At 47.7% G+C, this 144,179-nt stretch overlaps 2 protein-coding genes across 3 annotated transcripts; one reads left to right on the forward strand and one right to left on the reverse strand.

Annotated features, from left to right (window-relative positions):
* Positions 1-12,466: 12,466 nt before the first annotated feature.
* On the reverse strand, positions 12,467-32,400 carry SLC4A1AP (solute carrier family 4 member 1 adaptor protein). Of its 2 annotated transcripts, none has more exons than XM_088482014.1 (14): positions 30,509-32,400; positions 29,388-29,580; positions 27,861-27,983; positions 26,783-26,843; positions 25,909-26,048; positions 24,350-24,510; positions 24,110-24,179; positions 22,811-23,000; positions 20,694-20,793; positions 19,844-20,030; positions 18,116-18,148; positions 14,659-14,720; positions 13,392-13,464; positions 12,467-13,275 (listed from the first exon to the last, which is right to left on the reverse strand). In XM_088482014.1, the coding sequence occupies exons 1-14, from the start codon at positions 32,183-32,185 to the stop codon at positions 13,226-13,228; spliced, it is 3,120 nt and encodes a 1,039-aa protein (XP_088338140.1). In that variant the 5' UTR covers positions 32,186-32,400; the 3' UTR covers positions 12,467-13,225. The 2 variants fall into 2 exon arrangements, with proteins under 2 accessions (XP_088338140.1, XP_088338139.1); XM_088482013.1 differs by having other exon boundaries at positions 18,065-18,148; positions 30,509-32,399.
* On the forward strand, positions 32,289-68,828 carry SUPT7L (SPT7 like, STAGA complex subunit gamma). The gene is made up of 5 exons (XM_088482015.1): positions 32,289-32,429; positions 41,980-42,567; positions 44,186-44,510; positions 49,630-49,858; positions 68,128-68,828. Exons 2-5 carry the CDS (start codon positions 42,155-42,157, stop codon positions 68,388-68,390), a joined length of 1,230 nt encoding a protein of 409 aa, XP_088338141.1. The 5' UTR covers positions 32,289-32,429; positions 41,980-42,154; the 3' UTR covers positions 68,391-68,828.
* Positions 68,829-144,179: the final 75,351 nt, after the last annotated feature.

Consider the following 144,179-nt stretch of genomic DNA (forward strand, 5'->3'; position numbering starts at 1 on the left):
CATTTACTGAAAAATAACTGGGTATAAAACTGTCCGCGCTATTAAAGCTCCTTCTGGTGACAGCGATGGTTACATGGAGCGCTTTGGAAGGTGCAGTTGTTTGTCTGCCTCCCCTAATGACTGCCAGGCAGTTAATTTAAGGTCATTTAGTATCCCAAGCGAAGCAAGAATTAATTCTGGCTACTGCAACAGCACAAAACTATTTTAGATCCAAAACGCCCACACTGAATAAAATACCATCAAATGCTGGCCGGGTAACAAGACTCCATTTGTAGTTCCAAGACTTTAATTTGTACTTTAAAAATCTCTAATAAAGTGGCATATGACTCCAATTACTGGTTGGTATGCATCCAAAATGTGCCCTAATTCTGACTCATATTATTTATGTATATTCAAGTTACATCTCTACAGAAAATAATAGCTAGAATACAAGTTGCCTTTATAGAAAAATACTGGCAGAATTACCTAGTTATCATCACTACAGTCGCTTCTATAGGGGGAAAATCCTATTGTAGGTGTAGTGCTGGGTCCTCAGGTGTGTTGTGTGCTGATCGGAACATGGACCCTCTGGAATATTTGGGCTTCCCAGACAGGGCTGTAACTAGGGGTGTGCGCGTGGTGAGTGCAGAGCCCTTTGGGTGGCACCATTCCTGCCCCATGACCCCTGCATCTGGCTAGCAGGGTGCCTGGAACGGCATCATGCACGATTGTCAAATCCCGGCAAGGTACTAATGACAGGTGTCGAAATCCCAACGCCTGTCATTAGACCTACGCCGGGAGCCCAACGCCCGGCATACCGAATGAAGTTAAGCCGGGTGCGGACAACAGCGCGGGGGGGGGAGGGGAATACTTATGGCCTGGCACCCCCCCGGGAGGGTTAGGTTCAGGCTAGGGGAAGGGGGGTTTAGACTTAGGTTTAGGCACTAGGGAGGGACGTTAGGGTTAGGGGCGGGAGAAGGGTTAGTAAATACTTACCTTTGGAACTGTTGGGATCTTCACTGCTGCCGGACATAGGTTCGGTGGTATTTCATACCGATCCCGGTAAAATCAGTTACCAGACTCTTCTATACATAAATATCTCCACCGGGAGTCACTGTTCCACTGGACTCTACGGCTATTTTCATTTAAATTGGCAATGCAAAGGGAGTTGCTGCGTGTTTGATTTAATATAAATATGCTGAGAATTAATGGTCAGTGTACTGAATAGACTGTTTCTCATACATTTTACAGAACACTGAACGGTAGAGAAAATACAGCTGTGTTGAGAATCTGCTGTTTGGAGCAATCATACACCGCAGACCTTTTCCTATATACAAATCAATTTACAATACTCCAGGAAAAAAAGGGCTCGGTATGGCCAATATGGTCAATAGCCGCCGGATCAAATCCCGACAGCGGCATCCCGATACCTGCTAACCCTACCAACCTTCCCTTAGTGGTGCCTAACTGGGGAGTGCCTAATCCTAAATCCCCCTGGGGATACATAAACCTAACTCCCCCCCCCCCCCCCCCCACGACTAAGACCTAAGAAGCCCCGCTTACCTTTGTTCAAGATCCCGGCTGTTAGTATTCCAGTGTGGGGCTAATGATAATCGTTGGGATCTCAACGCCTATCTTTAATCCCGGGACGGGCTTCCAATATCGGAGATTTCAACGACCGGCATCCCGGCTGCCGGTAATCTAACTGCATCCCAAAAAAGAGGTGGAGGGGGGAGGGATTTACTGATGGGTAGCTTGTTAATAACACTGGTTTTCCGGTGGATTTGAAACCGCTGGATTTTCTAAAAGCGAAACCGCCAGGTATATAAACTTTGGGAATCACCATTAGGCACATTGCCGTTCCAGTTTTTCATTATCGTAGAGTAGAAGCTGCCAGATTTATCAAACGGCAGTTTTGAAAATCATAGAAAAGCTGGTGGAATAACCTGCCATATAATAGAAGTGGGTGAGAATGGCGGAACAGTGGTGCCCACATCATCAGTAATAAATGTTACCATATAAAAAAAATATTTTTTTAACACCAATTAGCAATTAATTAAAATTGGTCCTTTAATATTATTAACATGTAATATTGTTCTCGAAATGAAATAAATCATTATATTTGCACCCAATTATATTAATAAAATCATATTGCCTCCATAAGGGTATCATTAATATTTTTCTCCTTCATGAATATACAATGATCTTTATAAGTGAATTGGGTGTCTTCACCTTTCCGATTGGCTGCATAGATGCGGCGGTGTTGCGGTGGGTTTTTCAGATGGTTTTGAAACAGCTTGCAGTTTCACCATATTAAATCCACCGGTGGGTTCAAGCGCACCACTCAAACCACTAATTATTAGTACATTCGTCAGCTTGGGGGTGAAAACCGTTAGCGATGGACGGCATGTTAAAAACATCACCAAACTCATCCTTTCATAAATTTACCCCCTGATTTATTAGTTTAGAGCGGTGGGGGGGGGGTTGCGTATCGATACTCGCCGGCCAGAAACTACTTCACGTTAGTCTCCATTCGCACAAGCTGAGCAAAGCACGCCACGTTCACGACTACAGACATTGCGCGGCACATGCACACCCTATGTTTTGCGATACACATGCACAGTCGGTTAGTAAACCAGAAGATGCGTCCATTTTCACAGACTGAAATCATGACCTTAGTTTTCACTGTGTTAGGTTGCCGGTGAGGAGAAAACTCTCACATAACAGTAGACAGATGAGTTGCCGCGATAGGCGGTGATAGAGATTGTCATTTGTGCACATTTTTAATAAATACATATTCGCTGCCATCCTGTGGAATTTGAATTTAATTATGTTTCTCCTCTAATGTTTGTGAATTTAACAAATTGGAATCCGCTTATACTAAAGCTTTGGGGGTAGATTTAAAGCTAATGAAAAATGGAGATGTTCCCCATAGCAGCCAATCATATCTTATCTAGCATTTCTCTATTGCATCCTAGAAAATGATAGCCAGAATCCGATTGGTTGTTAAACTCGTCTGTTCTAGCAGCGTTAGTAAATCTACCCGTCAGCTTCTTTCTCTGGTGAGAAACCTTCCATAAAAGCCGGTAAATCCCACGTACCTTTCTGGGCAGGAAATGAATCCTCTGGAACCCTGGTCTAAATATAAAAACACACAAAGGCATTAAAAATTCATCAGACTAAGCTACCTCGCAGCTTTCCATTCCCCGGGAATCGTAGTCAACAGAAAAAAAACCATGAGCTGCAGTCTGACTTGTTCTGGCCATAACTGCTCAGAGCCTGTTGTGTTTATACTACGTGCAGAATATCACAGCTGCTTGGTAAACCTGGGTTATATTATCTTTGTATTAATATTTGTGAAACTTTGCAGAGTCACTTGAGGAGAAGCATCGGGCGCAGTTGTTGGGAAAGATATCTCCCAGCATAGGCGTATTTGTAATGGGTGCAGGGTCGCAATGCACACGGGCCCCATGCGTCCAGGGAACCCGCAACGTACACCCTGCACCCAGAGTATACTTTGTGTCAGCAAGTGGGTGCCTCCTCCTCGGCGCCATCTTCCCAGTGACTTCTGCGGGAAGATGGTGCCGCGCAGTGAAATCTCGTGCGCCATCTTCCTAAATATCACTGTGAAGATGGTGCCGTAGAGGGAGGACCTGGCACAAGGTAAACTGCAGGTCTGGGGGGTTCTGCTGTCTAGAGGAGGGGGCCCACTGCACAGGGGCCCTCTGGGACATTAAAACTCCTATAGCTAAGAGACAGGGGCGTATCAGAGTACGTAGCTTAACCAGTTGAGCATAGTAATGGGGTTTACTAAAAAAACAAAAAAAAACAAACTGTATTTAATATTTGACTGCAGACCCCATGTAAAAAGAGAAGTAAAATAATAAAAAAAGGCCATAGTTAGTACAGAGGGTGTCGGGGTCAGGAGTAGAACTACCGTGCTAGCAGCTGTTATGGGTGGGTTTGACGACAATTTCTCGCCTCCTCGGCTTACTGAAGCTCCCTCTAGAGATGAAGCCATGGCTGTTGTCATAGTAAACAAAAGGAAGCCTGTGATTGGTTAGAAGTGTAGGCTGTTTCCTATGCAAGTAGCCAGAGACTGATTATTATTATTATATTTTATTTATAGGGCGCCACAAGAGGTCCGCAGCGCCGTACATACAGTAAAGGGTACACAAAACATTACATTACAATACAGTAACCAACTTATAAACAGAGCACAAGTAACAATTAGCAACACAATTCTCCATACTCAATACAGCTGGGAAGGTGAAGGCTGGCATAGAAGTGCTAGAGAAGAAGGCTGTGAGACAGTAGGGAGGAGGACCCTGCTCCTAGGAGCTTACAATCTACAATCTGATTATTAGAGGGAGCTTCAGTAAGTTGGAGTAGGTAAGAAATAGGGGGGGGGGGGGGAAGTAAAGGACTTTGAATTTTAAGCAAATTTCAAGACACCAAAATATTGCTGCAACTTTGGCCTTCGAGTGGTGGGACTTTGTAAGCCCACAATTTGTATACTGAGTCGCTAACCTGTGGTTCCTCCTGTGATATTGCCATCCAGTCCTGGGTCAGTCAGCATACGGGAGATAGCACCAGGAAAGTGGTCCTCACAAAAGAAAGCGCGCCTCACAGAAGGGGGCAAATTAAACAAAACAATATCTTAAAGTTGGGTAACTTCTTGAAGAGTTTGAACTTTGCGTATGAACTTGGGGCTGCACAGAAAGTTGGACATAAGTTCAGTAATCGTGTAGAGTTACACGCATGTATCTTTGCAATCACAGCCCTTGTACCTGGAGAGACGGAACAGGGCGTCATGCACACGTGTGTGCACAAACGAGGAATGCCCCCCATAGAGAAGCATCCTGTTTACAGAGTATCCTTAGATGCACTTGTTAGGAGGTACATCTTTTGCAAGTCCGCAAGCCTATATGTTGAAGAGGACAACTTCAGTATGTTATAGTGTTCAAAACAAGGATCCCATTCTGTGTTAATTAGCACAAGGCTTATTCAGAGTGGTCAGATCCCACCACGACAAACTACCAGCCCCACACTGAACAGAGCTCAGGATGTTCCCGGTGGTCAAAATATCAACATGTTCATTATGTCGACATTGTGCATGTCGGCAGTCAAAATGTTGTCATATCATTTTTGCCTTTTTATTTAGCCTGACCCTATATCTAGCACTAAAATGCAATGGTAACATTATGACTGTCAACATGTACAATGTCAACATAACGACCATGTCAACATTTCTGTATGTCGACACATCTCACAGACATTCAGGTATTGATATCCTGACCGGCTACCAGGCTATGGTCATGGATAATAAAGAGGTGGAGTTTTGCCAACCTTATTACTCGGACACTACCACCCACACAGCTGTAAGGATCTGCTCTGACCAGACTGGGACTGGTTCTCACTATAGAGGAGATGTACAAAGCCTTAGGGGTCTATTTACTAAGCAGTGTTAGGAGACAGAGTGAAAAGTGATAAGGTGCCAGCCAATCAGCTCCTAACTGCCATCTCACAGGCTCTGTTTGAAAAATGACAGTTGGGAGCTGATTGGCTGGCACCTTATCACTTTCTTATCACTTTTCACTCTGTCTCCTAACGCTGCTTAGTACATAGACCCCTTAGAATCTGATGGGTTTCTCTGGGCAACTTCTCCACCTTATATCTCTCTAAGGAGTATATTTACTAAAGTGCGGGTTTTTAGAAGTGATGTTGCCCATAGCAACCAATCAGATTCTAGCTATTATCTTCTAGAAGGTGTTAGATAAATGTTAAGTAGAATCTGATTGGTTGCTATGGGCAACATCTCCACTTTTAAAAACCTGCACTTAGTAAATGTACCCTTAACTCATTTCAAAGACTGTGCTAGATAAATGACAGAAGCGTCTGGTTGCCTTGGGCAACTTCTCCCCTTTCGCTCTCCCCAGGGCTTGCTACATCCCTCCCTCCCCCTCCAGCAAGGGGGACCTGACATGGGTGCTCCGCTGATGTGACTTATAGAAGCCACAAATAAGCAGAAACTGTACAGTAGGAGGTTGGACTTTATATGGGGACATTTACAATGCACCTAACATACATTATTTGGACTCCCCGCACGTTAAGGTGTATTATCAGTTGGCGGAGGCTTCGTGGAGGGGAGACGTGGGCCTTTACGTGTGGTAGGCAGACCATTGGGGAGCAGTGGCCTTATGTTCCTAATGGAGACGTTTTCCTGTCTGCCCGGAATCAGTTGAACGTGAGGGCTTTATCCCTTGGTACCAGCTGCCAGCGGAGGGGGATGTAGTCAAAAGACCGGTCTCAATGTCAACGCTGAAATCCCGACAAGGGAGTTAAGATAGGCGTCGAAATACCAACGCCTATCTAAATCCCGTCGCCGGAATTCAGGAGGACACGAACGAGGCAAGACCGAGGTGCCCGTCCGGTAACCCGCTTGGGGAGGGGGGATATGTTTAGGGCAGCTAGCGGGGTTAGCGTCAGGTTTGGGGGGGGCTAGCATTAGGCAACCCTATGGGGAGCATTAGGGTCAGGCACCACTGGGGGAGGGGGTCAGGTTTAGGCACTAAGGGGGCAGGGTCAGGCACGAAGGAGGTGGCTTAAGTTCAGGAACTAACGGGGAGGGGGGGTAAGTATACTTACCATCGGGATGCCACTGTCGGTATTGTGACAGGAGACATCCCGACAGCCAGCATTACATACCCTTTCCAGGGGAGGAGGTAGAGAAAGTATTTATCATTCAGGAAGCAAAAAACTTTTAAATTTCCAAAAATGGGGCAGAACAGGACAAGGAACGGTCAGAGAAACACAGAACCAACATCTTATTTCAGTTTTCTTGGTTACGTGTGATATACCACGAGGTGCATGGATAATTAGTGGCGGTTAAATTTTCCTGACCAAAGGGCACACTTGTCTACCCGTTATAGGCGTCATATAACCAGAGTCCAATTGCAAAGATGTCAGTGTTACATTAATTCTGCTGTCACAGAGATTCCCCCTCAAGTAGTGTAATCAGACAGCTCTGACAGTGGTAGGAGATGCACAAAACAAAGACAATGTTCACCTATAGCCAGACACCGATGTCACGTTATATCTGGCACACAAATGATTCTCAAAGAAGCAGAAACCTATAAGACTTCTGTCTGAGCCAATTATCAGGCCGCGAGGATTGTTTGTGATGTAAACACTGTGATCTCACCAGAAAATGTTGCCAGGCAGGGGGGGGCTGGGGCATTAAGAAGCAGCGGGGTGGGGGGCAGTGCAGTCTGGCCAGACACAGATAAGAGTTTTTGAAGACTCTTGCTTGCTGGACATACAGTAGATATAACGGAGTCCGGAAACGTACGCTGAGACACAGTGCATGTCCGTACTCTCAGTCTACCATCTGTGCGATAGACCCTGCGTTTCAAACCGCGTCCTGCCGCTTAAAGACGGGGGAGGGATCTGTTACTGGGCCTGTCACCGTAACGTAAGCGCAGCGTGATTCTGATTTTGGTCGTCAGACCTCTGGAGCAGGATTGTGCCGGGTGACAAAAGAAAAGCAGTGTCAAGTGCCCTTGAAAATCGATCCTGATGGAGAACACTGAAGTGTAAGCTCTCACGAGCAGGGCCCTCGTCCCTCACGTGCTTCTCCTCCCCCTACTTATAGTATCATTTACTCCTAACTCCCCACAACGGCACCTAATACCTGGCTGCTCATGTCCTGCTGCTTGTGTTATGTAGCGATGTGTATAAACCATGTCCTTGTCCTGCATTGTTTTGTAATACTATTAAATGAGCACACAAGAAAAACAGTTATGTACTGTGTAAGGCGCTGTGGAACCTTTGTGGCGCCATATAAAGGATGATAATAATAAAATGGGAAAAAGGTAAACGCCATAAACATACAAATAATTCCCCACTCTCCTGTAATGTAGATCATGTCTCATTCCAGTGGTCTTTCACAGATAACACAGACTCTGACGTAAGCTCAAAGGACTGAGAAAACCGATAAGATGGGACTTTATTTCATTGGCTGAAATGTTAAGTTCATGTACATGTGATTGGTCAGGTGACTTGTTTAATGTACGTTACACTTAAGAGCATTTGGCTGCTGTATATTTGAATGATGCATAAATATTGTTGCGATAGAGAACTTTAGCTGCTACTGTCTATTATCTTAATTAACTTGTTGCAGTCTAGTTCCAACATTCACAGGCTGCATTTTAAAAAACAAAACAACCCCCCCCCCCACAAAATTCAAGAAGTGTGAGGCTAATACCGGAGAGGGCGTATGAATGATTAGGTGCAGTCACCGTCCACAATGACAAGTGGCTGGTCCCCTCCCTGACCACATATTTCGAGTGATAATAGGTCTGTATGTATACTGTAAATACTACTCCACCGGACTTAACCCCTTGCATTAGTAACATGTTCTCTGCGTAATGGAGAGCAATTATAATGATCTACTGTATCGGTTGCCCTTTAAAACCAATAGTGTACAAGTCTTAGGGCAGGATACTGGCTACATGAGGGTGCACAGGCACCAGGCAGTGAGGAAGACGGAAGCTCTGCATGAATCTGGCCTTCTGCTGCCATCTAGGGGTCAGCACTAGCACTCACAGGAACATTTGGGTAAATATGGAAATAGGCCATGGGTATTTCCAAGCTGTGGTAACCCCATCAGAGTACTAATTAAATTCGCTACAAGGACTATAATTTTAATTAACACGTAAGTGTTCTTGCGACATGCTGAAGTGACAAATGCAACAGGTTAAAGGAATGTTCCTGTTTTGCAAAGTTGACCAACTGCATCCTACCAATTCTATTACTATGGGTGTACACGCAGATCTCACAATCTATCCACTATCCACGGTGAACAGGTCACAGGGGGGGACCTAAGGGCAGCGAGAGCCAGCTACTGCACACATGACCCTTCCCGCCAGCCAAGTGCCTGCCGAAATCATTTACAAAGGTTTCCAAAACTTGTGGAAGTTACCTCCAAACCTGAAAATGGGGTGTAATAGGTCAGGCTGCATGCGTGATACAAAGATGACATATTATCAGTTCTTGCTGAATGGCTGCTGTGTACATAGAATGTTACATGATAACACACAACTCCAGGGAAGAGGAAGAAGAGTGGAGCCATCACTCACACACAGCTGAGAGGCCGGGAGCCTGGAGTATCACTGAGGCACGGCCTGACTTCTATCCACGGTAGTGTCCATTCTAGCACCCTGCACCTGTCATAACCCAGGCAGTTCCTCTTTCCAGTCTGAGGCATCACACTCTGCTCTGGTGCTTCTTGCACACTCTGGTCTGCATCTCAGCAGTTTGTTGCATCAGCATTGTGTGCTAGAAGCACCAGAGCAGCAAGTGACAGGCCCCAAGACAGGAAAGAGGAACCACATGGGGTTGTGACAGGCGCCGGGCGCTGGAATTAACACTACATGGGGTGCAGTGGATGAAAGGACGACAATCCCATTATCAGAGTTCACATAACAAAATGTCTGCCTCGTAGTGTGTAAGCAATATAGACGCTATAAGCATTTTAGTTAAAAGGAACAATTTTTTTTTAATATTCCCCTTCTGCCCATTACTGTAGACATTAAAGGAGCAACTGTATAGAAGTATTCCGGTTACAGGACTTTACCAAGAGCGACTGTACTGTACGCTGGGAAAATGATTTGCTGGTTTATGACCATCTTAGCGGGAGGCGTCAGACAGGTTTATGGATTCCCTCTGGATCAGTTCTGCCGCTTACTTACAGAGTCGTTTTCAGTCCTCTCAAGATATGGCCACACATGAAATGGCACACACAAACGCACACACACATGAAATGGCACACACACACACACACATGAAATGGCACACACACACACATATGAAATGGCACACACACACACATATGAAATGGCACACACACACACACATGAAATGGCACACACACACACACACACATGAAATGGCACACACACACATGAAATGGCACACACACACACACACACACATGAAATGGCACACACACACACACACATGAAATGGCACACACACACACACACACACACACATGAAATGGCACACACACACACACACATATGAAATGGCACACACACACACACACATGAAATGGCACACACACACACACACATGAAATGGCACACACACACACACATATGAAATGGCACACACACACACACATATGAAATGGCACACACACACACACATATGAAATGGCACACACACACACATATGAAATGGCACACACACACACATATATGAAATGGCACACACACACACATGAAATGGCACACACACATATGAAATGACACACACACACACACACATGAAATGGCGCACGCACACACACACACACACACATGAAATGGCACACACAAACACACACACACATGAAATGGCACACACACACACACACGAAATGGCACACACACACACACACACATATGAAATGGCACACACACACACATATGAAATGGCACACACACACACACACATGAAATGGCACACACACACACATATGAAATGGCACACACACACACATATGAAATGGCACACACACATGAAATGGCACACACACACACACATATGAAATGGCACACACACACACACATGAAATGGCACACACACACACACATATGAAATGGCACACACACACACATATGAAATGGCACACACACACACATATATGAAATGGCACACACACACACACATGAAATGGCACACACACATATGAAATGACACACACACACACACATGAAATGGCGCACGCACACACACACACACACGAAATGGCACACACACACATATGAAATGGCACACACACACACACATATGAAATGGCACACACACACACATATGAAATGGCACACACACATGAAATGGCACACACACACACACACATATGAAATGGCACACACACACACATATGAAATGGCACACACACAAGAAATGGCACACACACACACACACATATATGAAATGGCACACACACACACACATATGAAATGGCACACACACACACATATGAAATGGCACACACACACATATGAAATGGCACACACACACATATGAAATGGCACACACACACATATGAAATGGCACACACACACATATGAAATGGCACACACACACACATGAAATGGCACACACACATACACATGAAATGGCACACACACATACACATATGAAATGGCACACACACATACACATATGAAATGGCACACACACATACACATATGAAATGGCACACACACATACACATATGAAATGGCACACACACATACACATATGAAATGGCACACACACATACACATATGAAATGGCACACACACATACACATATGAAATGGCACACACACATACACATATGAAATGGCACACACACACACATATGAAATGGCACACACACATGAAATGGCACACACACATGAAATGGCACACACACATACACATATGAAATGGCACACACACATACACATATGAAATGGCACACACACACACATATGAAATGGCACACACACACACATATAAAATGGCACACACACATGAAATGGCACACACACACACACACATATGAAATGGCACACACACACACATATGAAATGGCACACACACATGAAATGGCACACACACACACACACACATATATGAAATGGCACACACACACACATATGAAATGGCACACACACACACACATATGAAATGGCACACACACACACATATGAAATGGCACACACACATACACATATGAAATGGCACACACACATACACATATGAAATGGCACACACACATACACATATGAAATGGCACACACACATACACATATGAAATGGCACACACACATACACATATGAAATGGCACACACACATACACATATGAAATGGCACACACACACACACACACACACCTTTCCTGCTAAGCCAGGGGTCGGTTACTATGAGAACGTTAAAACAATTTTATAAAATGAAAAGGAAAGCACTGAAATTAAATAAATGAACTGTGGGGGAAAGAGGTCCAACAATGGATCACTAGCAATCTCATAGAAACCAGATAAAATCTTGTCACAAAATCGTCCTACATTCAACCCTTAATATTTGCAATAAACAAATAAAAGGGGGACATAATAGCATTGTCCATTTAACCTATCTGTTGAAAAGTTTGGTGTTGCCCATAGCAAACGCATTTTTGCTTTAATTTGGGCAGCACTAGAAAATGACCGCTATAATGAACTATTATATTCTTTGCACCAGTATTTACAAATCTTTTCACTCTTATTTGTATATTTACTAACCAGGGGCTTGTCAAAGCCCCAAATGATAAAGCATTTAATTACATTGCTTTGATCATTTTAGTAAATATATCCCCTTAACGCTTAAGTAGGTTTCATCTTTTTACAAAAAAATGAAAATAAAGAAAAAAAAAATAAAAAAATAATAATAATAAGCACAACCTTGAAAACAAACGCCCAAGAAACAAACAAAATAATTTCACATATTTATGTTATTTTAGAAACAAGGCTACAAACTTAACAGGTATTTACAGCTTCAGCATTGTACAAGGTGGCAAAGAAAGTTTAAATCACAAAAATAAAATCTCCACACCAATAACAAAGTCCTATAGGAGTTGTGGGGAAGGGGAGAGGGTGGGGGTCTGTCTAGGGTATTCCTTCTAATAAGTCTATTATAAAAAGACCTGAAGCACGTGAATCCAGTAAAACAAAAATTGGCGACTTAGTTACAGGCGGTGGCTCAGTGCGCAATGGTCCTGCCAGGAGGCTACACCCCTCGTCCAAACCGGTATCTGTAGACGCTGGCATTTCAACGTCTCGGCTTCCCCGCCAATGGCGTCACGGCTGCGCAGAGAGTACAGGGGTGAAATATAAATTAGAACCAGGTGGACAAGTAGTGAATGGTCTTAAAACACAAGTCTTGAGACTTCTCTCGCCGTTTTCATTGCGCTTTCCCGTTAAAATCTGGAAAACCAGCATTTTAAATGGGTCCATGAAACACGCTTTAGAGCGATCACATTTCACTGAACCATTTCATCGCCGATTTAAAGATGGATCGGACTTGTCGGCGTGACAGTAACGGAGGTAAACGAACGGTGGAACGTAGTCCGTGTCGGTGGCTCAGGAAATCCAGCGTTAAGTCTCAAAAAGATTCAGAAAACCGGAACAGAGACTGACCGAGCCACCTGACGGCGACCGATGTCCCGCTGGGCAAGTTTAGTGGAGTGAGATGGTCAGTAGCCATATTTTTTATTTAAATGGGTCTTCCCATCTCCGGTTTGCCCTGGTGAAGAAAATAATACGAATCAGCATGTAGCACAGTGAATTTGATACATTTGAAATGTAAAACATTGTTGTTTCACGGTTATCGGGTAGAAAGTTGGTCTGCACAGCGGGTACCTGTAGGCGGGGTCCACACACAATAATCTGGGTCATCTTCAGGGTAATTTGATGAAACAACAACTTGTGGGGGCTGCAAAGATTCAGAAATAGTGATTTAAAAAAAACAAAACAACGATTTGTTTTAAAACAAACATAAGTCTGCGGAAACGTATCCAGATTCCTTTTTATTTATATTAATAACTTTGAGCATTATCTCGGGGCCATGTTTCCGCCGCCACAATAATGCACAAGGCGCGTCTCCTGGTTTGAGTAGAACAGGCACAGCTTACAAAGGCCTGGAGATTTTTGGTCGGACAATCGGAAATTGAAATCTTCCCGGTTTAGTACAGGAATTCCAGATGTGTCCTCGTACACCTAGCCGCAAGTGAGCCGCCATGTCTTGTGCGAGTCGTCTTGTGGCGAGCGCCTTTTTCGTCCGGAAACACGTCATGTGACTACACCGATAGGTTTGATATGCCGCACTTGTATATCTGTTTGCGACTGAGATTCTGTGCAGCGGAACTTGATGTAAAAAAAAAAAATAAAAAATAAAAATTTCTTAAAAAGCAGCGGCCGCTGTAGGGTAGCACTTCCTATACAGGTATACAAGTGTCACGTATCAAATTAATCAGTGCAGTCTCGTGAAGTGGCTTGTCACATCCTAACTAAGACACATTTTCAGGTAAAAAAAAAAAAAGAAGAGGTGAAAGGCACAGAAATCCAACCTGCCCAAAGAGTCTCATGGCCAAAATACCATTCACGCCATCTTCCTCCCTATCAGGACATGGAGACAATTTCTGGCATTTCTGTAACCTCGATGGAGGTTTATCAAACCTTAACGAGTGGAGAAGTTGCCCATAGCAACCAGTCAGCTCCTACTTATTTTATAGAAGGGACTTCACAAATGATAGCCGCAAGCGGATTGGTTCCACTCTTTGGAATGCTTGACACACCTCCCCCCATTGGTCCTCATCTCTGTGCACCACATGTAGCTATAATTACCTCAGGCTTAGCAATGTGTCACTATAATTACTAATTCGTTATTACTGTTGTGAAGGCACAGCGCATGGCTAATGGAGCTGGAGATATTACCGAGAGCAGACTGTTACCCACAGTAAGATAAAAAAAAAAAAAAATGTTCCTATGAGCGCCTCTAAATATTTCAAGAAAAACAATAAAAAAGGACATTTGTAGAAACCTGGGATAATAATCCAGCTGTAATAAAATACTACAAATTCCCCAGGTACAGTACAGACACTATGATGTACGTGAGACTGACACTCACCCGGCTCGGGCCTTGCATCTTCTTCTGCTTTGTCGTTTTAGGGATCTCCTCAGTCTGTGTCACTGGAAGGGAACACACATACGGGTCACCACAACAGCGCACAGAGCCCGTGGGAGGATGATGGGCCCTACGACACTACGTGTTTAGGTTAATGAGCATTTTTTTTTACAATCTGACCACTGGATCTATGATTAAATAAATACCGTATATTGCTGTAGTATCTATATATATCTATATATATATATATTGCTTTTATCATGCATAGGTGGCTTCAGTAGGAGAATGGATGGCCTGGCTGATACTTTTGTTGAACACTATCAAGTCCTGTGGGAGACTGGTGAACTCTCCCAGGTAGTCTTGTGGTGACACGTGCGTGTGTGCGTGCGTGTGCGTATGTAATAGAAACAGGGGAAGATCTCTATAAATGTGAACTTCCCCTTTCACCGTATGAAGACTTATCAGGTTAGGCTGCCTGGGTGGAACATTAGTGAACAAGCACTGTGTTATATGACTGGATCTATTTAATAATCTGCTAAGGTCTGTCCCATCTGTAACATGCATGCGCAGAGAGAGCCAGGGCGCTCGCAGGCCAACGGCTCCCACTGCCGGGGGGATGGGACAGACCTAGGAGGAGGAGGAGGACCCTACCGGGAACGGGATAAGTATGGGGGACAGGGGGGCAAACTGTGGTGACTCAGCTGACCGTAGTCAATATTTCCACAACAAAATGTTGGCTGGCACAAGGGACAGTCATGATAGGATAACACAGCCTGTGATAAAAGCCAGCGGCACAGACGCCTGAGAGAGCCGCCAGACTAGGAGCAGTGAAATAATTAAATGAAAAATATATTATTTTTTGATGTTTGTGTCTCCACTTCCCGAGGAATTCCAGCCCCGAGCTGACCAGTTTGGGGCTGGTTGCCGTTATGGCAGGGGTACCCCACGCTGTGCGTCTCCCTGCTATAGTGTTAGCCCTCCGCCTGGTTCAGCCCAGTGGTGGTTACTGAAAAACCCAGTACCACGCCATTTTACCCCCGAGTATTGAGAAAACCAGTACCACGCCATTTTACCCCCGAGTATTAGAAAAACCCAGTACCACGCCATTTTACCCTGGAGTATCGAGAAAACCAGTACCACGCCATTTTACCCCCAAGTATTGACAAAACCAGTACCACGCCATTTTACCCCCAAGTATTGACAAAACCAGTACCACGCCATTTTACCCCCAAGTATTGACAAAACCAGTACCACGCCATTTTACCCCCGAGTATTGACAAAACCAGTACCACGCCATTTTACCCCCGAGTATTAGAAAAACCAGTACCACGCCATTTTACCCCCGAGTATTAGAAAAACCAGTACCACGCCATTTTACTCCCGAGAATTGAGAAAACCAGTACCACGCCATTTTACCCCCGAGTATTAGAAAAACCAGTACCACGCCATTTTACCCCCGAGTATTAGAAAAACCAGTACCACGCCATTTTACCCCGAGTATTAGAAAAACCAGTACCACGCCATTTTACCCCCGAGAATTGAGAAAACCAGTACCACGCCATTTTACCCCCGAGAATTGAGAAAACCAGTACCACGCCATTTTACTCCCGAGTATTGAGAAAACCAGTACCACGCCATTTTACTCCCGAGTATTGAGAAAACCAGTACCACGCCATTTTACTCCCGAGTATTGAGAAAACCAGTACCACGCCATTTTACCCCCGAGAATTGAGAAAAGCAGTACCACGCCATTTTACCCCCAAGTATTGACAAAACCAGTACCACGCCATTTTACCCCCGAGTATTAGAAAAACCAGTACCACGCCATTTTACCCCCGAGTATTAGAAAAACCAGTACCACGCCATTTTACCCCCGAGTATTAGAAAAACCAGTACCACGCCATTTTACTCCCGAGAATTGAGAAAACCAGTACCACGCCATTTTACCCCCGAGTATTAGAAAAACCAGTACCACGCCATTTTACCCCCGAGTATTAGAAAAACCAGTACCACGCCATTTTACCCCCGAGTATTAGAAAAACCAGTACCACGCCATTTTACCCCCGAGTATTAGAAAAACCAGTACCACGCCATTTTACCCCCGAGAATTGAGAAAACCAGTACCACGCCATTTTACCCCCGAGAATTGAGAAAACCAGTACCACGCCATTTTACTCCCGAGTATTGAGAAAACCAGTACCACGCCATTTTACTCCCGAGTATTGAGAAAACCAGTACCACGCCATTTTACTCCCGAGTATTGAGAAAACCAGTACCACGCCATTTTACTCCCGAGTATTGAGAAAACCAGTACCACGCCATTTTACTCCCGAGAATTGAGAAAACCAGTACCACGCCATTTTACCCCCGAGTATTAGAAAAACCAGTACCACGCCATTTTACCCCCGAGTATTAGAAAAACCAGTACCACGCCATTTTACCCCCGAGTATTAGAAAAACCAGTACCACGCCATTTTACCCCCGAGAATTGAGAAAACCAGTACCACGCCATTTTACCCCCGAGAATTGAGAAAACCAGTACCACGCCATTTTACTCCCGAGTATTGAGAAAACCAGTACCACGCCATTTTACTCCCGAGTATTGAGAAAACCAGTACCACGCCATTTTACTCCCGAGTATTGAGAAAACCAGTACCACGCCATTTTACCCCCGAGAATTGAGAAAACCAGTACCACGCCATTTTACCCCCGAGAATTGAGAAAACCAGTACCACGGCGTTTTACCTCCGATTATCTAAGACCAGCCCAGGCAGAGGGATCCTGGGTTGGTAATGGATATAGGGAGGGGGGCCCATGCATATTTGTTTATAAATGTAACTATTTAGCTGCTCCTGGCCTGGTGGCTGTCACAGGCGTCCTAGTCACTGGCTTTTAGCAGCGTCTGAGCTATTTTATTAGAACTGTCGATATTATGGCGTCGACTATATAATTTGTCTATATTTTAAATGGCGACATTTTGACCCGGTCTACATTTTAACCTGCCTATATATTAATGGTCTACATTTTAACCTGCCTATATATTAATGGTCTACATTTTAACCTGCCTATATATTAATGGTCTACATTATGTCCCTGGCAACATTTTGAGTGTCTGCATATTGACTGTCAACATCTAGTCCATGTCGACATTTTGGTTGTCTAAATATTGTTACCTGTCGACATTGTGTGGTTTATATTTTGAGTGTCTAAATTCTGCCTGTCTAATATAACCGATACGGCAAATGCCTGGTCCCTTTACCAGTCCATAAACAGAATGGATTTTTATCGTACTGGCACCATAAATGTGCAAACAAACAACTGTGACCAAACTCCTTATGGCACTCATGGAAGTGTTCTACATCCAGCATAATACATGGGGGGAACGAGGACATTAGCGATGACTGCGCACCGGGAGATTTGTGGCCTTTTGGGGCAGGGACCCTCCTACTGGAACTTGTACCCTCAGCACTTTCCTTTACGTTCTCCTCTGCATCTGCAGGAAAAACAACATATACTGCATTATTAGATCACAGATGTGCTGGATAGAAGATATATATATTACATCATGTGAACCACACAGTCTCATTTATATGGCAATGTTACTGCTAAACAATCAGTATACGTAGTGAGGAACATTTACTTACAGTGCTGCCAAGCCATGCTCTGCATGCTTCCCTGACATGTTCTAAGAAACTTTCTACACACTATAGCGGGAATAGTTACCCGTAGCAACCAGCTTCTAACTATTATTTATCAAGTACATTCTATAAAATGATAGCTAGAAGCTGATTGGTTGCTATGGGGAACTTCTCCACTTGTTCTCTTTTAGAAGGCTTGAGACATCTCCCCCTAAGTTACAGCACCGGGAATCGTACAATTTACTGGGGATGACGTCAGAATTTCTTTACGTACATACCCAACACATGTAGCAGAACGGTGAGGCTGTGGGGATAATCACCCTTCCCGAGACAAAGCCTGTCTATTACATCATATATATGAATGACAGCAGAAGGGTTATTCCATAGAGAAGCAATGAAGAGAATGGAGGGGGGTACAAAGGATTCCAGAGCACGTGGCAATAATTTCCATATTTTAAGGAATAATTAAGACCTGTTCTAGAGGCACTCAAAAAACAAAGATCAAAACCTTGCACCCAATTGAATACCAAAAATCTCACACCTGCCGGATATGCCCCCTATGTGTTGTAATATGTGGTACTAACATACCTAGTTTTTAATATAAAGTAGAGCTGGGAGTGTTCATGGGGTATTTGGCGAGTACAATGTGAGCATAGGTCTCTTGACTGAGTATTACAGCAGTGCCGACTTCAGCCACAGTGCCTCTAGGAACAAGCATTCAAACACACACACGCAATGTTGTGAGGTGCACCTGCTTGTTAATGCAAATATGTGGCAGTAAAAAGCATCCAGGTGTGGTCAAGTGGTTCAGTTATTGTTCAGACCATACACCAGGATGGAGAAATAATGTGATTTAAATTAATTGGATCGTGGAATGATTGCTGGTGCCAGACAGAGTGATTACAGAATCTTTGCTGTGCATGAAAATCCCAGGAGATCAGCACTTTCAATCTTCAGAGTTTACTGCGAGTGGCAGTTGCGTGGGGAATTTGGTGCAAACAGTAATTCATGAAAATGTTAGGCGGCTGGTGGTGGCTTTAATGGCGTGGGGAATGTTTTCTTGCCAAACGTTAGGCCCCGTAATACTATTTGAGATTGTTTAAATGCCACAACCTGAGAATTTTTGCATCCCTTTGTGGCCAGTCTGTCCATCCTACGTCCAACAGGATAACGCGCCATGTCACACTGCCCACGTCATCTCACGCTTGTACCACCAATAGGACAATGAGATCAGTGTACTCCAATGGCCCCCACAGTCACCAGACCTCACTCCAGTAGTGCACCTTTGGGACGTGGTGGGATCGGTGGGTGATCTGCAGCACGAATGTGTGTCTGACAAACCTGCGTGAAGCCAATATATCAACAAGGATCACAAGCTCTAAGGAATGTTCCCAGTACTTTGTTGAACCCTTCCCCCAAAGTCGTCATATTGTTCCACGGTCTGCCCTAGTACCCAGTACTAGAAAGTTGTACCTGATGACTGGCCACTGAGTGTGTATATATGGTGAGGATTACACTCTAATACACTAAGCTGCCCAGAATTTTGTTACCTAGAGTGTGCGGGACGCAAGGCGCAGGGTCTGAGCTGGTGCTTCGTTCAGGAGCTTCACTCGGAGGTGGTCCCGTCTCAGAGCGGCTGTCCACTTTCATGCCATCTTCTTCCTCCTCCTCTTCCTCCGACTCGTCTTTCATTGTAAACAGGCTGGCAGGGAGATCTGTCCGCTTTGGAGGCAATTTCTGTGTGTGTGTGTCGGGGGTGGACGGGGTACAGTTGTATAAGACGGAAAAAAAGAAACCACAAAAAAAATATAGATATATTTTAGGAGATTCACAGCTAGTTTACACCATATATGACAAATATATACTGGTATGAGTGGTTAAAAAATTTCTGTAGAGCGCTGTGTAATATTGGGACACTATGTAATTTATCTAGATTTCTTCATACCGTTTCTTAGTGTTAATTCTGGCATCCTGCACCTTGTCACAGCCCATGCAGTTCCTCTTTTCTGCCTGGGGTGTCGCTCTCCGCTCTGGTGCTTCTAAAACACTCATATGATGCAACAAACTGTTGAGATACAGACCAGACTGTGCTGGAAGCAGCAGAGCAGAGAGCGACACCCCAGGAAAGGAAGAGGAACTGCAGGGATTGTGACAGGTGCAGGGTGCTCGAATGAAGACTAGTGTCTGTACTTTGTAAGGCTCTGCGGACCCCTTGTGGCGCCATATAAATACATAATACGACAAAGAAATGGTAATAATACTTTAAACATCATATGCAACATACAGATATATATTATGGGATTTAATATACTAACAGTTCTCATCTGTATTTTGCACAGTCTTGCTGGAGTCACAAATGATGTAAAAAAATGGAATTAATGAAACAAATCTCAGTCTTACCCCAACTGTTCCAGTTTTCAGCTTGAATTTGCGCCCTCCCTTCATAGCCCCAAACATTGGTAATGTCAACTTCTTTGTCTTGGGGTCTTGATCCGTTTGGCTGAAAGGAGGAGGAAACAGATGAGTGTTGGCGCAGCTGGGCGACAGGACCCCAGCCCGCTATGCTGCCTGCAATGTGGCAGATTATACTCAATGCAGAGAACCAGCGTCCAGTTCTCCTTATAGCAGCCACAATCTGATGGATACTTTTTCCCAATACAGGTTACACAATTAAAGCCAAAGTCTAATCAGCTGCGACTAGTTCAAGCATATATCTAAAATTACCTGTGCGCCCGCCCTATATAATACCCCACTTCATGTATATCCCAGTGTACAAACAACTGGTGTGCCTTTAAGGAGATGTCCAACTAGATTACATATTTCACTGCATTCACCGGCTACCAACTCGCTGAACTGCAGGACCCAAGGTCGCCGATGTTCGGTGGATTTGATAAAAATAGGACTTTGCTATAAGATGTTATGGGTCGGGGACGGGATTCCGGCAGTAATAATCCAGATGCCAGCATCCTGATTGAGTCACAATACCGCCCCCTCCAAACCCCCCCCCCCCCTTCCCAAGTCTAACCCTAAATCCCCCCCCCCCCCCCCCAGAACCAGGCACTAACCTAACCCTTAGTGCATAACCCTCCCCCTACTTAGTATCAGGATGCTGATTGGTGTTAGTATTCCTGTGCCGGCAATCCGACAGCTGGGATAATAACTACATCCTGATGTTATGGCCAGAAAACAATGCATAGTCACCAAATGCCCCCGGATGAGTCCATGTATAACCAAAATAATACACCAGTCCTGACACCAGCAATGGCCATGCCAGTCAAGTAAATAAAGGCATTCAGTGCGCTGGGCATAAAAGTATATAGTCTGATTTATCTCTCTGATGTGCGATACTAAATACGGGATCTAGTCAGCATCCCGGCGTTCAGGTTGCAGACGGTCTAAATACCGGCGCCAAAATGCAGACAGGTCGGCATCCCGAAGGTAAGTATCGGGGTGTTAAAGTGCGGGGTTAGGCACTAGGGCAAGGGTGGGGAACCTTTTTTCTGCCGAGGGCAATTTTAATATATATAACATTATTTGTGGGCCAGGTGCAGGTCACGCCGCCGTGTGATTTCGCAAAGGGGCGGGCCACAATCGCCTGTGATTACAGCAATGCCTGGAGCATCTTGAGGATGCTCCGGGGAGCTGTAAGCGCAGCGGTGTTACCGTCTGAAGCGTCCTAAGGACGCTCCAGGTGGCACTGCTGTATAGATTCTGGCTGCAGGGTTCCATTCTAGGCACCCTGCTAGCTAGATGAGACCAGCAGAAAAAAACTCAGAGGGCCAGACCAAATGATTCCGAAGCCTTATACGGCCTGAGGTTCCCCGTCCCTGCACTAGGGGGAGGGTTAGGCACCGGGGAGGTAGTGTTAGGATTAGGATGCGGGGAGGGGGTGTTTAGGCTTAGGCACTGGGGGGGGGTAAGGGTAGAGGTTAGAAAAACATTATTCATACCTATGGCTGTGGGATGCCGCTGTCGGTATTAGGATTTCATACCCAACCCGCTAAATACATATCAGTGTAAATATTAGTGCGTTGCAGAGATAGATCTTAGATTGTCCTCCTTTAAAGTAAAACTGAAACACTGCATTTGAACACTATCTTCAATGTTGCCAAGCAAACCCGCCGCCTTATTTGGACTATTAACCTGCCCTGGTAATTGGCCAATCTCAACATAAGCCACTGTGCAACGCACTCACAGACAGATGCCTTCGGATACATTGTTAGTTTTCTGCAGCTGCCCCCGAGTGCCAACACCGCCATTAATCTCCTCCCGTATGATCTCATCGCTAACACTAAGTGACAGGTGAATGATTTGATCGGACGGTAACTGCACCATAGAGGATAAGGACACGTCTCCTGATCACACTCAGGCCCCAGTGAAATTACAGGAAGTATAACTGTATTTTATCACCTCTCCAAAACGGTTTTACAAGGCATAAATAGGAGAGAAGCCACACAGAAGATTTCCCTGGGGTCGGAGGCCGCTATGTGCTGGGAATGCTGATGGCGGTGACTTACTTAGGATTCAGCTCGGGAAGTTTCACCGGCTGCACAATCTTTATCAGACTCTTCAGTCTCTGCTGCTCCTTCTTCAGCTCCAAGGACTGCAAGTTCAGCTTCTTGCGGGTCACGCTGTCCAAGGTGCTGCCGGCTTTTATTTCGGTCATGAAGGCATCCAGAGGGTCCTGGGCAGAATTCTGTCCCGTACCTGGAGCGAAAGTAACAAGTATCTGACATCTCCTGCTATAAGACTGGACTGACAAAACTGGGTATAAATGGTCACTTACTCCACTAACCTCAGGAACAGACTGTACCACACTGCACAGCTGTAGGGTGGTCGCAGACTGTACCACACTGCACAGCTGTAGGGTGGTCGCAGACTGTACCACACTGCACAGCTGTAGGGTGGTCGCAGACTGTACCACACTGCACAGCTGTAGGGTGGTCGCAGACTGTACCACACTGCACAGCTGTAGGGTGGTCGCAGACTGTACCACACTGCACAGGTATAGGGTGGTCGCAGACTGTACCACACTGCACAGGTATAGGGTGGTCGCAGACTGTACCACACTGCACAGGTATAGGGTGGTCGCAGACTGTACCACACTGCATAGGTATAGGGTGGTCGCAGACTGTACCACACTGCTTAGGTATAGGGTGGTCGCAGACTGTACCACACTGCATAGATGTAGGGTTGTCGCAGACTGTACCACAATGCATAGATGTAGGGTGGTCGCAGACTGTACCACAATGCATAGATGTAGGGTGGTCGCAGACTGTACCACACTGCTATAACTAAAGGATGGCTGCAGACTGTACCAAACTGCATATCTATAGGGTGGTCGCAGGCTGTACCACACTGCATAGTTGTAGTGTGGTCGCAGACTGTACCGCACTGCATAACTTTAGGTTGTTTTTTACATATAAAAAGCTTTTAACCGAACCTCAGTCATTCAGTGCAGGCACTGTCCATCATTCCTGAACATGCCGATCTGTCGTTATCGTCAGATTGTGCTGCATGTTCAGGCGATGCACAATGTCGGAAACGACCAGCGGGAGCACGCATCGCTGGTCGTTTCCGACATAAGGGTGCACGATTTGTGCGCGATTTCACGATGTCGGAATCGTGCAATTGCTCAGTAATAATCGCCCAGTGTGTACGCACCTTAAGGGTAATAATGACTGCTATGCTGTGCTTCCTCCAAACAACAATGACATAGGAAAAGTAATGAAGAAGCAAGTGACAGTCATTGCGTTTCCCAGCTCTCTGCTATTACTGGCCGCCTCTGGCAGGTACGGGAGTCCGCGCTGTATTACCTGCCTGTGTGGTCTTCAGGCGAGCTGCTATCTCTGTAATCTCCTTTTCAACAAGTTCCAGTTTAGCCGTCTAAAGAAGGAACAAAAAAATCTTTCAAAAAAACACAGGTACAATATTTCTCACTATAATACATTTTATCCAAACTTGGAGCAACAAAGACAAAATACAGATTATAGCAGAATAAGACCCCTGAAACAGCACACAGCCGGAATGGCAAAATCGCCACTTCGATCGCTCACCAGGGATTCAAAGGTTTCGGGTTTATCCCCAATCTTCCCAGCTTTTTTCATGCGACTCAGGCGCTTTTTTTCCACTATTCCGGTCCGGTCGAGAAAAGTGTCGTCGTCGCTGTCGTAGAAATCCTCGTCCTCCCACCGTTTAGCTTTTCTTTTCCGTGCAACTAAAAGCAGAACACAGATGTCAGGTTAGAAAATGCTCGCTTAACCAGACACCGGGAGAGCATGAATTGTGCCAGCTCCGCAAGCTAATGCAGTTTTTAAGACACTGCACAAACAAAGGTGCTTGAATAGCACAAAAATAGCACATGATGTCAGTTATACTAAGTAGAGATCAGCGGTTCAGTTTTGGCTCAGATCTTTCCGCCAAGTTCGGTGTTCAATCTAGCACCCTGCACCTGTTACAACCAGTGCAGTTCCTCTTTCCTGCCTGCGGGTGTCACTCTCTGATCCGTTTGTTGCATTAGCGGAGTGTGCTAGAAGCACCATGGCAGAGAGCGACACCTCAGGCAGGAAAGAGGAACTGCAGGGGTTGTGACAGGTACAGGGTGCTAGAATGAACACTAGTAAGTGATATCACTGATCACACCTGTGTGTTAATACACCATTTTGAGTGCAAGCCCCAGACTTCTAACCTAGGAGAATGAAGCAAAGAGAAGTTCTTCTCTAGAGCAGCCTTAAAAGAATTGTATGGACAGATTTAATTAGTTAGCATATTATTTAGCTCCTGTTTTGGTAAATCCTCTGTTAAAATAATATGGAGTAAAGCAATGAGTCTACATAATATCACTACAACACATCACCCGCTCCTTTTAAAATAATCTGTTAACAACAAGCATTGTTCCAGTAGCAGCCACTGATGCAGGCTCGTATCTCTGCCAGATCTAGTGATTCACAAGGATCTATTGTTCCCGGGTCTCCCACTACTGTGAATCCTGTGCTCTGTATAGTTCATCTATTTCTGGATGGCAACTTGTGACACCGCCCAGGAACACTAGAAGCTGCTATATACTGTTCATGTACAGTACTAACGTTACAGGACATAGAGCCTGATTTCAGAAAGAAACGCGGTTGCTAAAACGCACGCTTGGTCGATTGTTGCATACATCGCAGCGTGCGAACTAGCAATTGCACTCGGAACTGCGATTGCAGAGGCTATGCAGACCCAGAGCAGAGTGATTGACAGGAACAGGAAGTGCCATTTGTGGGTGGTGACGGGGCCGGCTAAACACTGGCGTGCCAGTGCGTTGCAACACCGTTGCAGAGGCGTGCACAAATTATCCACTGCATGGCCATAAGCAGCCATAGCACTGATAGCGTGCGTGGCTGTTAGCAATTTCTGAGTAAGGTCAGAGATTGTTCAAGTGTGCGTATGGGTCCGATGTTACCGATGGTTTCGCTATGTTGCCCTAGTATACGGATGTAAGGGTAAGTGGGCGTCCTTATGTCTGCCTGCGATCGCAATGTGAATGCACACATATAGCAACGCTGATATTAGCAACTGCGGTGCTTGCGTATAAGCAGAATTGCACTCTGTAGTGAATGAGGCCCACAGTACGGACCTGCCTCCTGCCGCAGCAAGCCTCTCATCTCTAGCATCCGACAGGCCTCAAGAGCGCACAGCCTGGCCGAGTCCTTCTTCTTCCCAGAATGTGTGACCTCCGCTACCAGCTGCTTCCCCGAGGAATCATCCACTGGCAATCTATAAGTAACAATGGACAATTCATCATGAGAAATAACATCTGCTGGAACACACCAGAGCAGAAAGGACACATGGCATGGATATACCACACAACACTATATCTTTATTAATGGCTATTAATAGACTTGTTTTCCTGTTGTTTCTATATTCCGCTCTTTCGAAGTCAGCGGCATCCATATACAAAATAATTGTACGACAAGCATTCAGCAAGCAGTACACAAATGGAACCAATACTGGCAGCCGTGAAGAACGCCCCACCCACAGCGCTGTACAACGCACAGCGGAGGCAGCCATTGTGTACACTGAATAACTATTCCTGAACATATAGCTAATCTAGTGTTCATTCTAGCACCCGACACCTGTCACAACCTGTGCAGTTCCACTTTCCTGTCTGGTGCTTCTAGCACACTAAGCAGATGCAACCAACTGCTGAGCTACAGACCAGAGTGCGCTAGAAGCACCAGAGCATAGAGCGACAGCCCAGGCAGGAGAGAGGAACTGCACGGGTTGGGACAGGTGCAGGGTGCTAGGATGAACACTAGCTTATATATGCACCAGAAACCAGTTATACCCAATGAAAGGCTGTAATCTTTCATATACTGGTCCAGTCCACAAATCGGCCGCCTCCAGTGGGTGTGTAGGCAATGTGCACGCACTGTAAGGAAGGGAGAGGAACATTTATTTACAGATTCATTTCCACCCAGCCATCTAAGGGACACATCTTCATGACGTACTTTACTCTGCAGAGCCAGGACCCGGGGCCGCGCTCGTCATATTCAAACTCCAGCTCTTCTCCTGCCAGACACAAAGCAAGGGAGAGACATTTATAGGCGCAATGTACTAATAGTGTACGACTCCAACACACAATATTACTAATGGTATAACATGATAAAAGTCAGGAGGGTAGAAATTTGTTATGGCCACAGACTATGGAGCAAAAGATCTTTCTGTATTAGAGGAACGGAAACAGAATAAATAGTTTAAAGCGATGTCAATAGACAACATGTGCAATAATCAGTTTTAAACATAAACTAAAGGTGGCCATATATCACAGACCGGATCATATCACAGACCGGATAAACCATCGATGTTCTGCGATCCGTCGCCGGATTGCAGACATTTTCCATGTTAAATGTCGACGATTTGACGATCCCGATCATTTTTTGATCTCGATCGTCAAATCGGGAAAATCCAACATGTTGGATTTCTGCGATCCCGCGTTGCCACATCGCGGCAATCCATCGCTGATGGATGGGCCCCATAAGATAGACAGGTATTTATGGAGTCTGTTGCCCAGGAGAAAAGCTCTGTAACTCCCGACAACCGTTTGCCTCCATAGTATAGAGTGCAGTAAAAAAAAAAAAAAAGAGGGCAAAGCCCCCTTTTCTAGTGACCACTCCCCTTTTTCGGGCACATGCAGAGGAGTGCCTTTCAGTTGTAGCCGTCCTGCCCACCCTAGAATGAACACTGTAGGAGGAGGTGTGTGGAGGAATGTTTAGCATACATATAATACAGGAAAAGGTATTAGCTTTTATGGTGGCCATTTTGATGGAGTCCTGGGGCTTATAAACTGGCTCCAGCACCGGAGGCAGGAAGTGGAGACAAGCAAAGCCTCCTGCAGAACACAAGCTGCTCCCGGCAATGGACAGAAGCTACGTTTCACTAACATATAAGCGTCCCCTACACCCCTTTCCTGAGCAGAGCTGTGCTACGTTATCTAGAGGGCTGATAACTATGAAACGGGCGCAGTGTCAGCATTTGTCCTCTACCATCTGACCACAGCGGTAACACCTCTGATAAACACTGACATACCTTCTCTATCGAAGAACCCCTGCAGAACCTTCTTGGGATCCTTTAAGTACAAGGCTTCGCGCTCCTCCTGAAACTCCATAGCGATGGGGTTCTCATCATTCTCCTCCTCAATGGCATCCTCCCCTGCAAAACCAGGCAGTGAGAGCACTGTACTGTGATAGAGGGTAGCAACATCGGGGAATTACCCTCATTCATGGAGAAATTAGACATTGGCTCACAAAATCCTATTAGCATGCTTTATAATCCTGCGGTAATAGATGGGAGAAAGCAGGTATAAGACATAAGGTGCAGAGAAGGATTGCAGGGCCTGATTGAGAGTAGTACACGAATGCCGCCGCTGCGAATGTTTACGCAGATGCTATGCAATGTCGCAGCCACCGGGAAATGTATTGGGGCGTCCATCGGGCAAGCTTTGCAAATCCAAGCATCTGCGTAAAATGTTGCAGATCATTTGATTGTTGCTGTCCGGAGTACAGCCTGTGGTCTCGCAGAATGGAGGGTGGGAAATGGGACGCAGGAACAATACTTCTTGCACATGGGATCGCAAAGACAGTATGTGACGCCACCGAAACGCTCGTGACAAGTCTGCGCTCTTTACCGCCACTCTGTTACCTCCCTTCAATGCTCCCTGAGTTGCACTGTGCGCGTGTAATGGTACATTACTGTAATCGCTCGCAGCAACGATTGGCTGCATGTACCTTGACGTGCACAGTGCAACTCAGACTGATAATCACTCAACTGGGCAAACATCAGGTTACTGCACAACTGTGAATCAGGCCCGTAATCCCCACTGATAACAGAGTCCCTTACAACTGAATATAGGCTGTATCTGATATAACGGCTACCTCTACCATGGTATGTAGTTATGATGCCGCCGGTCTAAATCCCGACAAGTGACTTAAAATAGGCGTCGAAATACTGACGCCATTCTTAATCCCGACCCCGGAATCCAGAAGGATGCCAACCCGAAAGAGGCAAGTCCGGGGTGCCCTTAGCCGTTAGCCGTGGGGAGGTTGGGTTTAGGTTGCATAGCGGGGTTAGAGTTAGATTTTGATGGAGGGAGGTTAGGGTTAGGCACCTCTGGGGGGCGGGGGTGGTTAGGTTTAGGCACGAAGGGGGGAGACTTAGGTTTAGGCACTAACGGTGAGGGTGAAGGTGCGGGGTGAGGAGTGTTAGGCTAGAAGAAGGGAGGGTTAGCATACTTACCAGACCCCTGTCGGGATACCAACCATCAGGATACCGTTGTCAGTATTTTGACAGTAGGCATCCGACAGCCGGCATTACATACAGATTCTGCTACTATCAATGGATGCATCACACAAACTATAATGTGTGACAGGGCTGCTCATCAGCATGTGTGTTACCTTGTGTATGATGAAAGAGATCTAAAAAGACCAGGGTGCAGCATGAAAGACTCATATTCATATTAGGAATCTCCAAGTGAACTAAATGCAGATGTAGATCCCAGCAAGAAAAAAACAACAACCTAGGAGTGAGAATACAAGGAAGGTATTAAACCCAGCTCACCCATTCCCCACATGCAGCCAGAACCAGCTCCTGGCTCCCCCCGTTCTTTCTTGTCCTGTTCCTCGTTAGGGGCATCTTCTTCATCAGAGTCATCTCCCAGCATCCTCTTCTGCAGGGTCTCCCTCTGTCTACGCGCTTCCTTAATCTGAGTTACCGTCATCTCTGATTCTGCTTCCTGGTCGTCGTCTGGGCCCTGAACACACAAAATACCATAAGGTCACATCACTTGTTGTACACTAGGAACACAGCGAGGCGTTTGGGAACTACAGTGCACCTACATAACCCCGTTCTCACGATTTACCAAAAACTTTTATAATGAAAACAAGATAATAACTTCATAACCAACCCTGTAAGCAAAGGTGTGGGCTATGTATAATGAAAATATACTACACATGACCGCCACCACCCAAATGACCTGCAAACACACTGCTAGCCCAATAATCCCACACACTTCACCTGCCTTGTGCCTCCACATAGCAGCCTATACCCCACACAACATACTAACCCTTTAACCCCATATAATATTCACTAGGCAAGTTGCACTGTGTGTCCACACACCATACTATTGTCTTATGTTACCATCACCCAATGCTGGTCCCTCCAGCATCGGACCAGCTTGGAACCTTTAATGCTGACCGGAACGGCACTTCCACACTGATAGTCTTCGGGCCAACGAGTGCGGAAGTGGCTGGTTATCTGGACAGCTGGTTGTCACAGACAGGGAATGATTATAGAGAGTAATGAAGGGAGGACATAGCTTCATCATTATGGCAATGTATAAGCTCCTCCCCACCTTCCTTGCTGTAGATAAGCAAAACCTTCAAGTGTCGGTCACACAAAGGTGTCCTCACTCACATAACATTTTTGCCCCATATGGGGCTAGACGGCGCAACTTAGACGCTCCTCCAAGGGTAGCAGTTTGTACTTTTTCCTGAATTTTGCATCTTGATCACATGCAAAGCCGCTCACAGGTGTATATGGACACATCTTTCTCTATGTATAGTCAATAGTATGAGTTATGTCACTTGTGGTACACTGGTCATATATTTCCTGTTAATCAAAATTGTTCTTAAAGATTGAAAACGTTTATGTCAGCATAACGACAGGCAGAGAACACTCACCTGTAGTATAAACAGACGAGTGCTTCCTCCAAATTTTAGGACATGTCCCACTCGAAAACGGCTGTAGGTCTTGGGCTGAATCCTCTGCTTATTGATGAACGTACCATGAGTGCTGCCCAAATCATATACATAAAACCCAGGTTCTTCATCCGGTTCAGAACCAGAGACGGAGCGGTACTGCAGAACGGCATGGTAGCGGGATACAGAAGGATGCTCTAGCGAGACATGGCACCCGGGGAGTCTGCCAATAACAGTGCAGCTGACGTCATTTATGGTCTTTGTTGACAGAACGCTGCCGCCTTTCAGCACCTCCAAGCTGTAAAGGATCTCGGGCCTCCCGGCCCAGGCAGGCTCCCGATAGGGAATGGGAGGGCTGGCTCGGTAGGCATCAGATGGAAGCCCGGGGCTGAGATCCTGGGCCGTTTCCCGTTCGGCCCCTCGAGGGCTAACGGATGGAGGAAGCTGCGGGGAGGCTGGTTTGTTTCGTTGTTCCAGGGTCTTTTCATTCCAGTTTGGCCTTGGAGCAGCGATGGGTTTCTTAAAGGGTTCTGTGCCCCGGGAAACCTTGGCCCCCTCCACGGTGCAGTCATTGGACCCATCTCCCTTCCTAGGTTCTGAATTAAGCTGTTTCTCTGGGGTGATGGTCCCAGGGTCAAGGAGTTCCTTGGGGGAATTGATCCCTGCATCATCGCATTCCTTTGAGCAACTTGTCCCAAGAGCATTGGGTTCCTCATTGCCACTTGTGCCGGACTTGGCGCCCTCCTCCCTGCAGGTCCCGGAAGCATGGGGCCTCTCAGCCCCACGGGACCCGGGAACCCGTTGGTCTGCGGCCCTGCCCCTTGGAACATTGGTGACCTCATTGGTCCAATTCCTGGAAAGCTCATGCTCCTCATAGCTGCTGGGGAGGGCATAGACGGGGCTGACATGGCTCCTCCGGGCAGCAATCCCGGACCCCTCATTGCTCTTGGAAGCTGGATTCCTGGTCCCCTCATTGACCCCGAAGGCTGGATCCCCGGACCCCTCATTGATCCCGGAGGTTGAATCCCTGGACCCCTCATTGATCCCGGAGGCTGGATTCCCTGGCCCCTCACTGAGCCTGAAGACTGGACCCCCGGGCCCCTCACTGACCCCAGAGCCTGGATCCCCGGGCCCCTCACTGATCCCTGAGCCTGGATCCCCAGGCCCCTCACCGATCCCAGAGGCTGGATCCCCATGCCCCTCACTGATCCCGGAGGCTGGATCCCCATGCCCCTCACCGATCCCAGAGGCTGGATCCCCGGGCCCCTCAGAGCACCCACCCCTGGCCTTGGGACTCCAGGACCCATGAATACCCCTGGTGCTGACATTCCCTGTGACCTCATCAACCCCAGCCCTGGTCCCCTCACTGGCCCCTGAATCCCCCCCATGCCCCTCACAGTCCCGGGCCCCATGACCCCCGGTCCCCTCATTAACCCTGGCCCTGGGATTACGGGGCCCCTCGACGGCCCCGGGCCTCCCACTCTCAGAACTCCCGGCCCCGGGATGACAAGTCCGGGCTTTCTCATGCCCCCGGGGAACCTGGGGCTGCGCATGGCCATGGGCGAGGGTCTCAGGGCCCCGGGGGGTATCCCCGACCTCCAGGGCCCCGGAAACGCTGGGCCATTCCCCGCCATCGGGGTCCAGCCGAGCGGCCTCCATGTGTCCAGCGCCACTTTCACAGGCTCCGGGGTCCGGGCTCAGCGCGGCCGGGTCACACACACTCCGTACACCGCTGTCCTCCTCACACCGGATATCCTGGGAGCTTCCGGTCACATGCTGTCGTCACGTCACACCCGGTGCGACGCGTTACACTGATGCTTCCCAGAAGCCCGGAAGCCGAGGGAGCGCAGGGATCAGTGTCCCCCAGCCAGAGCCCCGCGCCGCGTACACAGCCTCATCCCGGGTGAGAGGAACCGTCCGGCACTATAAACACTGTATACTGTATATATGTACTGCACGGGATGGTGCTCATAGCATGGGGGACACACAGCTATCTATCCCAGGGGTCAGGGAACTTTCTTACCTTTTACCCCACAATATATTTAGATACGCAACGTTACCCCTTTGATTTGAAAGGAAGGAAATCATATAGTAGTGCCCCCCTATAATTCCCCTGTAGTAGAGCCCCCCTATAATGCCCCTGTAGTAGAGCCCCTGTAGTAGTGCACCCCTATAGTTGCCCCTGTAGTAGTCGCCCATAGTTATGCCCCTGTAGTAGTGCCCCTGCATAATGCCCCTGTAGTAGTGACCCCCTATAATGCCCCTGTAGTAGTGCCCCCCTATAATGCACCTGTAGTAGTGCCCCCTATAATGCCCCTGTAGTAGTGACCCCCTATAATGCCCCTGTAGTAGTGCCCCCATATAATGCCCCTGTAGTAGTGCCCCCATATAATGCCCCTGTAGTAGTGCCCCCATATAATGCCCCTGTAGTAGTGCCCCAATATAATGCCCCTGTAGTAGTGCCCCCATATAATGCCCCTGTAGTAGTGCCCCCATATAATGCCCCTGTAGTAGTGCCCCCATATAATGTCCCTGAAGTGCCGCTTGTATAAACCCCACCCCAAAAAAAACACCTTAATCCCCGCTCCTGCATCCGCTGCCGTCCTGTCCGCCCGGCTGCTCCTCGGAACTATGGGAGAGACGTCATGACGTCTCTCCCATAGTGCACATGGGGAGAGCCGGAAGCTGGAGTTCAGAAGAGAATTCCAGCCTCCGGCTAACGCAGCGCTGCAGGGAAGGAGCCGGGCGCCAGCTGGTAATAACATCTCAGCGGGCGTCCGCCTTAGAGCCTCCCTGCAGCACAGCCGAGCATGTATATGAATCATTCTATATTTATATGCATGCCCGCCTGTCTGTCCATTACCCCCAGGAATTTCATTTTTTCCCCATGTGGGGTAATTTACCTATGTTCCCTGACCACTGATCTAGCCTATATCGAATTTATCTAATATTTATTTATTACCAGGTATTTATATAGCGCACACATGTACTGCAGAGCTTTACAGAGAATATTTGGCCATTAACATCAGTCCTTGCCCTAGAAGAGTTTACAATCTATATTCCCTACCACATGTACACACATACACACTAGGGTTAATTTTATAGGGAGCCAATTAACATACCAGTATATTTTTGGAATGTGGGAGGAAACCCACACAAGCACAGGGAGAATATACAAACTCCACACAGTTAGAGCCGTGGTGGGCTATATCTATCCATCTATCCTATATCTATCTCGTATCTAAATATTTCATATCTATCCTATATCTATTTCATATCGATCTATCATATATCTATCTATCCTATATCTATCTCATATCTGTCTATCACATATCTATCTATATGTCTCATATCTATCTATCATATATCTATCTCATATTGGTATGCAGTCGGGAAGCCGGCGGACCTAATCCCGACAGCCGGCTTCCCGACTGTCATGTCCCGGCAAGGGTCTAAAGACAGGCGCCGATATGCCGACGCCTGTCATTAGACATATGTTGGGAGCCCGACGCCCGGCATCCCGATCGAAGGGACGCTGGGTGCGGATAGCTGCGGATGGGGGGGAGGGTTAGGTTTAGGGTTCCCGGGGGGGACTTAGGGTTAGGCACCCCCCTGGGAGGTTAGGTTTAGGCTAGGGGAAGGGGGGGTTAGCGTTAGGCACCCCCGGGGGGGACTTAGGTTTAGGCGACGGGGAAGGGGGGGTTAGGTTTAGGCACTTAGAGGGAGCATTAGGGTTAGGCACTGGGGGGAAGGTTAGGGTTAGGCACCCCTAAGGGAGGGTTAGGGGATAGAAATAGGGTAGTATATACTTACCTTTGATGATTGGGATTTCCTCCTCTGCCAGGATGCCGCTGTCGGGATTCCAACCGCCAGGCGTGAGTCCGGCGGTAAATCATACCGATTCCCACATATCTATCTATCTAATATCTCTCTCTCTCTCTCTCTCTCTCTCTCTCTCTCTCTCTCTCTCTATCTATCTATCTATCTATCTCATATTGATCTATATCTTTCTCATATCTATCTATCTAATATCTATCTATCTATCTATATCACATATCTATCTATATCCTTATCCTATATCTTCTGTCTATCTATCTATCTAGCTATCTATCTATCTATATCCTTATCCTCTATCTATCTATCTATCTATCTATCTATCTATCTATCTATCTATCTATCTATCTATCTATCTATCTATGTATCTCATATCTATCTATATATCGCATATCTATCTACTTATCCTATATCTATCTATCTCATATCGATCGATCTATCTATCTATCTCATATCTATCTTTCTTCTTCATGGTCCATAGGGTCCACAGGAATTACCTTGGGGTATATAGTTGGATCACATCCATTGCACCAAACAGCTTACAGCTTTGAAGCTCACAGCATGCACTGGTCCTCCCTATATACCCCGCCCTCAGCCACAGGCATTCACTTTTTTTGATTTGGTGCGTGGCAAGAAGCGCCTGTTATACAGCAGCCCCAGGCTTTTCTCTTTTATGACTTACCTTGGTTTTTGAACTACTGAGTTTATCAGTACCAGGCGCCGTTAGTGACGCAGGTACTGCGACTCCTACTACCTCCGCCGATGCCGAAACACCAGTACTGCTATATGCCCTGAGTTTTTTGGCGTGGCTTAGCTAGCGACTGTTGCTGAGGGCCGGACTGCAGTCAGGCACGGAGATGACAGGTAAGCGATTCCTCACGGGAAATCGTGCGCGGCAGTCCTAGCATCCGTGTGTTGGAGATGCATCGGGTGCAGCTGCGGGTGAAGGCCTCGTGTGACGTGTCCTCAATAAGGCGGCCGGGTCCATATTGTCTGTCGCCGGAGACGGGTAGTAGGCACACTAGTAAGCGTCTACTACTATGAGGCCAGCGTACCCGTGCCGTCAAAATCGCAGGTTAGGGGAAATAGGCGCTCCCCCAACCCAGACGCAACTTCCTGTACGGATTTCACTATCTGCTTTGCTATTTTTGACCACTTCGAGGTGAGATGTTCAAAGATAGCGTTTGTGTGTGTGTACTGCTGTAGCTGTTGGTCTCAGAGGTTGGTCTGTCTCCCTGTATACCTCTCCTTTGGATCTGGTATATAGCACTCTATATCCTACTATTACCCCTTCGGAGCGGGTTAGTTGATTCAGAGTCCATCTGCAATAGCAATTGTGCGTATTTGTGCATTGTATGTGACTTTAATGCTAGCTGCTGTATTTACTGCCTTTTTGTAAAGTCCAAACTGTCAGTTATACCTATCACCGTGTTTATCCTCATCCCTCTGAAGGGTGTGGGGGGGTTTCATTGATAAAGGGTCAGATTGCATTTATACTGTACACCTTATACCATTTATACATTTGGCATGTCTAAAGGTGAGAAGGATGATATGCCAGTACTAAGATCATGTGTGTCTTGTTTTTCAGGCCTGTCTGAGCAGGATGTTAACCAGGATGGTTTGTGTAGTTACTGTTGTAAACGGCTACCTGTTCGATCCGGTACATCTGCTGCAGCACTAGAGCCACCCGGGTGGTATCAGGTTTTGTCACACTTAGTGGACAAAGTCGCAGAAACGTGGGATCCGGCTGCGGTAATTCCTTATGCTATGGGGTGTTCACAGCATTTGCATCCTTCTATATGTATGCCCCCCATGAATTCCTGTTTGGTTAATTCTACTGCTCACTCTAGTCAGAGTATGCCGCAGTCTATAGCTCCTCAGCAGCCAGATAGACAAGTGGCGGTAAAGCAGGGCCATAAGAGAGATTCCCATCAGTTGTTGCCTCATGACGACCCGGACTCCTCTTCAGACTCTGATACTCAGAGTTCTGGGTCTTACTCAGTAGAAGACCATCAGTCCCTTGTGGATGTCCCCTCTCTGGTGAAAACGGTTAGATCTGTCCTCAGTATAGAGGAAGAGGCTTCGCTGACAGCCAAGGCTCCGGTCTTTAGGCGTCAGAAGGTGACTAAGGATTATTTTCCTCAGTCTGAGCAACTGACGAATCTCATGTCTGAGGCATGAGGTACTCCTGGTAAGCATTTCCATGCTACAAGGAATCTAACCTCTCAATACCCATTTGCACTTGGTGAGTGTAACAAATGGGAAGTTCCCCCAATGATAGATGCTCATGTCACAAGGTTGATTAGGAGCATTCCTGCAGCATCCTCTTTAAAAGAGGTTACAGATAAAAAAAACTTGACAATTAATTGAAATCAATGTTTTCATTATCTGGAGCTATTACCAGACAAACTATGGCTGTAGCCTGAGTAGCGAAAGCTATGGAAGAACGGACAACATCTCTGGGAGGTACTATGCCTGATGCTACCAGAGAACAGCAGTCTTTTCTCTATCTGATGTGAGAAGCAGCTGTGTATATGGGGGAAGCGGTCATTGACGCAGGTATTTTGGCTTCTAGGGTCTCGGCAACTTCGGTTGCAGCTTGAAGATCTTTTTGGCTAAAAACCTGGAAGGCGGATGCAGGGTCCAAGAAGGCTCTTTAATCTTTGCCTTTTGCGGGGAAAGTACTGTTTGGACCAGAGCTGGATGACATAATGACTTCTCTGGCAACACCGAAGTCGGCTGAATTGCTATCTACGATTACCCCTAAATTTAGGCAGTTGGCAGCTCAGTCCTTTCGCCCCCACAGAGTAGGGCAAAAGGTCAGTCTTCCTCTAGACAGAGTCGTACCCACAAGAAACGTCAGCCCAAGATATCTTGGTCAAACATATGTTCTGCCTCCAAGCAAGATTGTAAGGTCTCAGGGTTGAAGGCCGACTTTTACAGTTGTCCCAGGCCTGGTGTCAGACAACTACAGATGCCTGGGTTTGAGAGCTGGTCTCTCATGGTGGTTTGTGGGTACGATCTTTCCTTCAGACCCGGTCAGGGCTTCGGCCTACCAAGAGTCTATTGGGGCCCTCCTGAAATCAGGAGTCATAGTCCCCGTTCCTGTGACGCAACAGGGAAGGGGTTATTATTCAAATGTATTTTTGATTTAAAAACCATTTGGATTGCATCGCCCTATACTGAATCTGAAGTCCCTCAACAGATTCATCCATGTGCCAAAATTCCATATGGAAACCCTACGGTCAATTATGCTGGCGATGGAGCCTGGAGATTTCGTGGTCTCCCTGGACATACAGGATGCATATCTGCATGTCGCGATTGCACGATCCCCCCAAAGATTTCTGAGTTTGGTGGTAGTTCAGCAACATTACCAATTTCAGGCTCTATCCTTCGGTCTGGCCACAGCCCCTCGGGTATTTACCAAGATAATGGCAGTCATGACGGCTCATCTCAGACGACAAGGAGTCAGGATACTGCCATATTTGGCCAACCTCCTGATATTAGCACAGTCTCAGGAGATGTTACAGGGTCATCTGCAGGTGACCATTATCTGTTTACAAGAGCACTGCTGCATAATCAATTGGGAAAAAGTCTTCTCTTTCTCCAACTCAGCAGATGGTGCACTTGGGGGCGCTGATGGATTCTCTGGGACAGAGAATTAATCTACCAGAAGACAGGATTGTGGCACTACAGTCTCGTGTGCGCAGTCTTCTCTGCAAGCAAAGAGTGTCCGTGCACTTGGCAATGCAAGTGCTGGGCTCCATGGTGTCCACATTCGACTTGGTGGCTTATGCCCAGTTCCACTCCAGGTCCCTGCAGAATTGGATTCTGGCTCATTGGGATGGTCAGTATCATCGGATAAGTCTCAGATGATCCACATCACGCCAGAGGTTCGTCTCTCCCTCGCTTGGTGACCTGGAGACGACTCATCCGTTATGGGTCCCAGATCGGGTACTCCTCACCTCTTGGAGGTTCATGCAGTGCACAGAGCGCTCATACTGGCGCAGGACCTCCTACGAGGCAGGCCTGTCCGGGTTCAGTCCGACAACGCGACAGCAGTGGCCTACATCAACCACCAGGGAGGCATACGAAGTCTGGCAGCCATGAAGGAAGTGGCGGAAATTCTGCTGTAGGCAGAGTGCCATCTTTCGGCAATATTCATCCCAGGTGTTCTCAACTGGGAAGAGGACTTCCTAAGTTGCGAGGACATACACGCCGGAGAATGGGCTCTTTATCCAGATGTCTTTCAACTTCTGGTGGACAAGTGGGGATTACCGGACCTAGACCTCATGGCGTCACGTGACACTCACAAAGTCCCCAGGTACGGATCCAGAACAAGGGACCCCTCAGCCTCCTTTGTGGACACTCTGGTGATGAGGTGGGACTTCAGGTTGGCATACCTGTTTCCTCAAATATCCCTCCCCCAAGAGTCATGAGAAAGTTCAAGCAGGAAGGCGGCAGGATAATACTAATAGCCCCTGCCTGACCCAGGGGCATGGTTCTCTGACCTGACATGTCTATCCATAGACAGTCCACTTCCACTGCCTCTACGGCCGAATCTGCTAGTGCAGGGTCCCTGCCTATATCGGGACTTACCTTGACTGGCTTTGACGGCATGGCTATTGAGTCTGCCATCTTGAAGGCCCAAAGGTATTTCGGCCTCTGTGATTCAGACGATGCTGAGGGCAAGGATGCCTGCTACCACCCGCAGATTTTCAAGGTCGCAAGAATACTTGCTTTTGTTCAGGCGGGATTAGACTTAGGTCTTTGCCTGGCTACCTTGAGAGTCCAGGTTTCTGCATTGTCAGTTTTGTTCCAATACAGAATTGCCCCTCTGCCGGAAGTTAGAACATTCCTGCAGGGGGTTCTCCGGCTGCAACCTCCATTTGTCCCTCCGGTGGCACCGTGGGATTTGACTTTGGTTCTCAGGGCATTGCAGATGGCTCCCTTTGAACCTTTGGATATGATGGACTTAAGATGGTTGACAGCGAAGACGCTTTTTCTCCTCGCTACTGCCTCGGCTCATGGAGTTTCTCACTTGTCAGCTCTGTCATGTCACTCTCCATATTTGATTTTGCAGCAAAATCGAGCTGTCCTCCATACTAAGGCGGGTTACCTTCCAAAGGTGGTTTCCTGTTTTTCCCATATAAATGAGGACTTTGTAGTTCCGGCCTTTCAGTCTTCAGACCTGTCTACAGGTGAAGCTTCCGTGGATGTGGTTCGAGCCCTTCGTATTTACGTGGATCGTACCAGCTCCATCAGGAAATCAGATTCGCTCTTTGTGTTATATGGGTTTCACAACCGAGGCTGGCCAGAAAACAAGCAGACTTTGACTCGCTGGCTGCATATGACTATTTCTCAGGTCTATACACAGGCTGGTTTCCCTGTCCCAAACACGGTGACAGCATCTTCTACTCGGTCTGTGGGACAATGGTGTTCGGTTAGACATGGTGCCTCGGCTGAACAGCTGTGCAAGGCAGCCACTTGGTCTTCTGTTAATACTTTTACCAAATTCTATGCATTTGATACTTTTGCCTCCCTTGATGCTCTACTCTCTGCGCAGGAGCGTCCCCACCCTTAAGGGAACTGCTTTAGGATGTCCCCAAGGTAGATCCTGTGGGACCCTATGGACCCTGCAGAAGAAAATTAGAGTTATGGTATAACATACATCAGTTAACTCTTTTTCTTCAAGGTCCAAGGGTCCACGACACCCAACCTGATGCACCTGGCCTCAGTTGGGATCTATTCTTTTGCTTTTTCGTATCACTGATTCCCTCTTCGTATGTTGATTCTTTCCTGTGTGCGATGTACTTCCTTCTCCACTTTCCGTCTCTTGCCGTTTACAAACTGAATGCATGTGGCAGAGGGCGGGGTATATAGGGAGGAGGACCAGTGCATGCTGGGAACTTCAAACTGTAAGCTGTTTGGTGCAATGGATCGTTTCCACTGCATACCCCAAGGTAGATCCTGTGGACCCTATGGACCTTGAAGAAAGAGAGTTAACTGAGGTATGTTATACCATAATTCTAATTTTCTATCTATCTCATATCTATCTATCTATCTATCTATCTATCTATCTCATATCTATCTATCTATCTATCTATCTATCTATCTATCTATCTCATATCTATATTAGCGTTCCCGCTAGGTTGTTTTAGCGGGGCGCTGCACCCTGCCTGATTTCAAAAGGGCGTGCAGTGAGGGCGGAAGTGCGGGTTCCATGCCCATAAAGGCCACCAAAAGAAGAAATTTGTCCCCTTCGCTCGTCACAGGTTTATTTTCCCCCTCTATGTCCACGTGGATAGTAGGGAATGACGCTGGACAGTAACTGATGACGTAAGGGTACCAATACTGAAGGGGGTGTATACACTTCCATGTCCGTAAGTGCCGGGCACGCCCCGAAGAGTGATAAAAAGGGGAGTGTCTTAAAGGCACCTTTTTACGTGGTCATGTCCCCTTGTCAGGCGCGCATGAGACTTAGGCCACTTACAGTGAACTCTAAGTTATCTATCTATCTCATATCTATCTATCTCATATCTATCTATCTATCTCATTATCTATCTATCTATCTATCTATCTATCTATCTATCTATCTATCTATCTATCTATCTATCTCGTATATCTCTCATATCTATCATCACCTCATTTAATTCTTTATCTTCTATCTCATATCTATCTCTCTATATTATGAGGGTATGTATGTACCCCATGTTCCGAACTTAGCATTGAGGTAATTAATTGTTAAAATGTGTTTAATTTAGTAAACGAGCAATCTCTTTAATATCAGCGAATGATAAATTTAGTATTTAATGGGGGCGATTCAATTCAGAGCGCTGTTTAGTCCGACTATTACAAGTTTAGTCGGAGAATGCCGGTTCTCACGACTTAACCTGGGTATTTACGCGTGAGAACCGGCTTTCTTAGACTACAGTGCTGGCCATGAGGCTGTTAGTGCCGCGCTAAGCCTGCAAACAGCCCCGCGGCCGGCATTTTAGTCTGAGTTTTGCTCGCACCCTCAGGAGGGTGCAAGAAGAGATCCTTTCGTCGACCTAACAGCACGCTGAATTGAATAGCTCCGGGGACCAACTTCTTCGCACTATTCAACTCGCGGTGAATTGAATCGGCCACAATGTTACACCTACCCCCTAGAAATAGGGGGTAGGTTTCTGTCCCGGTCAATAAAAACAAACTATTATACTATTAACCCTAACCCCCCATTCCCGCACCCTAAACCTAACCTCCCAGGGTGGTGCCTTACCCTAACCTCCCCCCTAGGTGGTACCTAACCCCCCTCCCTGCACCCAGGGACCCTAATCCCTGGGGTGGGGGATTAGGGTCCCCCACCCCAGGGGGACCCTAATCATAACTTCCCCCCATCCCCGGGCTAACGCTAGTAAACTTACCTTTGGGATGCCGACGTCGGGATCGCGGCTTCAGCTTCCTGAAGGGTGTCGGGATTTCGGCGTCAGTTTTCCAACGTCCGGCATCCTGTCCGCCGGCATCTTAACCGCATCCCATCAATGTGATCTTGTCACCCTCCTATCAATGAATGGCAATGGGGTATTGTGTATGCAGTTGAAACCTAACCACTTGCCTTTCTGTTCCATTCTTTCCAGGCTGAGAACATATATAGAAGAATGTGTATGTAGATCTCTATCAGCCTCTGGATTATTATCATCATCTTCAATATTGAGCCATCATGTAGTCTGACAATCCCATGATTGGTTTGTTCATATAGACCTAATCAGATTTTTTTTCCATATCAAACCTTAATCAAGACTCCTTATAAATATGATGCGATACTGGGGTGAGATCCCGGTGCCCTCCGGTCAGGCCAGCCGGAACTCCTTCGATCTCCTGCAGCGAGAGTTCCGCACAGTGGAGATGCAGGAACCCCCGCTGCACCAGCTGTCCGCCAACAAGCCCAGGCCCACCACCTTGTTGGACATCCCTTCCGAACCCTGCAGCCTTACCATACACACTATCCAGCTGATTCAGCATAACCGCAAACTGCGCAGTCTCATTGCCGCAGCCCAAACTCAAAATCAACAGCAGGTTGAGGGCATTAAAGTGGAAGAGAGTGAACCCCTCCCGCACCGACCTCCTTCCCCTGTCCTCCCCGATGACCTGCTACCTCCCGACTGCAAGTTACCCAAACTGCCATTCCAGATGCGGCACAGCGATCCGGAGAGCGATTTCTACCGGTATGTACCTGAAAATACTAATGGCAGGGTTACGTTGCATGGAAGGAAAGTTCTGTGCTCTTTAGAACTGTAGGTGGGTGATGTAATGGAAACGTGTAAAGAGACAGTAAATCACATTTTTAATGGTGAATAAAATTTCACATTTGGGGCGATATTCAATTGTGTACGCGGTCCGGATCTCCCATCTAAAGTGACAGGAGATCGCGGGCCGCTATTCCATTATCTGTTTTTTTTCGCACTGATCGCGCGCAGAGTGGTCGGGTTTAGCCGCGTAAAGCAGCTACCCCCCGACCAAAGGGCTGGGCGCGACCGCGAAAAGTGATGTTAGGGCGCCCAAACAGGTCACTTTCCTCACATTTCAGCTCGCACCCCGCTAGGGCTGCGAGCTGAAATGGAGTGCAGGCAGCAGATTGTGCCCGACAGGAGCAACAATTGAATAGCTCCGTCAGGCGCGAAGGGGGGTAGAAACCATTGATTTCCGCTCTTGGAGAAGCTCCCGTTTACAATCCACTAAACTTTGTAGCACGGCTGCAATAGACACTGATGACAGGACTGGACGATATATTTTACATTCATTCTACAGATACGAATAATTAAATGTTGGGGGTAAACTGCTTTTTAACTTACTCAAGTAAGGCTGCATTTAGCGATTTTTTTCTATAGCAAACCGGTCATGCGATTCAGAATAGTACGCATTACTAGTACGCATTTCAGCAGTGTCCCTGCAGCCGTGTTTCTCTGTGGCAAGAATGCAGTCGCGCTCCAGAGAACCGTTCCGTGGGTGTGTCCTGGCCGTGCAGCCACAGTTTTGTGCTATTCCGCATATGCTAAGTGGGCTTCAAATTCAGACGGACCTCCTGCACCTGCCACGGGGTAGTAGTTGTAACTGCCCATAAATATTGATGGCAGCCTCTCTCGCGAACAGAGGGGTTGTGCTGCGCGATCACATAGATGCGTGCAAATTAGAATATGGGCGTATAGTAGCATTTGGATCCCCCGGTCGCAGCAGGCGCCCAGACCTGCGTCGCGTTACGCGTGACTCAGACAGGTTCAGAATTCTCGTAACGGGTTCTTGGGAGACGAGGGCTTAAGCGAATAGGACGGACGGATAATAAGGTGGGTGGAGTTGACCTCATGAAGGAAGGTCAGGTTAGACCTGTGACAGGTATAAATAGATGGGACAGTAGCTGGAGGTGACATAAGCAAAGTATTAAGTGGTGAGACAGGAGCTCCTCCACTGTGACCTTTCCATTTGCACAGCTGCTTATTTGGAAAGGGTATATGAAGGCAGGGCAGCATCTCTGGACCATCTCATACTTTGGGGAAGACTCTATGCAAGTTATATTTTGGTCATTGATAGTTGGTAATGTAGAGAGAGCAGGCAAGGAAAGGGTTTCCAGAACATAAAATATGTATCTGCTTTTTGTGTCCATTTAATAGGTCTATGTACTAAGACTTGTACAGATATAAAGTACCGACCAACCGGCTCCTAAATGTCACATTACAGGCTGTGTTTGAAAAATGTCAGGAGCTGATTGGTTGGTACTTTATCTCCCTCCAAGGCTTAGTACATAGACACCTTAGTTTTCGTTAACACATCTTCCTCTTTGTTCATTAGTGGGAAAGGAGAACCCGTGATAGAACTCAGCTATAACTCGTGCCGCCAGCAGATGTACCAGTCCGTGGCCACCATCCTCGCCCATGCCGGATTTGAGACTGCCAACGAGAGTGTCTTAGAGACTCTGACAGACATCGCCCACGAGTACTGCCTCAAATTCACCAAGATGCTGAGGTTCAACGTGGACCGGGAAGCCAGGGTGGGCCACACCCCGTTCCCAGACGTCATGGAGCAGGTCTTCCACGAGATGGGAATCGGCAGTGTCTTGTCTCTCCAGAAGTTCTGGCAGCATCAGATTAAAGATTACCACACGTACATGCTGCAGGTGAGCAAACAGAGCGCGCAGTGGGCGGGGTTAAGTAATGCAACACCACCTCTGTTCAAACCCCCCCCCCCCCCCCAAAGATAAGAACTATAACAAAAAGAAAGTTATTTTTACTTCTATGATGGTTAAGAAACATCAACTATGATGTGAAACAGATGACCCAAGAGGGTGTACAGTTTGATTTGTACAGCAGAGGGTCTTAGATTTCGACATTAAGGGGGTATACAAATATCATCAATGGCCGCAAAAGTTGCCGCCGTCCAGACCGCTTCTCCGTGACTACCAACGTCACAGAGTTTTCCTCAGGCCCCATAGAGGTGCTCAGGAATATCTGCGATGCTGCTGTAGTGTAATTATCGGTCATCTGCGTAGCAGCACGTCAGCGATAACTGATTGACCTCCCCCAACTGACTGAGTATCGTTAATGGATAGAACACTACTATCTCTTAAGTCACAGTGAAAACTTCTATAAAAAGTTTGTGTTACTCTGAGGGGTAAATTTACTAAACTGGGAGTTTTTAGAAGTGGAGATGTTGCCCATAGCAACCAGTCAGATTCTAGCTATTATCTTCTAGAAGGTGCTAATGTTAAGTAGACTCTGGTTGGTTGCTATGGGCAACATCTCCAATTCTAAATACTCTCACTTTAGTAAAAATGCCCGAGTGTAAAATATACAACGATCGGCCATAACATGAGAACCACCTGCCGAATATTGTGCAGGTCTCCCCCCTCGAGCTGCCAAAACAGCTCTGGCCCATCGAGGCACGGACCCCATAAGCCCCTATTAAGGTACCCCGTGGTATCTGGCACTAAGACGTTAGCAGCTGATCCTTGCAGCCGCTTTCATATGTTAGTATCAGCTTTTCCCTGGCGTGCTAGCGTGTACCTGACTGTGCAAGCACCTAAACGCCCACTTGCACCGTCTGTGAACGCTCTACCACCGCCGGTGATTCTTGGCTCACACTCACGTGCGCCATCGATGCTTGCACCAGCCATATGGAAAGGACGAAATCGGGATGAAATACCAATGGATGGGATGCTGGCTGTCAGTAAACCGATGATTCAAATCCCGACAGGGGTACGGTGAGTAATGTTCCCCTGGCCTATTTACCCCCTAACCCTCCTTTCCTGCACCCTCATACTAACCTTCCCTACCCTGCACCCTAACCCTCCCAGTAAGTGCCTAAACCTAACCCTCCCCCCTTACTGCCTAACCCTAACCCTTCCACCCCCCCTTAGTGCCTAACCGTAACCTCGCCCTGGTCGTGCCTGAACCTAACGCCCCCAGTCTAGAGCCTAACCTCCCCCTCCTGCAGCCTAACCCTGTCCTCCTGGGATGCCTGAACCTAACTCCCCCTGTCTAGAGCCTAAACTCCCCCTCCCACAGCCTAACCCTAAGTCCCCCTGGGGTGCCTGAACCTAACTCCCCCTGTCAAAAGCCTCACCTCCCCCTCCCACAGCCTAACCCTAAGTCCTCCTGGGGTGCCTGAACCTAACTCCCCCTGTCAAAAGCCTAACCTCCCCCTCCCGCAGCCTAACCGTGTCCTCCTGGGGTGCCTAAACCTAACCCTCCCCTCCCCGTGGCTGATACTTACCTTTCCCCGGTCTCCTTATGATCGGGATTCCTTCGCCGGTGTTGTCTCTGTGATCGGGATTCCAGTGCCGGGATTCCGACAGACAGCTTCCCGGTTGTCGGGATCTTAACCGCATACCAGCAAGGACAGGGACTCTGTCTGAACATGGCCGCTGCGGCTCTGCGTATGAGAACGCATCAGCTCTCACTGACATGCCCACAACACTCTCATAATACACCCTCGCGGCAGATTTTTATAGGTTCACTTCAAGCCACCACCCAGTTTCTCCTATTGGCCACCTCACAATTACTTACATAGCAGTTTATGTATCAAGTAGTGATAAGCATGGCGATGTGGACCAGCGGAGAAGTTGCCCATAGCAACCAGTCAGCTCCTACCTGTTATTATAGACTGTATAAATGATACTTTAAAGCTGATTGGTTGCTATGGGCAACTTCACTAGTCCACTTCTCCGCGCTTTTCACTGCTTGCTACATAAACCCCATAGTGAGGTTGATCACATGTCTGGACAGACTGTGCAATGGTTATCATTACTGTCGCACAGCTCTGAGGTTGTGGGTTCAATTCCCACCATGGGTTTAACTGTGTGGAGTTTGTGTGTTCTCCCTGTGCTTGCGTGGGTTTCCTCCCATACTCCAAAAATGTTTCTCCATGGAAATAATAAGATGTATATCGCTGACCTTTATGATGTGTTACCCCTAAGTCTATAATAATATGGGGAGTTAATTGAAACCAATTAAAATTTATTTTAAATTCATATATCGTTGGAATACATATTTTAAAATGTGATGCAAGGGTTGATAATTGTGTACATATGAATTTAAAATATATTTCAATTGTTTTCAATTAACTCCCCATATTATAGACTTATTGATGACATCATCACATGTTCTCACACATTATAAGGTGAGCGCTATACTGTACATCTTATTATTTCTTTGTATATTATAATAGGAGGTGGTATTCTCCTAAGTTATAGCAGCTCCCACATGACCACTCTAATTGAAGTTGATTATGCGCAACGCCAACTTATTTAGTAATGATTCTCCATGCCCACGTGATAATTCTAGCAGTGCAACATGATATATATGACGAATTGTACTTCATTATAAGACCAATATTATACACTAGTTAACAACAGTCAGCCTGCTGAATCTAAAGCAAGAATATACTCATTTTCTAACTATACAAGTATCAAAGTGTCACTAAAGTAAGCGATACAAGCTATCGGCATAGTCTACTACAGGAAACTAGAAATAAAATCCAGATAGCTTGCATTACAGTGTGTGGTGACACACACATAACAACTTGAGTATCATACTTCCAATATCCGGATACTTGAATAATACCCCTTTTCCACTGCCTATAAAACCCGGGTGATTGCCGTGTCTACCCGGGACTCTGCTCAATGGAAACGGCTCCGAGGAAAAAATCCCAAGTCTACTGACCCAGGATTTCTTCCCGGGTATCGAGCAGGGTTTTTAGTGGGTAAAACCCGGTAACACTGCAGTGGACACAGGGCCTGATTCAGAGACGGACACTCGCTCTGAATCTGGGCTTTTTTTTTTTTTTTTATTGTGCGGCCTCCTGGCCACTCGCATAGCTGTGGGTGTGGGTGCAACTATTGCGAGCGGCCAGGATGATGGTCGCGATGGTCGCAAGCCCCAGAGAGCTTCTGGCTCTAATAGAGCCGGAACCTCTCCCACTGACATCACTGGTGATGTCAGTGGGGCCGCCCACAAATGGCAGGCGTTCGCATGGGAACGCCTCCGTTTGTGAAGCCACCCACCCGCCACGCCTACAAAACGGGACGAGCTGCCGATCAACATCGACAGCCGCCCCTTTTGTAGTGAGCCCCGGAGCGAGAGAATTTCTCTCTCCGGAGCTTGCGCACGCACAGTGCGGATGCTGTGCATGCGCAGATCACACCATTGATTCGCTCGCGAGCGCTTGCGAGCTGGTCTGAATCAGGCCCACAGCTCTTACCTGGGTTTTTTGACCCAGGTAATTGCAAAAGCCGCTGATTGGTCCTTCCAGGGTGCTGGCTGCTGATGTAATCACCCAGCGACCAGAGGAGATGGCTGAATAAAGGATGTAATTAAAAATGCCATTAAATAAAATAAATAATTTCATAAATAATCAATAAAATAAACAATAATAATTAAATTAATAATAAATAAATAAATAATAATAATAAAGGATGTCATTAAATATGGATGTTGTTAAAAATGACCTGAATAAAGGACGTTTTTAATGACATCCACAGGTTTTGCTTGGCTTACCCGGGATCAGTGGAAACAGAGGCGACCCGGGACGAGGGTGCAGTGGAAATTGGGTCTAAGCCAGGTACGATGCGGCAAAATGCTGGGTAAAAACTCCCGGGACAGACCCGGGATTTTGTTGGAAAAGGGGTATCCGAGACTTAGGCCCATCGGACTTTGGTGTTCATTCAGATCAGGTCGATGTTCCCCCACTGCGCATGCGCACGACCCGGCGAGCGACGGGCTCTCCATCGCTCCGGGTCTCGCACCAAAGGGGGCGTGCTGTCGATGTTGATTGACAGCACGCCCCCTTTGGTGGGCGTGCCGGGGGCGTGCCTGCCAGACGGAGGCGTTCCCATGGGAACGCCTACCGTCTGAAGCCGGCCCCACTGACATCAGTAGTGATGTCAGTGGGAGTGATTTTGGCTCTGATAGAGCCAAAATCACTCCAGGGCTTGCGGCAGCGAGACCCTACCGCAGGGTCTCCGTCGTAAGCCTGATGGTCGCGATGGTCAAGACCATCGCGACCATCATCATGGACGCTCGCATATGCTGTGGGTGGTCACCCACAGCTATGCGAGTGGCCAGTAGGCCGCTCCATTTTCATGGAGGAGGGCCCTGATTTAGAGCGAGCGCTCTGGTCAGAGCGTTCGGCTCTGAATCAGGCCCATTGTCTTATTTGCAAATGTATTCACAAATTCTCGTACTTTATTGACTTTTCTGTGTTTTAACTTATTTTCGCCAATAATTTACCAAGTTTGGTTGTGATATCTTCTTATTGTAATAAATAAACAGTAAAGGTTTAAGTTTTAAGACACTAAACAAAACTCAAAATATATTGACGGAATATTCTTGTGTAAAACTCCTGGATTTCCACCAATCATTCTCATTCTTTTTCTGGACATTACGATGACTTAATGAGTTTTAAAGGCACCATACCCTGCAACGAACATAGAAAATGACACACGGCATGAATAAATATATTAGCCATTAATGTTGCTACTCAAATATCTTGTTCAAGGGAACAGGAGTTTCTGAACCAATAGCAATGTCTTTTCTGTGCAGGACAATTCTCCTTCATTTAGAATGATAATATCACCATGTAAAGATCCAGGACTGTGTAAATGAATCCGCTTATCACATGTTTATTACTACAGAGATTGATGTACAGGTTAGCTGCCCGTTCCTTGCCGTGGTGTTGGGAGGATTGCGATTCCGTGGGGCGAGTGACTGTTCCCCTGATAATCCCCTTTCTGCTCACAGGTCAGCAAGCAACTGTCCGAGGAGTATGAGAAGATCGTCCACCCTGAGCGGGTGTGTGAGGATACAAAGCCAGTGAAGATTAAAGAGGTCACCGATATAACGTTCCCCATCAGCGAGGAGCTGGAAGGTGACCTGGCACCTGGGGATCAGTCACTGCCGGTGGGTGTCCTCGGGGCCCAGGACGAGAGATTATCTTCTAACATGGAAGTTGATTCATCACCCCAGCCCGGTAAGGAGATTTTTCCACTCTGCAGCCGTCTACTATGCAATTTTTTGTCCTTTTTGAAGTTCTGCTTTATAAGTGTTTTCGCCGTCAGGTGACCTCGGTGTATTTTGCATATGTCTTTCAAGGAAGTGAAATTATTTATTTATTTTTGCATGACCCACCAGTACTGATTGCCAGTTTTGCATTTGAGCCCCCCTGCCCCCACCCCGCAGGCATTATTGCTTTCTCTAAATACAAATAACTTTTTGTTTTCAGTTATTGCAACATATTAAAGCAACCATAAATTGACAGACCGCTTTATAACCGTTTTCAACTAGGCTTGACAGGAGAGAAAATTACATTCAACACTTTTACAATCACATCAAGGGATATATAATATAATACACATTATTAGAGGAAGCGGTAGATCAAATCAGTCACATCATTGGGGGATATGGGATCAGGCACATTATTGGAGGAAGTGGGAGGTAGGGTCAGTCACATTATTGGAGGAAGTGGGAAGTAGGGTCAGTAACATTATTGGAGGAAGTGGGAAGGCGGTTCAGTCACATTGGAGGAAGGGGAAGGCAGGTCAGACACATTATTGGAGGAAGGGGAAGGCGGGTCAGTCACATTATTGGAGGAAGGGGAAGGCGGGTCAGACACATTATTGGAGGAAGGGGAAGGCGGGTCAGTAACATTATTGGAGGAAGGGGAAGATGGGTCAGACACATTATTGGTGAAAGGGGAAGACGGGTCAGACACATTATTGGTGAAAGGGGAAGGCGGGTCAGTCACATTATTGGAGGAAGGGGAAGGCGGGTCAGTAACATTATTGGAGGAAGGGGAAGGCGGGTCAGTCACATTATTGGAGGAAGGGGAAGGTGGGTCAGACACATTATTGGAGGAAGGGGAAGGCAGGTCAGACACATTGGAGGAAGGGGAAGGCGGGTCAGTCACATTATTGGAGGAAGGGGAAGGCGGGTCAGACATTATTGGAGGAAGGGGAAGACTGGTCAGACACATTATTGGTGAAAGGGGAAGGCAGGTCAGACACATTATTGGAGGAAGTGGGAAGTAGGGTCAGTAACATTATTGGAGGAAGGGGAAGACGGTTCATTCACATTGGAGGAAGGGGAAGGCAGGTCAGACACATTATTGGAGGAAGGGGAAGGCGGGTCAGTCACATTATTGGAGGAAGGGGAAGGCGGGTCAGTCACATTATTGGAGGAAGGGGAAGGCGGGTCAGACACATTATTGGAGGAAGGGGAAGGCAGGTCAGACACATTATTGGAGGAAGGGGAAGGCGGGTCAGTCACATTATTGGAGGAAGGGGAAGGCGGGTCAGACACATTATTGGAGGAAGGGTAAGACGGGTCAGACACATTATTGGTGAAAGGGGAAGACGGGTCAGATACATTATTGGTGAAAGGGGAAGACGGGTCAGACACATTATTGGTGAAAGGGGAAGGCGGCTCATTCACATTATTGGAGGAAGGGGAAGGCGGGTCAGTAACATTATTGGAGGAAGGGGAAGGCAGGTCAGTAACATTATTGGAGGAAGGGGAAGGCGAGTCAGACACATTATTGGAGAAAGGGGAAGGCGGGTCAGTCACATTATTGGAGAAAGGGGAAGACGGGTCAGTCACATTATTGGAGAAAGGGGAAGGCGTGTCAGGCATATTAGTGGAGGAAGTAGGAGGTAGGGTCAGTAACATTGGAGGAAGTGGGAAGTAGGGTCAGTAACATTATTGGAGGAATTGGGAGGTAGGGTCAGGCACATTATTGGAGGAAGTGGGAAGTAGGGTCAGTAACATTATTGGAGGAAGTGGGAAGTAGGGTCAGTCACATTATTGGAGGAAGTGGAAGGTAGGGTCAGTCACATTATTGGAGGAATTGGGAAGTAGGGTCAGTAACATTATTGGAGGAAGTGGGAAGGCGGGTCAGACACATTATTGGAGGAAGTGGAAGGTAGGGTCAGTCACATTATTGGAGGAATTGGGAGGTAGGGTCAGTCACATTATTGGACGAATTTGGAGGTAGGGTCAGTAACATTTTTGGAGGAATTGGGAGGTAGGGTCAGTAACATTATTGGAGGTAGAGTCAGTCACATTATTGGAGGAAGGGGAGGGCGGGTTAGTAACATTATTGGAGGAAGTAGAGTCAGTCACACTATTGGAGGAAGTGGGAGGTAGGGTCAGTCATATTATTGGAGGAAGTGGGAGGTAGGGTCAGTCACATTATTGGAGGAAGTGGGAGGTAGGGTCAGTCACATTATTGGAGGAAGGGGAGGGCGGGTCAGTAACATTATTGGAGGAAGTAGAGTCAGTCACACTATTGGAGGAAGTGGGAGGTAGGGTCAGTCACATTATTGGAGGAAGTGTGAAGTAGGGTCAGTCATATTATTGGAGGAAGTGGGAGGTAGGGTCAGTCACATTATTGGAGGAAGGGGAGGGCGGGTCAGTAACATTATTGGAGGAAGTAGAGTCAGTCACACTATTGGAGGAAGTGGGAAGTAGGGTCAGTCACATTATTGGAGGAAGTGGGAGGTAGGGTCAGTCACATTATTGGAGGAAGTGGGAAGTAGGGTCAGTCACATTATTGGAGGAAGTGGGAAGTAGGGTCAGTCATATTATTGGAGGAAGTGGGAGGTAGGGTCAGTCACATTATTGGAGGAAGTGGGAAGTAGGGTCAGTCACATTATTGGAGGAAGTGGGAAGTAGAGTCAGTAACATTATTGGAGGAAGTGGGAGGTAGGGTCAGTCACATTATTGGAGGAATTGGGAGGTAGGGTCAGTAACATTATTGGAGGAAGTGGGAAGTAGAGTCAGTAACATTATTGGAGGAATTGGGAGGTAGGGTCAGTAACATTATTGGAGGAATTGGGAGGTAGGGTCAGTCACATTATTGGAGGAAGTGGGAGGTAGAGTCAGTCACATTATTGGAGGAAGTGGGAGGTAGGGTCAGTCACATTATTTTTATTTAATAAAGTTTGTAGTAGGTTTTTAAATATATATTTAATATTTAATAAACAAAAAACAAAAACGACATACCGGGTGTGTTTTTCCACCCCATAGGCCCCATTGTGAAATCACCTTGCGCTCCCCCATCGGAAATATCCCTCCCAGTGGCAAAAGATACCCAGCTTTATCACCCCCCATCCCTAGTGATAATAGATTCCAGTGGCAGAGCCCCCACAGTGTCAATGTGTTCCCACTGTATTAGTGCCCCCCTCCCCATGTGTAACTGTACTTGAATTTATATTTTGCTTTATATATCCTCCGCATCAGCCAAAATAAATTTTTGTGGGCCATAACCCACCCTCAGTGCTAAATGGTGACCACTAATACCCCTCTACCCTGTGGCAATGCGGTGGTCACAGACCGCAACAATCACTCACGGGGGTCCGTAGCAGGAAAAAGTGATCTGTTCTGCCCATGTGCAGAATGCATTTCCTCCATACAGACGGGGGAGCCAGCCGGGCCCATGGGATGCGGCCGTGTCAGGTAAAGCCGACTCATCCCATGCGTTTGTGCCAGGCAAGTGGGTGAAGGGAATCTTCCCCCCAAAAAAACGAATGTACATTTTTGGTTTAGAACACTGAATTAACACTACTTTCCTAATGCTTCCTTTTATCTGCACAAAATTCGAATAAAAATGTACTTATTGCTATAGTGGATGTACAGATCTGTACGTGTGATGGCTGCTGCGGCTGCTTCTCTCTCCGCTCACATTTACTCAGCGCCAGCTCTCACTTCAGGCTGCCGTAAAACGTTTATCGTAGGACCACCATGTTGGCTGATAGGGATAGAGTCTGAAGCACACTGTTCCTCTGTGCCTCAGGGTTAGTGTTAGTGTATAGATCAGAATGGGGCAGCGTAAAGCTTTCCAGCTGCCTGTGGAACTACAAGTACCAACAGGAATTATTGTAACTTGTAGTTATTTTGTAACACATGTAGTTATACAATGCAGCCCCGTTTTGTTGCATGATGTTGTTAGGGATTGTGTAAAAGTACAGTTGCTACTGGACTATGTTAAGTCAAGGCTAGGGGGATTTTGTAATACATTTATAGTAATAAACAGCCCAGGACTGGACTACAGAGTGACATTCCCTCAGGTAGTGGGAGGCGTGCATGGAGAAATCGGGGCCCCTGGTGATGGAGGGGTGTCATTGCCAGAGGCAGTATCGGGAGTGGAGAGGAGGCCTCAGATGTATATAGGCTAGGATATGCCCTAGGGGTAGGTGGAGCCAAAGGTCTGGCCAGCCGAAGTTGGTATCACTGCTAGTAGTGTCCCAGCACAGGTTAGTGTAACATAAAGCAGCCATTATTCTTAGGATAAATTGGGACAGTATGTAGTCATTGTGCCTGATTCAGCGGGGGACGCAAATACAACTGTAACCGCTAACGGATCGCAGTTGCTAAAATTTGCTAATGCTTGCCAAAGCACAGCTGGCATAAAGACGCCCACTGCTGCCTTCCCATATCCGTGCAATGTCGCAGTCCTGCGTAAACATCGGAAACCTTCGGCGCACAACGGGCGTCCATTTTGCCCATGAGGCACGTCTGACCAGCTGCAAACACCGCAGCTCTCAGTACACGCAGAGGGCGCTCATACTGCATAGGAGACCGCAACCGCTAAATCATGCACGCCCATGTAACGGCGTTTACACGGTCCGACACGCCTGTGTTTTTCGCGACAGGGTTAACATACTGACAGTTGTTGGTCAGACTCGGTATGCTATCCCTCTCCCTTACCCTCCCCCTCTCCCTTACCCTCCCTCTTTGGTGCCTAACCCTCCCTCTTTGGTTAGGTTTAGGCCCCCCTAGTGCCTAAACCTAACCCTCCCCCCTAGTGCCTAAACCTAACCCTCCCCCATAGTGCCTACACCTAACCCTCCCCCTTAGTGCCTAACCTCTAAGCCTAACCCGCCCCCAAACCCGTTACTTAACCTTCGGCATCCCGGCGCTGGGGTTTTTACCGGCGTCCGTATTCTGACACCGCTAATGTAAGCGCAGGCATCCTGACCTCCGGGATGGCGAACGCATACCTTATAGAGGACATCTACACTATGTAGACAGAAGTGATTGCACACTGACAGCGAATAGATCAACGAGATGTTATTGATGTCAGTACTGTGTAGGTCCACCACGTGCAGTGATTACTGCAGACACCCTTCTTGGCAAACTGTCCACAAGTCCCTGGACAGCAGCAGGCGGTATCTTTTGCCATTCCACCTTAAGTACGGTGACCAACTGTGACACTGAAGATGATCAAGTCGGCCTAGAATGCACCCGTCACTCCAATTCCTCCCAGAGGTTCTCAATGGCGTTCTGGACTCTGAGCTGGCCAGTCCATCCGGATTACGGCATTTTCTGTATACCAGCCCAGCGTCACCCTGGAAACATGACAGGAGGCATTGTCGTTCTGATAAACACATTTAGGGAGCACAGACTTATGGAGAACATCTCTATACTTCTCAGAGTTAATGTGACTGTGCATTACAGCTAGGGGGGCCCATGCCAAACCAGCTGAAACGCAAAGGGTGTCCAATCACTTTTGTATATATAGTGTATTTACCAAGAGCATGGGAAGGCTCCTTAAATTGTGGCATATGTTACCACTTAGCCTTGGATTGGACACCTTACTAACTGTGTAACTTTAGATTAGCAGCTCCTGGGGCGAGGCTTTCATGCCTGGAGGTGCAGACTTAGGTATAGTCTCTTCGGAAACTGGGTGAGCGCCTGTCTCTGGATTTCTGTGGATTTAGAGACCTTAATCGCACACCCAGCGGTGATGGAGGTTTTATCTGTCATTTATCTCGCTGGGTAGCGTTGGAGAGATGCATATTATCTTTCTCCACTCTCTGCGACTATCTGCCTTTATTAAATGTGAAGCCGAGCCACTGTACAGGCCCATCAGCGTGAAACGTGCTATTAAGCTGAAATGATGCTTCGTCGAAATTACTATGCAAACCCACTTATTTGCCTGCTAAAGTGGATTGTAGTTGAAATCAATTTGCTTTTCAATCAGCTCACAGAATGTTGTGTGTTTTTTTTTTTTTTGTTGTTTCTGAAATATCCCTCGCTTGCATTCCAATAGGCTAATGAACGAGCAAAGTAAACAGACTAAAGGGCTCTCCAGCTGATCATTGATTGCACTATAAGTTCTTTTCCCTGATAGGATTTGATTTTGTGAGTCTGCAGTTCCCGCTGTTATTGGATTAAAGCAACCAAAAAAAAAATAGCTTTTTATTTAGCAGTCTTAATGTAGAGTAATCTAATGCTGTTACCGGCAATGTCACCTTATCAGGAGTGTTTGCTAACCTTTTGTCAGGTGCATCCATCGTCTCCCAGTGTCTGCCTTCTCCGTTGGCCCTGTTGATCTGTGGATGCAGACACTGTGACGGTACAGAGCTCTCGCTCTACAGACTATGGGCCTGATTCAGACCTGTTCGCTATATTCGTGCGCTCGCAAGCGGCCCGATGTTCTGCGTACGCGCATGCGCACGCTTCTGATAGTTCGCCCACGTGCGCGAACTACTCACTGCGATGGCATACCGCTCGCTCGCCCAGCAAAGGCAGCCCAGGGTAATGAGTGACAGGAGAGGCCGTTTGTGGGTGGTAACAGGGGCAGGACACTAATAACGGGGGGTTGGAGATGCGAACGCAGGCGTGCCAGAGTGTTTCAACACCATTTTAGAGGCGTGCATAATTAACAGGCAGCGTCATAGTACACGTCACTTGCCATTTTTTTTACACTGATTTCCTCGCAATGTTTGCGGTAGGGTAAAGCTACCTCAAGCGCTGCGTTCACATCCGATGGTGCTCGATGTACCAGTGTTTTAATACACTGGAGATGACGTGTCACTGGTGGGCGGCTCTGCCTGTGCGATTTGGCGTACGCACGCACAAAGTGGCCGCTCGCCACACGGTGGGCGTGCTTATGCCTTGGCCAGCGATCGCTTCCCGTGGCGTCACTTTGATAAATTTGCATACGCATCTAGCGAGCGTACGCAGCTAGCGACCGGGCAGTATAGTATGGTTTCATCGTATGATATTTGCCTGTTTTTAGTAAATAGACATACATGTTAATCGTAAAGGGTAATTGTTGCCTGCTTCTCCTGACATTGTCGCTCAAGGCAAATTTCAGTGTGAACTGAACGGTTCATTTCATGCTGCTGATCGGATAGAAACCGCTTGGTGGTTATCAATTATTTAGACTGATGCTGAAAAGCAATATTTCCCGAGATGGAATCCATCTTGGTTTGGTTTACAAATAAATCTCAATATATACAAATGTGTCCTCTTTCTTGGACCTTGCCTCAATATGCCATGTGGCTCGAGACCCCTGGCACGAGTGAGAAGCCAGGTCCCATGCCGAACATCTTTTTCACCCGAAAATGCGTCTTAAGTTGCGTACAGATGGGAGGGTTAAAATGCACGATATTAACGATATCGATCATATCTTGCATTTTTTGGTCCCTTCTAACCCACCAATGACCTGCGATGCGCGGGCACGTATGGAGGATAACCACATCACCCAGCGCCCGTGCATGCAGGCTAACCAGGTGGATATTGACCAGGTTACTATAGGGTCGTTGGTGGTGTGCTAGGTGATCGATATCGATCATCCAGCATTCCGGGAAGGTGCAGGGCGACTGATCGTCCTGTGGGCCTGATTCAGAGCCGGACGCTATTTGCGCTCGCTCGTTCAGAAAAAGGGGCCGACTATTTAAATTGAGCGCTCGCTCTTTGCGGTCTGTTGACGCCTCTATGTCTGAGCGAGCGAACGAAACATGCGCTCGCTATTTCTCCTTCATCCACTAGGGGACACTGGAGTTCAAGACAGTGGGGTATAGACGGTGGTAGAGTAGAGCCTGGCACTTTAAATAATTTAGAAGTGTGACTGGCTCCTCCCCCTCTATGCCCCATCAGCCCCAGTTTTTAGAATGTGCCCGAGAGAGCCGGTCGCACATCAGGCTGTCTCCAGCCTTTCCATAATTTAAACAAGCATTGAGGACAGGCAGGCTGCTTGCTGTGGCAGTCTGCCTGCTACGTGGGAGCCGCTGGTAGGGCACCACACGGCTACTGCAGCCTGTGTCCGGTGACCCTGAGGAGGGGGCACAATCATGGAGTCATCGGACCCTGCGTGGATCCGCCACTGCTGACATCGGCATGTGTCCGGGTTCCTCGCCGCCCCCTCAGCCCAGCATCCCGGCCGCAGCAGCCTGTAAGTATAACCACTGCTCCTGATTAGCAGGAGCAGTGGTTGTAAAAAGTTGGGCTCAGTGACAATTGCGCTGTCACTGTTAGGAGAGACCCAACCCTCCCCCCTGCACCACTTCTCCCTGACCTCCGAAGTTAGGCATCCCGGTGAGAACACCAGAGCAAGCGGGGGGCGTAGGTTTATTGGCGCGTCATGCATACTAGCGGCGCCATCTGTGGTCGGGCTCTCCCTCAACTGCCGCGTGCACACGGCTGTCAGGGGCTGCCATAATAGCGCTCCCCTAGTAAAGAGCTTTTAAGCAGCGCAGTTCTCTAGCACCGGCGCTGGCTTTCGGGGGGGTCTGTAAGGCGGGCTGCCTAAATTAAGTCCCGCAGTATACAGCCTCTATTGCAGCTCCTTACAGAGCAGCCAAAGGTCGGCACTAGTGCCGAGGCTCCGTTCCCGGCAGTGAAGGGGCGGGGCTTAGGTCCGACGGCCATTGCAGCGCCCTAGAGAGCAACAGGCGCCGCCCTTCTCCACCTATTTGCCGTAGTGGCCGCACGCTTCAGCGCATGAGATGCAGGGAGAGGTCTGGGCCCCTGAAGTGGCTGCTCCGCGGGAGGCTCAGTGATGATTGCAGCGCGGACCAGTGCCTGCCAGATCACCCCCGCTTCCCTCTTAAGGGCAGTGGTAAACACCTGTGTACACACAGTTTAGTTAGTTTACACCTGCTGCAGTCCAGCTATTTGCTGCACCCACCCACACGCAGTTGCGCATGCTAAGTAATTCAGAGGGTGCACTATAACTCCGCTTGTGCAGTTCTGTTGGGGGGCGGTGCTAGTCAGGTGGAATATATATTTATGCTACACAGTTCGGCCACTATCAGGCTTCCCGCTTCAAAGGGAAAGCTTTATACAGCCTCTGATTCAGCAGAGCCCGCCGCAGCTGAACCTGGCTGTGTTCGGGTCCCCCGACCCTCCCAGAGTCAGTGGGGCCAGCCGCAACTGAACCCCGCTGGGTCCAGGTCTCCTGCCCTGCCCAGCACCTTAGCTGCATATTGCTTACCTCTCTTGTTTAGTAGAGGAGGTGTTACTTAACGGGGTTGTGACATGTGGTGCTGCCGAACTCACTCTGGTAACTATGCACAGCTCTCCTATTATAAGAGGAGACACCGTGGCCCCCACCCCCTTTTGCTCACAAGAACAGTCTGTGCAACCATAGTGTACAGCTGGCAAGTCCCAGTAGGGCTTTCCTTTAGTTATATAAGGAAAGGGACCTGTGTTTGGTGCGGCCTGCATTCCAGCGACGCCATAGTTTTCCGGTCTCCTCTCACATGGAGGCGAGTTCTGCGTTGTAGCTAGTGGCTCTGGGTAATTGTATTCTACATGAACACGCCCGATCTCGTCTGATAGTACTTGGATCCAAATGCACATGAAAGCTTTGTGCGGACTGGACATAGTCCCGCCGTTTTGCAGCGCTGGGTATTAACCCCTGTCAGGCTTTCACTTGGTTCTATAGCAAGGGGCGCCTAGCTTAATCTAATTGCCTGACTTCCGAACTTGCTCTCCGGTTAGCGCGCACTCCGCGCCCGGAATGAGCCTGAATAGCAACCAGCTAATGCAGTGGACTGGTGAGCAATACACAGTGGGTTCTAGTCCCATCTATGAAATATTTATCATAGTCTGTGAAGGCTACCTCATGGTGCTCTAGTTACCCTGCCTAAATGAACATGCATATACGCTAAATTATAGGCTGGTTTTAAAAACTTCCAGTTCTCACCAGCCTTCTGTGCTTCCCTTAAAAGGTATGCATATGTGCATCTATATAGATTTATATCTTATGTGCTCCCTTGGCAGCACACACAAGGTTAAGTTAGTGACGCACTGCCAGGGAGATGGTTACTGGTAACAGATACCAGTCTGGGACAGCGCGCTACAAAAATATCCTGCCCAAACGCTGTAGCAGAATGATGGCCACACACGGCACATGAGCCGTAAGGCACATGTATGTGTATATATATTTGTAATTTATGCTAAGCCCTGTCTTAGAACATATACATGTCTGGAGTGAATTTTGTCCTGGGGCTCAGTTCCTTCCATGGCTCTACTATGATTCATGTTTTAGTTTAAAAAAAAAAAAAAAAAAATGTTTCCTACTAATCTTGTATGTAGGTACGCATATGTGGATATCACTTTTTATCCTTACCATAAGAACAAGGGTGGGATCTGTTCTGATCAGTTTTATGTCTGATACCTAGCATGCTGCAACTAGAGGCTTGACTCTCCTGAAGCGGTAGTTGGTACAAAACTCCACTTTACACTATCTCTCCCTAGGGATTTGGTTGTGTTTTATTTATATATATATATATATATATATATATAGATATATCTATCTATCTGTCTGTCTGTCTGTCTGTGTGTGTGTGTGTGTGTGTGTGTGTGTGTGTGTGTAGGATGCCTATACTTCCACAATCATTAGGTTACCTATAACTCCACGGTTGGGAAGCCGCCTGGGAATTACAGAAACTGTAGGCTTTATCAATACATATTAAATAGTGGCTCTATAAACTAGAGTCATGTTCTGCAGCTTACATAGTGATAGTCACAATTCCCTAAGGCATTGCTTCTAGTATGGACCCTATACATGACTGGGGCCTTCTTGTGTGTCCACACATGTATATAAAGATATGTGCTTACACCCTCCTGGGGTGTTAGTTCTGTTCCCGTCAGTCTTTATCTACGGCGCCCCTTTTCGGGGGACCTTATTATTATTATTATTTACAACTACACTCCAGAAGCGCACTTGGTAGCAAACATACACCAAGAATGCAGGACATATATATGGCATTCTGATCTCCTGGTGCAGGAGTCTGACAAGTAAACTTACTATGTTGGCACTAACTCTTCCTTTCAAAGAGATTGCCTTCTCATGCAATTATGTTTGTCGGTGTGTACGTGGGTATATATATTATACTATAACCATTCCTTGTATGAATATTTCCTAAGATATGTCCCTTCTTTACTTGGGATAACTAACACATTCTATGTCTATGTATAGGTACCCTTCACAGTATCGATTCTGGTACTCCATATTATTGTCTTGTCGCATATCTCAATAAAAGGAGTCTCTAAAGGGCCCCTAGGTACATTTCTATCAGTACATAGAGAATCCAGGTTCTATTCCATCCTCAGGGCTTAATTAATTAAATTACATGAAGGCCTATGGCCACCCGCTGATATAGGCAGGGTCAGGCCTGGGTTGTATTAGATTGGTGGGCATAATATGCACTTCACCGTTATAAGTGTTAATGTAAGGATACTTACACTAGCAGACTGTTTTTGGGGTATATGTATAATCTCTATATGGATACACATCCCTAATGGAACATGCTCAGGTATAGAGTCCTGTTGTACGACCTTCTTGTCTCCACTAACGTTTTGCTAGTTTCTACAGTATTTTCTACTGCACATCTCCAGACTGAAGTCCGTGCTGTAGACATTGGTCTCAGCCCATTGAAGCTACTCTATACCTAACGTGGCAGGTTACTGTGTGATGGAAAAGGTCAGTGACATTCTACATAGCGTCCAGAAAGCTTCTGGTCGCTCACAGGTAAGAGCTTACTAATGCCTCGGAAGATGCTCCTATTTCATGCAACCTGACATACATAGCGTTATTCTCCCTTCCGCACCCTAGCTGCTGTCCTAGCAGCCATCCACTATTTTAATCAGGTGGCTCTACACTTTAGAGTTTTCCTGGTGTGTGGGTGCATAGTTCCAACATTGAGATTAGTGACACTATTCTACTGAAATCTGTTGGGGTTATGGACTGAAGCGCATCTCTGGGCTAGTGCACATCTTTACATTACAGTGTGACAGTCACTATGTTCTATGCAGGGGGCCTGGTTGGTTGGTTTTCCTGTTCAGTATCTGTTGAGATTTTCAGCACACTGACAGATGCCTGACGGGTACCTTCATAGTTGTCCTAGTGCTCTAGCCTTGCTGTATGGGATGCTTCCCTATATTGGTAGCGCTCCCTGGGTGGCTATTGCATCCATGCTCTTTTACCGCTAGGATATCCTGGTTGTTTTTTTACTATGTTCGGGCCAGCAGTTGCTACTGACCACGCACTTCCATCATGTTGGAAGTTGTTTGGAGTTTGTGGCTGTGGTTTTCTTTTCAGCTGCAGGGTTTCAGTGACTGTTTTCTCCCTCTGTTCTCAGAATGGGTTGTTCTGCTGTCTGACCCTCTGAAAGGAATTGTATTCTCAATCCTCTCGAATCCGCCTCATGTCCAGTGGAATCTCTACTCGTTGGAGACTTCTATGGTCTAACCCTTCCGCTGGTTAACAACCTTGTAATAGTTGGACATCTAGGATGGTTCAGGGTGACTGTTCGGTCTTGCCTTTTGCCTCCCTGCATACTCTTTGTTGGAGTTTGTGGACAGGATCAGCTCTGTATCTGTAGATTGGTATCGTTATACTTCCATCTATATGATTTAAGTCCAGCAGTGCTGGGATTCTGCTATCTGCGACTGTTGCAGCTTCCTGTTTTCTCGAGTTTTGTCTCGTGTTCCTGCCCTTCTCCTATGGATTCTGGTTGGGGTTCTCTGCTCCCTGCGCTCTGGCTTGGTCTGTTTCAGCTGAGCTTGCAGTGTTCTGATGCCTCTCATCTGCGGGTGTTCTCTGGCTAGTTGTTTTTTTTTTCCACTCGATTTACGCAGTAGGTTTTGGAATTTCTGTGACTGTTCAGCAAGGAGTTCTCATTGTCTCCTGGCTCTACGGCACTTGATCCTCAGCTCTTGCCTTTCCATTGGGCCTCCGTTTCTGGGCGGTCCCGGCTTCGGTTTGGCAGAAGGGTCAACAAGTTCTCCGCGCTTCCCACCCGGGAGGTTGGCTTTGGGACGTCCCCACTGTCTTGAACTCCAGTGTCCCCTAGTGGATGAAGGAGAAAACAGGATTTTGGTACTTACCGATAAATCCCTTTCTCCGATTCCACAGGGGACACTGGACGCCCGCCCAGCGCTGCGTACTTGCCGTTTTGTTTGGTCCTTATATGGTTGTGTGACTGCATGTGTTCCCTGCAGTGGGTTCCTGTGTTCTCCTTCAGTCGGTCTTGTTCCGTTCTGTGGCCTTCTCCTTCTCCTCATATTCCTTTTGTCCTCCGTCTCCTCTCGGGCTCAGTTCTTAAACTGGGGCTGATGGGGCATAGAGGGGGAGGAGCCAGTCACACTTCTAAATTATTTAAAGTGCCAGGCTCTACTCTACCACCGTCTATACCCCACTGTCTTGAACTCCAGTGTCCCCTGTGGAATCGGAGAAAGGGATTTATCGGTAAGTACCAAAATCCTGTTTTTGTGAAGACGCCCCCTGGACGCTCGCATCATACGTCATATCCGCTATGTATTAGATTAATCGAGTACATCGAAAGGCGTCTGAACTGCTCGCAGTGCTTGTGGTTGGATTTTCCTACCGCAATCATGCGAACAGTTCAGGCTATGAAACAACCGAGTGACGTGGTCGATGACGCTGCTTTGTTAATTATGCACACCCTTAAAACGCCCGTTTTGACCGTTTGGCACGCCTGTGTTCAGATCTCCACTCCCCGTTTTCAAGCACCTTCCCCTGTTACCACCCACAAACGCCTCATCCTGTCACTCAAATTAGCAGGCCCTCGCTATTTTGCGAGCGCTCGATTTCTGACCGCAATGACTGGTTGGCGCATGCGCATTACGACGCATACGCAGATGTGCGAACATCGCTCGGAGCGAACGAGCGGCCGCTTACGAGCGGCTCTGAATCAGGCCCTGTGTGTACGCACCATATGTCGCAAACCACTTCAGAGACTGCACTGATTAATTTGATATGCGACACTCTTCTGTCTGTGTGCGACGGAATCTGTATACGAAGGACAAAGGAATTTGGCGTAGCGATTCGAACACAGATTCAGACTCCCGTGCACACAGATGTACAAGTGTTTTCTTTCAAACAAATCCGTGCAGTCTCGTGAACTAATGTGCATATTTCAGACGAAAAAGATGCAAAAAAGACGACCGACGGAAGCCGCGCCGCACGGGACCTGGCGCGTCGAGAAGGTCTGTTTGGCGTGACTGCAGCAATAGTGTGTGAGGACACATCTGTAGTGCTCCGCAAATCAAGACAAACGCCAGTGTGACGCATTCCCAGCCACACCTCCACCTGGGTCATGTGTGACTTACGAATCCATGCCTTATAACCGCGCCGCCCCTGAACTGTTTTCATATTCGGGTTACCATCAATGCTCACTGGTTTTTAAACATCCTGGGAAAACCATACATGGTCTCAAACCACTGATGGTCTGGGGCACGCATGCAAAGTACAGAACACTGGTGGGATTTTTTGCCATTGGACTTGCCACATCCATAGTACAGCCATCGACTATCACTAACTGTCGATGGCCAACCCTAATCTCAATAAGTACCTTACTTCACTGTATCGGTACAGCACTTGCGTTATCCCTGGACAGAAGCCGTGAGTTCTGAGGAACGTCGGCCCCGGCTTAGCATTCCTACTGTGCTGCTAAAGTCTGCTGAAGAGTAATGTTAGGGTGGGAAAAAAAAGCTTTGAATAGCGTAATAATTAGCATTAAACGAGGTAGTGGGTTAGACCACGTCCCTATCTGTGTGCAGCTGTGCGGATTTCCTCCGAATGCTCTTTTCCTCCCACAATCCAAAAATATAGGTGAATTACTGTAGCTCCTGGCAAAAAAAATGATCCCTAGTATGTATGTGTGTGAGCGTGCGGTAGGGAATATTGGGTCTCATTCAGACCCGGTCGCAAGCACTGAGCGCTCGCAACCGGGTCGATGGTTAGGCCCTGCGCACGCTAATGCTGCAAGACTTCCTACAGTTACAGTAGCTGATATCGCAGGGTGTTTCTCAGGAGCGCACGGAGCATGCTCCTGCTGGTATGGGGCCTATCCATAACCATCTCTATGCTTCTATGACTGACATTTTTGCAGATATATGGTTACTCTGTTTTCACATTTTAGATCATTTAACGTCATGTGTTCAGACAATGAGCCTGATTCATTACGGATCGCAACTGCGATTGCAATAGCGATTACGCACGCATTCTCACTGCGATAGTGTGCTAATCCATTACGATTGCTATGCCCCCGCAGCACTACATAAGGACGCCCACTTTACCCTACACACATCCGTACTCCTTAGCAAGACTGCGAAACCATCGGTAACATGGAGTACCATCGCAGCCTCACGCACACCTGCACATGCTCTGACCTTACACAGGAATTGCTAACATCATCGCACGCTATGAGTACTCAGGCTGCGTAAGGCACCGCAACGGCGTTGAAATTCACTGGCACGCCTGCGTTTCCCTAACCACCCACAAACGGCACTTCCTGTCAATCACTCCAGCTGTCTGCGTAGTCACTGCGATCGCAGTACCGACCGCAGTGGGTGGGTCGCGCACGAGCACTGCGATGCATGTGCAGTACGCAGCAATCGCCCGATTGCGTGCGTAATCGCAGTTGCGATTGGGCCCAATGTCTTTTAGTGAACAGGTGAAAGATCCGCTGTATCCCCTTTGCTATGGAGGAAGAGCGAGGCTTGTCTTCTGCATGTATCTTTAAAATTGCAGGGGACAAGTCCCCCTCGTCCTCCACAGTGGTAAGGACGTTCGAGGGAAGTGTGTGTGGCCGGGTATGACGTTGGTAACAGGCGCAAACATGGAAACAATGGGCTCAGCACGGGTGTGTGAGAACCCCAGCAGCGGGGCAGATGATCCCATCATCATCTGTCATGAGATTGGGGCATCACCTGCAAATAGTGACAGTCTATAGCTATGTATGAGCAGGGCTGCGTATGGGATGCCGGTGCTTGGGATCCCGGCGGTCAGAATCCCGACGCTGACATCCTGACAGGGTTAAGATACCCCCCTCCTCCCCGCATTCTAAACCTAGCCCCCCCTCCTCCCCGCATCCTAAACCTAACCCCCCCTCCTCCACGCATCCTAAACCTAACCCCCCTCCTTCCCGCCTCCAAAACCTAACCCCCCCTTCTCCATGCATCCTAAATCTAACTCCCCCTCCTCCCTGCCTCCAAAACCTAACCCTCCCTCCCCGCATCCTACACCTAACCCCCCCTCCTTCCCGCATCCTACACCTAAACCCCCCCCTGCATCCTAAACCTAATCCCCTCGTCCCCGCATCCTAAATCTATCCCCCCTCCTCCCCGCATCCTAAACCTAACCCTCCCTCCCCGCATCCTACACCTAACCCCCCCTCCTTCCCGCATCCTACACCTAAACCCCCCCTGCATCCTAAACCTAATCCCCTCGTCCCCGCATCCTAAACCTATCCCCCCTCCTCCCCGCATCCTAAACCTAACCCTCTCTCCCCGCAATCCAGACCTAACCCCCCTCCTCCCTGCATCCTAAACCTAACCCCCCCCCCACACAGCATAACGTAACAGGCGCTGGCATTCTGACAGGTGTCGGGATTCTAAGCTGTGCCATGTTATTACAGGTTTTACTTCAGGCCCCTGTCACTATTAATTGTTTTTGCCTGGATAAGATCTGTTTTTGACGCAACAAAGTCGGAATAAACAAATATTAACCCGTGAGACTGTTTATACAGGTATATCATAAGAAAAGTGAATTATTTACTAAAAAATACTTGGATCAAAAAAAAGACAATACAAGAAGTGACTTAAGGTGCATACACACACAACGATTTTTTGAACGATTATCGTTAACGATATCGTTCAATTGTTGAAAAAATCGTTCACTTTCTGAGTGAAAACGATGAACTATTATCATTCATGCGCGTTCACGTTTGTAGTTTGGACAGACTGACCAACTCAACGATTTTCAGTAAGGGGATATGCAAAAAATCGTTTGTTTTTTAAAGTGTAATGAACGATTTTAATTTTAACTACAGACAGATAATCTGACAGAAAATCGTTCATAAAATCGTTGGTAACAAAATCGTTGTGTGTGTATGCAGCTTTAATATTGTACTTTATCTGTAATGGTGCATACACACGGTCAGATTTTTCTTCAGATCTGAACGATAACGATTTTAAAAATTGTTCAGTCGTTCATATCTGAAGGAAAATCTGACATGTCTGAACGATGAGCGTTCCCGATGGTCAGATAACGATATCTGACATCTGAGGTGTTTGTAGTCAGACTTGGACGATTCCATTAATTTTAATGCAGTCAAAAATCGTTCATAGTTTAAATCGTTGGTCAAATCGTTCATCAAATCGTTCAGATCGTTCATCTGACAAATCTGCCCGTGTGTATGCTCCATAAAGGTGCATACACACACAACAGTTTTTTGAACGATTATCGATAAACGATATTATTGTTCATCATTGAAAAAATCGTTCACGTTCTGAGTTAAAACGATGAACGATTATCTTTCTTGTGCGTTCACGTTTGTAGTTCAAAAAAATCGTTCATTACACTTCCAAAAATCTGACAGATAATCTGACATAAAATCGTTGGTAACAAAATCTTTGTGTGTGTTTGCAGCTTTAATCATATTGTATTAAAGAGTTTTCATTTCTTTTTTAAGTCATGCAGTTTAATGATTTCACCATTTGGCAGCTGCTATTTATCTGACATGCAATTGGGCCTAAACTGATCACATAGATCTATTTTAAGGAAAGTTGATTATTTAATAAAAAAAATAAATGGCCATTATCCGCTATGAAGAAAGCTCCGGCTGTACATAGTAGCGTTCAGAGCGAACACTGGACGGGCATTGCTGCAACATTTTTTTTTTTTTTTTGCGTCCATGTCTCTTCTCTCTCCGCAGGTGTTAAGCTTTTAACATCTATGTGCGCCATGTAGTGAACACAGAAATGACTGGACACACCACAGGCGCAGGGAAAGCTTATGTACAAGTTTTTACACGTGTATTTCTCCGCAAACTCGCATTACATGTTCCTTACTGTCAATTTTTTATTTGTAAGTTTTTGTAAAGTGATCGGCTAATGCCGACTTTATTGATGTTACATTCTATGCCCGCGGAGCAGTTTGCTATTTTATTCCGTAAATTACAAATACGTTTATTTTTGCAGGATCAGATGTGAACACCTCTCCCCTGTGGAACCTGGCTCAGGTAAAGATGGAGCCTCAGGACAATGAGGAAGGGACTGTACACGGGCACAGCGTTCTGGGAAATGATGTCTTTGAGGAACCCATGTCCGGGATGAGCGATTCCGCCATGCCAGGCAGCCCAAACGGATCAGAAGGCAGCTACGGCTCTAACTCTCCGGACAGTCTCATGGGGTCCTCCCCGGTCTTCAACCAGCGCCCCAAGAAGAAGATGAGGAAAATGTAGCGTCATAACGCAAGGCAATACAGTCCCCGAAATTGTCTCAGTCTCAGGGTCCACGCGGATATCACTGCTCCGGCTGGAAGCGGTTAGTCTGAGATGCGATGAACTCTTAGGAAACAAAGTAACAGAGATACAATAAATTGTGTTTTGTTCATTTGTATAAACGATCAGTGTGTTATTAACGACGGTCAGAAATTCATTTAAAAAAAAAAAAAAAAAAATTGTTTTTGTGACTGAAAACAACTCAACCCAAAAAGTTGGGGGTAAAGCAAAAAAAAAAAGAGAAACGACATCTGGGCAGAACCATGCTGCGCTGCAGGGGGGCAGATGGACTATGTGCAGAGAGAATTAGATTTGGGAGGGGCAGTGTCTAAACTGAAATCTAACTTGCAGTGTATGAATAAAGCTGTCCAGCAATTGTGGGCTACATGCAAAAGCAGCCAGTATTTACCCTGCATGTAAAAATAATAAATGTATTTGCACCCCTTGCGATGCAGCATGGTTTGTGCAGGTGCAAAGTTAGTTGCTTTTAGTTTGTTTTTTTTATTTCTAAATCCCTATTGTGTGGGCGTCGTAAGCATTTTACTGTGCCCCAATATACCTCATGGACTCGCCCACTTTTTGCAATTACCCCAACATCATCAACGTAGGCTTGTTGTCGCTGGTATACCAGCCCGCCTGGAAATGCGACTGAATGAAAGTCATCGTCCAGACTATCAGCACCCGGATCGCCCCATCAGTAATTTCATCTTGTATATTATTATTTTTTTCTCCTAAAAAATGGCTTCTGCCTCCTTTATGTGTAAATCACTAGAGTGGGAGGACATGATAACTGCATTTATTACTGTTGTCAATTTTTTATTTCTTTGTAAACATTAGTAGAATTATCCGTCCCCACCGCTTGGGTCTCATTTAAATGTCTTCTCCTGCAAAAACGAAAATCTTATGTGAGCTGGGTCCTTCCAACCCCCCCAACAACACGCACAATAATAACAATATTTACTAACTGCGTGCATTATGTTCAGGCATTGTCCTAGGAAGTGGCGTTGCAGGTTTTTACCGATAGGTCACTGCACCTGTATTATCGAGGGTCACTGCTGTATGGCGGGGTTCCCCACTCTGCGACGTCCTCTCCTCTTTAGCACCCACCAGCTCTGTAATGCAATTCGTTGGGGGTCTTTCCTCTGGGGTCCACACTGGCACCACTATAACGGCCACAACTAAATCTGTCGTTACTAATACAAATTATACTTGTTAGCATGTCTATAAAGCACAGAGGGCCTGATTCAGACCCGGTCGCAAGCGCTGAACGCTCGCAACCGGGTCGATGGTGGCCCAGAGCGCATGTGCACGACGGAGCCGGCTCTGTCGTGCGCATGCACGAGATCCGGATAGCGACGGGCGAGCCGTCGCTCAGGGTCTCGTACCAAAGGCTGCCCAAACGGGAGAGTGGCTGCCCAAACGGAGACGTTCCCATGTGAACGCCTCCGTTTGGGGCCGGCCCCACTGACATCACGAGGGTCTCGTAGCAAGCCCGCTTGCTATAGCTGTGGGTGGTCACCCACAGCTATGCGAGAGGCCAGGAGGCCGCTCTAAAAAAAAAAAATAGCCCGGCCCTGATTCAGAGCGAGCGCTCTGTCAGAGCGTCCGGCTCTGAATCAGGGCAAGAGTTTCCATATAGCTGCTGCTGCGCGGCACATGCTGCCGTTATACCGGAATCCACCTTAACGTGATAAAGTACAGAACGTGGATGGAGTCTGAGTTGTACGTAATTCGGTGGCGATTCCAGACAACTCCAGCCATCGGAAGTCCTATGCGAATATCCGCTTGTATTCTGAGGCAGCCGCGCCTATGTGACAGCAGGGCCCCCCAGCCTTTGTCCCGTGAGAGCAGACGTCCGCACTAGTAACGGCGCTTACACCTACCCCATGCTTGGTGCACAAGGTGCGACTGAAAGTGGCGTGCACTCCGCATACTCAGAATAGATCGCAACTCTGGTTACACTTGTTGCCGTCCCAGTAACGTCCAGTCAGCCACCTGTGAGAAGCGACTGAGATGTGTCCAATTCAGAATCGCTTGTAGATGCTCTAAGCTGCGTGTGTAGGCCGTGACACTTGCGCACTTTGCTGAAAGTTGCAACCACATTTGGACTAGTGTGCAACTGAGAATAAGGCCCATGGTACTTCCTATGCAGAGAATATACGCTCCATGTAAGTTGCTGCCGTATACATAATAATAGAAAATGAGACGCAAAGTGGAGGGAAGGTTGGCCTATATGTCAGACTAAAGGCGCCCATCCACTAGACGATTAAGTTGAGCGATTGAACGATAAATCGTTGGTAAAAATGTATTAAACGACCAGCGATGCGTGTTCGCGCTGGTCGTTTAGACATCTATCATTGTGCAAACATGTTGGACAATCTGACGATAACGTCAGGTTCAGCATGTTTGCAGATGATTGATGAGACTGCACTGAACGACTGCTCGTTCAGTGCAGGCTCATCACAGACTGGCAAACGACAGCACGATTATTGTCGTAATCGTGCAGTCGTTTTCATGTCTGCTAGTGGATGGGCACCTTTACTTTAGGGAAAGTTTAGTTCACAATATGCAATAGGGGCAAAACTATGGCCCTCAAAATGGGAGGGGGTGCAACCATCACCGACTCCGCAGCGCGCAATCCGCAGGTGGGGGCGATCTTCAAAATTGGTCCACTTGCCAGGGAATGACCCTGAAGCTATATTGAGCCAATTCACTGAGACATCGATCGTTGTGACTTTTCTTTGAGCGCTGCGCCATTCACGTCTATTGTATTTATATAATAAGAATGTTACTGGAGCACATTGTGCAGCCCAACTTCAACATCTTGTGATGAAAATGTTACATGAATTAGTATAATATACATTGTGCACTACAGTTACCCGGTAATTAGCTCATGTGCCTTGTTTCCTGGCATCCTGCAACACAGTACACTTGGGTTACCTGGGCCTGTGCCCGTCACACACAGCGCAGGATCCAGGCCTTGGAGAGTGTGAGCGGCCAGTTTTGCAGTGATGAATGGCTCGGATACAATGAGACGGGTTTGTTTCCCTGACACAGAGTCGCCTAGGGCAACGGAGATCGTGCAATTAGCATTCACCAGCTGACTTAGACTGTTTTCACTTAATCATTTCATTCACACGTATTCGTTAGCGCTTAGTGTCTCCCACACCTGCTGATAAGACACTTCAACGTGACACATCCACTCTGCTTCCATTGTGGTGTTGCTGGGAATACAGGACCGCAAATTGTACATATACATATACGAGGGCTGATTGAAAAGCAATGAGACTGCCTCTGTCTTTCTGTCCCATAGGTAATGTGAGAACGCTATGCTGGTTATTGTGAAGCTCATACATCGATGTGTCTGAACCTGCGGTTGGACTGTAGTAGTCTTAGTTTGGTCAAAGCGAGTGGAAGATCTTTGTACGTTTCGTCATGGCGGATGAGGAAGACGTGTCTGTGAGATTACGTCAGAGATGTGTCATTGAAATTTGTGTTAAACTTGTGAAAAAGCAGAAATGAAATGTTAGGGTATACATACGGTGGAGAAACAATTAGTCGTCCTGCAGTATTTCCTTTAAAGAGGGTAATACGCGAATGACCCACAAAGCGCGTTCTGGGAGACCATCCACAGCGGTTACAGATGTCAAAATTGCCAAAGCTGCAGAGATGTGACAAAATGACAGAAAGTTAACTTTACGCAAACTTTTGGCAACTCATTTGAACGGGTTCAGCATATTGTGACGAACTGAAAATGCATCGCGTGTGTGCCAGGTGGGTACTCAGAAATCTCTCAGAAGAGCAGATGCGACGACGACTTGAATCGTGCAAGAACACCAATCGAGTGTTGGAGTGGATACCCGTTTTCCTGACGTGTGACGAAATAATGGATTCGTCATTCAGACCCGGAATTCAAACAACAATCCAGTGTATGGAAACACACAATTCACCTCCACCCAAAAAATTCTGTGTGATTCCTTTGGCGTGTAAAGTCATGCTTCTGCTGTTCTCTGATGTGCACAGTAAGATCCTACAGCACTGGGTTCCCCACGTGGACAGACAATTAATGCTGACTACTATGCAAACATCCTGAAAACCCATTTGCTTGGAGCCATGATTAAGAAAAGACCATATTTGCTAAAGAAACAGTGGTTTTTGCCCCAAGACAATGCCCGACCACATGTTGCTGCTGTTACATTGGTAGCACTGACTGAGATTAATGGGACAGCACTGGAACACCCTCCATATAGCCCGGACTTAGTGCCCTGTGATTTCTGGGCATTCCCAACCCTGAAAAAACCAACTGATTCTGAATAAAAAGAATCAGTCTCATTACTTTTCAATCAGCCCTCGTATTTATATGTTTATGTAAGTAGAATAAAGAGATCAGCAAACTTTGATTGATTCAGCAAATCAATCATTCGGTCGAATGTCAACCTCGTTCCGCATTTGTCCACAAAATGTCACACAGAGTTTGGCCCTAAGAGCCCGCAGTCCTACACCAAACACAGGCCCTGATTCAGAGCCGGACGCTCTGACAGAGCACTCGCTCTGAATCAGGGCCGTCCCTGCTCCTTTTTGGAGCGGCCTCCTGGCCGATCGCATAGCTGTGGGTGACCACCCACAGCTATAGCGAGCGGCCATGATGATGGTCAAGACCATCGCGACCATCGGGCTTGCGACGAGACCCTGCGGTAGGGTCTCGCTGCCGCAAGCCCAGGAGTGCTTTTGGCTCTATCAGAGCCAAAAGCACTCCCACTGACATCACTAGTGATGTCAGTGGGGCCGGCCCCAGACGGTAGGCGTTCCCATGGGAACGCCTCCGTCTGGGCAGCCACGCCCTCAGCACACCCACCAAAGGGGGCGTGCTGTCAATCAACGTCGACAGCACGCCCCCTTTGGTGCGAGACCCTTAACGACGGCTTGGCCGTCGTTATTCGGGTCTCGCGCATGCGCACGACGGAGGCGCCTCTGTCGTACGCATGCACACTTGGGCACCATCGACCCGCTTGCGAGCTCTCAGCGCTCGCGAGCGGGTCAGAATCAGGCCCACACTTCAAAGCAAAATATATATTCCATTGATGTTCAGAATTTATTCAGAAGTTATGCAGGGTGAAAGTATACAGATGGTGACGCCGCCTGTTCTGTCCCAAGTTTGCGTACAGTTTTTCAGCAGCTTCGCACAACACAGTCTTTTAAAAAAAAAAAACGGGGATAACTTTTCACCATCTTTTACATGGTGAAAAAAAGTGCAGAATTGGGGTTTAGGGGTGCAGGCTTTAAAAACGTAGCCTGCACCCCTGGGAATAGCCCCTAAAAACCAACTGTGTCAAAAAAAGTGTAAAAACAAAAATAGGGACACCCCAACAAAATGATTTAAATTTTGGGGTAATAAAAATGGGGAACAGTGTTTAAAAATAGGGAAATAGGTTCAGGGGTATTCTGTCAGTCTGCGGCAGGTGTTTTGTAGAATAGGCTATTAGCGGCAAGTGCATTTTTGAAGAATTTAAAAAAAATTAGCTTAGGGACTTAAAAATATGCTAGTACCCATTTTCATGTACCCCAAATTTGATGTGACCACTTAAAACAACGAAAAAATAAACCTAAGTGCTCTTCTGCAACACTTGTTTTAATGTCGGGAAATAAAACACCTGCCGCGGCTATTTAAAAATGCAGAACGCATTCTGCAGGGCTAAACGGGGTACCCAGAATGAACCCCCATGTCTGGACATCTTTAGGGGGGTCCTAGGAACAAAACCCGAAAATTCTGAAATTTTTTGCAATACCTTTCCGCAGGCTCCCTTTTTCGCTGCTTCCCAATTGAATACGGGGATAAAGCGGGCGCGCGCCCGATACTTTGTCCCAGGAAAAGCTCCGATGTGGAGCGAAAAATCCAGCACGGACTTTTTGCTCCCTAACTGAATACGGGCCTATGTGTGAATTTTTGCATTATACTCCTCCATACCTGTGTCACATTGCCCTGACCTCCCTACTTTTCCTGTACAATGGAACGTTACCAATAAGGGTAAGAATATCTAGACCAGAACCAGTCGCCATACATTTCTCCGTCTACAGAGCATTTCACATAGTCCGTTCCTGAAAGCGGAACTGGAAATGTTCAGCTCATCCACTTTCCTGGCCCCTCAGTACTGTGTGTGAGCCCAGCAGTGTCGATGTTCCTGATACACCCATGCCGGTTCTTCTGGCGCCCTCTGCCATGCTTAGAAGTATATTTACTGAGCAGTATTAACCCATTTTTCCCAGAAAAAGGTGTTATCACTGTTTAAACCAATTTATTAAACTGGTTACCGCTTAAGATGCGTACACACACGTTTTTGTTACCAGCGATTTTTTGAACGATTTTCTGTCAGATTTTTTTAAGTGTAATGAACGATTTTTTGGAACTACTAACGATTTTTGCATATTCCCTTAATGAAAATCGTTGAGTTGACAAGTCTGACTGAGCTAGAAACGTGAACGCGCATGAACTATAATCGTTTATCGTTTGACTCAGAAAGTGAACGATTTTTTCAAACGATTATCGTTAAATGACAGTTTAACGATAATCGTTCAAAAAATCGTGTGTGTATGCATCTTAAGAAATCTTAGATTTCTAATATGTAGCTCCATTTATCAATAATGCTAATTTAGCATAACTTACCTATCCGGTAAGGTTCCATGGGTTCCCATCGGTGGTGTCCCTCCCCCGTTGCTGACAGCCTAACGCTGCCAGCGATGGGCTGCTGTGCGATACGTGATCGCCATCTGCGCACGTGTATTGCACTTTCAGCCCGGCGGGGACTCCGCAAAGCCTGGATATCTTCGCTGAAGCTGGAAAGACTTTTGCTGGGTCCCCATTGCCGGCAAATAGTGTCCGTACTGTTAACGCCAACTGTAGATGTTGTAAAGCGTTGCAGTGACAAACAGAGCTAAGCTAAGCTTATAAATACCATAGGGAGTAACCCCTTTAGCGAGTGCTATGGTTCCGCCATCAGGTTACTGCGTCCGCGTAGGCCTAGCTTTTAACAGTTTACCATAAAAACATAGCGCCCGTTCAGGGGAGGCACAGTGAGGGGAAGTCATCTCCTCCTGCTCCCTATCACCCAGCAGCAGTGGAGCCAGAGGTATTACAGTGCCTCCAGCCAGTTTTATTGGACTATGGAGCGAACCTGCTCAGTTACAGAGCATCTGAGCATGGCGGCTCTCTCACTAGCCCAGGGACATATCCCAGCACTGATGACGGGGGACAGACCCGAGTGAGTGACAGGGACACCGGAAACGGTCACCATTTATTACTTCTCAGGAAACGGTGCTGCTGGGAAATGGGTGGTGAGGCGCCTGGTCACTAGTGATGAAGCTGGTACATGTGTGTGAAGAGCTGGAGGCAGAGTGACTGAATGCTGTGGAGGGGGATAGTCCCCATTGCGCCCCAGTCCCCACACACATCAAGCCCAATGGCTGTGATTGTGAGACTGGCTGCTCGCAGGTCAAGAAGAGTGAGGCTTGGTGATCCTGCCTGAACCATCCATCTGCTTCCTGAGCTAAGCTGTAACCATTTGTGATCTGCCAGACTCCTGCCCAGACCTTCCTCCTGATGATGTTCACTATGGGGTATATTTACTAAAGTGAGAGTTTTTAGAAGTTTAGATGTTGCCCATAGCAACCAATCAGATTCTAGCTGTTTTCTTCCAGAAGGTGCTAGATCAGAAGTCCTCAAGGCTCCCCAACAGTACAAGTTTTGGAGAGATCCATGGTTAACCACAGGTGACTTAATTAGCACCTCAGTCAATTTGATTAAACCACGTGTGCTCAATCATGGCTATATCTAAAACCTGAACTGTTGGGGAGCCTCTGTGCTAGATAAATGTTAAGTAGAATCTGGTTGGTTGCTATGGGCAACATCTCCACTTCTAAAAACCCTCACTTTAGTAAATATACCCCTAAGAGTAATAAAACATGTGCCACAAAGCCTTTCGCCGGAGCGTTACGCTACCAGTGCAGAACTTTGAGTGTTTGTAGCTTACAATCTATATTCATTATCACATGAACACATATACACACTAGGGTTCATTTTGGAACAAGCCAATTAACCTATCATTATGTTTTTTTTGTAGTAGGAAACCCAGGCAGACATGGGGAGAACATACAAACTATAACTCCCTGAGCCCAGTGGCGTCCCTACCTTTCCTATCACCTGGTGTAGCCGCTCTCTGGCAAATAACGGGCGTGGCCTCGTGGGTGAGGCGTGGCCTTGCAGCCCGAACCCCCGTTTTATGTCACACCGGGGGTGCAGGCTGCCCCCGGGGACCAGCCTGTGTGTAGTGCCGGCTCCCTAACTGTACTAGGAGCCGAGTGCTGCACGTAATGCAGCACCCGGCTCCTGTCACTGAGGGGGAGCCAGCACTTTGGTGTCACCCCTCGGCTGGTGACACCTGGGTGCGGCCCGCACCACCCTTGCGACGCCAGTGACTGAGCCAGACAGTCGGGAACAGTCATGTTCCCTATGAGACAAAGAGCCTGATTGTAAGTTGCACGCAAAAGCGATCGCAGTAGCGTCTTTTGGCGGTCGCCCATCTGCGAGCTTATGCAAATGGCATGCAAACTCCTTCCCTTGCGCGCATCTGTGTGGCCGAATGTGCCAGGGCTGAGACACCCCCTTTTAGCGCCCCGTGCACACTGTAATACCGATTGGTACTTACATATATGCCAACATGGGTCGCACCGTGGTCAGCCCTAGGCCGCTGCAGTTTCTCCCTCTGACCACCGGCTCTTATGTTTGCGACTGCGCACCTATGGACACGCCCACTTGCCCTGACACGCCCACAAGACACCCATAACCCACCCACTGAACGGCAGCATTGTGGCGTACACTAATAGCCACCTCCCATTCATTTTCCAACACACTTCTGATACCATCCATCTGTCCCAATCGCAACAGCGCTCTGTGTAACGCATGCGGCGTGGTTTTTTTTTCTGAACTCTTCATGTATAAGCCGTTGCAAATAACTGCTCAGCTGCAGGACTGTCAGCATTGCATGTGGCTAAAAATCAGGACCAACATTAATAAGCTTTAAATAAAAAACAAAAACAAAAAACAGAAGACGGAAATTACTAATAATCTGCCTCTACCATACACCTTTGTCACAGCCTGCGAGGAAGGGACTGTCCTGAGAAAACTGGATGCGGTGGAGGGTAGGCAGCAGCCAGGCCTAAAGTTTGCCACTTACAGTACAGTAACGATCAACCAGGAAAAATGATATATAGGCCCTCATTCAGAGCCACTCGCTATTTGCGGTCGTTCGTTCTAAAACAAGGGGTGGCTATTCAAATGAACCGTTCGCTGTTTGCGGTCTGTTCACGCCTCTATGTCTGAACGAGCGAGCAAAACTTGCGTTCGTTTTTTTGAAAAATACGCCCCCTGGCCGCTCGCATCCTACGTCATGTCCGCTATTTATTAGATTAATCGAGTACATCGAACAGGATATGAACTGCTCGCTATTCTTGTGGTTGGTTTTTTCAACCGCTATTTTGCGAGCAGTTCTGAGTTAAAAAAAACAAATGACGTGGTCATTGACGCTGCTATATTAATTATGCACACCCATAAAACGCCCGTTTTGACCTTTAAGCACGCCTGCGTTCTGATCTCCACTCCCCGTTTTCAAGCACCTTCCCCTGTTACCACCCACATACGCCTTATTCTGTCACTCAAAATAGCAGACACTCGCTATATTGCGTACAAACGATTTTCGTCCGCACTGACTGGTTCGCGCATGCGTACTAAAAACCGTACGCATGCGCAGATGTGCGAACATCGCTCGGAACGAGCGTACTGCCGCTAGCGAGTGGCTCTGAATCAGGGCCATAGTTTGTTATTTTATTTTCCAGCCATTATAGGCCTTGACAGGCTCCCTGCTGTGCTTCAATAGACTTACAGGAATTCTGATGAGAATCCAAAGTATCAAGATTGAAGCTTTACAGATTAAGTGAATATAGGCCCTCATTCAGAGCCGCACGTTAACAACAGTACGCTCGTTGCGTTCCGATGTTGACTAACCGCGCATGCGTCGGTGTTACACTGCGCATGTGCGTACGGCAGATTGCGAGCTTTTTTTCTCTCGTTCCAAAAATAGCGTACAGGAAGTGACATGTCAAATGTGATTGACAGAACAGGGCGTTTTTGGGTGTTGACGGGGGTGGAGATGAAAAAACGCAGGCGTGGCGAGGCGTTTTTGGGGCGTACATACATTAGCAGATGCGAACGTCAAATGTGTTCGGACCGTCTCATACGTCACTGGAACATCCGCTTTCCCTTCAAAATGCTCGCACAGCTTAGGGTCAGGATTACTCGACCACATTGGCGATGGCCTTCTCCTCCGTCCCGGGACTCAAGGATGGTGCTGCGATTAATCGCGGCTGGTCAGTAAAGTAATTAGTGTTGGATTGAAAACCGGCTTGGTATGTGTTTGGAAAGCAGTTTATTGGGATAGCACAAAAGCGTACGCAGGTGGAAATCAGAGCTGCTAATGTCATGATTACACAATCAATTAGCGTACATTTTTGGTGTTTTATTTTGGCCACAATTTGTTGGTTATGGCCTATTGTAACAATAATGTCATCATGTTTTAATTAGCTCCCCTTTTTTTGGTTTACTGTGGAATTTGCATCGCTATGTGATTTTTTAAACGTTCCTTCAAGAGGCCTTTTTTTTTTTTTAAGAGGGTCAGTTTTTGCCTTTAGGGCCAGGATTAAATGTAACCCATTTGTACAATAATGTCACAATACAATGTCAGTTTTTTGTTTTAAATTTATTGTTTAAACACAAACAAATTGGCCTAATATTTTGTTGCCTTTTTTTTGTGGCAAAGATATTTGTTAAAAAAAAAAAAAAAGCCATAACTGCTAACATCAACGTAAATACCAAATTTTAAAAAATTTCACAAGAAAGGAGAGGGAAGTTTTGACCAGAAAGGAATATGAGCCAAGCACAGAAGGAGTGTGGGAAAAGTCGCCATTGCTGTCACCGTTTTCTCGCCCGTTTGGCTGGGTGAGGGTGGGCGCCAGACCGGGTCCGGGATGCCATCGGGCTGGCCTGTCCAGAGGCAGATGTTGTGGCCTCTGGACTAGGCACAGGGCTAGGCACATTTGGAGGATTGGCTGATGTTGTGCCAGAGGTGGAGGATCCGGATGTTCCGGCAGGAAGGGAGGTCGGCTCCACCATGTGCTGGCGAACGGGCTGCTCCAGGGCATCGGCGATGCGGATGTTGGCCCTGGTATTTTCCGCCAGGGCCTGAGCAATGGTCACGTTGGTCGCAGCATTTTGCTCCAGGGCCTCAGCCACCCGTATCAGACTGGCGTCCATCCTCTGCAGAATCTCCGTATGGAAATCCGATTTAAAATTGAGTTCTGTGAGGAGGCCCACTGCCTGCGAGGGGGCACGCCCTGGACTGGCTTCTGCAGGGTCCTCAGCCGGATGTACTGGTTCCTCCCCTGCAGAGCCAGCAGAAATTCTGCGGCCAAGGCTCCCCTCTGGAGCAGACTCATCCGCCTCTGTCTCTGTTAGGAAAAATGCGAAAAGACTCACATTAGAATCTACATATTGGCACAATAGCATTTCAGAGTTGGTGACATCACAAGACTTACCTTGGCCAACATGAGGAGCCGCAAAGTCTGGCATGTCCGTATCCATGTTGGACACGCCAAACACCTCCACAGCCTGCACACACCCCTGTGCCAGCTCTTCTAAGTCTGTCAACTCCAATGACACAGGGGTGGGACCCCCACCTGTCCCCCTTGCATGCCTAGCCCTGTCGGCAAGTTTTTGCTTGAGACGATATTTGAAGTCTGCCCATCTGTGGAATGAAATTGGAACCATTATCCTTTTTTTTACAATGGGGTTTGTTTATAGGATGGGAAAGTGTTTACTTACCGCCGTTTGACATCCCGGGCTAGACGGACATAATCACCCACCCTATTGACAGCAACGGCGACCTCCTCCCACATTCTCCACTTCTGGCTTTGGCTCATATTCCTGGCTGCCTGGGGCAGGATGTCAACGCACTTCTGGATCAAAACCTCCATCTCCTTGCTTGTGAAATGTGGCTGCCTTTTTTTTTTGGCAGCTTTGGCGGGTTGACTGGGGCCAGCAGTCTCTTCCATGTCATCCTCCTCACCTATTTGGGTAAATATGCAGATTTAGCCACTTCACAACTTGCACAATATTATGTTTTAAAAGAATCATTGAGACAAAATGCATGAAGGCCTTACCGCCGGATTTTTGGCCATTGTTTCCCTGGTCTGAAGCCATGTCTCTGCTTCCAGAATGAAATCAACCAGAAATTAAATGTGATTTCGTGACGTATTTATACATGCGTCCTTAGTTTGCGGCCGCATCATTGATTGTGCGTCCCTATGATTCATCCTTAATTTGTGCGGGAAAATAAACACTATTTATGGCTTGGTGTGTGTGGAGTCGAGGTTGCGTTGTTGGATTGTTGGCGGTTAAGTTGGTTGGATTTGGTTGTTTGCGGTTGGAGGATTTGGCGGTGTTTGTATTTTTTTGGTTTTGCTACAGTTGTTTTGGTTTTCCGTTCGCATTTTTTTGGTTTATTTTTTGCCATCGTTTCCTGATTTGTTAAGTTTTGTGCAGTCTAATTTGTGGCCAATTGGTGTCTACTTCTGTTTTTTTGTTTTATATATTTTTTTTTACACTAATTTCATCTATTTTAGTTTGTTTTGGCTTTCGGACCCAAAGACCTTTTTGTTGGAAATCTTATATATTCGATTTTGGTAAGTCCATTATTTTTCTTGCATTTGCGAACTAATTAACGCATTTTTGACTGTTGGTGTAGTGACTTGCATTTGCGAACTAATTAACGCATTTTTGACTGTTGGTGTAGTGACTTGCATTTGCGAACTAATTAACGCATTTTTGACTGTTGGTGTAGTGACTTGCATTTGCAAACTAATTAACGCATTTTTGACTGTTGGTGTAGTGACTTGCATTTGCGAACTAATTAACGCATTTTTGACTGTTGGTGTAGTGACTTGCATTTGCGAACTAATTAACGCATTTTTGACTGTTGGTGTAGTGACTTGCATTTGCGAACTAATTAACGCATTTTTCGAGGCATATTCATCATGTAAACCAGTTTTGCTTTTCCCTTTTCCATTTTTGGGGTCCATTTGACCCCTATTTGACGTACGGTGTGCAATGTCGTTTTCATCGATGGCCAAATGTGTGTTTCGCCTATTTTATGTGTTGGCTTGCACCAATTTGACAAACATAAAATCACCCTCTAAATTTTTGATGTCTCATTTTTGGCTTTTTTACAGTTTATACGTATCATGACAATACCCCGGCATGTAAGCAGCTATGGATGGTATCATAAAGCTAAGTTGTTTTATGTTACTTTTGGGGTGGCTCAAAAGCCTTACATTGTAAACTTTGAATTTCAGGTAGATCTGGGGCGAATTGTTCTGGCCCTGCTCCCGGAAGACGACCAACCTCAAACTCGTCCCAGGCGTAGGCATCGTAGGCATGCAAGGCCCCAGATATTTCGAACACGTGTCACCCTTTTTGGAATGCCCGATGATGAGGTTTTAAGACGCTACCGTCTACCTCCCAAAATCATCATAGACACTCTCTCATTAATAGAAAGTGATCTTGAGCGGCAAATTGACAGTCCAACAGCAATACCACCACTGACGCAATTTATGGCGGTGTTACATTTCTGTGCCTCAGGATCATTTCAAACAACGGTGGGAATAGTGGCGGGCATCTCCCAATCCTCCTTTTCCCGGATCCTGAGGGCAGTGATGGAGGCATTTTTCAAGCACCTCCATCATTTTATTAAAATGCCTTTGGATATGGGTGCCCTTAGTGTGGCCAAGGCCAATTTTTACCAAATAGCTGGCTTCCCACACATCATAGGGGTTGTGGATGGTACTCACATACCACTTCAGCCTCCAGCACGGCTGGAGGCAATATTTAGAAACAGGAAACACTATCACTCCCTGAATGTAATGGTGGTATGTGATGCCTCCCTCCAGATCCTGTCCCTGAATGCTAAATTACCAGGAAGTGCTCATGACTCCTTCGTCATCCGGCAATCAGGGATATGGCAGAAATTAACCAACCTACAAGCTGGTGATGCGTGGCTTCTGGGTAAGTGGAGACCTTTAGTACATAACAATGTTAAGCTTGATACACAGTGTTCCTGATGTTGTCTATTTTTTTTCACAGGAGACAGTGGATACCCTTGCATGTCCTGGCTGCTCACTCCTTATTTGGCTCCCACACCAGGGCCACAAAGTGCATATAATTCCGCACTTACAGCCACCAGGCAAGTGGTGGAGCGCTGTATCGGCCTTTTAAAAGGCCGATTCAGATGCCTCCACCGCTCTGGTGGCGAGCTCATGTATGTGCCGGATATGGTGTCTAAAATTGTGGTCCTGTGTGGGATATTTCACAACATTGCCATAAGGAGTGGTGTCCCAATGCAGCCAGAGGATGCCTTACCTGAGGATGGCCCCCCCGAGGTTGGTCGGAGGTCAGTATGTGGGGGGGCCATACGCGATGATGTGGTGGCCAGATTTTTTAGGTAAGTTGTAACAAAACTACAGTGTTTATACCTAATGTGTTTGTGTTTGTTTGCGAACATCTAATTTTGTGGTTTTTTTCTCACCATCTTCTGTTTGTTCACATAATCTTTGGCACTCCAACGCTCACTACTTCCTGCTACCCTTACCAAACCTGGATCTGGTCCTTTTGGGCATATATTCTGGAACCCATATTGCAACGCCATGTTTGTGGAATCATGTTGGCATGGTCCTTCGTCAACCAGTTCTTGATTTTTTGTTTTTATTTAATTATTTCTTGGTATGTGTTGTATTTGAATTTATCACTGTGTTATTTTTTTGGGAGTGACCACTTTGTTTTCTCTGTTATGTTGTGAATAAATGTTTGGAGAGTGAAATGGTCTTCCTTTTTTGGGACGTTAACAGCAAGTGTAACCATGGTTAACACAAGTTACATTTGACTAAGGGGTAATCCAGTACTGACGCCAGTTGAGCTAAACTGAAATATGTTTTCAGCTTCCCAACCCACACCCAAAGGAAGCCTGGCCCAACCTTGGGATTTGTAAGATTGGCCTAAGCAGCTTGCGCACCAACTAGGAACCTGTAAAATGTAGAAATATGTAATTGACACTACACCCAAAAACGGAAATGACATTGTTACTGTTATGTGTTTCTTGTGTCTGTTTGACATACAAAGACAAAACACAATCTAACTTTTAAAAAAGGGAAATCCTTGCAGGAACAGTCTACTTATGTCATGCTAAACTATCTTGGTTTTGGATTTAAAAAATGAGCCAGAACGTATATTTGTCAGAATAAATTTATTTTGAAACGTTAACAAAAAAAAAAAAACTACTGGCGAAGGAGGCCAGACAGCCGGTCGAGGGCCACCAGAATGCCAATTACATGTTGGCGCATCTGGCCAACACAATCCGCCACCTCTTGCCGACGCCTCTGTTCCTCTGTGGGTGAGAAAAGTGTGTGGGTTAATACAACAATAGGGAATCCACATTAAAAAAACAAAAACACAACGAAATCACTCCTAAACCTAAAAAAAAAAAAAAAAAGGGGGTGCTGCCAAAAATACAAGGCCTATGTACAAATTCCCACAGGTGTGATATGTGTATGTTGAAATCACCAGGAAGAGGTAAAGGCAAACTGCAAAATCACCAAAAGTCAAGCCACAAAAACACGAAGAAAGGCACGACACATGATTACATACAAACAGTTTGTGCTTTAAAAAAATAAAAAATAAAAACATACCGGGAGCCAAAACGGGAGCTCCGGAAATGCCTCCATGATCCTCCTCGGAGGATCCGTCATTCCCCAAAGAATGGGGAGGAGTTATGATGGACTCCGGGGAGGGGGTAATTGGAAGAGGGGTGGGTGGAGGAGAGGGGGAAGTGGGACGGAGGGGAAGGAGGCCCGACATTTCCGGGAGAGGGTCTGGGAAGGATGGGGAGGAGTGGGGAATAGGGGAAAGATTTGGGGTGGAGTGTTGGCTGGGGGTTGGGGATAGTGGCCGGGAACGCCATCTGGACGGACGGTGACGGCGGAGTCTTGGCTGTCCCCCTAAAATATGTCAAAGAAATTGCGGTTAGTTTATGGACAAATCCGGGGACCAAAACTAAAAAAAAAAAAAAACACAAAAAATAAGCCAAATAGGAGGAGAATGAAAAAAACAGAAATAGAGGGAAAACATGCACACGCAGATATGAGTACAAATAATAAATAGGACAGACAGGAAAACATGCACACGCAGATATGAGTACAAATAATAAATAGGACAGACAGGAAAACATGCACACGCAGATATGAGTACAAATAATAAATAGGACAGACAGGAAAACATGCACACGCAGATATGAGTACAAATAATAAATAGGACAGACAGGAAAACATGCACACGCAGATATGAGTACAAATAATAAAGAGGACAGACAGGAAAACATGCACACGCAGATATGAGTACAAATAATAAAGAGGACAGACAGGAAAACATGCACACGCAGATATGAGTACAAATAATAAATAGGACAGACAGGAAAACATGCACACGCAGTTTGCCCCACAAACACAAACATTAAAACCACAATACATAACACTTACTTTCCAGGATATGCATGCGAAAGCATGCCAGCAAGCGGGGCGTTCGCCGTTGCAGGTCGGACCACCTGCGCTCCAGCTGCCCGATGTTGCGGCGTGAGCCGAAGGACCGCAGGCGGGACCGTGCCTCCGCATACGCGGAGCGCTTCTGCCGGTTGGTGATGGGTTGAGGTTGGCTGGTGATCCGGCGATCCATGACCTCCGTAAGCACCAGCAGCTCGCGCCTGGTGAATGCGGAGGCTCTCATGATGGCAATGGTGTTTTTCTTAAAAATCATTTTTGATAAAGTGTGTAAAAATTTTCTGATTGGCTAATGTATTTTGGAAATTAACAGGAGCAATTTTATTGGTTAGTGTCTGAGTCATGTGTTCGACAGGGCCAGAAATCTCTGGAGAGTTATGATAGGCTTGATGCAGTGACATGCGTAAGCAAATTTAAATAAAGAAATGAACCCAGGGAAATATGCGGGGATCCACAGCAATAGTACAATTGTTTAATTGTGGTTCACATGTTTTTTGAACAATAAAAGCGAATGTTTCATCCGTACGTATTCTGCGGGTAAACACAAACACGGACAAGAGTAAAGTTTCTTGCATTGTGTTGAAAAAAACAAACAATTAAGCTAATTGATACATTGATTGGCATGATACGATTGATGGAGGTAGGCAGAATAAAGGAGCAGGTAATCGACATCTGACAAGGCCACTTCCTGTTTATACTTGTGCGTGCGTTCCTTTCAAGCCATTTCGGGGATGTACGCTCGCTATTTCGTACGCTCGTTAGCTAGAGGAGGGGTCGTCAGAGTTTAGGGAGGAATTTTAGATGCGAACGAAAATACGAGCGAGCCATTGAATTTAAATATTTTTGTACGTACGCCTAACGTACGTGCGCCCGCTTGCGAGTGGGTCTGAATCAGGGCCATAGTTCAAAGCTGTTCTACTTAGGCATAACCCTGTAGTTATCGGTGTGTGGATGAGAAGGGAGTCATTGACTGTACCTTTCTCAGTGGATTGAGGCAATGAAAGTGGTTCTGCAGAACTGTATCCGTTTCCCCTGAAGGGAAGTCCTCATTCTGAAATGTGGGGGTGGCTTGTAAAATCGCTTTACTTTGATCACAGCCTGTAAGGTCATTATTGCTGGGACAGTTGGGAGGTGTGTACCGCTGACGGATTTTGCGCATTCCAACCGCTAGTGCGGTTGGCATTTAAAGGTCGTTTTTAGGAGAAGGAAAGTAAAACGGGCAAACCAGCTGTCTAGAAGTGATGGGCACACCCAAGGGGGGTATGTGGTATCCCCCTCTGTGTTGTGCCCCCTTCTTCCGATTCAAATAATGACGCTGTCTGTGATTTACAAAAACCCAGTATCTGGATAGTGGAAAAGCTGAGAGATGGAAGAAAAGTAGTAACAGGATTAGGTTCAGTTAAGACTCTGGGCCTGATTCAGAGCCAGACGCTCTGACCAGAGCACTCGCTCTGAATCAGGGCCCTCCTACCTAAAAATGGAGCGGCCAAAAAGATGGTCGTGATGGTCATGACCATCGCGACCATCGGGCTTGCGATGAGACCCTGCGGTAGGGTCTCGCTGCCGCAAGCCCAGGAGTGCTTTTGGCTCTATCAGAGCCAAAAGCACTCCCACTGACATCACTAGTGATGTCAGTGGGGCCGGACCCAGACGGTAGGCGTCTGGGCAGCAACGCCCCTGGCACGCCCACCAAAGGGGGTGTGCTGTCACTCACCATCGACAGCACGCCCCCTTTGGTGCGAGACCCATAGTGACAGCTTGGCTGTCGCTATGCGGGTCTCGCGCATGCGCATGACGGAGCTCCCTCCATTGTGCGCATGCGTATTAGGGCACCATCGACCCGCTTGCGAGTGGGTCTGAATCAGGCCCTCTATTTGTAGATACAGGAATGGAAACGTCTACTAAACCTCTAAATGAAACCATTGAGGCTGTGGTGATTCCTTTGCCCTCTAAGGGTAGCTGCATCCTTATACATTATGGGGAAGTTTTTGGAAAGGGTAAAAAAAAGCCCTATCGCCATTGCATATGGGTGGTTTTGCTGGAGATACATCATTAGCCTACCGCCAGTGTCAGAAATACTGCAATGGAAGGTTGGCCAGTGACCATCGATGGCTAGCAACTATTAATGGTTTGATGGTTTTATTATCGATGGAGGAGGTCCAATGGTGGAAAACCCATCACTTTATGCATTGCGCATGCGTGGCCGCGAACCATTAATGGATTTCCTCCTGTTTTAAAACCATCGATGGTTACCCAGTCATTGGAAAACCCAACTGTAAAGCATGGGGATTGCGTTGGTCAATCCTAGCCCCTCTGTATGAATTGTGCTGCACTGCTTCCAGTAGCGGTTCTAGGCCCGGGCAAGCCGGGCCGTCACCCGGAGCGCCATGGTGTCCGGTGGGCGCTGGAAACGCCCGACCTCCCTTCCAGCGCTAAAGTGTTTATGAAGCTTCAGGGGGAGGGAGCGGGGGAGGGAAGGGGCGGCCACACAGGACGGCGCTGGGCGCAGCAAAGCCTAGCGCCGGCCCTGACTGCTTCTTACCTCATGCGGAACAGATTTGGGGCAGCAACATGCTGGAGCAGCCGCCGGCAGCTTCACAGGTAAGGGGCTACCACTGTCGCCCCTTCATGTAAGAGGGTACCCCAAGTTGTGCTAGTTGGGTAGGAGGAGAATCCTACCCTTGATGCACTGATGTCCTTATATGAATTAAAATAAAAAACTCCTTAAATCCAGCAAACAAAGTTGTTAGGTGGCTCCCTTGCTCCTCCTATAACTAATGCTGCCTAATAGTGAATATTACAGTCACATAAAAGACACAGGGTACATTAATGTGCATTATGTACGCTACATTATGTTTAGGACGGATGAAAGGATCTGTGTTACCTGCTAATGCTCAGACAGCACCAGATTATTGCCCATTAAGGTCTCTGCTGTTCTGAATTTTTCAGGTGTCTTAAGAAGATACTGATTTTGGGGAAATGATATGCATGAGAACATGGTCCCTGGTTGCCAATGGACACAGAAGGTGAATTAAAGCACAAGCCACCTAAGATGCAAGTTACTGCGGATTAAAGAGATACTAGCAGCTGTAGACGTATCAGCTTAATGCAGAGAGGGAAGTAAATCAGGTGCAAGTTGCTTCAACGTTGTATGCCCAAAAAATGCGCATATTGGTCAGTATACAGAGTTATAATAATAAGCTTTATTTACTGGCAGCCATTTTGTGTGCACTACAATGGTTACAGCTGGTGAATGCAAAATACCCACAGAATCATTCGTTCCACAGATTGTTCATCCTGTCCACAAAAGTACCAGGTGAGGGAACCATCTTGGGAACACTACATAGCTTTCAATGGAATAAGCAATCTGTGGGGAAATGATAAACCTTGGGGTAATGCAAAAGAGGAAGTTGGACAAATACACAGACTTCAAGTATAGGGTAGAGGAACAATTGGACAAGGGTCATGATGGGGCGGGGCCTAGGTGGAGAACTGGAGACCATTAGGGGTATTCAATATGGGTGCGATAACATCGTTTTTTGCGTTAGTAACGCACTTTTTAACTTTTTTGCGTTAATATCACTGGTTTTAGTTTTACACCGTATTCAATTTCAAAGACTTATCGCAGTTTTGAAAAGTCTTTGATAAAAAACGGTGATAACTTTTCACCATTGAATAGGTGTCGAATAAAAGTGCAGAATTGTGGTTTAGGGGTGCAGGCTTAAAAAAATGTAGCCTGCACCCCTGAGATTGACATTTAAAAAAGAACTGTGTCAAAAAAAGTTTTAAAAAAAAATAGGGACACCCCAAAAAATGTATTAAAAAATTGGGGTGCAAAAAAAAAAAAGGGAAAAAATTGTTAGGCAAATAGGTTAAGGGCTATTCTGCAAGGATGCGGCAGGTGTTTTCTAGAATAGAATAATAGCGGCAGGTGCACAAATGCAGAATTTTAAAAAATTACTTTAGGGACACCAAAATATGCTAGTACCCATTTTCATGTACCCCAAATTTGATGGGACCACTTAAAAAAATGAAAAAAATAACCTAAGTGCTCTTCTGCATCACTTCTTCAATGTCGGGAAAAAAACACCTGCTGCGGCTATTTAAATCCCCGACTTTCAATTAAAGGCTAAAACGGGGGTACCCATACTGATCCCCCATGTTTTTACAACTTTAGGGGGGTCTTACAATTATTTTAAGGAAAAATTAGTAACTTTACGCAAATCCAACTTCGGAGTTTCCCGTTTTCGTTAATTTTATTTTGAATACGAGGATAAGCGGGAGCGCGCACCATACCTTTACGCAGAAAAAAACTCCGATATGAAACGTTAACTTCGCCAGGGAAATTAACCTTTCATATTGAATATCCCTCTGTGTCAATTACAACAGGAATGAGTGGAAGGTGGCAGCAGGTCCAGGTATGATTCCAGTGGGGCAGGGAAGTGGTAGGCAGTTGTAGCATTTGCTGGAAGCTGTCATGGAGTAGTTGGGGTGGTTTGTGGTGATTGCTGTGTATATATATATATGGCTATTTACTAGAGTGCATGCAGGCATTAGTATCACAATAATTAATATGATATAGGTGAACAATATTCACCATACTATATGCCGAGTCTGTGATTAACTGGCGATATATCATACTGCTGGTTCAGCATATTACACATTTAAATTGATTATTTCAATTATCTCGCCTGGCTCTTTATTAACCCCCAGGAGAAATATGTCTTCATAGATTTGTGTATTGAGAGACACTAGTCTCCAGTGATTTATGTATTTTATGTTGTATGTATACCAGTCTGTCTATTTTTTCAATAATTGCTCTTCTTTTTAATATATTCATTAAAAGTTTATTTTGAATAGGCTGTACTAGCCATAGCTCTATACCTATTGTGTGCCCCCACAAAGAGTTCTTTTCTTTGTGGTTTGTGGTGAGCAAGAGATCAGCAGCCTGTCGGAGTGAGGTTGGGATGGTTGAGTTCTGCTGTTTGGTTGGAGTGAAGCAATGATAGTTGAGGTGTAAAGACGTCTGGGTGTAATTCTGGTGGGTGCATGAGAGAGTGATATATGTATAGAATAAGGGAAAAGGGGAAATTGGGAAAAAGATTCTGCACAAGAGAAAAAGTTAATTACCGTTGATGTAAATGTAAATAACCAACTATAAATACAAATCACTTATGGTGCATACACACGGTCAGATTTTTCCTTCAGATCTGAACGATAACGATTTAAAAATCGTTCAGTCGTTCATATCTGAAGGAAAATCTGACATATCTGACATGCCTGAACAATGGACGATCAACGATGCGCGTTCCCGTTTGTCAGATAACGATATCTGATGTGTTTGCAGTCAGACTTGGACGATTCCATTCATTTTAATGCAGTCAAAAATCGTTCAATCGTTCAAATCGTTCAAAACTTTGGTAAAATCGTTCAGTCGTTCCTCTGACAAATCTGACAAATCTGACCGTGTGTATGCTCCATTGGAATAAAAGCACCATACTGGTGCTGAAAGCACTAAATTACATGACAAGACAAAAGACAAACATTAAACATATAATACTTAAAATGGTAAATCCTATATAGGAAAATGATGGGGGCGAAAATATAATCAATCTCTCATAAAGAGAGATAAGGTGGCTGGCAGACACAGACAAGGTAAATATAAACAATTAATTCCAAATAGGCAAGTTATCCTTGCTAATAGTAACCAACACTGCCTTTATATTCAGCATAAACACCCGTTGTTTCTGGACTAATGTTGTAACGTAAACCACATAATATGTCCAACTGTTTGTGAATAATAGGTTGAAATACCTCAGTATCTTAAATTCATGGAACACAATTAGATTAGTACTTAGTGCTATAAAGCTACTTATTTGAACCTTGCATCCAATGTGTAATCAAATTAACATAATGTGCAACAGTAATTAGGTCACATGTGTTCAGTACAGATCAAGAGAAATAATTCTTTAGGATTGTACATTGATATAAGTAACATCATAGATCATCACTTGGTTGCTGTTCAAGGTAGGTATAAATTCCAAATATCAACCATATATCTGATAATCACATTTATGCATAGTGCAAAAATAATTTTTTGTGGCTGAAAGAAGGAAAGTAGGCACATGAGATTACTCTCCACTTCTGCTTTCACTCAGAATGGGTGCAAGCCGAGTGATGAGAGAGTGAGGAGTTTTGTGTCCATAGAAACAACAGGGTGGTGGTATATGTTAAAGACCTGTGGGTGTTAGGTGGGCTCTGTTACCAAAGCATTGCAGAGCCCCAAATGCACCCCAGATCAGTCAATCTTCCACCAGAGGGGATAGAAAGGTACCTGTACATTCGTGTGTTGTCTGCAAGCAGGGAATAGTCTGCGCTGCGCTGCCTCCAGCAGTATGATCAGCTGTGAAAGAAATCCTGCAGCAAACTAGTGTATGCTGTAAAGCGTCTATAGCGCGTTGCACAGTGGCGATCACGTGACGACGGTCAGCTGATCGGGTCTACGATGACGCGCGTTTCGCCCGAAGGCTTGTTCACAAAAGGAGTGCCCAGGGCACTAAAATTGTTATTTTATTATCAATCCATCACATCATTAATTTTTCATATAATTATTAAAGAGTGCCCCAACAAAGAGTCCACTTGGCCTGCCTGTGCAGGGAATATTCTTTCTGCTGCATGAGAGAGTCCAGGTCTGGCAGAGATTCTTCAATACATCGGCTGAGTTTGGTGACAAGTTCTCCTCGAGTGGCAGACCCAGTCACCAAACTCAGCCTAGTTTGGGAAAGGCCCAGGCAGGTGTCACAGCCTACATCATGACTGAAAAAGTCAGTCCAATGTGTCCATTGGCAACCAGCGACCAGTGGCAGGATCCTGGAGCCAGGTCGGCCAGTGTGAGGAAAAGTTGTGGGCTAGATTAAAGGATGTGGCCTGGATCTGGAGAAGGAACATTCTGGACAGGAGGGTCCTGGGGAGGACATCAGCAGGATGATTGTGGCACCCAGAAGATAGAAGATTATAGGTCCCAGAGGAGAGCACACCAGGCGCACGTCTGTTCTGTCCAGTAACTGATCATCTTGCAGTACACCCACCATCATACAGACTTTTTCACTTACATCCAACTCTGCAGAGGACGCAATGGCATCGAAATGCCATCACTGAACTTTGGCTACTTGAGAACCCAGTTACGCCTCTTTCTTAATAAGTGAAGATGTGATCTAAGGGCTTATTCTGAGTCAGGTGGATCTCTCAGCACGGAAGTAAATGGCAAGTTTTTGCATACAACGCATGGCAAAGAGCAACTTTACAGATTTTTGCATATGTCCATCCTACTGTAAGTCGGCTGGATCTTGGCTGGATCTGTGTTTCCTTGAAATAAGGCGTTAGAAGGGAGGGGTGTATCAGGAACTCCATGAAATTCTGAGTCATGCGTACAGAGAAGGGATAACTATCTCTGATATATCTTTTGCCCTCAGCATGGGGCTGGTTCTAGTGCTGATACCAATGATGACAGTTGCAACGTAAAATCAGACCCAAAATGCATTTCACATACTCGCATGCTGCTTAGGGTCCTGTGGGGGTCTTAATTTGGCTCTGGCTAGAGGTGAACCAACAGGACATTGTTTGCTTCTTATGTCATTACCTTAGGTGCAAAGTGGCATAGTCACTGCCCTGGCGGCACCTTGGAGAATAATCTCTCCATTACCCCACTTCCAATAGGCAATGACCCCTCTACACAGAGCTCATTACCTCACTTCCAGTAGTCAATAAACCCTCTACACAGAGCTCTTTACCCTGCTTCCAACAGACAATCACCCCTCTACAATGAGTTCTTTACCCCGCTTCCAGCAGACAATGAACCCTCTACACCGAGCTCTTTACCCCGTTTCCATCAGACAATGACCTCTCTACACTCGGCTTTTTACCCCGCTTCCAGCAGACAATCACCCCTTTACACACAGATCATTACCCCGTTGTCTCTAGCCAATCCCCACCTACAAAACTCCCTAGCCAGCTTCCACACATTATTCTCCCTAAAAAAACATATCAATACCCTTCCACTGCTCCTTGCAATTACAGAAATACATGCCCAATTTCCTTCAATCTCTCAAAGGTTTGATACAATCTCCCCCAAATACCGAGATAATCCATGAGAATAAAGGTGCTGTATGTAGACAAGAACCTAGCACAGAATTCTATAGAGTTAATCTAATCACTGTTGTGTGTGGCCGCAGAATCTACTGTAGCCATTACTTAAGACTTTTGTTCATTGCAATTTGGCTGGACCAGTTTGACACCTAAACTCCCTATTTTCCTACGCAATGTCAATTTACAAGCAACGCACTATTGCTGCATTGTCTCTAATACCTAAATGTTAATAGTAATAATAATAAAAATAGCACATTTTAATAATTATAAAGTCAAAGTACACTACATTTGTTCTCCACTAGGTGGCAGCCTTTAACTGCTTCCTGGCTGTTGCTGGGAAAAAAAAATCAGGAGTCATTTTTGTGTAGGTACAATGTCATTTTCAGTTGGTATTTTCAATTGAAGATTAGAATCACCTCCATTTGTTTCTATGGAAACACTGGAGAGTAACAAAGAAAACTGTATTATTATTTTATTATTATGCACCACAGAAAAATGCAGACTCCGGACCTTTTTTTTTAGTGTCACGTCGACAGTTTGAAGAAATTCCTGGATCGTGTTGACAGGACTCCAAACTATTGGTAATAATAAGCCAGAGAGGAATCCTAGGGGAGCATGGGGAGGAGAGACGCCGCTGCTATGTACCTAATATTTATTATGTAATTGCCCTATGATAATACATATCTGCTTAGTGATGAGTAGGTTGGTAATATTCTGCAGATCTCCCTCACCTGATAGGAAACTAATCAACTGCAAACTATTATCACATTATCTTTAAAAATGCTTTATTCTCTAAATAAATAATTTGCTTTCTTGTTTATTAATGTTAATACATTGTGTTTTACATTTTTAAAACAAGTGTTTTTATTATTTTTTTTTTTTTAAATTTCTATTTTATTTGTATTTATTTTTACGATGTGGAAACATATAGACCATCTGCAGGGATAGGCCCGGCAAAGGGCTAAATTAACCCTCAGCGCTCTGGGCCGGTATAGCCCAATTGTCTTGTGACTATATATTTAGATTTTTTTTAAATGCTGGGATCAGTGATAAATCCTGCTTGTCGCGGGATCAGGGCTTTAACGATATAAAAGTCTATTATACGTACCTGAAATAGGGACACTTGCAGTTATGCGGCACGCATCCGAAGCGATCCCAGTGCAGCGAGTGTGTGCATACTGCATAGCTCTCGAAATGACCCACTTTCTTTATATTGCTCATTCTCCTATTTAACCCATTTTCTTCTCAGTAGTATGAAGCGCTGTGATGCTGCTTTATCAGGCATTGGCCCAGTAGTCTAGACCAGTGATTCCCAACCTCGGTCCTCAAGGCACACTAACAGTCCAGGTTTTAGGGATAGCCATACTTGAGCACAAGTGACTTAATTAGTACCTCAGTTATTTTGATTTAACCATCTGTGCACAATCATGGATATCACTAAAACCAGGACTGTTAGTGCGCCTTGAGGACCGAGGTTGGAAATCACTGACATAGACTCTATAGATCAGGACCATCCCATCTTTGACCTCCATTTACTGTGTTATATATTTTATTCTGCTGCTGCCTCTGCTACTAGTGTAGATCATAGCGACTGTTGCTGGTGCCCTAGTACCAGGTGTATTATCTGAGTCAGCTGCTAATCCAAACACTCAAACAGCAAGAGGTATTTTACATTGCTTATAATGCCCTACATTGGGAATTTGGAACAATATTGGACCATCCGGTCCACCAGAAACACAGGACAAACATCTACCAAATTCACCTCAATTTTGAGCAAAATTTTCCAACACGGCCCAACCCTTTCTATTACCTACAGCAAGGACTGTCCTGAGAAAATTGGGACTGCTGACAGGTTTGTGTGGTTTCCGAACATCAAGTTACATGTTGTTAGTTTTTTATTCTGTGCATCCTGTTGTCAGACCAGGGACGGGTGCATCAACACCAAAATTTAAATCACACCTCCGAAAATGCTGTTTTCGGAGGTTTGATCGCATTCCCTGAATGCACCAATGCGAAACTTTCTGGAGCTGGCACCGATAGGCAATATTATACCGTCTATAGATGTTGTTGCCTAATAGAACCCTATGGGTTTCCTTTCAGAGACTTCCCTGAGAGGGATCCAACAAGAACCCTCCCTGGGCTAGCTGACGGCTGCAGATGCGCAGTTTGACTCCCGGTTCATAAACTCAGAAGTCCCCACACCGCAAAGGGCAGATCTTACCGTGCGATCTGTCCTTTACGTAAATGTACATGCCAGGGTCGGCTCCAGGTGCTGCCACGCCCTGTGCAAGTTCCGCACTGACATGCAGGCCGAGGGTGTTTGGTATATCTTGGCGATGGTCAATATGTCAACATGTGCAGTATATTTTGACATCGAGCATGTAGGCACTTGCGAAATGTTGACATGCTAACAATGCCGGCAATGGGCGACGCGGCTGTTTCCGGTGGGAAGTATCCTAACCCTGCTGCTAATTCCCAGGTAGTTTGCGGCTTTAGTTTTGGGTTATGGCATTAGGTGAAGGTTACGGCCAATGTTGCAAAATTTGCGGTTGCAGCAGTAAGTATGTTACTATCCTTAACCCTAAACCTAACCCTGAACGTAACCCTAAACCTAACCATGAACGTAACCCTAAACCTTAATGTCTGCATTTCACTTATCAGCAGGACTGTAACTAGCAATGGGCGAGCGGTGCCGTTGCACTGAGCGCAGAGGCTCTGTGGCCGGCAACGTCGCCGCCACACTATCCTTTATCCTGGCTAGCAGGGTGCCTGCAGCCAAGATTGCTGCTGCAGCACCAGTGATGCGTCCTGTGGAAGCTATAGACGGGCACCCTGCACAGTATAAGCAGCCGATCGGGCGTCCTCAGTATACACTGCACTTATCGGAGCTGCCGGTCATGACCCCTCTGCGCGACGTCATGATGTCATGTGCGTGGCATGATGATGTCGCTTGCTCATGGAGTGGGGCCGGCACAAGGCGCAATTGGGCCCTTTTACGGCACTGCTTATCAATATTGACATGCTACTGAGCAGGCAGAAAGAGAACTGGACACAGAGACTACTACTAAGCAGGCAGAGAGAGAACCGGACACAGAGACTACTACTGAGCAGGGGAGAGAGAACCGAACACAGAGACTACTACTGAGCAGGGAGAGAGAACCGAATACAGAGACTACTACTGAGCAGGGGAGAGAGAACCGGACACAGAGACTACTACTGAGCAGGGGAGAGAACCCGAATACAGAGACTACTACTGAGCAGGCAGAGAGAGAACCGGACACAGAGACTACTACTGAGCACGAGGAGAGAACCGAACACAGAGACTACTACTGAGCAGGGAGAGAGAACCGAATACAGAGACTACTGCTGAGCACGGGGAGAGAACCGAACACAGAGACTACTACTGAGCAGGGGGAGAGAACCGAACACAGAGACTACTACTGAGCAGGGGAAGAGAACCGAACACAGAGACTACTACTGAACACGGGGAGAGAACCGAACACAGAGTCTACTACTGAGCAGGGGAGAGAGAACCGAACACAGAGACTACTACTGAACACAGGGAGAGAACCGAACACAGAGACTACTACTGAGCAGGGGGGAGAGAACTGAACACAGAGACTACTACTGAGCAGGGGAGAGAGAACCGAACACAGAGACTACTACTGAGCAGGGGAGAGAGAACCGAACACAGAGACTACTACTGAATACGGGGAGAGAACCGAACACAGAGACTACTACTGAGCAGGGGAGAGAGAACCGAACACAGAGACTACTACAGAGCATGGGGAGAGAACCGAACACAGAGACTACTACTGAGCACGGGGACAGAACCGAACACAGAGACTACTACTGAGCAGGCAGACAGAGAACTGAACACAGAGACTACTACTGAGCAGGGGAGAGAACCAAACACAGAGACTACTACTGAGCAGGCAGAGAGAGAACCGAACACAGAGACTACTACTGAGCAGGGGAGAGAACACCGAACACAGAGACTGCTACTGAGCAGGGGAAGAGAACCGAACACAGAGACTACTACTGAGCAGGCAGACAGAGAACTGAACACAGAGACTACTACTGAGCAGGGGAGAGAACCAAACACAAAGACTACTACTGAGCAGGCAGAGAGAGAACCGAACACAGAGACTGCTACTGAGCAGGGGAAGAGAACCAAACACAGAGACTACTACTGAGCAGGCAGAGAGAGAACCGAACACAGAGACTACTACTGAGCAGGGGAGAGAAAACCGAACACAGAGACTGCTACTGAGCAGGGGAAGAGAACCGAACACAGAGACTACTACTGAGCAGGCAGACAGAGAACTGAACACAGAGACTACTACTGAGCAGGGGAGAGAGAACCAAACACAGAGACTACTACTGAGCAGGCAGAGAGAGAACCGAACACAGAGACTGCTACTGAGCAGGGGAAGAGAACCGAACACAGAGACTACTACTGAGCAGGGGGAGAGAACCGAACACAGAGACTAATACTGAGCAGAGGAGAGAGAACCGAACACAGAGACTACTACTGAGCAGGGGGAGAGAACCCGAATACAGAGAATACTACTGAGCAGGTAGAGAGAGAACCGGACACAGAGACTACTACTGAGCAGGGAGAGAGAACCAAATACAGAGACTACTACTGAGCACGGGGAGAGAACCGAACACAGAGACTACTACTGAGCAGGGGGAGAGAACCGAACACAGAGACTACTACTGAGCAGGGGGAGAGAACCGAACACAGAGACTACTGCTGAGCAGGGGGGAGAGAACCGAACACAGAGACTACTACTGAGCAGGGAGAGAGAACCAAACACAGAGACTACTACTGAGCAGGGGAGAGAGAACCGAACACAGAGACTACTACTGAGCAGGGGCAGAGAACGAACACAGAGACTAATACTGATCCTGGGGAGGGAACCGAACACAGAGACTACTACTGAGCAGGGGGAGAGAACGAACACAGAGACTACTACTGAGCAGGGGGAGAGAACCGAACACAGAGACTACTACTGAGCAGGGGGAGAGAACCGAACACAGAGACTACTACTGAGCAGGGGAGAGAGAACCGAACACAGAGACTACTACTGAACAGGGGAGAGAGAACCGAACACAGAGACTACTACTGAACACGGGGAGAGAACCGAACACAGAGACTACTACTGAGCAGGGGGGAGAGAAATGAACACAGAGACTACTACTGAGCAGGGGAGAGAGAACCGAACACAGTGACTACTACTGAGCAGGGGAGAGAGAACCGAACACAGAGACTACTACTGAGCACGGGGAGAGAACCGAACACAGAGACTACTACTGAGCACGGGGACAGAACCGAACACAGAGACTACTACTGAGCAGGCAGACAGAGAACTGAACACAGAGACTACTACTGAGCAGGGGAGAGAACCAAACACAGAGACTACTACTGAGCAGGCAGAGAGAGAACCGAACACAGAGACTACTACTGAGCAGGGGAGAGAGAACCGAACACAGAGACTACTACTGAGCATGCAGAGAGAGATCCAAACACAGAGACTACTACTGAGCAGGCAGAGAGAGAACCGAACACAGAGACTGCTACTGAGCAGGGGAAGAGAACCGAACACAGAGACTACTACTGAGCAGGGGGAGAGAACCGAACACAGAGACTACTACTGAGCAGGGGAGAGAGAACCGAACACAGAGACTACTACTGAGCAGGGGAAGAGAACCGAACACAGAGACTGCTACTGAGCAGGGGAAGAGAACCAAACACAGAGACTTCTACTGAGCAGGGGAGAGGGAACCGAACACAGAGACTACTACTGAGCAGGGGGAGAGAACCGAACACAGAGACTACTACTGAGCAGGGGAGAGAGAACCGCACACAGAGACTACTACTGAGCAGGGGAAGAGAACCGAACACAGAGACTGCTACTGAGCAGGGGAAGAGAACCAAACACAGAGACTACTACTGAGCAGGGGAGAGAGAACCGAACACAGAGACTACTACTGAGCAGGGGAAGAGAACCGAACACAGAGACTACTACTGAGCAGGGGAAGAGAACCGAACACAGAGACTACTACTGAGCAGGCAGACAGAGAACTGAACACAGTGACTGCTACTGAGCAGGCAGAGAGAGAACCGAACACAGAGACTACTACTGAGCAGGGGGAGAGAACCGAACACAGAGACTACTACTGAGCAGGGGAAGAGAAACGAACACAGAGACTGCTACTGAGCAGGGAAGAGAACCAAACACAGAGACTACTACTGAGCAGGGGAGAGGGAACCGAACACAGAGACTACTACTGAGCAGGGGGAGAGAACCGAACACAGAGACTACTACTGAGCAGGGGAGAGAGAACCGAACACAGAGACTACTACTGAGCAGGGGAAGAGAACCGAACACAGAGACTGCTACTGAGCAGGGGAAGAGAACCAAACACAGAGACTGCTACTGAGCAGGGGAGAGAGAACCGAACACAGAGACTACTACTGAGCAGGGGAAGAGAACCGAACACAGAGTCTACTACTGAGCAGGGGAAGAGAACCGAGCACAGAGACTACTACTGAGCAGGCAGAGAGAACCGAACACAGAGACTACTACTGGGCAGGGGGAGAGATCCGAACACAGAGACTACTACTGAGCAGGCAGAGAGAACCGAACACAGAGACTACTACTGAGCAGGGGAGAGAGAACCGAACACACAGACTACTACTGAGCAGGCAGAGAGAACCGAACACAGAGACTACTACTGAGCAGGCAGAGAGAACCGGACACAGAGACTACTACTGAGCAGGGGGAGAGAACCGGACACAGAGACTACTACTGAGCAGGGAAGAGAGAACCGAACACAGAGACTACTACTGAGCAGGGGAGAGAGAACCGAACACAGAGACTACTACTGAGCAGGGGAAGAGAACCGAACACAGAGACTACTACTGAGCAGGGGGAGAGAACCGAACACAGAGACTACTTCTGAGCAGGCAGACAGAGAACTGAACACAGAGACTACTACTGAGCAGGGGGAGAGAACCGAACACAGAGACTACTACTGAGCTGGGGAGAGAGAACCGAACACAGAGACTACTACTGAGCAGGGGGAGAGAACCGAACACAGAGACTACTACTGAGCAGGCAGAGAGAACCGAACACAGAGACTACTACTGAGCAGGGGGAGAGAACCGAACACAGAGACTACTACTGAGCAGGCAGAGAGAACCGAACACAGAGACTACTACTAAGCAGGGGAGAGAGAACCGAACACACAGACTACTACTGAGCAGGCAGAGATAACCGAACACAGAGACTACTACTGAGCAGGCAGAGAGAACCGGACACAGAGACTACTACTGAGCAGGGGGAGAGAGAACCGAACACAGAGACTACTACTGAGCAGGGGGAGAGAACCGGACACAGAGACTACTACTGAGCAGGGGGAGAGAACCGGACACAGAGACTACTACTGAGCAGGCAGAGAGAACCGAACACAGAGACTACTACTGAGCAGGCAGAGAGAACCGAACACAGAGACTACTACTGAGTAGGGGGAGAGAACCGAACACAGAGACTACTACTGAGCAGGCAGAGAGAACCGAACACAGAGACTACTACTGAGCAGGGGAGAGAGAACCGAACACACAGACTACTACTGAGCAGGCAGAGAGAACCGAACACAGAGACTACTACTGAGCAGGCAGAGAGAACCGGACACAGAGACAACTACTGAGCAGGGGGAGAGAGAACCGAACACAGAGACTACTACTGAGCAGGGGGAGAGAACTGGACACAGAGACTACTACTGAGCAGGGGGAGAGATCCGGACACAGAGACTACTACTGAGCAGGCGAGAGAGAACCCGAATACAGAGACTACTACTGAGCAGGGGGAGAGAACCAAACATAGAGACTACTACTGAGCAGGGGGAGAGAACCGGACTCAGAGACTACTACTGAGCAGGGGAGAGAGAACCGAATACAGAGACTACTACTGAGCAGGGGGAGAGAACCAAACATAGAGACTACTACTGAGCAGGGGGATAGAACCAAACACAGAGACTACTACTGAGCAGGCAGAGAGAACCGAACACAGAGACTACTACTGAGCAGGGGAGAGAGAACCGAACACACAGACTCCTACTGAGCAGGCAGAGAGAACCGAACACAGAGACTACTACTGAGCAGGCAGAGAGAACCGGACACAGAGACTACTACTGAGCAGGGAGAGAGAACCGAACACAGAGACTACTACTGAGCAGGGGAGAGAGAACCGAACACAGAGACTACTACTGAGCAGGGGAGAGAGAACCGAACACAGAGACTACTACTGAGCAGGGGGAGAGAACCGGACACAGAGACTACTACTGAGCAGGGGAGAGAGAACCGAACACAGAGACTACTACTGAGCAGGGGAGAGAGAACCGAACACAGAGACTACTACTGAGCAGGGGAAGAGAACCGAACACAGAGACTACTACTGAGCAGGGGAAGAGTACCGAACACAGAGACTACTTCTGAGCAGGCAGACAGAGAACTGAACACAGAGACTACTACTGAGCAGTGGGAGAGAACCGAACACAGAGACTACTACTGAGCAGGGGAGAGAGAACCGAACACAGAGACTACTACTGAGCAGGGGGAGAGAACCGAACACAGAGACTACTACTGAGCAGGCAGAGAGAACCGAACACAGAGACTACTACTGAGCAGGGGGAGAGAACCGAACAGAGAGACTACTACTGAGCAGGCAGAGAGAACCGAACACAGACTACTACTGAGCAGGCAGAGAGAACCGAACACAGAGACTACTACTGAGCAGGCAGAGAGAACCGGACACAGAGACTAGTTCTGAGCAGGGGGAGAGAGAACCGAACACAGAGACTACTACTGAGCAGGGGGAGAGAACCGGACACAGAGACTACTACTGAGCAGGGGGAGAGAACCGGACACAGAGACTACTACTGAGCAGGCAGAGAGAACCGGACACAGAGACTACTACTGAGCAGGCAGAGAGAACCGAACACAGAGACTACTACTGAGCAGGGGGAGAGAACCGAACACAGAGACTACTACTGAGCAGGCAGAGAGAGAACCGAACACAGAGACTGCTACTGAGCAGGGAAGAGAGAACCGAACACACAGACTACTACTGAGCAGGCAGAGAGAACCGAACACAGAGACTACTACTGAGCAGGGGGAGAGAGAACCGAACACAGAGACTATTACTGAGCAGGGGGAGAGAACTGGACACAGAGACTACTACTGAGCAGGGGGAGAGAACCGGACACAGAGACTACTACTGAGCAGGGGGAGAGAACCGGACACAGAGACTACTACTGAGCAGGGGGAGAGAACCGGACACAGAGACTACTACTGAGCAGGCAGAGAGAAACGGACACAGAGACTACTACTGAGCAGGCAGAGAGAACCGAACACAGAGACTACTACTGAGCAGGGGGAGAGAACCGAACACAGAGACTACTACTGAGCAGGCAGAGAGAGAACCGAACACAGAGACTGCTACTGAGCAGGGAAGAGAGAACCGAACACACAGACTACTACTGAGCAGGCAGAGAGAACCGAACACAGAGACTACTACTGAGCAGGGGGAGAGAGAACCGAACACAGAGACTACTACTGAGCAGGGGGAGAGAACCGGACACAGAGACTACTACTGAGCAGGGGGAGAGAACCGGACACAGAGACTACTACTGAGCAGGGGGAGAGAACCAAACATAGAGACTACTATTGAGCAGGGGGAGAGAACCGGACACAGAGACTACTACTGAGCAGGGGAGAGAGAACTGAACACAGAGACTACTACTGAGCAGGGGAAGAGAACCGAACACAGAGACTGCTACTGAGCAGGGGAAGAGAACCAAACACAGAGACTGCTCCTGAGCAGGGGAGAGAGAACCGAACACAGAGACTACTACTGAGCAGGGGAAGAGAACCGAACACAGAGTCTACTACTGAGCAGGGGAAGAGAACCGAGCACAGAGACTACTACTGAGCAGGCAGAGAGAACCGAACACAGAGACTACTACTGAGCAGTGGGAGAGAACCGAACACAGAGACTACTACTGAGCAGGGGAGAGAGAACCGAACACAGAGACTACTACTGAGCAGGGGGAGAGAACCGAACACAGAGACTACTACTGAGCAGGCAGAGAGAACCGAACACAGAGACTACTACTGAGCAGGGGGAGAGAACCGAACACAGAGACTACTACTGAGCAGGCAGAGAGAACCGAACACAGAGACTACTACTGAGCAGGCAGAGAGAACCGAACACAGAGACTACTACTGAGCAGGCAGAGAGAACCGGACACAGAGACTAGTTCTGAGCAGGGGGAGAGAGAACCGAACACAGAGACTACTACTGAGCAGGGGGAGAGAACCGGACACAGAGACTACTACTGAGCAGGGGGAGAGAACCGGACACAGAGACTACTACTGAGCAGGCAGAGAGAACCGGACACAGAGAATACTACTGAGCAGGCAGAGAGAACCGAACACAGAGACTACTACTGAGCAGGGGGAGAGAACCGAACACAGAGACTACTACTGAGCAGGCAGAGAGAGAACCGAACACAGAGACTGCTACTGAGCAGGGAAGAGAGAACCGAACACACAGACTACTACTGAGCAGGCAGAGAGAACCGAACACAGAGACTACTACTGAGCAGGGGGAGAGAGAACCGAACACAGAGACTATTACTGAGCAGGGGGAGAGAACTGGACACAGAGACTACTACTGAGCAGGGGGAGAGAACCGGACACAGAGACTACTACTGAGCAGGGGGAGAGAACCGGACACAGAGACTACTACTGAGCAGGGGGAGAGAACCGGACACAGAGACTACTACTGAGCAGGCAGAGAGAAACGGACACAGAGACTACTACTGAGCAGGCAGAGAGAACCGAACACAGAGACTACTACTGAGCAGGGGGAGAGAACCGAACACAGAGACTACTACTGAGCAGGCAGAGAGAGAACCGAACACAGAGACTGCTACTGAGCAGGGAAGAGAGAACCGAACACACAGACTACTACTGAGCAGGCAGAGAGAACCGAACACAGAGACTACTACTGAGCAGGGGGAGAGAGAACCGAACACAGAGACTACTACTGAGCAGGGGGAGAGAACCGGACACAGAGACTACTACTGAGCAGGGGGAGAGAACCGGACACAGAGACTACTACTGAGCAGGGGGAGAGAACCAAACATAGAGACTACTACTGAGCAGGGGGAGAGAACCGGACACAGAGACTACTACTGAGCAGGGGAGAGAGAACTGAACACAGAGACTACTACTGAGCAGGGGAAGAGAACCGAACACAGAGACTGCTACTGAGCAGGGGAAGAGAACCAAACACAGAGACTGCTCCTGAGCAGGGGAGAGAGAACCGAACACAGAGACTACTACTGAGCAGGGGAAGAGAACCGAACACAGAGTCTACTACTGAGCAGGGGAAGAGAACCGAGCACAGAGACTACTACTGAGCAGGCAGAGAGAACCGAACACAGAGACTACTACTGAGCAGGGGGAGAGAACCGAACACAGAGACTACTACTGAGCAGGCGGAGAGAACCGAACACAGAGACTACTACTGAGCAGGGGAGAGAGAACCGAACACACAGACTACTACTGAGTAGGCAGAGAGAACCGAACACAGAGACTACTACTGAGCAGGCAGAGAGAACCGGACACAGAGACTACTACTGAGCAGGGGGAGAGAACCGGACACAGAGACTACTACTGAGCAGGGGAGAGAGAACCGAACACAGAGACTACTACTGAGCAGGGGAGAGAGAACCGAACACAGAGACTACTACTGAGCAGGGGAAGAGAACCGAACACAGAGACTACTACTGAGCAGGGGAAGAGAACCGAACACAGAGACTACTTCTGAGCAGGCAGACAGAGAACTGAACACAGAGACTACTACTGAGCAGGGGGAGAGAACCGAACACAGAGACTACTACTGAGCAGGGGAGAGAGAACCGAACACAGAGACTACTACTGAGCAGGGGGAGAGAACCGAACACAGAGACTACTACTGAGCAGGCAGAGAGAACCGAACACAGAGACTACTACTGAGCAGGGGGAGAGAACCGAACACAGAGACTACTACTGAGCAGGCAGAGAGAACCGAACACAGAGACTACTACTGAGCAGGGGAGAGAGAACTGAACACACAGACTACTACTGAGCAGGCAGAGAGAACCGAACACAGAGACTACTACTGAGCAGGCAGAGAGAACCGGACACAGAGACTACTACTGAGCAGGGGGAGAGAGAACCGAACACAGAGACTACTACTGAGCAGGGGGAGAGAACCGGACACAGAGACTACTACTGAGCAGGGGGAGAGAACCGGACACAGAGACTACTACTGAGCAGGCAGAGAGAACCGAACACAGAGACTACTACTGAGCAGGCAGAGAGAACCGAACACAGAGACTACTACTGAGCAGGGGGAGAGAACCGAACACAGAGACTACTACTGAGCAGGCAGAGAGAACCAAACACAGAGACTACTACTGAGCAGGGGAGAGAGAACCGAACACACAGACTACTACTGAGGAGGCAGAGAGAACCGAACACAGAGACTACTACTGAGCAGGCAGAGAGAACCGGACACAGAGACAACTACTGAGCAGGGGGAGAGAGAACCGAACACAGAGACTACTACTGAGCAGGGGGAGAGAACCGGACACAGAGACTACTACTGAGCAGGGGGAGAGAACCGGACACAGAGAGTACTACTGAGCAGGCAAGAGAGAACCCGAATACAGAGACTACTACTGAGCAGGGGGAGAGAACCAAACATAGAGACTACTACTGAGCAGGGGGAGAGAACCGGACACAGAGACTACTACTGAGCAGGGGAGAGAGAACCGAATACAGAGACTACTACTGAGCAGGGGGAGAGAACCAAACATAGAGACTACTACTGAGCAGGGGGAGAGAACCGGACACAGAGACTACTACTGAGCAGGCAGAGAGAACCGAACACAGAGACTACTACTGAGCAGGGGGAGAGAACCGAACACAGAGACTACTACTGAGCAGGCAGAGAGAGAACCGATCACAGAGACTGCTACTGAGCAGGGAAGAGAGAACCGAACACACAGACTACTACTGAGCAGGCAGAGAGAACCGAACACAGAGACTACTACTGAGCAGGGGGAGAGAGAACCGAACACAGAGACTACTACTGAGCAGGGGGAGAGAACCGTACACAGAGACTACTACTGAGCAGGGGGAGAGAACCAAACATAGAGACTACTACTGAGCAGGGGGAGAGAACCGGACACAGAGACTACTACTGAGCAGGCGAGAGAGAACCGAACACAGAGACTACTACTGAGCAGGGGAAGAGAACCGAACACAGAGACTGCTACTGAGCAGGGGAAGAGAACCAAACACAGAGACTGCTACTGAGCAGGGGAGAGAGAACCGAACACAGAGACTACTACTGAGCAGGGGAAGAGAACCGAACACAGAGTCTACTACTGAGCAGGGGAAGAGAACCGAGCACAGAGACTACTACTGAGCAGGCAGAGAGAACCGAACACAGAGACTACTACTGAGCAGGGGGAGAGAACCGAACACAGAGACTACTACTGAGCAGGCGGAGAGAACCGAACACAGAGACTACTACTGAGCAGGGGAGAGAGAACCGAACACACAGACTACTACTGAGCAGGCAGAGAGAACCGAACACAGAGACTACTACTGAGCAGGCAGAGAGAACCGGACACAGAGACTACTACTGAGCAGGGGGAGAGAACCGGACACAGAGACTACTACTGAGCAGGGGAGAGAGAACCGAACACAGAGACTACTACTGAGCAGGGGAGAGAGAACCAAACACAGAGACTACTACTGAGCAGGGGAAGAGAACCGAACACAGAGACTACTACTGAGCAGGGGAAGAGAACCGAACACAGAGACTACTTCTGAGCAGGCAGACAGAGAACTGAACACAGAGACTACTACTGAGCAGGGGGAGAGAACCGAACACAGAGACTACTACTGAGCAGGGGAGAGAGAACCGAACACAGAGACTACTACTGAGCAGGGGGAGAGAACCGAACACAGAGACTACTACTGAGCAGGCAGAGAGAACCGAACACAGAGACTACTACTGAGCAGGGGGAGAGAACCGAACACAGAGACTACTACTGAGCAGGCAGAGAGAACCGAACACAGAGACTACTACTGAGCAGGGGAGAGAGAACCGAACACACAGACTACTACTGAGCAGGCAGAGAGAACCGAACACAGAGACTACTACTGAGCAGGCAGAGAGAACCGGACACAGAGACTACTACTGAGCAGGGGGAGAGAGAACCGAACACAGAGACTACTACTGAGCAGGGGGAGAGAACCGGACACAGAGACTACTACTGAGCAGGGGGAGAGAACCGGACACAGAGACTACTACTGAGCAGGCAGAGAGAACCGAGCACAAAGACTACTACTGAGCAGGCAGAGAGAACCGAACACAGAGACTACTACTGAGCAGGGGGAGAGAACCGAACACAGAGACTACTACTGAGCAGGCAGAGAGAACCGAACACAGAGACTACTACTGAGCAGGCAGAGAGAACCGAACACAGAGACTACTACTGAGCAGGCAGAGAGAACCGGACACAGAGACAACTACTGAGCAGGGGGAGAGAGAACCGAATACAGAGACTACTACTGAGCAGGGGGAGAGAACCGGACACAGAGACTACTACTGAGCAGGGGGAGAGAACCGGACACAGAGACTACTACTGAGCAGGCGAGAGAGAACCCGAATACAGAGACTACTACTGAGCAGGGGGAGAGAACCAAACATAGAGACTACTACTGAGCAGGGGGAGAGAACCGGACACAGAGACTACTACTGATTAGGGGAGAGAGAACCGAATACAGAGACTACTACTGAGCAGGGGAAGAGAACCGAACACAGAGTCTACTACTGAGCAGGGGAAGAGAACCGAGCACAGAGACTACTACTGAGCAGGCAGAGAGAACCGAACACAGAGACTACTACTGAGCAGGGGGAGAGATCCGAACACAGAGACTACTACTGAGCAGGCAGAGAGAACCGAACACAGAGACTACTACTGAGCAGGGGAGAGAGAACCGAACACACAGACTACTACTGAGCAGGCAGAGAGAACCGAACACAGAGACTACTACTGAGCAGGCAGAGAGAACCGGACACAGAGACTACTACTGAGCAGGGGGAGAGAACCGGACACAGAGACTACTACTGAGCAGGGAAGAGAGAACCGAACACAGAGACTACTACTGAGCAGGGGAGAGAGAACCGAACACAGAGACTACTACTGAGCAGGGGAAGAGAACCGAACACAGAGACTACTACTGAGCAGGGGGAGAGAACCGAACACAGAGACTACTTCTGAGCAGGCAGACAGAGAACTGAACACAGAGACTACTACTGAGCAGGGGGAGAGAACCGAACACAGAGACTACTACTGAGCTGGGGAGAGAGAACCGAACACAGAGACTACTACTGAGCAGGGGGAGAGAACCGAACACAGAGACTACTACTGAGCAGGCAGAGAGAACCGAACACAGAGACTACTACTGAGCAGGGGGAGAGAACCGAACACAGAGACTACTACTGAGCAGGCAGAGAGAACCGAACACAGAGACTACTACTAAGCAGGGGAGAGAGAACCGAACACACAGACTACTACTGAGCAGGCAGAGATAACCGAACACAGAGACTACTACTGAGCAGGCAGAGAGAACCGGACACAGAGACTACTACTGAGCAGGGGGAGAGAGAACCGAACACAGAGACTACTACTGAGCAGGGGGAGAGAACCGGACACAGAGACTACTACTGAGCAGGGGGAGAGAACCGGACACAGAGACTACTACTGAGCAGGCAGAGAGAACCGAACACAGAGACTACTACTGAGCAGGCAGAGAGAACCGAACACAGAGACTACTACTGAGTAGGGGGAGAGAACCGAACACAGAGACTACTACTGAGCAGGCAGAGAGAACCGAACACAGAGACTACTACTGAGCAGGGGAGAGAGAACCGAACACACAGACTACTACTGAGCAGGCAGAGAGAACCGAACACAGAGACTACTACTGAGCAGGCAGAGAGAACCGGACACAGAGACAACTACTGAGCAGGGGGAGAGAGAACCGAACACAGAGACTACTACTGAGCAGGGGGAGAGAACTGGACACAGAGACTACTACTGAGCAGGGGGAGAGATCCGGACACAGAGACTACTACTGAGCAGGCGAGAGAGAACCCGAATACAGAGACTACTACTGAGCAGGGGGAGAGAACCAAACATAGAGACTACTACTGAGCAGGGGGAGAGAACCGGACTCAGAGACTACTACTGAGCAGGGGAGAGAGAACCGAATACAGAGACTACTACTGAGCAGGGGGAGAGAACCAAACATAGAGACTACTACTGAGCAGGGGGATAGAACCAAACACAGAGACTACTACTGAGCAGGCAGAGAGAACCGAACACAGAGACTACTACTGAGCAGGGGAGAGAGAACCGAACACACAGACTCCTACTGAGCAGGCAGAGAGAACCGAACACAGAGACTACTACTGAGCAGGCAGAGAGAACCGGACACAGAGACTACTACTGAGCAGGGAGAGAGAACCGAACACAGAGACTACTACTGAGCAGGGGAGAGAGAACCGAACACAGAGACTACTACTGAGCAGGGGAGAGAGAACCGAACACAGAGACTACTACTGAGCAGGGGGAGAGAACCGGACACAGAGACTACTACTGAGCAGGGGAGAGAGAACCGAACACAGAGACTACTACTGAGCAGGGGAGAGAGAACCGAACACAGAGACTACTACTGAGCAGGGGAAGAGAACCGAACACAGAGACTACTACTGAGCAGGGGAAGAGTACCGAACACAGAGACTACTTCTGAGCAGGCAGACAGAGAACTGAACACAGAGACTACTACTGAGCAGTGGGAGAGAACCGAACACAGAGACTACTACTGAGCAGGGGAGAGAGAACCGAACACAGAGACTACTACTGAGCAGGGGGAGAGAACCGAACACAGAGACTACTACTGAGCAGGCAGAGAGAACCGAACACAGAGACTACTACTGAGCAGGGGGAGAGAACCGAACAGAGAGACTACTACTGAGCAGGCAGAGAGAACCGAACACAGACTACTACTGAGCAGGCAGAGAGAACCGAACACAGAGACTACTACTGAGCAGGCAGAGAGAACCGGACACAGAGACTAGTTCTGAGCAGGGGGAGAGAGAACCGAACACAGAGACTACTACTGAGCAGGGGGAGAGAACCGGACACAGAGACTACTACTGAGCAGGGGGAGAGAACCGGACACAGAGACTACTACTGAGCAGGCAGAGAGAACCGGACACAGAGACTACTACTGAGCAGGCAGAGAGAACCGAACACAGAGACTACTACTGAGCAGGGGGAGAGAACCGAACACAGAGACTACTACTGAGCAGGCAGAGAGAGAACCGAACACAGAGACTGCTACTGAGCAGGGAAGAGAGAACCGAACACACAGACTACTACTGAGCAGGCAGAGAGAACCGAACACAGAGACTACTACTGAGCAGGGGGAGAGAGAACCGAACACAGAGACTATTACTGAGCAGGGGGAGAGAACTGGACACAGAGACTACTACTGAGCAGGGGGAGAGAACCGGACACAGAGACTACTACTGAGCAGGGGGAGAGAACCGGACACAGAGACTACTACTGAGCAGGGGGAGAGAACCGGACACAGAGACTACTACTGAGCAGGCAGAGAGAAACGGACACAGAGACTACTACTGAGCAGGCAGAGAGAACCGAACACAGAGACTACTACTGAGCAGGGGGAGAGAACCGAACACAGAGACTACTACTGAGCAGGCAGAGAGAGAACCGAACACAGAGACTGCTACTGAGCAGGGAAGAGAGAACCGAACACACAGACTACTACTGAGCAGGCAGAGAGAACCGAACACAGAGACTACTACTGAGCAGGGGGAGAGAGAACCGAACACAGAGACTACTACTGAGCAGGGGGAGAGAACCGGACACAGAGACTACTACTGAGCAGGGGGAGAGAACCGGACACAGAGACTACTACTGAGCAGGGGGAGAGAACCAAACATAGAGACTACTATTGAGCAGGGGGAGAGAACCGGACACAGAGACTACTACTGAGCAGGGGAGAGAGAACTGAACACAGAGACTACTACTGAGCAGGGGAAGAGAACCGAACACAGAGACTGCTACTGAGCAGCGGAAGAGAACCAAACACAGAGACTGCTCCTGAGCAGGGGAGAGAGAACCGAACACAGAGACTACTACTGAGCAGGGGAAGAGAACCGAACACAGAGTCTACTACTGAGCAGGGGAAGAGAACCGAGCACAGAGACTACTACTGAGCAGGCAGAGAGAACCGAACACAGAGACTACTACTGAGCAGTGGGAGAGAACCGAACACAGAGACTACTACTGAGCAGGGGAGAGAGAACCGAACACAGAGACTACTACTGAGCAGGGGGAGAGAACCGAACACAGAGACTACTACTGAGCAGGCAGAGAGAACCGAACACAGAGACTACTACTGAGCAGGGGGAGAGAACCGAACACAGAGACTACTACTGAGCAGGCAGAGAGAACCGAACACAGAGACTACTACTGAGCAGGCAGAGAGAACCGAACACAGAGACTACTACTGAGCAGGCAGAGAGAACCGGACACAGAGACTAGTTCTGAGCAGGGGGAGAGAGAACCGAACACAGAGACTACTACTGAGCAGGGGGAGAGAACCGGACACAGAGACTACTACTGAGCAGGGGGAGAGAACCGGACACAGAGACTACTACTGAGCAGGCAGAGAGAACCGGACACAGAGACTACTACTGAGCAGGCAGAGAGAACCGAACACAGAGACTACTACTGAGCAGGGGGAGAGAACCGAACACAGAGACTACTACTGAGCAGGCAGAGAGAGAACCGAACACAGAGACTGCTACTGAGCAGGGAAGAGAGAACCGAACACACAGACTACTACTGAGCAGGCAGAGAGAACCGAACACAGAGACTACTACTGAGCAGGGGGAGAGAGAACCGAACACAGAGACTATTACTGAGCAGGGGGAGAGAACTGGACACAGAGACTACTACTGAGCAGGGGGAGAGAACCGGACACAGAGACTACTACTGAGCAGGGGGAGAGAACCGGACACAGAGACTACTACTGAGCAGGGGGAGAGAACCGGACACAGAGACTACTACTGAGCAGGCAGAGAGAAACGGACACAGAGACTACTACTGAGCAGGCAGAGAGAACCGAACACAGAGACTACTACTGAGCAGGGGGAGAGAACCGAACACAGAGACTACTACTGAGCAGGCAGAGAGAGAACCGAACACAGAGACTGCTACTGAGCAGGGAAGAGAGAACCGAACACACAGACTACTACTGAGCAGGCAGAGAGAACCGAACACAGAGACTACTACTGAGCAGGGGGAGAGAGAACCGAACACAGAGACTACTACTGAGCAGGGGGAGAGAACCGGACACAGAGACTACTACTGAGCAGGGGGAGAGAACCGGACACAGAGACTACTACTGAGCAGGGGGAGAGAACCAAACATAGAGACTACTACTGAGCAGGGGGAGAGAACCGGACACAGAGACTACTACTGAGCAGGGGAGAGAGAACTGAACACAGAGACTACTACTGAGCAGGGGAAGAGAACCGAACACAGAGACTGCTACTGAGCAGGGGAAGAGAACCAAACACAGAGACTGCTCCTGAGCAGGGGAGAGAGAACCGAACACAGAGACTACTACTGAGCAGGGGAAGAGAACCGAACACAGAGTCTACTACTGAGCAGGGGAAGAGAACCGAGCACAGAGACTACTACTGAGCAGGCAGAGAGAACCGAACACAGAGACTACTACTGAGCAGGGGGAGAGAACCGAACACAGAGACTACTACTGAGCAGGCGGAGAGAACCGAACACAGAGACTACTACTGAGCAGGGGAGAGAGAACCGAACACACAGACTACTACTGAGTAGGCAGAGAGAACCGAACACAGAGACTACTACTGAGCAGGCAGAGAGAACCGGACACAGAGACTACTACTGAGCAGGGGGAGAGAACCGGACACAGAGACTACTACTGAGCAGGGGAGAGAGAACCGAACACAGAGACTACTACTGAGCAGGGGAGAGAGAACCGAACACAGAGACTACTACTGAGCAGGGGAAGAGAACCGAACACAGAGACTACTACTGAGCAGGGGAAGAGAACCGAACACAGAGACTACTTCTGAGCAGGCAGACAGAGAACTGAACACAGAGACTACTACTGAGCAGGGGGAGAGAACCGAACACAGAGACTACTACTGAGCAGGGGAGAGAGAACCGAACACAGAGACTACTACTGAGCAGGGGGAGAGAACCGAACACAGAGACTACTACTGAGCAGGCAGAGAGAACCGAACACAGAGACTACTACTGAGCAGGGGGAGAGAACCGAACACAGAGACTACTACTGAGCAGGCAGAGAGAACCGAACACAGAGACTACTACTGAGCAGGGGAGAGAGAACTGAACACACAGACTACTACTGAGCAGGCAGAGAGAACCGAACACAGAGACTACTACTGAGCAGGCAGAGAGAACCGGACACAGAGACTACTACTGAGCAGGGGGAGAGAGAACCGAACACAGAGACTACTACTGAGCAGGGGGAGAGAACCGGACACAGAGACTACTACTGAGCAGGGGGAGAGAACCGGACACAGAGACTACTACTGAGCAGGCAGAGAGAACCGAACACAGAGACTACTACTGAGCAGGCAGAGAGAACCGAACACAGAGACTACTACTGAGCAGGGGGAGAGAACCGAACACAGAGACTACTACTGAGCAGGCAGAGAGAACCAAACACAGAGACTACTACTGAGCAGGGGAGAGAGAACCGAACACACAGACTACTACTGAGGAGGCAGAGAGAACCGAACACAGAGACTACTACTGAGCAGGCAGAGAGAACCGGACACAGAGACAACTACTGAGCAGGGGGAGAGAGAACCGAACACAGAGACTACTACTGAGCAGGGGGAGAGAACCGGACACAGAGACTACTACTGAGCAGGGGGAGAGAACCGGACACAGAGAGTACTACTGAGCAGGCAAGAGAGAACCCGAATACAGAGACTACTACTGAGCAGGGGGAGAGAACCAAACATAGAGACTACTACTGAGCAGGGGGAGAGAACCGGACACAGAGACTACTACTGAGCAGGGGAGAGAGAACCGAATACAGAGACTACTACTGAGCAGGGGGAGAGAACCAAACATAGAGACTACTACTGAGCAGGGGGAGAGAACCGGACACAGAGACTACTACTGAGCAGGCAGAGAGAACCGAACACAGAGACTACTACTGAGCAGGGGGAGAGAACCGAACACAGAGACTACTACTGAGCAGGCAGAGAGAGAACCGATCACAGAGACTGCTACTGAGCAGGGAAGAGAGAACCGAACACACAGACTACTACTGAGCAGGCAGAGAGAACCGAACACAGAGACTACTACTGAGCAGGGGGAGAGAGAACCGAACACAGAGACTACTACTGAGCAGGGGGAGAGAACCGTACACAGAGACTACTACTGAGCAGGGGGAGAGAACCAAACATAGAGACTACTACTGAGCAGGGGGAGAGAACCGGACACAGAGACTACTACTGAGCAGGGGAGAGAGAACCGAACACAGAGACTACTACTGAGCAGGGGAAGAGAACCGAACACAGAGACTGCTACTGAGCAGGGGAAGAGAACCAAACACAGAGACTGCTACTGAGCAGGGGAGAGAGAACCGAACACAGAGACTACTACTGAGCAGGGGAAGAGAACCGAACACAGAGTCTACTACTGAGCAGGGGAAGAGAACCGAGCACAGAGACTACTACTGAGCAGGCAGAGAGAACCGAACACAGAGACTACTACTGAGCAGGGGGAGAGAACCGAACACAGAGACTACTACTGAGCAGGCGGAGAGAACCGAACACAGAGACTACTACTGAGCAGGGGAGAGAGAACCGAACACACAGACTACTACTGAGCAGGCAGAGAGAACCGAACACAGAGACTACTACTGAGCAGGCAGAGAGAACCGGACACAGAGACTACTACTGAGCAGGGGGAGAGAACCGGACACAGAGACTACTACTGAGCAGGGGAGAGAGAACCGAACACAGAGACTACTACTGAGCAGGGGAGAGAGAACCGAACACAGAGACTACTACTGAGCAGGGGAAGAGAACCGAACACAGAGACTACTACTGAGCAGGGGAAGAGAACCGAACACAGAGACTACTTCTGAGCAGGCAGACAGAGAACTGAACACAGAGACTACTACTGAGCAGGGGGAGAGAACCGAACACAGAGACTACTACTGAGCAGGGGAGAGAGAACCGAACACAGAGACTACTACTGAGCAGGGGGAGAGAACCGAACACAGAGACTACTACTGAGCAGGCAGAGAGAACCGAACACAGAGACTACTACTGAGCAGGGGGAGAGAACCGAACACAGAGACTACTACTGAGCAGGCAGAGAGAACCGAACACAGAGACTACTACTGAGCAGGGGAGAGAGAACCGAACACACAGACTACTACTGAGCAGGCAGAGAGAACCGAACACAGAGACTACTACTGAGCAGGCAGAGAGAACCGGACACAGAGACTACTACTGAGCAGGGGGAGAGAGAACCGAACACAGAGACTACTACTGAGCAGGGGGAGAGAACCGGACACAGAGACTACTACTGAGCAGGGGGAGAGAACCGGACACAGAGACTACTACTGAGCAGGCAGAGAGAACCGAGCACAAAGACTACTACTGAGCAGGCAGAGAGAACCGAACACAGAGACTACTACTGAGCAGGGGGAGAGAACCGAACACAGAGACTACTACTGAGCAGGCAGAGAGAACCGAACACAGAGACTACTACTGAGCAGGCAGAGAGAACCGAACACAGAGACTACTACTGAGCAGGCAGAGAGAACCGGACACAGAGACAACTACTGAGCAGGGGGAGAGAGAACCGAATACAGAGACTACTACTGAGCAGGGGGAGAGAACCGGACACAGAGACTACTACTGAGCAGGGGGAGAGAACCGGACACAGAGACTACTACTGAGCAGGCGAGAGAGAACCCGAATACAGAGACTACTACTGAGCAGGGGGAGAGAACCAAACATAGAGACTACTACTGAGCAGGGGGAGAGAACCGGACACAGAGACTACTACTGATTAGGGGAGAGAGAACCGAATACAGAGACTACTACTGAGCAGGGGAAGAGAACCGAACACAGAGTCTACTACTGAGCAGGGGAAGAGAACCGAGCACAGAGACTACTACTGAGCAGGCAGAGAGAACCGAACACAGAGACTACTACTGAGCAGGGGGAGAGAACCGAACACAGAGACTACTACTGAGCAGGCGGAGAGAACCGAACACAGAGACTACTACTGAGCAGGGGAGAGAGAACCGAACACACAGACTACTACTGAGCAGGCAGAGAGAACCGAACACAGAGACTACTACTGAGCAGGCAGAGAGAACCGGACACAGAGACTACTACTGAGCAGGGGGAGAGAACCGGACACAGAGACTACTACTGAGCAGGGGAGAGAGAACCGAACACAGAGACTACTACTGAGCAGGGGAGAGAGAACCGAACACAGAGACTACTACTGAGCAGGGGAAGAGAACCGAACACAGAGACTACTACTGAGCAGGGGAAGAGAACCGAACACAGAGACTACTTCTGAGCAGGCAGACAGATAACTGAACACAGAGACTACTACTGAGCAGGGGGAGAGAACCGAACACAGAGACTACTACTGAGCAGGGGAGAGAGAACCGAACACAGAGACTACTACTGAGCAGGGGGAGAGAACCGAACACAGAGACTACTACTGAGCAGGCAGAGAGAACCGAACACAGAGACTACTACTGAGCAGGGGGAGAGAACCGAACACAGAGACTACTACTGAGCAGGCAGAGAGAACCGAACACAGAGACTACTACTGAGCAGGGGAGAGAGAACCGAACACACAGACTACTACTGAGCAGGCAGAGAGAACCGAACACAGAGACTACTACTGAGCAGGCAGAGAGAACCGGACACAGAGACTACTACTGAGCAGGGGGAGAGAGAACCGAACACAGAGACTACTACTGAGCAGGGGGAGAGAACCGGACACAGAGACTACTACTGAGCAGGGGGAGAGAACCGGACACAGAGACTACTACTGAGCAGGCAGAGAGAACCGAGCACAAAGACTACTACTGAGCAGGCAGAGAGAACCGAACACAGAGACTACTACTGAGCAGGGGGAGAGAACCGAACACAGAGACTACTACTGAGCAGGCAGAGAGAACCGAACACAGAGACTACTACTGAGCAGGGGAGAGAGAACCGAACACACAGACTACTACTGAGCAGGCAGAGAGAACCGAACACAGAGACTACTACTGAGCAGGCAGAGAGAACCGGACACAGAGACAACTACTGAGCAGGGGGAGAGAGAACCGAATACAGAGACTACTACTGAGCAGGGGGAGAGAACCGGACACAGAGACTACTACTGAGCAGGGGGAGAGAACCGGACACAGAGACTACTACTGAGCAGGCGAGAGAGAACCCGAATACAGAGACTACTACTGAGCAGGGGGAGAGAACCAAACATAGAGACTACTACTGAGCAGGGGGAGAGAACCGGACACAGAGACTACTACTGATTAGGGGAGAGAGAACCGAATACAGAGACTACTACTGAGCAGGGGGAGAGAACCAAACATAAAGAATATTACTGAGCAGGGGGAGAGAACCAAACACAGAGACTACTACTGAGCAGGCAGAGAGAACCGAACACAGAGACTACTACTGAGCAGGGGAGAGAGAACCGAACACACAGACTCCTACTGAGCAGGCAGAGAGAACCGAACACAGAGACTACTACTGAGCAGGCAGAGAGAACCGGACACAGAGACTACTACTGAGCAGGGAGAGAGAACCGAACACAGAGACTACTACTGAGCAGGGGAGAGAGAACCGAACACAGAGACTACTACTGAGCAGGGGAGAGAGAACCGAACACAGAGACTACTACTGAGCAGGGGGAGAGAACCGGACACAGAGACTACTACTGAGCAGGGGAGAGAGAACCGAACACAGAGACTACTACTGAGCAGGGGAGAGAGAACCGAACACAGAGACTACTACTGAGCAGGGGAAGAGAACCGAACACAGAGACTACTACTGAGCAGGGGAAGAGAACCGAACACAGAGACTACTTCTGAGCAGGCAGACAGAGACCTGAACACAGAGACTACTACTGAGCAGGGGGAGAGAACCGAACACAGAGACTACTACTGAGCAGGGGAGAGAGAACCGAACACAGAGACTACTACTGAGCAGGGGGAGAGAACCGAACACAGAGACTACTACTGAGCAGGCAGAGAGAACCGAACACAGAGAATACTACTGAGCAGGGGGAGAGAACCGAACACAGAGACTACTACTGAGCAGGCAGAGAGAACCGAACACAGAGACTACTACTGAGCAGGGGAGAGAGAACCGAACACACAGACTACTACTGAGCAGGCAGAGAGAACCGAACACAGAGACTACTACTGAGCAGGCAGAGAGATCCGGACACAGAGACTACTACTGAGCAGGGGGAGAGAGAACCGAACACAGAGACTACTACTGAGCAGGGGGAGAGAACCAGACACAGAGACTACTACTGAGCAGGGGGAGAGAACCGGACACAGAGACTACTACTGAGCAGGCAGAGAGAACCGGACACAGAGACTACTACTGAGCAGGCAGAGAGAACCGAACACAGAGACTACTACTGAGCAGGGGGAGAGAACCGAACACAGAGACTACTACTGAGCAGGCAGAAAGAGAACCGAACACAGAGACTGCTACTGAGCAGGGGAGAGAGAACCGAACACAGAGACTACTACTGAGCATGGGGAGAGAGAACCGAATACAGAGACTACTACTGAGCAGGGGGAGAGAACCGGACACAGAGACTACTACTGAGCAGGGGGAGAGAACCGGACACAGAGACTACTACTGAGCAGGGGGAGAGAACCAAACATAGAGACCACTACTGAGCAGGGGGAGAGAACCGGACACAGAGACTACTACTGAGCAGGGGAGAGAGAACCGAATACAGAGACTACTACTGAGCAGGAGGAGAGAACCAAACATAGAGACTACTACTGAGCAGGGGAAGAGAGAACCGAACACAGAGACTACTACTGAGCAGGGGAGAGAGAACCCGAATACAGAGACTACTACTGAGCAGGGAGAGAGAGAACCGAACACAGAGACTACTACTGAGCAGGGGGGAGAGAACCGAACACAGAGACTACTACTGAGCAGGGGAAGAGAACCGAACACAGAGAGTACTACTGAGCAGGGGAAGAGAACCGAACACAGAGACTACTACTGAGCAGGGGAGAGAGAATCTCAATCATGAATGGATGAAAGATGATTGCTCACATTATAAAATAATAGATGATGCTTAGTAATAAACAGCCAATGACTAATTAGGCACTAGAGGGAGTGCTAGGGGTAGGGGTTACGGGAGAAATACTCACTGGAAGTCACATGACCGCCGGAACGTGGAAAACGTAGCTGCAGCAGTCGGGAGCAGGAAAGTCACCAGGGTAGATATGTTGACATTCTAACAAGTCGACATTTCAACACTTTCTGTATGATGACTGTTGACATATCATACCACACCCATCACAAACACATTATACAAGGATTGGGAGACTTAGCAAACATTGGGGCGCATTTAGCAACAAGTTTTATCATACGCAACAAGTTTTAAAACTCATAGAGGCCCACATTTAGTAACGAGTTTTATCACCAGGCAGCACAGACGGTGTAATGGTTAGCGTTACTGCCTCACAGCACTGAGGTCATGGGTTCGATTCCAACCATGGCCCTACCTGTGTGGAGTTTGTATATTCTCCCTGTGCTTGCGTGGGTTTCCTCCGGGTACTCCGGTTTCCTCCCACACTCCAAAAATATACTGGTAGGTTATTTGGCTCCCAACACAAATTACCCTAGTGTGTATGTGTGTGCGTGTACATTTGGTAGGGAATATAGATTGTAAGCTCCACTGGGGCAGGGACTGATGTGAATGTCCAGATCTTCTCTGTAAAGCGCTGTGGAATATGTGTGCGCTATATAAATAACTGGTAATAAATAAATAATAAATAATAAATCACCAAAACGAGTGATACATTTCCCTGTGCATGATAATGGTGCTCCAGCCAATCAGCTCCCAACTGTCATTTTTCTAACAGGTGACAGTTGGGAGCTGATTGGCTGGAGCACCATTATCATGCACAGGGAAATGTATCACTTGTTTTAGTGATAAAACTCGTTAGTAAATGAGGGCCTGTGTATGATAATGGTTCTCCAGCCAGTCAGCTCCCAACTGTAATCTGTTTCAAAAATGACAGTTAGGAGCTGATTGGCTGGAGCACCATTTATCATATGCAACGAGTTTTAAAGCTTGTTGCATATGATAAAACTCCTTGATAAATAGGCCCCATAAATACATATACAGTATTATATTCATTCCCATCCATACCTTGTACTGTTGTGCAAACATATGTCCCTTACCTGCTGTAAGGCTACATGCTGATTTGTGATGTATGTGACAGACAGCATGGGTTAATGCATTTCCTCCAAGTCAAAACCACAAAGCATCATAGCATAGTGAATCCGTGTGTATAGGTGCATGCCGCTTGCACATGGCGCTGAGGTGTTGTGCGCAAACAATCGTTGTGTGCAAAGATAATTTTCATCAATCATAGCAATTTCATATCTGTCGTATTAAATGGAATGGTCGCAGACTTGAAAAAATTGAGAGGGAAAGTCATTGTTTCGTAGCCTGGACACAGTTTTCGAATAGACCATCAACTAATCCCTTGGTCTATGGAGGCGAAATAACACACTGAGGGGCCTATTCATCATCGTATGGCCTCCGATGATTAAGTATTGGTCTCACTGCAAGGGATACTTAAGTATCCAACCCGCAGCGTGGGAAACTTGACACCGATACAATTCATCATTGCTCCGTTGCGGGGACAGCTGCTCCGAAAAGCAGCTGTCCCCTTGGTTAGTATCGCAGCTACAGATGTAGCTGCGTTACTTACCTCTTCCCCGACGGTCCAGCTACGCATATGTGGTCCGAGGTCACACATGCGTACATCCACAGGGGAGTCCATGAGAAGGAGGCGGAGGGATCCCTCTTTGCAACCCCAGATGTGCTTCCCATAAGGAGCAGGGATCCGAGAACAAGCGCTGTCTGAAGATGGCCCTTGTTCTTGGAACCAAACTCTGAAACTTTCAGTTTTTCAGAGTTTGCTGAATATCAGGGGGTCCTATCGGACCCCTGATGATGAATGGCATTTCCACATGTTACCGGGCCATGGTTACTGGATGAATACGCCCCACAGTCTTATTAGCTAGTATACATCACATAGTCTATTAGCTTGTATGCAAGCTTGACCCAACCTGGTTGCTTATGGGCAAAACTGAGCTCAATCTGGAGATTTATGGGCAAATTTGAGCCCAGTCTGGTTGCTTGTGGGCAAATCTGAGCCCAATCTGGTGGCTTGTGGGCAAAACTGAGCCCAATCTGGTGGCTTGTGGGCAAATCTGAGCCCAATCTGGTGATTTGTGGGCAAATTTGAGCACAATCTGGTGGCTTGTGGGCAAAGCTGAGCCCAATATGGTAGCTTGTGGGCAATTCTGAGCCCAATCTGGTGGCTTGTGGGCAAAGCTGAGTCCAGTCTGTTAGCTTGTGGGCAAAACTGAGCCCAATCTGGTGGCTAGTGGGCAAAGCTGAGCCCAATCTGATGGTTTCTGGGCAAAGCTGAGCCCAGTCTGCTGGCTTGTGGGCAAAACTGAGCCCAGTCTGGTGACTCGTAGCCAAAGCTGAACCCAAGCTGGTGGTTTGTGAACAAAATAGAAAGTAAAAATGACCCACACTGCAGGCAATATTAGTGGATGACGGAGCTCCATTTCTTGTCTGGAGCACCTATCGGATACATGGGAAAGGGGTCCTAGACTGCACACTCTGAATATAATTGGAGGTGCTAACTGTTTAGACTGTAAATGTAGACACAAAAAAAGACAAATCATAGATGCACAACTCCAAATGACTAATTATATATATATAAATACATTTTGCAATAAATAGAGGTTTTTAGCATAATCATGGTCTAGGTTATGGGCCTACCCACCATATCCAGGTAACCTCTGTAGGGTAGGTCCCTAACATACAGGGGCTCAAATCCAGGGTGCAGGACACCCCCAAACCAGCTCAGCCAAGCCACCCCAGGGCATCGCTCTAATGAGAAAGGTGAAGTGAAAAGTAAGATAGGTAAGAGCAGCACTTATCGGATACAAAAGAGAGGAAATATACTGTACAGTAGTTCTGTCTACTTATTGATTTTTTTTATTTTTCTTTACAAGTTGAACTGGGAGCCTACGTCCTAACTTCCCGTCCCTCTGCGCATGTGTGAATTTGCAAAGTTGGGTTAAGGAAGTGATAAGGCTTCTCCTACCACTGCCAGCCAGGGTAGCCAGGCAGCGGAGTATTACTCAGCTGCTCCGGCTGTATTTTTTAGGTAAATTGATTAAACAATTGCCTTTCTCCTACAATTAGCCCCTTTAAAATATTTTCTGGTCATTGCAAAGAAATTGCTTGAGACAGGTTAATTTGAACAGAAATACACATATTAACTCATTAATCAACGAGTTCTATCATTCACAACGAGGGATAAAACTCCTTGCGTATGATAATGATGCTCCAGCCAATCAGCTCCCAACTGTCATTTTTCAACAGATGACAGTTGGGAGCTGACTGGCTGGAGCATCATTATCATACGCAAGGAGTTTTATCCCTCGTTGTGAATGATAAAACTCATTGATAAATTAGGCCCTTAGACCCCCATTTATCAATGAAGCCTCGTTTCTAGATGACAGTTAGGAGCTGAGTGGCTGGTAGTTTATCACTTTCCAGAGCTTAGTACATCTCCCCCATTGTAATGACGTTACAGGATGTGTTTGAAAAATGACAGTTTGGAGCTGAATGGTTGGTAGTTTATCACTCATTTATCACTTTCCAGAGCTTAGTACATCTGCCCCACATATCTCGGCTATATAATAAGAGTAGGTGTAATATGCAGCTGTTATTAGTATGCGATGACATCACAAGTAAAAATAAATAGATCAGATGTATTAAAATCGCTGGAACCAAAATGTGAAAATCTGTCTCTGGGCCTGATTCAGAGCCGCTCGTAAGTGGCCGCTCGTTCGCTCCGAGCGATGTTCGCACATCTGCGCATGCGTATGGGTTTTAGTATGCATGCGCGAACCAGTCAGTGCGGTCGAAAATCGTGTGCTCACAAAATAGCGAATGCCTGCTAATTTGAGTGACAGAATGAGGTGTTTGTGGGTGGTAACAGGGGAAGGTGTTTGAAAACGGGGAGTGGAGATCCGAACGCAGGCGTGCCAAACAGTCAAAACGGGCGTTTTAAGGGTGTGCATAATTAACAAAGCAGCGTCATCGACCACGTCACTTGGTTGTCTTTTAGCCTGAACTGTTCACATGATTGCGGTAGGAAAATTCAACCACAAGCACTGCGAGCAGTTCAGATGCCTTTCGATGTACTCGATTAATCAAATAAATAGCGGAGATGACGTATGATGCGAACGGCCAGGGGGCATTTTTTCCAAAATAGTGAGCGCATGTTTCGTTCACTCGTTCAGACATAGAGGCGTCAACAGACCGCAAAGGGGGAGCGCTTAATTTAAATAGCCGGCCCCTTTTTCTGAACGAGCGAGCGCAAATAGCGTCCGGCTCTGAATCAGGCCCTCTGTCCCTAAAAGTTGGCCGCAGTTAGTGGCTTTGTCCATTGGAAGGAACAGTTCCAACATTTGTAAATACAACAGAGATGGATAGCAATGTGCCAGGAAGGAATTCTTATACAGTAGATATAATGATTTCCATTGAAGCTGAGCAGTGCTGCTTGTGAGAAAGGTTCAGGCGCTCAGCACATTGTACGAGGTTGGAAGCTGCAGGGAGCCCAGTACTAACTATAAACCTATAATTACTGGAGCTGCTGGACGAGGTGTATCACACTGTCACTGAGCTGCTCCAGCTGATTCTCACGGAGGCACGAGCCAAATGAGAATGTATTGTATGTTGTGAATCCTATGTGTGGCCTAATGCATTTCAGAGTGTTCATATATTTTAATTACAATGTTTTTCCTTCCTTAATTGCCCTCCTCACAGCCGCTCTCATTCATCGTTTAATTCTTGCCTCTAAAACCCTAAATTAACCACCCCATGGATGTTTCATCACTTCTCTTAATTATTAAGTAGACCCAGTGATAAAAAATTTTTTTGTGGCTAGTGTACTCCAAACGTGAGGGGAAACTTGTAATGTGACTAATGTCTGAGCACAGGTGAATGCTTTGGACCACGAGGAAGCCATCTTGTTCAGAAAACCCTCTTGTCGGGAGAAATGAAGGCTTGCTACAGTGATCCGGGTCTCATGATCACCAATAATGCTCTGTCCTACATCCATATCACTGGCCCTGCAGCAGCTGGTGCCGAAAGTACAATGCACTGCATTTGCTCAATACACACAGGGACCTTATCAGGGGCATATTTAGAGAGGAGGGGGCCCGTGTTCACTCACCATCTGGGGGCCCCCCGCCTCTTTCTCAGGCGGCCGCGGCCTACTAACAGGTTCAGTAGACTCCGGGCACTAGTCTGTGCCTGGAGTCTACAGCACATGCGCAGGACACCAGGAAAATGATGCGGCAGCCATTTTACCGTCGATTTCCCTACTGCGCATGCGCAGAACGCTGGGTAAGTGGCCGATGCGCTGGGCTCACCACCCAAAGTTGTGTCTATCACTATAAATCTCCCTCACATCATCATGTACCATCAATCCCCCCCTATAACATGTCCCTCCCAACCTTCCCCCATCTTATTGTTACCTCACTTACCTATGCCCGTATTATGCCACACCGTAGTGCCACTAGTTCATAATATGCCAGGTAGAACTGGAGAGTGCATTTTATATAGTACATGTACCACTCACTACACTGTTTCCTCCTCAGCTCCTCTAGGATGGGGATAATTAGGGTATGAAGTGAAGGGGAGGGTGTGGCTGGGCTGCTCCGTCATGTGGACCACTGAGTGTTGCCAATGGTAATCTTGCTGACAAGCATAGAGTGATTAGGGAATACCTGGGCTGTTGAGTCCCTCCCAATGAATCCATATAGGAAGTGTGTGTCACATGAGACACAAAACATTCTAACGTAACGATTGTCTACTGCAAAAACTGTCGTAGATAAGGTCCCAGATTTATGTGCGAAATTCTCCCCCAACAGTCCAGCGCAAATGGTGTGGCTTATCAAAAGCAGAGTTTGGGTGTGATCTGCGTGGAATAAGGGAGTGGCCATGTTTTAAGAATATTGGAAGTTATGTAGGCATCTAGGTCATACTAATTACTGAAACAGCACGTACAGTAAGTATATGAGTAAAGCTGCATACACACACAACGATTTTTTGAACGATTATCGTTAAACGATATCGTTTAACAATAATCGTTTGAAAAAATAATTCACTTTCTGAGTCAAACGATGAACGATTATCGTTCATGCGCGTTCACGTTTGTATTTTGTAGTTTGTAGTTTGTAGCTCAGTCAGACTTGTCAACTGAACGATTTTCATTAAGGGAATATGCAAAAATCGTTTGTAGTTCAAAAAAATCGTTCATTACACTTTAAAAAATCTGACAGACAATCTGAGAGAAAATCGTTCATAAAATCGTTGGTAACAAAATCGTTGTGTGTGTATGCAGCTTGATACACACTCGCGCACACGCACACAAGTGACATGTTCTTAATTATATACTAGCAAAAGATAATAGTTTACATTTTATATCTTTGCAACACCTTGGAGTAAATAGTGTCATTTAAGTCTGAGATAAAACATCAAAGCCAGAGGTAATGATCCAATGTGTGAAGCAGCTGTGAATTGAGAAAGTCAGGCTCCCCCCCGCTAGCTACATTTTATCTACACAATTTTCTGGCATAGTATATTTCTGACAGACACAGCATTCTTACCATATAGAAATAAATATTTTATGGGAATTTTATGGGAAAACACTGTTTATAGGGATGTAAACTGTGTGTGTGTTTGTTAAGATGTTACAGTTCTAAAAAAATTGCCATTCCTTATCACCCCTTATTGCAGCAATATGGAATTTATTTTTTGGGACTATTTAACAAATGTCTCATGACAGTAATAATAACCAATAAGATCCCATCCTGGCAAAGGATAAATAGTTAAGTAATAATGTAAAGCTTCCTCTCTGGAAAAAATTGCCACATTGTAGTCTATACTGTACTATAACCATCTCAGTATGGAATTAGCTATCGGGGAATCTATAGACAGCATTGAGTCTATTTACTAAGCCCTAAAGGGCAAAATTTACTAGGTGGCGCTTTGACGGCGGGTTCTATTCTGTTCTAAACCCCGGGGGTTTGGTGGCGGTTTGACGGCAGGTTCTATTCTGTTCTAAACCCCGGGGGTTTGGTGGCGGTTTTGCAACGGTTTCTAAATGACAGCCCTGTTCTATTCTAAATTGTGTTTTGACGGCGGTTTTGCTATCTGCAGATTTACTAAGGCCAAAACTGCTGCAAAACCGTCGTCAAAACACATTTTAGAATAGAATAGAACAGGGCTGTCATTTAGAACCCGCCGTCAAACCGCCACCAAACCGCAGGGGGTTTAGAATCTGCTGCTTAGTACATTTTGCCCAAAGTGGAAGGAGATAAAGGACCTCATTCAGAGTCGGTCGTTGCGGCCGCACGGTCGTACGCCACCGATGTTCGCTATACTGCGCATGCGTAAAGTTCGCAATGCGCGTGCGCAAACTAGCCGCTACGATCAGAAATTTCTCTCTTCTTGAACACAGCCAGGTCGGTAGTTTGAGTGACAGATGGAGGCGTTTGTGGGTGGTAACAGGGGAAGGTGCTTGAAAATGGGGGAGTGGAGATCCGAACGCAGGCGTGCCTCATTATGCGAACAGCGTTTTATGGGAGTGCATACGGATTATGGGAGTGCATAATTAACAAAGTAGCGTCATGGCACATGTGACATGGGAGGTTTTTACACTGACATGATCGTAGAGCTTAAGAGAGGGTATAGTCAACCTTAAGCTCTACGACCAGTTCCGATGGTTCCTGATGGTCTCGATTAATCCTTATATGCCCGGAGATGACGTGCAATGCGTACGAGAAGGGGGCATATTTTTTTGTCTTCCGACCGCTTCCTCCCCTTGGTCGGCCAACTACCGATCCGAACTTAGGGACGCAACTTGCGAGGGAATCATTTGAATATCCGGCCCCTTTTCCCGTACGACCGTGCGGCTGCTTCGACCGACTCTGAATGAGGTCCAAAGTACCAACCGATCAGCTCCTAACTGTCATTTTGCAAACACAGCCTGTGACATGGCAGTTAGGAGCTTATTGGCTGGTACTTTATCTCCATTCACTTTATCGCCATCTAAGGCTTAGTGAATAGACCCCAAGTAAGCGCAGAGCTCGATAAATAGGAGAAGACTGCAGTTCATTAATAAAAAATGATAATGGGGACCGTGGTAATGTGACTTAATCAGCGGAATGTGAGAGATATCTTTGATATCTTCTGCGTTCAGCTTTTGATAAATAACAATGATAATATTAACATCCATATGGCCGCATATCGTGGCGTTGACATGCCATGTGTTTTGGCAGCAATAAGCCATGCCATGGGTCCTTTTTGTGACCCAGTAACAACCCAGCTACTAAGGCTCACGATTATGTGCACAGCACATGGCTGCCATTGTTACAAAATACATTCAAATAAAAATAAATTAGGGTAGATGTATCAAAGCTGCAAAGTGACAGTTAGGAGCTGATTGGTTGGTACTTTATCTCTGTCCACTTTATCTCTATCCAAGGCTTGGTACATATACCAGAGATACTAACATGGGCTAAACTACCATAGGAGCAAGGGGCTCAAAGCTTTGGGGGGCATCTTCCTTGTCAAAGTTATGTGTTATATATATTTGGATTTACGCTGACCCTCGTGTTTAGATTCATCTTTGTGTTTCGGTTTTAGATTCATATTATTTAAAAAATAAAATAAAAAAAACAACAAAAATGATGTAATTTTGACCTGTTAGCATGCTATCCAAAACCCGAGTTCTGAACCGCGGGAAGATCAACACCCCAAAGTGATTCCGAACTCGGACTGGGACTCAGTTTGACTCGGAACCCCTATATTTGGTTGTTGTCGCTCCTCTAGTAACTCAACCTGCACATCTCAAGTTATATACGGTAAATGTTTCACCATTGGGTGGTACTAAGGGGCCCTTACAAATTTTTGCTTTGGGGCCTTCAAATACCCAGTTACGCCCCTGGATACCAAGAAAACTTTGAGAGAAAAAGGGGAAGTGAGAGAAACAGGGGGGAGAGTGAATAGCGGGGGGAGGGAGAGAAAAAGGGGAGAAGAAAAGGGGAGAGATGGAAAAGAATGGGGAAAGAAAGACAAAGTAAGAGGGGAGGATAGAAGGGTGGAAAAGGATGTGAGAGGAAGAGAGAGAGACAGGGAAAACAGGAGGAGGGGGACTGTGAGAGATAGGGATAGAAAGGGGGAGAGAGTAAGGGGGAGAGAGACAGGAGTAAAGAGGGAGAGAGAGACAGGATTAAAGAGGGTGAGACAGAGAGACAGGATTAAACAGGGAGAGACAGAGAGACAGGAGTAAAGAGGCAGAGACAGAGAGACAGGATTAAACAGGGAGAGACAGGAGTAAAGAGGGAGAGACAGAGAGACAGGATTAAACAGGGAGAGACAGAGAGACAGGAGTAAAGAGGGAGAGACAGAAGGAGTAAAGAGGGAGAGACAGAGAGACAGGATTAAACAGGGAGAGACAGGAGTAAAGAGGGAGAGACAGAGACAGGATTAAACAGGGAGAGACAGAGAGACAGGAGTAAAGATGGAGAGAGAGAGACAGGATTAAAGAGGGAGAGACAGAGAGACAGGATTAAACAGGGAGAGACAGAGAGACAGGAGTAAAGAGGGAGAGACAGAGAGACAGGATTAAACAGGGAGAGACAGAGAGACAGGAGTAAAGAGGGAGAGACAGAGAGACAGGATTAAACAGGGAGAGACAGAGAGACAGGAGTAAAGAGGGGGAGACAGAGAGACAGGAGTAAAGAGGGGGAGAGAGAGACAGGAGTAAAGTGGGAGAGACAGAGAGACAGGAGTAAAGAGGGGGAGACAGAGAGACAGGAGTAAAGAGGGGGAGAAAGAGACAGGAGTAAAGAGGGGGAGAGAGAGAGACAGGGAAGTGAGAGGAAATAAAGAATTTGGGATAACAAACACAAGAGCTGCAGTTACTGCAGATTGATTTCTTTATGCATTTTGTTAGCTTACGAGAAGTTGCGGGTTAGTACATTTTGCCCCTCATGTGTCATCCTATTAATCAAAATGCAGATATAAATCAAACAAATGTAAAAATGACAGAGGGTAGAGCACTTGGTTATGTTTCTGCCATCAAATTAGATCATTCATTCTGATATGGCCTCCTGAGTTGCTGATATGATAACACAAAGCACTGGGACAATGCTTGAAAGTGCCAGGCCACCCCCAATCCTCATCCCATCTCCTAAAAAACACCTTTGGGTTGCAATTTTCCCAGAGCATGGGTCATACATGCCAATAAATACGCTTCCTAGGAGTGGCCATCAACCAATAACAGTTAGCCACCGATGGTCGATGGTTTTGCCATCGATGGTGTGTGTCCAATGTTTCCCGACAATCAATGCCATAGGTCCATTTATGATGATGTGATGTTTTCTTTTATTGTTGCACAGCACTAACCCCCCCCCCCCACCATTGTGCGTACTTAGTCCCACCCTCCTTCTCTGATTGGCCCACTGGATTTACGTGTCCCCTGCTAATGATGCCCATTGGTGGTTCAAGTCATCAGTAGTTTTCTTTTTATGGTTTCCAGCCATGGATGTAAAGTACTGATAACACCATTGAGGGAGACCACCGATGGTGAACCATTCAATGGCCATACCCAGTGCTGACCAGCCAGGGGCATTTCCATCAATTTGGGACTCTCCCACCTAAATAAGGAGAGCTGGCAGTTATGCAAGCAGCATTTAATTCTAAGGTGTTACAAACTTACCTTTAGTGCGCTTTGCTGGAGCTATGAGGACTGGCAGGAAAACTGCGGGAGCGCAATGTTTACGAATTCTAAAATACTATATATATCCCCATTTGACGCAATTTTCAGAGATATTGCCACCAGGTAACTGATATAAATTCTGATCCATAGCTGCATTGCAGATAGCGGATGCATCGGTGTCTCAGCATTGCGGATGCATCGGTGTCTCAGCATTGCGGATGCATCGGTGTGTCAGCATTGCGGATGCATCGGTGTCTCTGCATTGCTCCTGCGTAATTGGATACATTCAGCAAATTGTACATAATTCTGATGTAGGGCCTGATTCAGCGGCGCTCGCAAATTGCGAGCACTCGCTCTGAATCAGGGCGGCGTGTTTTTTTTTTTGGGCCGGCCTCCAGGCCGCTCGCTAAGCTGTGGGTGACCACCCGCAGCTTTAGCGGGCGGCCAGGTGATGGTCACGACCAACGGGCTTGCGACGAGACCCTTGTGGTAGGGTATCGTCCACCGCAAGCCCCAGTGAACTCCCTGCTCTAATAGAGCAGGAAGATCACTAATGACATCACGTGTGATGTCATTAGGGCCGCCCCCAAACGGCAGGCGTTCCTTCGGGAACACCTCCATTTGGCCAGCCACCCCCCCAACCCGCCTACAAAACAGGGCGAGCTGTTGATCAACATCGACAGCCGCCCCGTTTTGCTGCGAGCCCCGAGCGAGTGAAGTTCTCACTCGCTCTGGGGCTCGCGCATGCCGCACGTGCGCACTGCTCGGCCATCGACCTGCTTGTGAGCGCTATGCGCTCGCGTGTGGGTATGAATCAGGCCCTTACTCTTCCACTTTGCAGTGTTACGGGTCTCCCTACACTCTCCTGGGCCTTTTAGCCTTTTTATTCCCCAAGAGGCATAAATTAGTTTCTTGTACTTCTGCCCAGTGACAATGGGCCTGATTCAGACCCACTCACGAGCGGCTGTCCGCTCGCAAGTGGGTCGATGTTATGCACTGAGCATGCGCACGACGGAGGGAGCTCCGTCGTGCGCATGCGCCAGACGCGACGAGCGAAGGAAAGTCCTTCGCTCGTTGTGTCCGATCAAAGGGGGCGTGCTGTCAATGTTGATTGACAGCACGCCCCCTTTGGTGGGCGTGCCGGGGGCGTGCCTCCCTGACGGGGGCGTTCCCACGGGAACGCCTCCCGTCAGAAGCCGGCCCACTGACATCACTAGTGATGTCAGTGGGAGTGATTTTGGCTCTGATAGAGCCAAAATCACTCCGGAGCTTGCAGTTGAAAACCTCAACCGCAGGCTCCGGCTCGCAATTTCGATGGTCGCGATGGTCTCGACCATCGCGGCCATCAAAAAGCACGCTCGTATAGCCTGTGGGTGGTGACCCACAGCTATACAAGCGTCCAGGAGGACGCTCCATGAAAATGGAGCCCGGCCCTCATTCAGAGCGTGCGCTCTGCTCAGAGCGTACGGCTCTGAATGAGGGCCAATATCAATATGTAATAATGGACTTAAAAACCTTGGCCCTCATTCAGAGCCGTACGCTCTGAATGAGGGCCGGGCTCCATTTTCATGGAGCGTCCTCCTGGACGCTCGTATAGCTGTGGGTCACCACCCACAGGCTATACGAGCGTGCTTTGTGATGGCCGCGATGGTCGAGACCATCGCAACCATCGAAATTGCGAGCCGGAGCCTGCGGTTGAGGTTTTCAACCGCAAGCTCCGGAGTGATTTTGGCTCTATCAGAGCCAAAATCACTCCCACTGACATCACTAGTGATGTCAGTGGGCCGGCTTCTGACGGGAGGCGTTCCCGTGGGAACGCCCCCGTCAGGGAGGCACGCCCCCGGCACGCCCACCAAAGGGGGCGTGCTGTCAATCAACATTGACAGCACGCCCCCTTTGATCGGACACAACGAGCGAAGGACTTTCCTTCGCTCGTCGCGTCTGGTGCATGCGCACGACGGAGCTCCCTCCGTCGTGCGCATGCTCAGTCCATAACATCGACCCACTTGCGAGCGGACAGCCGCTCGCGAGTGGGTCTGAATCAGGCCCCTTATCACAACCAGCAGACTAGTGTTCCAGTGTTTCTTACTTATCAAGATATAGTGGTATGAAATGAAATTGCTTTGGAGTCGGTGGCGGATCCCCTCCCCACTTTCTCTACAGGCTTCTTATAAACGCCTGGTATTCACGTCTTCATCTCCTGGCCAGCTGCTCTTCCCTTGCCCCTATGCCTTCATACACATTCCCTCTGTACTACCGCCAGCACTGGTGGATAATCTGCATATTCCCGTCCCTAGTCCTCATCGCTGCATGGTTCCACTATTATTTGCACTGTCTGCTAATCTCCAACGTGCTGGTCGGGGCTGTAGGAAATGTGGCATAAACAAAATTAAAATGCTAATAAATAAAACACCAACATAAAACTAATGACTGCGTTTTTTTGACCATCTGCTCGAGACGTTCCTATTTCATCTTTTCGCAGCATTCTGGGCTTCTGATTATTCTTTCCAGAGAGAGAAAAAGGTGAATTTTAGGTCTGCAAAACTGATTTCCTGCCAAAAAGAAAAAAATAATAATATATATATATTTTTTTCTACAGCACGACTTGAAAATAAAGGGAATGAACGATGAGATGAATGGAAGGGGGGAGATTGAGTTCCCCTGGTTTGTGCTGTAGAACAAGATGATTACAGTCACTGCCTCTAACCAAAAGCTGGAGGTAAGATCCGTGTTATTCTTCAAAATAAAGAGTATGGTATAATCAGTTATACATAGTGTGTTATGTTATATATGGCGTGGAGGAAACTTAAAAATAGATAAAGTAGGAGCCACACAGGGCAAAAGGTAAGATTGGGATATTGCAACATCACTACACATTTTACAAAGAGCAGACACAGAGGGAAGTATGTAATAGCCGCACGGGCGCCATGCTGGTGAGTTTGGCCATATTTTTAAAGCGTTAATGTTTATGAGTGCTATAAAGAAGCTAAATGAAATAAATAAATTAGTGGCACCTGTAAAGAAAAGTAGTTTGTTAAAACACAGTGTTTATAGCTCCTTTATGAGGATGCTTAAGGTGAGGTCCGGTTTGACACGTTTGTAAAGCCGCACTGTATAAGTCCAAAAACTGTCCCTACCTTGCCCTCATATAGATGGTTACAGCGGGACAGGTCCGGGTTGTGGTGTTCCATTGGTGGAGAGCAGTACCTTGACAAAGTATCGAATGGTACGAAACGCGTTGGAGGCATTCAGATGTTTGGTATCCGGCAGCAAGCTCACCCTCGTGGAAAGCCGCTCACACTACCTGCACTGTCCCGCTGACGTCATCCATAGCGGCCGCACACGGCCAGACGCCGGCAGCACGTGGAGAGAGAGCCAAGGCCAGGCTGCTCTCCACCAATGGAACACCACAACCCGGACCTGTCCTGCTGTAACCATCTATATGAGGGCAAGGTAGGGACAGTTTTTGGACTTATACAGTGCGGCTTTACAAACGTGTCAAACTGGACCTCACCTTAAACATCCTCATAAAGGAGCTATAAACACTGTGTTTTAACAAACTACTTTTCTTTAAAAGCGCCACTAATTTATTTATTTCGTTTAACTTCTTTATAGCGCTCATAAACATTAACACTTTATACCAGAACTAAATGAGCAGCTGTAAATTCATAAGTGCAGTATTGTGTACTTTCTATTTACATATTTTTAAAGCGTCAATAGTTTAAAAGGCAGAAATTATCTGGTTTTAATTTACTAACGCTTTAAAAATATTGGCGAACTCGGCAGAATCACACCTATGCCTGCATCCCGCTGGCTGTTACAGGAGGTGTCACAAGCCGCCGCATAGCGAACGCAGTGCAAGACGAACGCTGAGCGAGCATTCACTGAAACTCCTCTTATCTCCAGTCCATCATTCCGGGAGTAATCTGGATTGGCTCCTGCATCTATTTCTTCCTGGTGCGAACGCTGCTCCGATGCTGGTGATAGAGTTTTCGTGTTTCCGGTTCTGGTATTGTCGCCTGTTATCCAGTCGAGCTCCAGTTCTCCTGTCTAATTGTTCTTCTGCCATTTGTGTCATCCAGGTGGCACAGTTCGCATACCATCTATCTGCCATTTATGTCATCTAGGTGGCGCGGACAGCACACAGTGTCCAAGAGTGCGCAGTCCTGCGTACGCTGCTTGATTCAATCCGGCGGCACAGGCCACACTACCTTGTCCTAAATACGCAATCCTGCGTACCAACGTCTGTGTCCCTCCTGTGGCACTAGTTCTTCAGCTACAGCATCTATCCAAGTCATACCGGCCCTCAAGGCTGCCGCATGGCCCAAAGACTGCATCTTGTCCTTCGGTCCACAGGCCACAGCAAGCCAAGTTACACCAGCCCTCAAGGCTGATTCACGGCCCAAAGGCCGCATCTTGTCCTACGGCCCACAGGCCACGGCTAGCCAAGTTACACCAGCCCTCAAGGCTGCTGCACGGCCCAAAGGCCGTATTTTGTCCTACAGCCCACAGGCCACAGCAAGCAAAGTTATACCAGCCCTCAAGGCTGCTGCATGGCCCAAAGGCTGCATCTTGTCCTACGGCCCACAGTCCACAGCAAGCCAAGTTATACCAGCCCTCAAGGCTGCTGCACGGCCCAAAGGCCGCATCTTGTCCTATGGCCCCCAGGCCACAGCTAGCCAAGGCATTTGAGCTCTCAAAGCTGCTTCACGGCCGCATCCAGCCAAGATTTACCAGCCCCTAAGGCTGTTGTGGGACTAATACCCTCAAGAGTCACACCCATGGCTTAACAGGAGGCCTAGAAACTAATTGTACAATAGAGCAATTAAGTCTCAAAACCCCAAAACTCCCCCAAATCTAAGGCTAACGGTAGGCCGAAACCCTAATTCAAGCACTGTAAATTATACAGCGGGCAGTCCGGTAGTAAGAATAGTTTTAAAATGTAAAGGACCAATGTGGGACATATGGGGAGGATGCAGAGCTGAATGCAAGTCAGTTTTGCGGATGCATATGGCGTGTTTAAACACTGCGCATGCTCCGGAGCTGAGTGTAGGCAACTGCGGGTGGTAGCGAGTCATACACAACTCAGTGGTATCTCCACTTGGTGGTGGCAGTAGAGTAACTGAGTGGTAATGTGGCATTTGCACATAAAATATGTTTAGCAAGGGCATATTGATGAAATTTGCGGGTTATGTAGAGTTGTGTGCACATGCAATTATGCTATACTCAGGTGATTCCTTTACGGTATAGGGCTGCTGATAATGATGATGGCTACTACACCAAATGTATGGAAGGGGCAGCCACACCCCAGACATGTGTACAACTTTTCATACAGAACAGGCACAAATCCGTGTTTAGTACACACAGGGCCTGATTCAGACCCACTCGCGAGTGGCTGTCCGCTCGCAAGTGGGTCGATGGTCTGCACTGCGCATGCGCACGACGGAGGGAGCTCCGTCGTGCGCATGCGCGAGACGCGACGAGCGAAGGACTTTCCTTCGCTCGTTGTGTCTGATCAAAGGTGGCGTGCTGTCGATGTTGATTGACAGCACGCCCCCTTTGGTGGGCATGCCGGGGGCGTGCCTCCCAGACGGGGGCGTTCCCATGGGAACGCCTATCGTCAGAAGCCGGCCCCACTGACATCACTAGTGATGTCAGTGGGAGTGATTTTGGCTCTGATAGAGCCAAAATCACTCCGGGCCTTGCGGTTGAGAAACTCAACCGCAGGCTTCGGCTCGCAGTGGCGATGGTCGTGATGGTCAAGACCATCGCGACCGTCATCCTGCACGCTCGTATATGCTGTGGGTGGTGACCCACAGCTATACGAGCGTCCAGGAGGACGCTCCATAATTATGGAGGTGGGCCCTGATTCAGAGCGAGCGCTCTGGTCAGAGCGTCCGGCTCTGAATCAGGGCCACAATGCGGATGCAACTACAGCCAAATTGTGTTGCATCTCTGCATTTCAGGACCATGGAGAGCAGTGCAAATCTGGTGCCTATAGATGGGGAGAGGAAGCAATGGGCCAATAACACAGATTCCAATGCTCAGTGGCTTCAGGTCCTGACCAGTTGGTAAAGTTGCTGTAGGTGTCAGGGCCATCTGTCAGTATCAGATGTCAATTAAAGTGGAAAAATTGGTGCTGACAAGTGAAAACAATGATATAAAAGGTCAGGGCTCAGTCATAAGTTTGTAAATGAATGTGATATGGATGTTTGACGATGACATTTGATGGGCAATGTATATACGCCTACCTGGGCAAGTATCTCTTGCAGCTGCTGGTGGACCTGGTGCAACGATCCATGCTGCTGCCAATGATGAACGCCAGCACTAATCTTTGCGGTGTTAAATAAAAGAAAGGGTCTGCATAAATAGTGAACTAAAGAAAGCCAAAGTGGTCAAAGTATCAGCCTTGATATCCTTGCCTGCTTGCTGTTTTTGGTGGTGGAGGTGTGTATGTGTGCCCATATGTGAGGGGAGGGTAGCATGGTCCAAACACGAAAGCAGCAACCAGCACGAGGCTATGCCAGCCCAGAATTGTTCATCTTGGATTCCCCTGTCACAGTTTGACATGGATACAGGGCCTGACTCAGAGCCGCTCGCAAGTGCTATGCGCACGCAAGCGGGTCGATGGCCGGGCAGTGCGCACGTGCCGCGTGCGCGAGCCCTGGAGCGAGCGAGAAATCACTCGCTACGGGGCTCGCAACAAAATTGGGTGGCTGTCAATGTTGATCGACAGCTCACCCCATTTTGTAGGCAGGGAGGGGGGGTGGCTGGCCAAGCGGAGGCGTTCCCGAAGGAACGCCTGCCGTTTGAGGGCGGCCCTACTGACATCACTCTATTAGAGCAGGAAGCTCACTGGGGCTTGCGGGAACGAGACCCTACCAAAGGGTCTCGTCGCAAGCCCGATGGTCGCGATGGTCGCGACCATCACCTGGCCACTTGCAAAAGCTGTGGGTGGTCACCCACAGCTTAGGGAGCGGCCAGGAGGCAGGCTGCAAAAAAAAAGAAAAACGCCCTGATTCAGAGCGAGCGCTCTGAAAGAGCTCCGGCTCTGAATCAGGGCCACAGCCTGTTCAGCACTGGGCAAAAATACCCTTAGGATTCGTGCTTGCAATATAAATAAATAAATAATGAATAAAATACAGAGCGTCTTGATTGGTCAGAGTTTGAGAAAGCCACTCTGATTGGTTAGGTTTGCCGAACTTACGCTGCAGGTTTCCCTACAATACTATGGCCACCCCAGTCTTGATTATTCATTTATTTTTTTTAATTTTACATTTGTTGATGATGATGACTGACCGCCATCTTTATGTTCTCATTGTAATGTTTTTTTTCACATTTGAGCTGAAGCAGAGCTCTCTCAAACATCACCAGGTCTTTATGACAGCACGCGCTCCGATTACTTCATCTGTACTTTGCCTTTGATAAAGAAACATCTATTCAACCTTCTAAAATGTTTCCATTGACTAGACTTCTATAATGGAACTAATAGAAAACTAGACTAAGGACAGCAGTTTATATCCTTCTAAATGTCGACCAATTGAACTTGTTTTGATTGGCTCGTTGGATTGATCGACTTATCCATTGCACAAAATCGATGGAATATCACGAACAAGGAATGCACTAACAATGTGATCAAAATAATTGCGGCAGACACTAATGTATAATATTGATTTTGTATGTCACTGTTGTGTAATTGGCCAGCCACTTTGTTGGTCCAATCGTGTTGCAGATTTAACTCATTTGGTAGATGCAACAGGTCATTTTAAGTTACAGAATTCAATTTGCAGTAAATATAAAGATATGCCCCCTCTAACCAAAAGCCACAGAACCCAGGCCTTTGGAACCTAACTCAGCCCGGAACAGAAAAACGTGACTATGATGAGGGAACAGGAGCTTCTGGGTTTTTTTTTGGTAATGGATGTATAGGCACTAACTCACACCGCACAAATATAGCTACAATACACAGAAATGCGCTATTATACTGATGTCGCTTGTAAGATAATACTGTGTGCAGGTTCACGGTAGCAGCAGCTGTGGTGGATCTTTTGGATCTGGTGGTGGAGCCATTGAGATCAGGTGATGGAACGTGTCAAGTTAGCTAATCTATGTTAGTATTTGTTCTCTCCATTCCTGTAGATTATGGGGTCTACTTAAGACTCTTCACATTTTGTCCCTTTAAAGTATAATTTCTTTTTGCCACCTCTTGTAGCCATTTGGTGTAGTGGTTTACCAAGGCTGAGGCTCCGATAAGAGCTGTTCTGGTAAAGAGTGTATTGTGAAGTGATAGATGTCACTATAATTGTACTTCTGGGTCCAGGCCTGGTTTTCTCACTGGGCATGAGCTGCCATCTAGCGAGAGAAGGGAGGGCCATGGAATCTGGTAGGATGGATCAGAAGATCCCTCTCCAGCTATTCTCTCCCCATAGACTACAGTGGATAAGGCCATATATTAATGTCGTTAGCTATTGGACCAATCTAGAAATACAGTAAGTTCAGATTTTCAGATCACATTAGCCATTGGGAATCGTGGTGTTACTTTGATACCTCCTGCATTGGGCATTTCTTAAATGGCCCAGATGGCTAAATTTTCCTAAACCAAATAACTGTACGCATGGTTTTACACTAGATAAATAGACCCCTATACTGTATCTCCCATTTCTCCATATTAATTGACCATTGCCACATACTGTAGATATTTTTTTTCTGCATAAGCATATATTTCATAAAATATGAAGTATGGAATTGTTGCCAAAACTATTTTTTAAGATTGTTCTCCAATGTTTTTCATATCCTATAACATTGTATGGCCCCTGCAGGATTTCTAGGGTGTGGCCAGTCCATGAAGAGGGCATAATTAGCACTTATCCAGCTTTTATATGCGTCATTCAAAGTGTATTGTATGTCATAATTCCAGCATATACAGGACCAGCGATCACAGTAACCCATTAGATGCGGCAGTAGGGCCATCCTGCCTGAGCTGAATGTTATTATTTCACATGTGGGCACCATTCCAGAGCATTGGAGTCTGGGGGAGCAGCAGAAGAACCTAGCACTGCCGTGGACATATATGTACATATTGGTCTCATTATGAACTGGATAGTGTATTATTATATGGTATTAATAATTAACCCTATTGATGGTCTATAGCAGTGCATGTATTCCAGATATCCTAGTTGGTGCACAGGTGTACGTATTGCTGGCTGACACAGGTTAAAAAATCCATAGGTGCTGCTAATTATTTCATTTGTGAAGAACATGCAGCACTAGTAAAATTCTCTTATACTACTATTTATATTGTGGTCATGGTGTGGGCTGGGGTGGGGGTTCCAGGCAACCAGACCCCTCCCCCGCGCATCTGCCTATGGGCCCTTGGGAAGAACTAGTCGCCTGGAGGTGGAATCGATCGGTGCAGGTGCTGATCAAGCATTGTGGATGGTCTAAAGAATTAATGGTCTAATAAATAATCAATGTGTTCACAATTTGCAGGTTACTTCATAGATAATGACATTAGCTATCATTTTCACATTACTCATTTTAGATGGAACAGTGCTAATAATAATCCCGATATGTATCCACAAACACTTGGTGTGTCATATTTGAAGTTGAAGTGCTACGTGTTTGTGCCGCCCACTGCTGTCATTTAGCTTAGTCAGCCGGCCAGCCACTTCGGTGTAGCCTTTAACCAATAGTGGTGAAAACAATATTGGGGGGTATTCAATTCGGTGCGAGAATAGTAAAAATCTTGCACCTGCAGTGCAGGATTTTTGCTTTTCAAATAGGTGCGGGTGTTTAATTTTTGCACCTCCAGAGCATGACAAATTTTTTCTAAAATCCCCATATTTTTAAGAAAAATGGTCAGGAATTGCTCTGGGTCCCTTGAGGCACCCCTCCCACCTAATGACTAATTAAGCAATTGGAAGTTTCCAATTAGCTTAATTAGTCAGTAATTACTCACCTTCCAAAGTGGTGTATTCTGCCTACAGGTTGTCGGGACCTGGTCTTCTGCTGCAGCGTGTGTGGTAAGTGTGCGAGAGTGTGTGTATGTGCAAGTGATTGTGTGTGTGAGCAGGCTTGGACTGGGCCACCGGGGAGCCGGGTAATTCCCTGATGGGCCCCACCAATATCAGACAATGCCCCTTTCTACAAGGGGGCGGGGCTTAGCAGGCCTGTCACTTCAAGCGGCCGGACTCCCTGCCCGTTAGAGACACTCCCTCCGCCTGTCCGGACCAAATTGAACCGCATCGTGTGTAATCTTGTGGATGCTGCCTGTATGCAAGTGTGCCTAAGATAGAGAGCCCCCGCAGAGAGTGTGACGCTGGAGGTAGAGCCGAAAAGACAGAGGAAAACATGAAGAGATAAGGTAAGTGATCTACTGGGCTGGAGGGAGTAGGAGACCAAATATACAAGGGAAAGAGAACACAATAACGCACACAGATGAGGAAGGGGGGGCACAATAATGAGCATAGGTGAGGAGGGGGCACAATAATGAGCATAGGTGAGAAGGGGGGGCACAATAATGGACACAGGTGAGGAGGGGGCACAATAATGGACACCGGTGAGGAGGAGGGGGCACAATAATGGACACAGGTGAGGAGGAGGGGGCACAATAATGGACACAAGTGAGGAGGAGGGGGCACAATAATGGACACAGGTGAGGAGGAGGGGGCACAATAATGGACACAGGTGAGGAGGAGGGGGCAGAATAATGGACGCAGGTGAGGAGGGGGCACAATAATGGACACAGGTGAGGAGGAGGGGACACAATAATGGACACAAGTGAGGAGGGGGCACAATAATGGACAAAGGTGTGAAGGAGGGGGGCACAATAATGGACACAGGTATGAAGGAGGGGGGCACAATAATGGACACAGGTGTGAAGGAGGGGGGCACAATAATGGACAAAGGTGAGGAGGGGGGCACAATAATGGACAAAGGTGAGGAGGGGGGCACAATAATGGACAAGGGTGTGAAGGAGGGGCACAATAATGGACACGGGAAGAAGGGGGGCACAATAATGGACACAGGTGAGGAGGGGGCACAATAATGGACACAGGTGAGGAGGAGGGGGCACAATAATGGACACAGGTGTGAAGGAGGGGCACAATAATGGACACAGCTGAGGAGGGGGCACAATAATGGACAAAGGTGAGGAGGGGGCACAATAATGGACACAGGTGTGAAGGAGGAGGCACAATAATGGACACAGGTGAGGAGGAGGGGGCACAATAATGGACACAGGTGTGAAGGAGGGGCACAATAATGGACACAGGTGAGGAGGGGGCACAATAATGGACAAAGGTGAGGAGGGGGCACAATAATGGACACAGGTGAGAAGGAGGGGGGCACAATAATGGACACAGGTGTGAAGGAGGGGGCACAATAATGGACACAGGTGTGAAGGAGGGGGGGCACAATAATGGACACAGGTGTGAAGGAGAGGGGGCACAATAATGGACACAGGTGTGAAGGAGGGGGGGTGCACAATAATGGACACAGGTGTGAAGGAGAGGGGGCACAATAATGGACACAGGTGTGAAGGAGAGGGGGCACAATAATGGACACAGGTGTGAAGGAGAGGGGGCACAATAATGGACACAGGTGTGAAGGAGGGGGGCACAATAATGGACACAGGTGTGAAGGAGGGGACACAATAATGGACACAGGTGAGGAGGAGGGGACACAATAATGGACACAGGTGAGGAGGGGACACTATAATGGACACAGGTGAGGAGGAGGGGGCAGAATAATGGACACAGGTGAGGAGGGGGCACAATAATGGACACAGGTGAGGAGGAGGGGACACAATAATGGACACAAGTGAGGAGGGGGCACAATAATGGACAAAGGTGTGAAGGAGGGGGGCACAATAATGGACACAGGTGTGAAGGAGGGGGGCACAATAATGGACACAGGTGTGAAGGAGGGGGGCACAATAATGGACAAAGGTGAGGAGGGGGGCACAATAATGGACACAGGTGAGGAGGGGGGCACAATAATGGACAAGGGTGTGAAGGAGGGGCACAATAATAGACACGGGAAGAAGGGGGGCACAATAATGGACACAGGTGAGGAGGGGGCACAATAATGGACACAGGTGAGAAGGAGGGGGCACAATAATGGACACAGGTGTGAAGGAGGGGCACAATAATGGACACAGCTGAGGAGGGGGCACAATAATGGACAAAGGTGAGGAGGGGGCACAATAATGGACACAGGTGTGAAGGAGGAGGCACAATAATGGACACAGGTGAGGAGGAGGGGGCACAATAATGGACACAGGTGTGAAGGAGGGGCACAATAATGGACACAGGTGAGGAGGGGGCACAATAATGGACAAAGGTGAGGAGGGGGCACAATAATGGACACGGTTGAGAAGGAGGGGGGCACAGTAATGGACACAGGTGTGAAGGAGGGGGCACAATAATGGACACAGGTGTGAAGGAGGGGGGGCACAATAATGGACTCAGGTGTGAAGGAGGGGGGGTGCACAATAATGGACACAGGTGTGAAGGAGAGGGGGCACAATAATGGACACAGGTGTGAAGGAGAGGGGGCACAATAATGGACACAGGTGTGAAGGAGAGGGGGCACAATAATGGACACAGGTGTGAAGGAAGGGCACAATAATGGCCACAGGTGAGGAGGGGGCACAATAATGGACAAAGGTGAGGAGGGGGCACAATAATGGACACAGGTGTGAAGGAGGGGGGCACAATAATGGACACAGGTATGAAGGGGGCACAATAATGGACACAGGTGAGGAGGAGGGGGCACAATAATGGACACAGGTGAGGAGGAGGGGGTACGATAATGTACACAGGTGTGAAGGAGGGGGCACAATAATGGACACAGGTGTGGAGGAGGGGGCACAATAATGGACACAGGTGAGGAGGGGGCACAATAATGGACACAGGTGTGAAGGAGGGGGCACAATAATGGACACAGGTGAGAAGGGGGGGCACAATAATGGACAGGTGTGAAGGAGGGGGGCAAAATAATGGACACAATTGTGAAGGAGGGGGGCACAATGATGGACATAGGTGTGAAGGAGAGGGGGCACAATAATGGACACAGGTGTGAAGGAGGGGGCACAATGATGGACACAGGTGAGAAGGGGAGGCACAATAATGGACAGGTGTGAAGGAGGGGGGCAAAATAATGGACACAATTGTGAAGGAGGGGGGCACAATGATGGACATAGGTGTGAAGGAGAGGGGGCACAATAATGGACACAGGTGAGAAGGAGGGGGCACAATATTGGACACAGTTGTGAAGGAGAGGGGGCACAATAATGGACACATTTGTGAAGGAGAGGGCACAATAATGGACACAGGTGTGAAGGGGGGGGCACAATAATGGACACAGGTGTGAAGGAGGGGGGGCACAATAATGGACACCGGTCTGTAGGAGGGGGGGCACAATAATGGACACAGGTGAGGAGGGGGCACAATAATGGACACAGGTGAGGAGGAGGGGGCACAATAGTGGACACA

This window comes from Taudactylus pleione, unplaced genomic scaffold (assembly GCF_031769625.1).
Source record: "Taudactylus pleione unplaced genomic scaffold, aTauple2 ptg000280l, whole genome shotgun sequence".
Classification (NCBI taxonomy): Eukaryota; Metazoa; Chordata; class Amphibia; order Anura; family Myobatrachidae; genus Taudactylus; species Taudactylus pleione.

Excerpts from the sequence above, each read along its gene's own strand:
- SUPT7L (XM_088482015.1), top strand. The coding sequence starts at position 42,155 with ATGATGCGATACTGGGGTGAGATCCCGGTGCCCTCCGGTCAGGCCAGC. Across the intron at positions 42,568-44,185 it reads CCGGAGAGCGATTTCTACCG|TGGGAAAGGAGAACCCGTGA; the intron begins GTATGTACCTGA and ends TTTGTTCATTAG. Across the intron at positions 49,859-68,127 it reads TGATTCATCACCCCAGCCCG|GATCAGATGTGAACACCTCT; the intron begins GTAAGGAGATTT and ends TTATTTTTGCAG.
- SLC4A1AP (XM_088482013.1), bottom strand. The coding sequence starts at position 32,185 with ATGGAGGCCGCTCGGCTGGACCCCGATGGCGGGGAATGGCCCAGCGTT. Across the intron at positions 27,984-29,387 it reads TGGCTGCATGTGGGGAATGG|GGGAGGATGCCATTGAGGAG; the intron begins GTGAGCTGGGTT and ends CTGGTTTTGCAG. Across the intron at positions 24,180-24,349 it reads CCGAAACCTTTGAATCCCTG|ACGGCTAAACTGGAACTTGT; the intron begins GTGAGCGATCGA and ends TTCCTTCTTTAG.